This window comes from Citrus clementina, unplaced genomic scaffold (genome assembly GCF_000493195.1).
Source record: "Citrus clementina cultivar Clemenules unplaced genomic scaffold, Citrus_clementina_v1.0 scaffold_2, whole genome shotgun sequence".
Taxonomy (NCBI): Eukaryota; Viridiplantae; Streptophyta; class Magnoliopsida; order Sapindales; family Rutaceae; genus Citrus; species Citrus x clementina.
Genome location: NW_006262688.1, coordinates 22,469,651 through 22,600,816, shown reverse-complemented (window position 1 = coordinate 22,600,816; position 131,166 = coordinate 22,469,651). Strand labels below are relative to the sequence as shown.

Genomic DNA, 131,166 nt, shown 5'->3' with positions numbered 1-131,166 from the left:
CTTTTCAACCGCTGTTCTTTGGTCACACACTTTTGAAGATGAATAATGAATCGACTTCAAGGGGGTCACCCGATGATATTGACGAGCTTTTATCAGTGTCATCGCTAGTTGTACAAAATTATTCCTGTTGACTTACAAGAATTAATCAGTAATAATCGTTTATTTATTTATATATTATTACTAGAAATTCTTATACAACATATATGATGTATAATAAGGAACTCACTAATAAGTTACATTATAGTAGATATAACTTGAGAAAGTAGTATAATTTATTGGCTGATTACTAATGTGGTCGAGTAATATGTGACGTGCGTAACTAAATTATTATTATTATTATTTTTTTGCAAGAAAGATAAATCTTTTGTTTTGAACTATAAACCGCCAGAGGAGGGGGGTTAGACATGGAATAACTAAATTGATAATAACAAGAAAATATTTATTGAAATTTGTATGAAATATAATTAATAACTAGGTTTATATAATATAACAAATCATGCAACAATTGGCTTTTTTTGTTTCAATTATTATTTAGTCGGTTGAATATTTTTAAAAATTTCCAATGCAATTTAATTTTTAAGAAATCAAAAATGAAGTTTACAAACTGTTAAACCATTTACTTTTCAAAAAAGTGGCGGAAATTTTACGATAAACGTAATAATGTAGATGATTTTCAATTTTTTTTATCATCTTATTTTTCCTAAAATTATTATTAAAAAAATGTATTAAATATTTTGGTGTAATCATTCTATATGATCCTTTTTTTTTCTTTTCGAAACATTTTCCTCTTTCAAATTACAATTATCAGCTTTTATTTTGCAAATAAATTGCTTTGAATTGATGACTGGTTCAAATTTTGTAGCGTTAAAAAAAAAAAAAAACTCAAAGAAAGATTTGACAAAAAATTGGATTTTGTCTGTCGAATATATCAGTTTCTTATTTATTAATAATGGTATTTGGTGACATAAGAGTGAACAGATGTTGATGCTGTAAGTACACATGTCAGCATGCATAATAAGATTTTAAGGGTAATTTTTAAAAACCTTCCCTGAGGTTTGAGCTTGTTGCAAGTAGATGGCGAGAATTGATTTATTTGTAAAAAATCCCCTACCGTCAGTTAATTTTAACATTGACCGTTAGTTGACTGTGCAAAGACAATATTACCCTTAACAATAGTTTGTAGACGGAAATAACTAAAAAAAAAACCAAAATTGTTGGCTATTTTACCCTCTTTAAATTATTGATATTTTTTTAAAGTTCCTACAAAAAAGATAAAATTAAAAACTTGAAAAATCCTCTTTAAATTATTGATATTTTCTTAAAGTTCCTACAAGAAAGATAAAATTAAAAACTTGAAAATGAAATAGTCATAATCTTTACCTATGATATTATAAATCTTTGGAATTGACAAGGATAACATTGTCAAAAAATAGGGTTTGTGCTTTTCGCGCCAACAATTTTAGTTTTTTTTTTTAGTTATGTCAGTCTACAAACTATTGTTAAGGGCAATATTATCTTTGCACAGTCAACTAACGGTCAATGTTAAAATTAACTGACGGTAGGGGGTTTTTTACAAATAAATGGATTCTCGCCATCTACTTGCAACAAGTCCAAACCTCAAGGGAGGTTTTTAAAAATTACCCAAGATTTTAATATTGTCCAAAAAGGAAAAATGGAAAAGGAATATGAGCCCCTTAACATTTGGAAAAAAGGATATAAAGCCTTTTAATGTTTTAAAAAAGACATATAACTTTTATTTTTGTTAGTTAATTCAATTTATTTTAATAATAAATTAATTTTTAATTTTTAATTACTTTCATGTCTCTATAATAAATAAATCAATATATTAACCAACATATGTCGTGGATGACGTGTATAATGAAATGAATAACTTTTTATTTAAAACTTAAAATTAAGATATAATTACCTTTTGCCAAAGTTAGCCACTCTAAATTATCAATATACTCTTCCCAATGAAAGAATATTGAATAATGGATAAAATTAAAATTCACTCTAAAAATAGTGAATAATTTGCGGAAAAAGAAATTATATCTTAATTTCAAGTTTTAAATAAAAAGTTGTTGATTTCATTATACACATAACATGTCTTAAGTCAATATATTAATTAATTTATTATAGGGACATAATAGTACTTATAAATTAAAAATAAATTTACTATTAAAACAAACAGATTAATAAAAAGGGGGTTATATGTCTTTTTTGAAACGTTAAGAGATTTTATATCTATTTTTCCAAAAGTTAGGGAATCACTGTCCTTTTCCCAATGAAAAAAGACAAAATTCAAGAATGATTTGCGCCCGATTTTGATTCTTGTGGGTATCATAAAAATAAAAAGACTCTAATGGGTGCACATGCCAACATGCAAACTCGATTGATAAAAAAATGTGTTTAAAGAAGTGTCGACTATCAAGTCTCAACAATCGAGTCAAACTATTGGTCTTGTGCTTTATATCTGATGTGGATTTGGACGTCCCTGTACGAATTGGAGCTTGCCAGCTATGAGGTTTAGGTTTTGTTTGGAATTAAAGTGTTGTACCTTTTAAGCTATAGTTGCTGTGGAAAAAAAAACTGTAATTATAAAATAAAAATTAATACTATGTAGTAAATATAAAATTTAAATAACAATTTTGATAAAATTATTAAAGATATAATAGATTTTCTATTATGCAAAGTGAAAAATCATATCAATATAACTTCCAAACTATAGTAGTTAGTATTTATCAAACACTTTAGTGCTATAACTTTTAAGTTATACCTGTCTAACCTCAATCCCAAACACACCCTTATTTTGCTGAATAAGCTATTAATGATGAGCTCAATCTCTTTTGTTGGGTGCTTGGGTCTTTAAAGTAGGCCAGTCTGATGGTACGAAAGAGTTAAGGGTAGGGAAAATGAATACTAATAATAATTTTAACAATTACCACAATCAATAATAATAATAATAATAATAATAATAATAATAATAATACTTTCAACAAGCAAATTTAAAGAGTTAAGAGTAGAGAAAATGAACACGATATTTTTATGTGGTTTGGAAATCTGCTTACATTCACACCTCCAAGCAAATCAAGTTTGAAGACTTTACTAATCAAACCTTACAACCAAAGGTTTTAAGATGTTTACAATTGACTTCCAAATGTCGATAAACTTTTACAATTCAAGATGAACATACATCCCTTCTCCTAAGTGTTTCCCACACTTACAATCACTCAATTTTGATGTTGAAATAGAGTTTACAAAGATCACACTCCTCACAAAAGTATATAAGTAAGTGATAGCTCAATAGTGAATCATTTTATGTGAATAAGCAAATAAAAACACAAAATGATTTGTATGAACAAGTTTAAGCTTGATAGATACTGGAGAACTTGTTTGAAATAATTTTGATTTTGATAGATTTTGATTTAGCCATTATTCACTTTCTGGATGTTATTGGAACGCTGCTAATTTTAAAACGTATAGCCGTTTGACTGTATTTAAAGTGTTTGTAGAAATCGGATTACCGTTTAAAATTTTCGACTAGTCATTAGAGTTCCAAAAAGTCTCAGCAAATTATCGGTTAGATGCTACAGTGAAACAGCTAGTCGCTAACTCATTCTCAACCCTCTTGCGTGGATAATTACCTAGCGAGGCTATTTAAACAAAAACTTCGGAAGTGATATTAAAGAAAAAATATCATGTGACAATAAAAAACTCATAATCGCAGCCGCCACCGCCAGTGATGATGAACGGCCAGAGACAATTTGATGGTGACCGGACACCAGTAATTGCCAAATATCAACGTCTAACGTAATATGATCATTAAAGTTAGAAATCAAAACCTATTAGTTAATGGGGTGAAGTAGTCCGTCTTACTCTTACTCAACTACGAAATATGCCTTGTTCAAAAGTTCATCGATGCAATTAAAACGTTTTTGAGGCATATTATATTGGGTGTACGTAGTTTGTACAGATAAGAAACAAAACAATTAAAAATAAATAAAATAAATAAAGATCACAATTAAATGAAGGAAAGTTCCATTGAAATATCTAGCTAGAAGCATGCAAGAAATTGAGACTAATTCCATGATCCACTGCATTAATTAATAATATTAGCGGCTTGAAGCACCTAACTTAGTTCGCTAATGATCCCACCTTGGTTTTTTTTCTCTTATTTATGTTCTCGTTTTCTATTGATGCTGCTTCAAGCTCACTTGAAAGTCTTTGATTTTCCCGTTTCAATTTCACGTTTTCAAGCCGCATTAACTCCAATTCAAATTTATCGTTGATTGCATCTTCAGGAGTCTTCCATAATATTTGTAATATATTCCTCCAAACCTTTTCTGCCTTTTCTTCTTCTTCTCGATTTTTTTTTCTTGCTGATCCGCGAGGCTGTTGCTGATGCACCGGACGAAATCTTTTCCCTTATGACATGATGATCACTACTGCTGGTGGCGGTAGCTTTGGCTTCAAGATCATAAGCCATAGAGCTAGAAACCGAATTAATTAATAAATATAATTAATTAAGATAACTAAAAAATAATAATAATAAAACAATGAAGCGCCGCCCTAGACCTTATTAGTTGAGACTTCGCTTGGGAAGATGAAGCTAAAACGAAAACAGAAATAAATTGGGCACGAATATACAACAGATAAACCCTACCTACCAAAAGAGAAGAGTTAGACCCTTAAGCTACTGCTGTTTGTTAAAAACTTAAGATTAGGTGTTTTATTCAACATCCGCCCTTAGGAGATTTAGTCAACAGTTGCCCTTGAGCTTTTTGACATTGGCCTTAAGGCTCTTCTCGTCAACGCTAATTCTCTGGGATATTTTTATTTAACATGTCTTTAGGCATTTTAGACAATCATTTGCCTTTTAATGCTTTACTTGGAATATTTTCCAAGCACCAATGTCCTCAGATCTTTTATCAAAATTCACTCTCGTGGGCGGTTTCTTTTGAAAACTAATTTTAAGTGATTAGACCTAGATCATTCTTTAAAAGAAAGGACCTAGGTCTTTTTATCATAATATGCCCATAGGCAATTTCGTAGAACTTTAATTCTAAGTATTTAGGCCTAGGTCTTCTTTTATCATAATCCGCCCCATAGGTGTTTTTCTTAGAAAATTAATTCTAAGTAATTAGACCTACGTCATTCATGTATAATGAATTATGCCCGGGCGTTTTGTCGACAACTCGCCATTTGAGCATTTTACTTAGAACTTCCTTCTAAGAACCTAGGTCGCTTTTGTGAAAACGGACCTAGGTCGTTCATGAATTATGCCTTGGCGTTTTATCTATGACTCACCATTTAGGCGTTTTACTAAGAAATTTCTTATAAGGACCTAGGCCAGTCTTGTGAAAATATATTTAGGTCGTACATGTATTATGAATTATGCCCTGATGTTTTGTCTTAGACTCGCCTTTTGGGCATTTTACTTAGAAATTTCCTATAAGGACTTAGGTCAATCTTGTGAAAAAACACCTAGGTCGTTCATGTATTATGAATTATGCCTTAGCATTTTGTCTTATACTCACCTTTAGGACGCTTTATTCAGAAATTTCTTCAAAGGACTTAGGTCACTTTCGTGAAAATTGACTAAGGTTTTTTTTTTTCAAGTCACGCCCTTGCCGTTTTGTCGAAGACTTGCCTTTTTGCCACTTTACTTAGAAATTTCTTTTAAAGACCTAGGTCACTTTTGTGAAAATTGACATAGCTCATTTTTCTTTTTTTTCAAGTCACGCCCTCGGCGTTTTGTCGAAAACTCGCCTTTTAAGAGTTTTACTTAGAAATTTCTTCCAAGAACCTAGATCATTTTGTAAGAATTGACCTAGGTCACTTTCTTTTTTTTAAGTTATGCCCTCGGCGTTTTATTGAAAACTCGCCCTTTGGGCGTTTTAATTAGAAATTTTTTCTAAGTACCTAAGTCTTTTGTGAGAATTGACAGGGGTCACTTTTTTTTTTTTAATTTACGCCTTCGGCATTTTGTCGAAGACTTACCTTTTGGGTGCTTTATTTAGAAATTTCTTCTAAGGACCTAGGTCACTTTTGTGAAAATTGACCTTGGTAAATTTTTTTAAGTCACGTCGTCGGTGTTTTGTCGAAGACTCGCCTTTTGAGCGCTTTCTTTAGAAATTTTTTCTAAGTACCTAGGTCACTTTCGTGAAAATTGACATAGGTAATTTTTTTTAAGTCACGCCCTCGGCATTTTGTCAAAGATTTGCCTTTTGGGCGCTGTATTTAGAAATTTCTTCTAAGGACCTAAGTCACTTTCGTGAAAATTGACCTAGGTCATTTTTTTCCATTCACGCCCTTGGCGTTTTGCCGAAGACTAGCCTTTTAAGCGTCTTGTTTAGAAATTTCTTCTAAGGACCTAGGTCACTTTCGTGAAAATTGACCTTGGTCTTTTTTTTTTTTACGTCACGCTGTCGATATTTTACGAAGACTTGTCTTTTGGGCACTTTATTTAGAAATTTCCTCTAAGGATCTAGGCCACTTTTATGAAAATTGACATATGCCATTTTTTTTTACAGTCATGCCCTCGGCATTTTATCAAAAACTCACTTTTTGGGCGCTTTACTTAGAAATTTCTTATAAGGACCTAGTTTTTTTTTTGTGAAAATTGACCTAGGTCATTTTTTTTTCCATTCGAACCCCCACGTTTTGTCGAAGACTCGCTTTTTGGGTGCTTTACTTAGAAATTTCTTCTAAAGACCTAGGTCACTTTTGTGGAAATTAACCTAGGTCACTTTTTCCATTCGAACCCCCACGTTTTGTCGACTACGTACCATTCGGGCATTTTACTTAGAATTTCTCTAAGGACCTAGGTCATTAATGTATAATGAACACCTTAGCATTTTGTCGATGACTTGCCATTTGGAAGATACAACGAGACACACTCTTAAGCGTTTTGTCAAGACACTCTATTTCAACGATGAAGCCGCTTGTTGGCCCTCGGTACAATTACAACATAAGCTTTTTTCTTTAGTCAGGTGAATTTCAAAATTAGTTGTACACTTTTTTATAATTTGCGGCCAGCCTCTCTCTTTGTCGTTGAAGTTTGGCTACATAACTGTACTTTTCATGTTCTGTAGAAAGATTTAAGTTTTACTTTTCATAAAATAATAAGGCTTTTTAAACAAAAAAAATTAATATATTATGATATCATGTCAAATAAGCCATTCATAATTATATAGTAACATTTACGTTCCGAAATCTTCATGAATATCCTATATTAGCTCTATGTTAGACCCATTCGTATAAATTTTAAATAATAAAATTGTGAATAGTTCTCGTCGAGAGGATATGGATATAATAAAACTTCCATAACATAAAGTGTTCAAATGTAAAATTTTTAAGAAATTGACTAAGGGTCAGTTTACTAATACTATAACTTTTAAAGTAATTATTGTTAGCTGTTCTATAAAAATAATCAGTTGTGAAGAGAATTAGTTAAACGTTTAATAAAATTTATATTTTAAAAGTGCTGTGAGTTTTAATAGCACTTATATGTGTTTGGTAAATCCTGTTGATAAATCACTATAAGAATATAAATGACTAAATTTGACATAATGTTAAATAAAATTTATTTACACATTTATAAATATGTATATAAAATAATTTTTTATTGTGTATATATAATCATTGATAACTAAGATAAATATTTTATATTATTAATTTTATTTTTTATTTTGTTATCTCAAAAATTAGCAACAATAATAATCTCTTTGAAGTTAATGATTTTGTTCTTTAATTAATAAGAATAATTTCATATTTTTATGATATCTATGAGGATGTATACATTGTATTAAGTATAAAACTAATTCTCAAAATCATATTTTTAAATGCTACTTTTCAAAATCTACTATAAGATAGGTGGTTTTTGCTATAGCGTATAAGTAGTTTTTAAAAAAATTTACCAGATACAACTGTCGATTCACTACTCGACTCAATCGAGAATATTTTTCGTTGGAAATGGATCTTCGCCTCCATTAAACTTTAATCATTAGCCACAAGATCAAAGTAGGTGTAATTATCATCGATGCCCAAGATAAATCATTTTGGCTTTTTGTTCAAGTCCCCACAGATGGCGCCAACTATTGATGCAAATTTTTGCTCAATGTACAACGATTGATTTGTGTTTCAGACATTCTTCTAAATCAAGTTCTGTATCTTATTTTTTTTCCTTGAGGTGAGTGTCTCAAATCACATGTCTCATTGTGGTTAATTGTTTTGCAAAAAGAAACAATTATCAAAGGAGGCCTGACGATAACCCTCCGACGCTCAAGTTAGCCTTTCAAATTTGATTATAGAGAGAGAATCTAAAGAGAGAATGACCACATTTCTTTACCATTTTTTCTCTTACCTTCAAATGAGAAGTCTTGGACTTTATATAAGCAACTCATAGTCAATTAGAGAGGTTATACGGCATTTTTCTTGTGACAAGTGTCAGCAAAAACGCATGCATGGAGACACATATTCATATGTGTCTGTTGGTTATTTTTAATAGGCAATTACTACCAATGCCAATGTGCAAGTATACACAACAAGTAATAAAGTGATGTGTATTCAAGATCGTCTCCACAAGGATTAATGTTACTCAAAATGTTAAAGCAATCACAATAGTGTAAATTAATTTAGGATCGAAACAAACAATTATAAAGTGATTTCTAACGTAATTAAGGATTGTGAAAGAATTAAATAAAATAATACTGTAATGAAATAAACTAGTTTAAATGTGTCTAAGATTCAATTGAGATCATAGTAGTTGAATGATCAAACTCTCCTTATGGGATGACTGTTGTTTATCAAGTTAGCACCAGTTGTTATAGCTAATGCTGCAGCACTGGGCAGAATAAATCTACATCCTCAGCTATTGCATATTGGAAATCTCATACCCTTAAATCTATTAACAATGACCAGTTGCTGATATACTTACGGTATGACATTATAACTTTTAGTCTCTCCACCCTATAAGGTGAACACCTGTGTCTAGTGTGTCACAAATCGTATTTCAAGTATTGCCCTTACGAGATTCAAGATAACCTAATCCAGGAAACTCAACTTAAGATCAAGTAATACTCTAATAATATCCAGACATGCCCTTTTGCTGCTCTATTTTAACTGAAACTATTAAATGGGTGGTCAACCGAAATAATAGTTATATTCATAAAAACTATTAGAGTAAAATGTTACAGCAGTGCCATAACAACATATAAGAACAGTCAAGAACCCATTGAATCTCAACTACAAGTAAATTTAGTTCATAATCTGAATGAGAAAAATAGACATAAATATCTTGATCGCGGAATACATCAAAACAATTAAAGGAAGAAGATAAATATAAGTTGAGCACGGTGAAAGACAAATCCAAATAATTCTGCACGATTCTCCAATGTTGCCGACACAACACTTTTCAATGCTGATCTTCTTCTTCTTTTCCTTACAATTATTCTAATGATAATTCCCTTGCCGCCTTTTAATGTGGTGCACGCCTCCCTTTTATATTACAAATTAGGGTAAACAAAAGCCTATGCGCGTGCCTGTGTTAAATTAGGAAATATGCGCTAACCCGCGCCTAAGTTTTCTCCCGCATTGCTCCTAGATTGATGCAGCACGGGTTGCTCTAACATCCGCAACAGCACCGCATCTTTCCTGATTGAGATTTTCTTCTTTTGTGGCCATCTTCTTTCCTCTTCTTGCTCCTCTAATGTCTCAACATCCCCTCATGAATTAAGACTTTCTGAGAACCTACAATTATGCACCTGTTTTTAGCACAAATTACTTTGATTCAAGCAAAACTTATTAAGACTCAACTAAAATAAATGTTTATGCAAAATGTAACCAAAATGTAATAAAAACACCTCATTTGTTCTCTAAGAGATCTTGATTCAAGTCTAGAATTGATGTAATAACTCTCATTTCCTAGAGTTATCACACCCCCAAACTTAAACCATTACTTGCCCTCAAGTAATGACACATACTAACACTTCCCACAAACAATCATGCACACAACTTTAGCTCTTTTATCAAATTTGGAAGGATTCTTCCACCTTCAGATCATAATCCCAATCATACAAAATGACCATAGTAAATCAGTTCTAGACTTAAGCTTCTTTCTGTCCATAGTGTGTGTGTGCTTCCTTTGATTGAATTCCAGATATGCTGTAACATCACCAAGAGACTGCATAAATTTCAACAGTGATAACATTTCATTCATAAATGGGGTGGCATAACTTTCATATACTCAAACTGTGATATTTTTTTAACATTTATAAACTACGAAGTAACTAACCTCTTCACTGTAACATTTATCTTTCATATGAATGTCAATCACTTGTAATGATGACACCCAATTACTCAAACCATGCCGAGATTAGAGTTGCTGCAGTAATATTTGCAGTATAATCTTATATAGAGGTATCTTTTACTCAAGGCTAAACATGGGGCTCATGCACAAACCTGGCTACTCAATGCCTTAGGCGGAGGACTTTTTTTTTTTTTTAATTTGCTACAGCATTGCTCATAACTCTCGCTACCTTTAATACAAATCTGCATATGGGGTACATACTTAGATCTGGTTACTCAGCAACTTAAGCCATTGGAGCAGAGTTTATTTCATAGATATCACAGTCAATCAACTTGCTTCTCCCTCCAAACTTAAGATATTTTCTATTCTTTAGGCTCTGCTCTAGCAATCTCATACAATTCAACCAAAGTCCAAGTGTTGGGACATAATTTCACTTCTATCTACAATTATCTCTACTTGGCATTCTCATAAATACTGAATCACACTCAATTTATCTTCATTAGGTTTTCAAATTCATACACAAATATTAGATAACAGAGCTTTACACAACACAATCATAAACACATGCATTTGGAAACACAACCCCCCAAAACTTGAGAGTTGATATGTCCTCACAAGCATACAGAACAAAGGCACACGAACTGATAAAGATATGGAAGACCTTAGAAAATAGCACACAAATGGACAAACAGAAGGAAAGAATTTTTTTTTTTGTTTAAGAATTGAACTAGTAAGGAAAGAGTACTCCCCTATGGTGGGGACTGCAGCACATGACGGGATGCTATCAGCGCTTCTTAGATGCACTGCGCAGCTTATCCTTTGGTAAAGCTTGTAGGGAAGTAGCTGGCAAAGTCTTTGTCTTTTTCGTCGCGGGGCTGGTGAGAGGAGTTGTAGCTGGTGTTGCTGTAGCAGTGCCTTTAGACGTACTACCTTTTCTTTTGTTGGATTTTCACAGACTGGTGCGAATAGGCTGGCTAGGAGGTTGCTGTAGAGGAATTGGAGTTGATGCATCAGCTGCCTGGCCCTCAGCTGTGATGGCAGAAATGATCGCAAGAAGTTGCTTGGCTTGTTCAGGTGTAGGCGTAACTCTGGCTGCTACAGCAGCTAGCTCGGCATCAACTTGCTCCATTTCATCTTCAGAGGCTGGAGGTGTTGCTATTTTTACTTTACCCTTGTCCTTTCCCTTACCCGCAAGGACTGGAATAAATGGTTCCTCTTCACGGTCTTCCTCCTCTTCTTCTTGAATAATATGTTTTTTTCTGGTTTTGGGCTGGGTTGGGATGGTTGGTTCCTCGCGTTCTTCCCCCGAATTGTCCTCTGCCTTTGAGGGTGAGCTATCAGTCTCAGACTTGTCACCTTCTTCCTCAGGTGGGTCAGATGGTTCAACATCTTCTGATTCGACCTCTGCTTGTGGCTTAGTTACAGCTTCTTTTGCTGGTTCATTTGTAGCAGTGGCTTCTTCATTGGCTTTTGCTGGAACACCTGTGGTGTTGGTGTCAAAATTGTACTGCTGGAGTAGTGAATCAGGGAATTTTCGGTGAGTGCGTTTCATGTACAGAGCAAATTGGTGTAGTTGGTTGTCCAGGTACTGTAGATAACTCCAAAACTGATCGTTTTCCCTCTGCTGAGCTTCCACACATTGAGTGATACTGGTGCTGAGTGCCTGGATGGTCTGTTCTAAGCTAATAGCTCGTCTTGCTCCTGTTACAGCAGCTGGTTCAGTGGTTGTTCCAGCACTCTCATTGGCAACTCTCTCAATGGTACGTGCCGTAAAGGCACCATTATTCTTGACATGGTAATCTCTGGTGTTAAGACGAACACCGAAAACTATACAAATATTGGTGATGAGTGAAGGAAATAGCAAGGCATCAGTTCGGTGAGTCTTGACTGTACACTCCCGAATTTCTTTGGCTATGATGCTACCCACATCTATGGGAAGCCCTCGAACAAGAACATATAACAAAACCAACCTCTCTTGCGAAACCGTAGTAGTGTGAGTGGTGGGCATAAGCCTAGATTTTAGAAATTTTACCCACACCTTAGCAATAAGTTTCAAATCTATCCTATTAACTACACGCCCTTCCTCGTTAACCCATGATGCCCCTTCTATTGTAAGAGTTGTGAAAATGGTGTTCCACTTTTTCGGGGTCAATTTATCACGCAACTTGGCATACTCACAATTAATTTCAGCAGATAAATTATAAAAAGCATTTATAACATAGGAGTCTAATGGAACAAATGTGTTTCTTACCCAAATGTTGTGCTGATCAGGGCTTACCAAATTGGCGTAAAATTCTTTGACTACTGGTAGCACAAGATCTCGAGGGTGGTTGCAAAACTCTAACCATCCTTGCTTTGCTGCAGCATTATGAATTGTTTGCACAATTCCAGTGAGTTGTTCTAGAAATTGAAACCCTTTCTCTTCCAGAATCTTACGTGGCTCTATGAATTCTTTATATTTTTCTTCGGCGTGGTAACTCTGGAAGCGTGACGGATCTTTGAGACGGCTGGCTGGTTTCTTATACCTCGACATTGCTGTAGCAGTCACAAATTGAGGCTAATGATCCTGAGAGTAAGATGAGAAGAAGAGGTTAAGAATTATGAGAGTTGTATTTGCGAAAGAGATGGGGAATAGTGTCGTAGAGCACTGAGCACAGTAACTCCCTTTTATAGTGGACTTTAATTGAAGATAAATACGGTAACTAAAGATAAACAAGGGAAGAAAATATTTTAAATTGAATTTGCATATCCCAAAAACATCGGCTAGTAAAATTAAGGCATTAATTTCGGAGGTTTGTCCGCAATTTCTATCCACATCCATGTCTCCATCTGTCATGACTTATCTCTAACAGTAAGTGAGAGGCTCCATCTTTTAATTTACTGTAACGGTAAAATTTGTTGCTGCAGCACCCATTTGCTTACTCCAGCAACGGTTACATACTCCACACTAAAGCCTCTGACACGTGGCTCACCTCTGTACTCTGCCATCATAAAATCTCACTTGTCAATATGGAATTTAATTTTCACATATACTTCCCAAAAATTAATTATAACATTAAAATATAAATCAAATGATAGGAAAAGTAAATAATGCAATAATTTTGAAAAGATAAAATTAAATAGCTAGAATGAAAGAACAAAATTAAATAAAATGGTAAGGAGGGAGAGCTTGTCAACAAAACCAAAGGAGATCAAAATTGGTTTGAAGTGCCTGTCTCCACAATGGGTTGCCTCCCATGGAGCGCTTGATTTAAGGTCCTTTAGCCTGACCTTCTTTCATTATTCAATAGCTGGGTTCTTTAAGGAGTAACACCTCCTTTGAACAATCTGCTGCTGGATGTATGTAATGCTTAACCCTGTGCCCATTAACTTTGAATTCTTGACTTGTTTGTCCATATAGAAGATCAACAGCTCCATGAGGATAAAATTTTAACAGCTTAAATGGGCCAGACCATCGTGACTTGAGCTTTCCCAAAAATAATCTTAGTCTTGTATTGTGGAGCAATACTAATTGACCAGGGTTGAATTGCCTGTGCTGAATATGCTTGTCGTGCCAGTGTTTTGTCCTCTCTTTATAGATTCTTGTATTTTCATATGAAAATAGCCGCAATTCATCAAGCTCACAAAGTTGAAGCTTCTTTTGCTCAGCTGCAACATGCATATCCCAATTTAATTTCTTCAGTGCCCAGTGTGCTTTATGCTCTAGCTCTAGTGGCAAATGATAAACCTTTCCATAAACAATTCGGTAAGGGGACATGCCGAGTGGAGTTTTGTATGCTGTTCTGTATGCCCATAGAGAGTCATGTAAGTGTAAAGACCAATCCTTCCTTGTTAGGTTCACCACTTTTACTAAGATCTTTTTAATTTCTCTGTTGGACACTTCAGCCTGACCATTGGATTGTGGGTGATATGCTGTGGCTACCTTGTGTCTGACTCCATATTTTACCATTGTTGCAGCAAAGACTTTGTTGCAAAAATGTGTACCCTTGTCACTAATAATTGCTCTAGGAGTGCCAAATCTGGAAAAAATATTTTTCTGAAGAAAAGCCACCACTGTTTTAGCATCATTGGTAGGTAATGCTGCAGCTTCTACCCACTTGGAGACATAGTCCACAGCAACAAGGATATACAAGTTCTCAAAGGATGGTGGGAAGGGTCCCATAAAATCTATTCCCTAGACATCAAAAACTTCCACTTCCAGTATGTTAGTCAGTGGCATTTCATGTCTTTTAGTTATGTTCCCTGTCCTTTGGCACCTGTCACAACATTTAAAAAATTCATAAGCATCTTTAAAAATCATAGCCTAGTAATAACCTGATTGCAGAACTTTAGCAGCTGTTCTATGACCACTAAAGTGTCCCCTATATTATGCAGCATGGCATGACTCTAGTATGTGGTGTATTTCTCCTTCGGAAGCACATCTTCGTATTACTTGATCTGAACATAACTTATATAAATGTGGATCATCCCACTAATAACTTCTTACATCATGAAGAAATTTCTTCTTCTCCTGAAATTTCAGCTCAGGTGGTAGTATTCCACTTATTAAGTAGTTAGCAAAATCTGCATACCATGGGGGTCCTGACTGTTGCAGCATTTGTGCTTGTTGTATTGCCAATAGCTGTTCATCAGGAAATGTTTCAGTGATGCCATTCCTTGTCAATGTACTAGTGTCTGCTTCCAGCCGTGATAAGTGGTTTGCCACTTGATTCTCAGTCCCCTTTCTATCTTTAATTTCCAGATCAAATTCTTGAAGCAATAAAATCCATCTGATTAATCTTGGCTTGACATCCTTCTTTGAAATTAAATATTTGATGGTTGCATGGTCTGTGTAAACAATCACTTTAGTACCCACCAAGTAAGCTTTGAATTTGTCAAAAGCAAATACTATTACTAGTAACTCTTTCTCTGTAGTGGTGTAATTGATCTGAGTTGGAGTGAAAGTTTTGCTTGCATAGTATATGGAATAAAAAACCTTATCCTTTCTTTGCCCTAATACTGCTCCCACAGAATGATCACTAGCATCACAAATCAGTTCAAATGGTAAAGTCTAATCTGGGGTTATAACTACTGGACCAGTGATCAAAGCTTTCTTTAATGCTCCAAATGCTTGAAGGCAATCTTTGTCAAAGTGAAAAGGTTTGTCATGTTCTAGCAATGAGCATAGTAGTTTAGCTACTTTGGAAAAGTCCTTAATGAATCTTCTGTAGAATCCAGCATGACCCAAAAAACTCCTAATACCCTTTACTGAAGTTTGAGGTGGCAGTTTATCTATTACCTCTATCTTGGCTTTGTCTACCTCAATGCCATTCTTGGATATCTTGTACCCCAACACTATTCCTTCTTGTACCATGAAATGACATTTTTCTTAATTGAGTACTAAGTTGGTCATCTCACATCTTTTAAGAACTTCTTCCAAATTGTGTAAACAATCATTGTATGTTTCTCAAAAAACTGAGAAGTCATCCATTAAAACTTCTAAACTATGCTCTACCATATCAGAAAATATAGACATCATGCATCTCTGAAAGGTTGCTGGAGCATTGTATAACCCAAAGGGCATTCTTCTGAAGGCAAATGTTCTATAAGGACAAGTAAATGTAGTCTTCTCCTGATCTTCTGGAGCTATAGCAATCTAGTTGTAGCCTGAATACCCATCTAAGAAATAATAGTACTATTCTCCAACAACTCTGTCCAACATCTAATTTATGAATGGAAGTAGGAAATGGTCTTTTCTTGTGGCTTTGTTTAGCTTCCTGTAATCCATACATTCTCTTCATCCAGTCACTGTCCTTGTAGAAATAAGTTCATTATTCTGATTAGCTATTATTGTTATCCTTCATTTCTTTGAATACATTGAACTGGGCTCATTTATGAACTGTTTGATATTGGGTATATGATTCCAACATCCAACCATTTGATGATTTCCTTCTTCACCACTTCTTTCATAATTGGGTTCAACATTCTCTGGTGCTCCACTGAATTGCTGGAGCAATCTTCTAACAGGATTTTATGCATGCATATTGATGGACTTATCCCATTTAAATCTGCCATGGTCCATCCAATTGCTCTTCTGTATTTTCCAAACAAATCTACTAGACTCTGTTCTTGACCTACATCCAAAGTAGAAGAAATGATTACAGGTAGTGTGTTATTTTGACTAAGATAAGCATACTTCAAATGTGAAGGTAACAGTTTTAATTCAAGACAAGGAGGTGATTCAATAGATGGTAAAGTTGTTTTTACTTCCATGTCTGAAAGATTCAAGTGTTCAATAAACTTGTTGTGCCTATCAGATTGCTGTTTGTCCATCCAATCTGTCTGAATTGATGCAACATCTTCCTCTTTGTCATCTTCAAAGGTGGTGACTTTGTCAAGTGCATTACTGCAGCATCTGTCCATTCTGTTTGCTATAACAAAATCCACTACACTTAGGAAATTGCAATCTTATACTTCATCAGGGTTCCTCATAGCTTCTAGTACATTAAATGTAACTTGCTGATCATTCACTCTCATGGTGAGCTCCCGTTTCTGTACATCTATCAGAGTCTTTCTAGTTGTTAAAAAAGGTCTTCCAAATATAATTAGTACCTCTTTATCAGCTTCAAAGTCCAGTACAATAAAATCCACTGGAAAGATAAATTTGTCAACCTTCACCAGTACATATTCTATTTTTCCTTCAGGGTATGCATGAGATCTGTCAGCTAATTGCAGAGTGATTGTTGTTGGTCTGCATTCCCCTACTCCCAACTGCTTAAATACAGATAATGGCATCAAATTAATACTGGCTCTCAAGTCGCAAAATGCTCTGCCAGCATACTTAGTTCCTATAGAGCAGGGTATTGTAAAACTTCCTGGATCTTTCACTCTTATAGGAATCTTACTTTGGAGCATATGATTGCTTTTTTGTGTTAAAGCAACGGTTTCAAACTCTCCCAACCTTCTTTTTCGTGCCAAGATATCTTTTAGAAATTTCACATAATTTGGCATTTGTTACAGAACTTCCACAAAAGGTATATTTATGTGTAATTGTTTCAGCACTTCCAGGAATTTGCTGAACTGCTTGTCTTATTTTTTCTTCTGGAACCTTTGTGGGAAAGGTGGTGGATGTCTAAACTGCTGAGTAGCTTCAGGAAATATCAAACTTTGTTTGTTTGGTTTGGTATAGGTTGTGGCTATTGGTGTTGCAACTTCTTTTCCAGCATGTTCTGGTTGAATTTCCTCTGCAGTTGCTGTAGCTTGGCTCATGTAACCAGTGTCTTGATGGAGGGCTTGTTGTAGCATGCTTCCAGTTTGAGGTGGTTTTTGTGCTGAATTGAATTTCATCTCATTTTTGGTCACATCCACTGGGGTATCAACATTCTTTCCAGATCTCAAATTAATTACCTTGCAGTGTTCTTTACTCTCTCTTCTAGGGTCTTCTGTGTTGCTAGGTAGGCTTCCTTGAGTTTTGCTGCTCATTGCTGTGGCTAGTTGTCCCATTTGGTTTTCCAGGTTACTCAAGGATACAGCTTGACTCTGCACAATTGCTTCATTATTTGCAATGTACTCCTTAATTAGTGTTTCCAATGAAATTATTAGATCCTGACTGATATGCTTTTGCCCTTGACTTTGCTGATGAAAACCAGGTAGTTGTGTATTTATATTTTGTCCATTTAATGCTGGAGCATTTCAATTCTGACTGCTCCATGAGAAATTTGGGTGTTGTTTCCAGCCAGGGTTGTAAGTATTAGAATATGGGTTGTTATGAGGTTGTCGATTAAAATTACCCACATAGTTTACTGAAGCTGGATTTCCAGGACAATTATCAAAATCATGTTCTTTACCACAGTAGACACAAGAAAGTTCAACAACTTACTTTACTGTTGCTGGAGCAGATGTCATATCTTTTACCATGTTAGTCAATGAGGTTACTTGTGCTGATAAAGCTGTAATTGTATCTATGTTATGTATCCCTGCTGATCCTCTTGCTGTTGGTTGCCTAGCTGAAGGCCACTGATAATTATTATTGGCAATTCTCTCCAGAATTTCATAAGCTTCAATGTAAGATTTGGATAACAGGGCTCCATTTGCTGAGGCATCCACCATTAACCTTGTACTCGGATTCAATCCATTGTAAAAAGTTTCCAATTGAATGCAGCAAAGAATACCATGATGAGGACACCTTCTGAGCAATTCTTTGAATCTTTCCCAAGTCACGTACAAACTCTCATCTTCAAGTTGATGGAAGGAAGTAATCTCATTCCGCAGCTTTGTATTTTTTTTCCGTGGGAAATATTTCATTAGGAATTTATCAGCTAATTCATTCCATGTAGTGATAGAATCAAATGGTAACGAATTTAACCATGCTCTTGCTCGATCTCTTAAGGAATAAGGAAAGAGCCTCAGCCTTAAGGCATCTTGTGTTGCTCCAGTAATCTTAAAAGCATCATTTACTTCTAAGAACAATTTAAGATGGAGATGAGGATCTTCATTTGGAAATCCATTGAATTGACCAACTGTTTGTAACATTTGAAACATCACTGGCTTCAACTCAAAATTTGCAGCTTCTACTTCAGGTCTGATGATGCCAGGGTGTACAACTTGGGGAGTTAACACAGCATAATCTCTTATAGCTCTGTCTCTATCATCAGCCATATAAATAATATTATTATTGCCTGGTTGTCTCCTGTTAGCATATTCATTATGTTCTTCTTGAATGTTGACTGGTTGTAAAGGCCCGTGATGATTCAGATTTCCTACATCCTGTAAATTATTCATGCTTGAAGCAGTTTTTGAATTCCTTTGTTCCCTTCGCAATCTCCTGACAGTCCTTTCAATCTCAGGATCGAATTGGAATATCATAGATTTGTCTTTGCACATGTATGTACCGATTTGCCAATAAATAGAATAAATCAAATCAAATTTGGCGCTATCAAGATTTACTTCACACTTCAAAAATAAACAATCAATCCCCGGCAACGGCACCAAAAACTTGTTGGTTATTTTTAATAGGCAATTACTACCAATGGCAATGTGCAAGTATACACAACAAGTAATAAAGTGATGAGTATTCAAGATCATCTCCATAAGGATTAATGTTACTCAAAATGTTAAAGCAATCACAATAATGTAAATTAATTTAGGACCGAAACAAACAATTATAAAGTGATTTCTAACGTAATTAAGGATTGTGAAAGAATTAAATAAAATAATACTGTAATGAAATAAACTAGTTTAAATGTATCTAAGATTCAATTGAGATCATAGTAGTTGAATGATCAAACTCTCCTTATGGGATGACTGTTGTTTATCAAGTTAGGACCGGTTGTTATAGCTAATGCTGCAGCACTAGGCAGAATAAATCTGCATCCTCAGCTATCGCATATTGGAAATCTCATACCCTTAAATCTATTAACAATGACCAGTTGCTGATATACTTATGATATGGCATTATAACTTTTAGTCTCTCCACTCTACAAGGTGAACACCTATGTCTAGTGTGTCACAAATCTTATTTCAAGTATTACCCTTACGGGATTCAAGATAACCTAATCCAGGAAACTCAACTTAAGATCAATTAATACTCTAATAATATCCGCTAAGACATGCCCTTTTGCTGCTCTATCTTAACTGAAACTATTAAATGGGTGGTCAACCGAAATAACAGTTATATTCATAAAAACTCCTAGAGTAAAATGCTACAGCAGTGCCATAACAACATATAAGAACAGTCAAGAACCCATTGGATTATTTGTCACTCAACTACAAGTAAATTTAGTTCATAATCTGAATGAGAAAAATAAATATAAATATCTTGATCTCGGAATACATCAAAATAATTAAAGGAAGAAGATAAATATAAGTTGGGCACGGTGAAAGACAAATCCAAATAATTCTGCACGATTCTCCAATGTTGCTGACACAACACTCTTCAATGCTGATCTTCTTCTTCTTTTCCTTACAATTATTCTAATGATAATTCCCTTGCCGCCTTTCTATGTGGTGCATGCCTCCTTTTTATATTGCAAATTAGGGTAAACAAAAGCCCACGAGTGTGCATGCGTTAAATTAGGAAACATGCACTAACCCGCGCCTAAGGTTTCTCCCGTATTGCTCCTAGATTGATACAGCACAAGTTGCTCTAACATCCGCAACAAAACCGCATCTTTCCCGATTGAGCTTTTCTTCTTTGTGGCCATCTTTTTTCCTCCTCTTGCTCCTCTAATGTCTCAACATTCCCTCATGAATTAAGACTTTCTGAGAACCTATAATTATGCACATGTTTTTAGCACAAATTACTTTGATTCAAGCAAAATTTATTAAGACTCAACTAAAATGAATGTTTATGCAAAATGTAATAAAAACACCTTATTTGTTCTTTAAGTGATCTTGATTCAAGTCTAGAATTAATATAATAACTCTCATTTCCTAGAGTTATCAGTGTCAATACTTGTTCATGACAAGTAATCTTTGGACATTTGTCATGTTTTTGGGCACTTAACTTTAAATGGACTTTAGCTTAAATTCAGAACTTATATTGGTTCCTTACAAAGAGGATTGATTTTTAACATTTTGCTCGTAAGCACATTACGTAGAATGTTTGTTAATCTGGAAACTTGTTTCGTAAAATGTCTATTGGTCTATTGATGTATTCCTTAGAATACATATATTTGCCTCTAGGCGCATCTCGTAGAATGTATATTTACTGTAGGCACATTTTGTAGAATGTGTATTTGTTCGTAAGTGCTTTTCATAGAATATGTATTTGCTCGGTACGAATTTGCCTGGAGGTTCATTCTATAAAATATGTATTTGCCTGAAGGCCCATTCCGTAGAATGTGTATTTGCCTATAGACTTATTCCGTAGAATGTATATTTGCCCATAGGTGCATTCTGTAACATGTATATTTACCTATAGGCACATTCTGTAGAATGTGTATTTGTTTGTAGGTGCATTCCGTAGAATATTTATTTGCCTGAAAGCTTATTTCGTTGAATGTGTATTTTCCCGGAGGCGCATTCCGTAGAATGTGTATTTGCCCGGATGCACATTTCGTAGAATGTGTATTTGCCCGAGTGCACATTTCGTAGAATGTGTATTTGCCCGTAGGCACATTCCGTGAAATGTGTATTTGCCCACAGGCGCATTCTGTAGAATATATATTTGCTCATAGGCGCATTCCGTAAGATGTATATTTACCCATAGGCGCACTCCGTAGAATGCTTAGCAGTTCACGTGTAGTTAAAGATCAATTTCTCTGATTAATAGTGTTTGGTTACTAAGAAAAACTAAGAGAAATCATAACTAGAGAGAAAGAGAAATTCAATGAAACTTGATATTTTTGTATATTGTGAATCTAATTTACAAGGCTAATTTATACTAATGTCTCGAACTTTCTAAACACACGAAATGCATGAGCCAATTCTGACTCTGTTAATAACAAACTAATAACAACCTCGCTGACTCGGCATCCACATTACCAAAGACTGTTGTTTAACTGACTTAATGAATATTGTTGAGCTAATGTTGAGCTTATTCTTAACACTCTTCCTCAAACTTAAGGTCGAGGAAAGACATTAAGGTTGCTGTGAAGAAAGGAAAAATGATCAAAGGGAGGGGGGATTTAGTAAAAACATCAGCTAGTTGGTCAGAATTGGAAACATGATGAACAATAAGCTGCTTCTTTGCAATGTGCTCTCTAACAAAGTGGAGATCCAATTTAATATGCTTTGTACGAGAGTGAAATTTTGAATTACTAGCTAAGGCCTCTGCACTTTGATTATCACAGAGTAAAACTGGAGTTTGAGTAAGAGACACTTTAAGTTCTTGAAGTAAGTAAGTAATCCACAAGACCTCTGATTTAGTTAAGGCCAGAACACGATACTTAGATTATGCTGAAGATTTAGATACTATAGGCTATTTTTTTGGAAGACTAGAAGATGAGATTATGACTTAAAAACACACAATACCCACCAACAGACCTTCTATCATCAAGATCAGATCCCCAATCTACATCAGAATAAGCAGTCAAGGTTAAAGAACTTGAATGAAAGAACTGGATTTCAAAGTGAGCTGTGCTTTGGAGATGTCTAAGGACCCTCTTGCAGGCTTGCCGATGAAGAACTGTTGGGGCTTTATGAACTGACTGAGCTTATTAACAACATAAGCTATATTAGGTCTTGTTAAAAGAAGATATTGTAGAGAACCAACAATGCTTCAATATAGAGAAAGATTATCAAAGGCAACACATTTATCCTTATAGAGCTTATCACTAGTACTCATAGGAGTGGAATACCCTTTACTCTACATCATATTGGCCTTTTTAAGAATATCACAAATATATTTAGTTTGAGAGAGATGCAAACCATCAATAGATTGAGTGACTTCAATTCCAAGAAAATAATTGAATTCACCAAGATCTTTAAGAGCAAAGTCAGAATGCAGATGCTGAATAACAGCTTGAAGAAGCTGAGAGTTTGATCTAGTAATCATAATATCATCACCAACATGCTTTAAAAAATAAAGAAGTATCTGCCTTGGATGTTTGAAAACCCCATTCTAGCAGAGAACTCTTCAACTTGTCATACCAGGCTCTTGAAGCCTGCTTTAATCCATATAAAGCTTTGTTTAATCTGTGAATATAAGAAGGATATTGAGAATCCAGAAAACCTTCAGGCTGATGCATAAAAACATCCTCTGTATATAAACTATTCAAAAATGCATTATTCACATCATATTGCCTTATAGATTAGTGATGCATAACAACCAAGCTTAAAATTATTCTGACTATGCAAGGTTTTACTACTAGACTGTAAGTTTCAAAGAAATCAATTCCATGGGTTTGATGAAAGCCTTTAGCCAACAAATGAGCTTTGTATTTAGCTATACTTCCATCTGGATTATAGTTGACTCTATACAACCATTTATTCCCAACTATTTTTGCAGCTGCAGGTGGAGGTACCAATGTCCAGGTATTATTTTTCTGTAATGGTTCAAACTCTTCTTTCATTGCCAGATACCATTTGGAATCTTGTAGAGCAGCCTTAACACTGGTTGGTTCAAGATTTTGAGTAACAGTAATATAGGCTTTGGGCTTGAAAATTCTAGCTTTAGCTCTGGTAATCATTGGATGTATAGGTTGTAAAGGTTGCAAAGACTGTACAGGTTGAGGAGATTCAATGGAAGAAGGTGGAATATAAGAATGGTTGGGTGATGAATTTAAAGAGGATTGTTATGCTAAAGAAGAGGTAAATACATAAGACATTATTGGAGCAAAGGTAGCAGCGGGTGATCCTCCATTACTACTGTCAGAAGAAGTAGAATTTTGAAAGAAATAGATTTGAACAAGAGATGAAGGAATTAAATTAGACTCATATAAAGTAGAGGATGCCTGTTTTGAGAACAACTCAGAATATGGAAATTCTGTTTCATTGAATGAAACATGCCTTGCAACAAAGACTCTTCCAGATCTATCCAGACATTTATATCCCTTATAAAGTGGACTGTAGCCAATAAAAACATATTTTTTTAGTATGGGAGTCAAGTTTATGCTGATTGTATGGCCTGAGTAGAGGGAAACAAGAATAACCAAACACTCTGAGAAACATACAACCAGGCAACTGATTATGTAGTTTATGAAAATGAGAGAAATTTCCTAGAACTTGTGTAGGCATCCTATTGATAAGATAAGAGCCTGTATGAAATGCTTCTCACAAAAAAGATATGGGTAAATGTGACTGAGCAAGAAGAGTAAGACCAGTTTCCACTATATGCATGTGTTTTCTTTCAACGGTACCATTTTGATGGTGAGTGTATGGACAACTAAATCTAAACTGAATACCTTCTTGTTGAAGAAATGTTTTGAAAGCTATAAAATCATCCCCCATGTCTGATTGCAGGGCTTTAGTAGGCAAATAATACTATTTTTCAACAAGAGTTTTGAAATGTTTAAAGGTATCAAGTGCTTCTGATTTAAGAGTGAGAGGGAAATTCCAGCTATATCTAGTGAAATCGTTAACAAAAGAAATGTAATATTTATAACCATCTATAGAACACTCAGAAGCTGGACCCCATAAATCAATATATATTAATTCAAGTGGAGATCTGGATTTTGTTTCAGTAACAGGAAAATGAAACTGATGCAATTTTCCACATTCTCAAGGATCATATAATTGAAGAGATTGATTTGAAATATGATGCAAATGAAGCTTTCTTATTATTGTTTGTAAAGCATGTTTATTTGGATGCCCAAACCTGTTATGTAACAACTGAATTGAAGTAAGAAAACTTTCAGGATTAGAGTTATTTAACTCTAGATTATTGGAATGAAAAGAAGCTGGACTGACCGACATAAGACTGCTAGATTTTTGTAAAGAGTTTACAAATCCTTTATTTTGAAGAACTGACAGCATTGAGCTTGGCTTTAAACTAAGACTTTCAGGCTTGAAGACAATATCAGAATCGTCTTGTGATAGTAGTTTGTAGAGGCCACCTTTAGCAATCCCATGTGCTAGCAATATTCCCTTCATCTTGTCCTTAACAAAACACAAATTAGAGGAAAATTCAATGATTATGTTATTGTTTGACAGAAGTTTGGAAATGCTAATAAGGTTTTTAGTGATTTTTGGTACATATAAGACATTATTCAGGTTTAATGAGGTTCCAAAAAAAGTATGAAATCATGTGCAACCAATATGTGTAATGTTAAACTCTTCACCATTACTAACCAGTAGCAACTGAGAACCAATATAGGGTTTACCTTCAGTAATATTCTACACATTATTTATAAGATGATGAGTTGCTCTACTATCCAGGTACCATCCTTGATCAGTAATGCCTTCTGAAGTAGCCATGTAAGCAATTCTGGAAGATTGATTTTGATTAAGATAATGGCCATTCACTGGAAGATTTGGAACAAAGTTTCTATTGAACCCGTCCCTGCACTCAACTGTAGAATGGTTATGCTTAAAACAGATTTGACAAATTATAAATTTTCTGCCACCTCCTCTTCTAAATCTAGGAAAAACACCAGCAAAACCACCGTTGTTACTATTGAAACCACCATTACCAGTGAAACCACCTCTCCCATGATTACCATTCCATCCTCTTCCAGAGTTTTGTCCCATATATGCACCTTTTCCTGATCCATAACCTCCTCTGTTACTACTCCAGCTACCATTTCCATTCGTATTGGCATAATTTCTATTCCAGTTCCCTTGATTATTATTGTTATTATTATTCCAATTTCCATTATTACCTGACTTCTTCTGTATGTTTTCAGTCTGAGCTACATTAGCTGCATAATTCAGTTTTGTCTCTTTACTAGCACTAGATTGTGCATTCTCTAACATAGCTTCATGAGTCAAGAGCATGGAATAGGCCTCATTAATGCTCATCTTAAGAATATTAGCTTCAATATACACAACAACTGGATAGTAAGGTTGCCCTAGGCCAGAGATTTAGTGTGTGATGAAATCTGAAGAGCTAATTAGACTACCAGTAATAGCCAACTCACTAGTCACTGATCTTAATTTGCTAAAATAATCAGTAACAGATAGAGATCATTTCTTCAGATTATTTAACATCATTTTTAAATGAACTTTCTTAGCAGTAGTTTCAGAACTAAATTGTTGTTCTAAGCTAGTCCAGAGTTCATGAGAAGTTTTAGATGTTACCACAAGACTCAGAATCTCGACATTGATGGAAGACAATAACCAACTCAGCAACATTTGATATTGTTTCTTTTATACAATATAAGCAAGATTCTCTTGTGCAACAACATCAAAATTTATTGGATCAACGGCAAGAAACTGATCTGGACAAGCTCGTGAGCCATCGAGGAGGTTTTCAAGTTCATTAGCTCTCACTGAGAAAAGAATTTGTGATTTTCAGATTGTATAGTTGGAACGATCAAGTTTGATCGGAGTTGTGAATGTATAAGATGAGATCAAGGATAAAACATTTGTATTCAAGGTTAGTGTAGGCATGAGAATCAGTGTTCTTGGCTTTGATACCAAGTTAAAGATTAATAATAGTGTTTGGTTACTAAGAAAAACTAAGGGAAAATCATAACATGGAGAAAGAGAAATTCAATGAAACTTGATATTTTTGTATATTGTGAATCTATTATTTAATTGACTTAATGAATATTGCTGAGCTAATACTGAGCTTATCCTTAACACGTGCTCTTAGAAATATTTTCTAAACATCTGGGTTATTCTTTGTTGAATCATGCTTTTAGCCCTCTGTAGAAGACTTGCCCTTTAGGCATTTTATCTAGAAATATTTTTCTAAATGCCTAGGTCGTTCTTTGTGAAGAATGAACATAAGTCATTCTTTATTAAGAATGAACCTAGGTTGTTCCTTATTAGGAATAGACCTATATCATTTTTTATTAGGAATAGACCTATATCATTCTTTATTAAGAATGTACTTAGGTTTTTCTTTGTTAAGAATAGACCTATGTCGTTCTTTGTTACGAATGGACCTAGGTCGCTCTTTATTAAATCTTGTCTTTGGCACTTTATCGAATATTAGTCATTTGAGTGTTTTACTTAGAAATATTTTCTAAGTTTCTAAGTCATTCCTCATTCTTTATAAAGAATGGACCTAAGTCATTATTTGTAAAGAATGACCCTAGATCATTCTTTGTAAAGAATGGATCTTATTCATTTTTTATAAAGAGAGGATGTTGGTCATTCTTTGTAAAGAGTGGACCTTGGTCATTCTTTGTAAAGAGTGGACCTTGGTCATTCTTTGTAAAGAATGGACCTTGTTTATTCTTTGTAAAAAGTGGACATAGGTCATTCTTTGTAAATAATGGACTTATGATATTCTTTATAAAGATTGGACCTAGGTCATTCTTTATAAAAAGTGGATCTAAGACATTCTTTTTAAAGAGTGGACCTATGTCATTCTTTGTAAAGAGTAAATAAAAGGATATTTACTGGTAGTTGTTATTACGGCTCACATCTTCCTCTGGTTTTATGTCCAGTAACTGCTTTAACGCCCTCTATGGGTTGAGAATATGCTTCCCATCCAGTTTTCTTATAAACTGGCAAACATTGTCTTTTAGATTCAGATTCCCAAGACTAAACTGTGCACTTTCCTTTTGGAACAACTTCTACAAAATTTAAATTTCACGTTGAACATATCTGCTCGGATGCGACTCGAGAGATCGTAAGATATCATCCAACGATTCTTTACTCATGCCATCCTTAACGAATTTGATTTTATCTTCACGATTTACAGAAACCATTCCTAAAGCTTTACAACGTGGCTTTTTGCAAGCAAGTCTTACACAGTGAGAACATTCAGAGCCAAGTCGCTTATTTTTTCTTTTCTTAGCAAATGTACTTTTGCCAAAACCAGTCATGTAGGAAATGAATGGATCAGAAAACTCACCTACCAATCAGACCTTTGTTTTAATTAACCAGCGAATGTCAGTAGGAATCCCATTGATCATTAATATACGCAGTCGTTCATAATGAGCTTTGTAAATCTTCTTAAGAGCATTTTGAGGGAGAGAAGGAAAATATTGATACAAATTTCGTTGTATTTCTTCCATGCTTGACATTGAGGTTTCAGTTATTGTGGGAAACTGAGAATACCGACTTAAAAAGTCACCGAGTACCGTTATCCGCCATTTATATGGGAGAGTGAATCAAAACAAAACGAATCAAATCTGCAAAATCAAATCAAAAGCGAAGAAGAAGAACAAAATAAAATAAAAACACACAAGGAATATAACTCACCTTCGTCCTTTTATTGAATTTACCTCCAATTCCAATTGCAGATTATAAATACCATCCTCTATTTTCTTGAGTTGTCTTTCTAGATCTTTCACGTGGGATACTAACTCTGGTGGTTGTAGATCCCAAATGGAATATGATTTACAAAATTGGAGCAATTTCCTCAAGTGAAATTTTACATGTAAAAGCGTTTTAAGATGATCAAAAAGGAAATTTCTCATGGAGGTACTCATGACAAGTATAAAAATTTGGTGAGCTAAATTACAATTGCCAAACAACACACAATTAAAATTGGACCTATGTCATTCTTTGTAAAAAGTGGACCTATGTCATTCTTTGTAAATAGTGGACTTATGTGATTCTTTGTAAAGATTAGACCTATGTCATTCTTTATAAAAAGTGGACCTAAGACACTCTTTTTAAAGAGTGGACCTAGGTCATTCTTTGTAAAGAGTGGGCGTTGGTCATTCTTTGTAAAGAGTGGGCGTTGGTCATTCTTTGTAAAGAGTGGGCGTTGGTCATTCTTTGTAAAGAGTGGACGTTGATCATTCTTTGTAAATAGTGGACCTATGTCATTCTTTGTAAAGAGTAGAGCTATGTCATTCTTTGTAAAGAATGGACCTAGGTTTTTCCTTCATGAATCACATTTTTTATGTTTTGTCATATCTTGTATTTAAATACTTTTGTTAGAATCTTAAGTACCTTTACCGTTCTTATAGAGAATAAGTCTAGATTATTTTATGTGTAATATTTTAATTGGGCCTATATTTTTCATGGATTCTGGGCTTTTCATAATTTAGTTTAACAAATTTCATTTGAATTCTCTCTTAAATCGTTCTCTGTTTCTTCGAAGAAAGAGGCCATGACAGGACCAAAAGAGCTCACTCGTAACAAACCTAACACTGAGTAAGCCTCATTTCCTTTTATTTCTTGAGTTTTTGTTTCATTTTTATTCGCTTTCCATTTTTGCTTTGGTGATTATAGATTATATGCTTCAGTTATATGCTCTCATTTTTCATGTTTTTGTTTCATTGTTGTTTTCCTTTATTAGTCTATCGATTTCTTTTTCAATTTTCTCCTCACATATTCAATTTTTATTCGGTTTAGAGTTAGTTAATACTGATTGAGGTTCATATCACTATATAAATTTTGTTTATTTTTATTCAAATTATCGCCTCATTAATTATGATCTCGTGGTTTAATTATCACCTCATTAATCGTCATTTCTGACCGCAAATTACTTTTAATTTTTCATTTTTCGGATATGATTTAACAGATTGCAGGAATGCAAATGCTAGTTGGAAATTGATGGATACCAAATGATAAAAATGAGCAGAGTAGACACCGCTCACAAATATGACTGAAGAACAGTAACATGAAAGATGATTATAGATCATTTAATGACAAAGACTTGATTGAACAAATTAATTTTGATATTGTGAAAGTGTTCATATGCTATGAAGCTCTAAAGGGAAAGTTTGATATAGCAATGGTTGACAACAAGCAGTTGGCAAAGGCTTTGGAGAAAGTCAAAAGAAGTTTTTCTTCCTTAGAGGTGGCCCTAGATAAGGCAGAAGATGGGGTTATGAAAGGCACACCTAAGCAGATCAAAAGAGGAAGAAGTTAATGGAAGTCAAAGAGAAGAACAAAAGTCTCTTTAAGCAGCTTGACACACTGGAGAAGAAAAATAGTGGGAGGAGAGAAGAAATATTGAGAGGTTTTTGAAAGAAATAAAGAAAGTTTTGTTTGGCTTGAGAGAATCTCAAAGAAAATATTTCTAATTAATTCCAGAACATTTCATTCATTAACTAATCAATTATTACAGCTCTGTATTTATTTATGCTCAATAACAATTTGTAACTAACTATTAAACTAACTATATTTTTGTTGCATATGTATTGTACGTTAATAATGATCTAATAAACTGATGCTGAGCTGTAATATGATTTGGCATTCTTTTTAACAATCATTGCTGACATGGCGTTGTTGCTCTGTATAAGCATGAGTTTGTTTTTCTTTCTTCTTCACCTTAAGTTCTGAATAATGAGCTACTTTAACATCCCCCTCAAATTCAAGGGATAATGAAGTACATTGAGTTTGGTTCTTAGGTAATTGAAATGAATAAATGAAAGTGGTTTAGTCATAATGTCAGCAATTTGTTCCTTACTTGGAATATAACAGATATTGACTTCACCTTCAATTACTTTATTTATTATAAAATGCATATCAATTTCAATGCGCTTTGTCCTTGAGTGGTAGACTGGATTTCTGGCCAATTCAGTAGCACTTACATTATCACACTAAATTGTAGGCTTTTCTATACAGCATACTCCCAATTCAGAAAATAATGATTGTAGCCAACTTATTTCTGCATTGTCTGAGGCGAAAGCCCCCTTTCTGCACTTGATCTAGTGATAACAGATTGTTTCTTGGATGACCAAGATATCATATTATCGTCTATATATATACAATAAGCACCAATAGACTTTCTATCATCTAAATCATAGGCCCAATCAGCATCAGTAAAGCTTGTGAGTTTCACTTCTCCATTGCTAACAAACTTGAGGCCATAGTCTTGAGTTGCTTTCAAGTATCTCATTACTCGTTTGCATGCCATGAGGTGTCGCAATGTAGGTCCAAAGACATATTGGTTTAATTTGTTGACAACAAATGCAATATTAGGTCTAGTTAAGACTAAGTGTTGCATTCCCCCAACAATACTTCTATAATTTGTAGGATCTTTAAGAAAATAGTCTTGCTCACCTTGTACAGTTTTCTGTAACTTTGAACCTGTACTCATTAGAGTGTCAATACCCTCACATTCAAGCATTTGAAATTTAGTTAACAAATCCTTAATGTACTTTTTCTGAGATAAGTATAGACAAAATGTATCATATAACACTTCAATACCAAGAAAATATGATAATACACCAAGATCTTTCAAAGCAAATGTTGTGCTGAACTTAGCGATAAATTCCTCCAATTCAATGTTGTTCTGTCCAGTAATTAAGATGTCATCAACATAGATCAAAATAAGAATTACAGAGGCTTGGTTTCGTTTTATGAAGAGAGATGTATGAGCGGTGGTGGTGATAAAACCCCATTAAAGCAAACAACTTTTCAACTTGTCATACAAAACTCTAAGAGCTTGTTTAAGGCCATACAAAGATTTATGTAGTTTGCACATAAAGTCATGTTTCTTTTTATCAATTAAACCTTCTGGTTGAGACATGTAAACCTCTTCTGTTAATTCTCCATTAAAGAAAGCATTGTTGACATCAACTTGCCTGATATACTATTCATTCATCACTGCCAAGCTCAAAACTACTTTGACAGTTACTGGTTTGACCACTGGAATAAAGGTTTCAAAATAGTTGACTCCTACAATCTGTTGAAATCCTTTGGCAACTAATCTGGTTTTATACTTAGCCACACTACCATCAGTGTTATACTTCACTCTATACACCCATTTGTTGTCAACTATATGATGATCAACTGCTCGTGGTACTAGAGATCATATGCTATTTTTCATTAAGGCTGCATATTCTTCTTTCATATCTTCATATCATTTAGGATCTTGTAAAGCTTCATATACAATATCAGGTTCCTTATGAATGAGTGTTGCAGTGTATAGTTTAGGTTTGAAAATATCATACTTACTTTTGGTTGTCATGGGATGATTATTGGTTTTAGGACAGGTTACTGGTAGGGTTGGCAAAATCCGGATCTAGATCCAGATTGCCTTTTTCATATCCGGATCCGCAAATTTTTTTGCGGATCCACATGCAGGTAAAATTTGCACTGGATCTGGGCGGATATTTCAGATATCCGGATACACAAAACTTAAAGTTAAATAAATATAATTTAAAAATTTAACAATTAAATTAATAATATCGAATAAAATTTAATTATAATCCAACAATTAACAATTTAACATAAATAACATATAACATCAACAATTAACAATTTAAAAATTCAGCAATTTAACCACAATACCAAGTTATTAATAAAAAAAATTAAATTAAGCTAGCAACATTTTCAAATTTAAACAAATTTACATTAAATTAAACTCATTAAATACAATTAAATAATCAACAACAATACCAAATTATTAACCAGAAAAAAGCCATGTATTTAATAGAAAAAATAAAAAAGCAATTCAAATAAGGGAGTAAAAAGCCAAGCAGCGTCACAACAAGGTAGCGAGCCTTCGACAAGCACCGCGCGGCTTGGAGCCTTGGGCGGCCAGGCGAGCTTCGACAGATCAGGCGAGCTTCGACGACAGATCAAGCGAACTTCGACGACAGATCAGGCGAGCTTCAATGACAGATCAGGCGAGGCTCCGACGAGCTAGATCATTCTTTATAAAGAGTAGACCTAAGACATTCTTTTTAAAGAGTGGACGTTGGACATTGTTTGTAAAGAGTGGACGTTGGTCATTCTTTGTAAAGAGCGGATGTTGATCATTCTTTGTAAAGAGTGGACCTATGTCATTATTTGTAAAGAGTAAAGCTAGGTCATTCTTTGTAAAGAATGGACTTAGGTTTTTCCTTCATGAATCATATTTTTTATGTTTTGTCATATCTTGCTTTTAAATACTTTTGTTAGAATCTTACATACCTTTACCATTCTTATAGAGAATAAGTCTAGATTATTTTATGTGTAATATTTTAATTGGGCCTATATTTTTCATGGATTCTGGGCCTTTCATAATTTAGTTTAACAAATTTCATTTGAATTCTCTCTTAAATTGTTCTCTGTTTCTTCGAAGACAGAGGCCATGACAGGACCAAAAGAGCTCACTCGTAACAAACCTAACACTGAGTAAGCCTCATTTCCTTTTGTTTCTTGAGTGTTTGTTTCATTTTTATTCACTTTCCATTTTTGCTTTGGTGATTATAGATTATATGCTTCGGTTATATGCTCTCATTTTTCATGTTTTTGTTTCGTTGTTGTTTTCATTTATTAGTCTGTTGATTTCTTTTTCAATTTCCTCCTCATGTATTTAATTTTTATTCAGTTTAGAGTTAGTTAATACTGATTGAGGTTCATATCACTATATAAATTTTGTTTATTTTTATTCAAATTATCGTCTCATTAATTATGATCTCGTGGTTTAATTATCACCTCATTAATTGTCATCTCTGACCACAAATTACCTTTAATTTTTCATTTTTTGGATATGATTTAGCACATTGTAGGAGCGCAAATGCCAGTAAAAAATTGATGGATACCAAATAATAAAAAAAAAGCAGAGTAGACACCGCTCACAAATCTGACTGCAAGAGCAGTAACATGAAAGATGATTATAAATCATTTAATGACAAAGACCTGATTGAACAAATTAATTTTGATATTGTAAAAGTGTTCGTATGCTATGAAGCTCTAAAGGGAAAGTTTGATATAGCAATGGCTGACAACAAGCATTTGGCAAAGGCTTTGGAGAAAGTCAAAAGAAGTTTTTCTTCCTTAGAGGTGGCACTAGATAAGGCAGAAGATGGGGTTATGAAAGGCACTGCCAAGCAGATCAAAAGAGGAAGAAGTTAATGGAAGTCAAAGAGGAGAACAAAAGTCTCTTTAAGCAACTTGACACACTGGAGAAGAAAAATGGTGGGAGGAGGGAAGAAATATTGAGAGGTTTTTGAAAGAAATGAAGAAAGTTTTGTTTGGATTGAGAAAATCTCAAAGAAAATATTTATAATTAATTCAAGAACATTTCATTCATTAACCAATCAATTGTTACAGCTCTGTATTTATTCATGCTCAATAACAATTTGTAACTAACTATATTTTTGTTACATATGCATTGTATGTTAATAATGATCTAACAAACTGATGCTGAGCTGTAATACGATTTGGCAATCTTCTTAACAACCATTCTGACGTGGCATTGTTGCTCTGTATAAGCTTGAGTGACACGACTCAAAAGTGTATTACTCTCAAGTATAAGAGTGTCTAGTTATAATATAACCCCGTGAGACTGGGGTCAAACCACAAGGAGTTTTAAATCTAGTAAAACTAAGAAAATTAATTGATGGGCAAAGAAATTATTTGAAATTGATTTTAAAATAAATTAAGGCTACGGGATCCACTCTCAGTATTCAAACTATAATTTTAATACTCTCTCATTTTTTGTCTCACTTTTTCCAGTTAATTATTATATCATTTAATTCTCAGCTAATTATGTGTGTGGATAAATATGAAATAAAGTACCTAATGTGCCACACTATATTAATGTGTCGACATTATGTCAAAATACCATACATATCCAAAGAAATTTATAAATTAATATGACATAAAAATAACTAGAAAAGAATAAAATAAACTTTAAACTCATTTGAAAAAATAATAAATTTAATAGTTTGAAACTTTGAGCTTCACCTTTCACCTCAGCTTAATAAAATTAGCCATTCATATTGAAAGAAAACACAACACCCTATTTATTTAATAAACTTTTGAAATACGTTACAAGAAAGTTGATTACAAACAGAAATAGGAAAAGAAAAGAAACAAAGAAAGAAAGAAATTCTTCAGCTGCACTCTATTCTCTCTCAGCTTAAGCTCCTAAAAAAATAATAGCTCTCTGGCTTCTCAATATTCCGGCTTTTATAAGCAAAAATTACCTCCTCTTCATTCTTTTTATTCTTATTTAATTTATTATTATATTATTATTTAATTTTTTTTTATAAATTAAATGAATGTTAAGAAATGTGATGACACGCCTCCTGACCATCACAGGTATTCAAAACATGGTTGCCTTTTGCTCTTGTCCTTTTGTTCTTTTTTTCTTTTTTTTCGTTTTTATTTTTTATTTGTATTTTTTTATTACATCTCATCAATTGTGTTCTAGTAGTTCTTCTTTATTCCCGCTTTCAATTTCAATTCCATCTTTATTCCTGAAAAATATTTATAAAATAAAAATTAATAAATTACGAATTAATTTAACATAAAATATATTTGGGGAGTATTAAAATAATTTAGAAATAATGAACGCATTAATCGACACAGTAAGTGAAAAACTAATAATTTTATCCTTATTAAATGTACACTTTTTAGCGTCAATCACACCCCCCAATCAGCTTATTGCTAGGCCCTAGCAATTTAAGCGATAAAAGTTTAATAAAATTTCAAACTCAAATTGAAAATCTTTTTTTTTTTGAAAATTTTGTTTACTTCTTCCATCAGATTAATGACAACAATCAAATAAAAGTATAAGTATTATCTTCAGCCTAAAGAAAATCACGCCCGCACAAAACAATTCAGTAAAATTCTGTAAAATGATCAATTATCAGAGCTACATTTATCATGCCACTTTTAAGAATAATACATCAAATCCCAAAATCTCACGATTAAAAGTGACACTCTCAAAAGAAGATATACTCCAAATTAATTTGTCACTCTGAAAAAAATGGTAGATTTGAAAAAATAATAAAACAATATCATATGCTCTCACCAAGATGAAAATAATACCTATAACTTAGAAATAAAATGATCTCCGGTCTAAGGAATTACTAGCAAAATTTATTTTTATTTTTATGCATCACCACATCTTTTAGTCCATATTACCAGCTTTTACTTTAGACTATAGTTCCAAAAAATCGAGAACTTTTATTAGGACGTAATGTAGGCTAGGGTCATGGCTAACAAAAAAAAGATAATAAGAAAAACAAAAAATATATATATTTGAAAAATAGTGGACTTTTTGGATATTACAAGGTGCTTTTTTTTCTTTTTGCTTGGATTTTTTTTATTTTTTTATTCATATATACATATCATCTCTTTTTTTTATAGCACCATTATTAGGAATACATAATCATCCATATTTTCAAATATAATTGGGTGATGGAAAACATAAAACATAAGGTGATACTCCTCATTGGAGTAGGAAAATATGATAGGTTACCAAAGAAAAAGTTTTTTTTTTTTTTTCAAAGGCTCAAAGGGGTTAACTATGGATTCTTTATAATAGGGTTGGCTAGAAAGGCTCAAACGAATCAAAGATGGTCTTCTGTTATGTTTTAGGGCTCTATATAATCTTTCATATTCACTAGTTCAATTGACTTTTAGATGCGGCTGTACAAACTTTTTTTTTAAAGAAAATATTGAGATTTTGTACAATAAATTGTGAAGCTGTATAGGCAGACAAGGTTACTCTCCAAGGATAATAGGATCAAAAACTCACTTGGTCTTTTCATAACATGTACATTCCTCCAAATGGCTTAATCAATTTCACTTATCCAATTTCTCAATTTACGTTTCAACATGCAAAAAGGAAAACATAGTGTAACATAACTCAAGGCCAAAGATAATATAAATACCAAAATTTGAAAATTGTCATGTTATCAAATGTTAAAAGATCACAACGAAAAAGAAAACTCTTTTTTTTTTGTTAAAGAAATACTAAAAGAAATTGGGACTGATTGCAGAAACTTAAGGGAGATGATTAAGAGAAAAAGAGAAAAAAAGACAAAAAACAAAACTTTAGAAGATATTTTTTTTTTTGGAAACAAAACACTAAACTTAAGAAGATGCGTTTCTAGAGACTACATTCTATATTCTGCCATCTTCGACTCAAATTTTTATCCAAAGTTAGTCTTTACAACAAAAATTAGTAAAACATCACTAGGACTGAGACATTCCACAATTATCAATTATTCCCTCCCCCCAACCTGAAAGAGACATTGTCCTCAATGTCTAAAGAAAGGAGTAAAGTTTAGAAGACATCACATGGCCACTGTTGGAAATATTTACAAACGGAGAGTTAAATCTAATTTACACTTTTTACGAGAGTTACTACCATAGTCATCAGTTGCCCAATCCAACGTCAAAGTCATGGGATCTGGCTCTGGTTTGTACGCTTACAAAAGATCAAGTAGCTCATTAGCAGTAGGAGCACAAATGAAGAGTTTTTTCGCTGAGGATGGAATGAAGTAATTTTTTATTGCATGATTAAGAAATGCTATTAAGCTATCATAAAAGTTATTAACATTTAACAAACCGATGAGTTTTTGATGAATATTCAAATGGGCCCAAGAAGCAAATATAATTAGCGCCTCCAAAGTTGCAAGGTCTCCTGGCAAGAAAATGAAAGTGTCAGCATGATTTAACATTTCAGATATTCTTTCTTGCATACCTAAGACAACTAACTCTTCTCCAGTTGGTGGGTCTGGTAGACATCCTAAAGATTTTAAGGCTTTTGGAATGATGCCTAGCACTTGGCTTCCTCGAACGAAAGAAGCTTCAGAGACAAACTTTGATAACCCTCAGTCACCTCCTCCATATGCAAGATGTAGTTTCCTCTATGCTATACCACGATCAAGATCTACGGCTGCCTGAACGAACTCCTTATACTTTCCATAGCGAAATCTAGAAAGCACACAAATATTTTTAAGTTGACTGCTTGAAGTTGCTGCCATTAGAACAATTCTAAAAAGAAACAATTTGTGAGTGCTTGAAAAGAAGCTCTTATTTAAGGATCTTGGTGATGGACATAATGATATATATCTGTAAATGGGGTGGTGTGTTTGTCAAATGACGCGTGAAGCTTTTAGTTTAATAATTCAAACGAAAATAGTAAAAAGAAAACAAAACAGTGATTAGATAAAAAAAGACACAATAATAATAATAATACAAAAGATAAAAGAACAGTAAAATAAAAGGATATTTACTGGTAGTTGTGATTGTGACTCACATCTTCCTCTGGTTTTACGTCCAGTAACGGCTTTAACGCCCTCTATGGGTCGAGGATATGCTTCCCATCCAGTTTTCTTATAAACTGGCAAACATGGTCTTTTAGAGTTAGATTCCCAAGACTAAACTGTGCACTTTCCTTTTGGAACAACTTTCACAAATTTTGAATTTCACGTTGAACATATCCGCTCGGATGCGTCTCAAGAGATCGTAAGATGTCATCCAATGATTCTTTACTCATACCATCCTTAACGAATTTGATTTTATCTTCACGATTTACAGAAACCATTCTTAAATCTTTACAACGTGGCTTTTTGCAAGCAAGTCTTACACAATGAGAACATTCAGAGCCAAGTCGCTTAGCTCTTCTTTTCTTAGCAAATGTACTTTTACCAAAACCAGACATGTAGGAAATGAATAGATCAGAAAACTCACCTGCCAATCAGACCTTTGCCTCAATTAACCAGAGAATGTCAGCAGGAATCCCATTGATCATTAACAAACGTAGTCGTTCACAAGGAACTTTGTAAATCTTCTTATGAGCATTTTGAGGGAGAGAAGGAAAACGTTGATGCAAATTTCGTTGTATTTCTTCCATGCTTGACATTGAGGTTTCAGTTATTGTGGGAAACTGAGAATATCGACTTAAAAAGTCATGGAGTACCGTTATCCGCCATTTATACAGGAGAGTGAATCAAAACAAAACGAATCAAATCTGCAAAATCAAATCAAAAGCGAACAACAACAACAAAATAAAACAAAAACATACAAGGAATATAACTCACCTTTATCATTTTATTGAATTTACCTCCAGTTCCAATTGCAGATTATAAATACCATCCTCTATTTCCTTGAGTTGTCTTTCTAGATCTTTCACGTGGGATATTAACTTTGGTGGTTGTAGATCCCAAATGGAATGTGATTTACAAAATCGGAGCAATTTCCTCAAATGAAATTTTACATGTAAAAGCGTTTTAAGATGATCGAAAAGGAAATTTCTCATGGAGGTACTCATGACAAGTATAAAAATTTGGTGAGCTAAATCACAATTGTCAAACAACACACAATTAAAACAATGCAATGCACTCCATTCAAGACATAGGGAAAAGGAAAAAGAAAAAAAATCAAACAATTCAAACGATAAAGTAACAGTAAATCAAATTCATAAAAAGTTCAAATGAAAAAGCTTAATCAAAATTTGGTGGGTCACTCAAATTGATTTGGTATCTGTTTCACATGGTTGGTATTCTAGATATGGTTTCAATCTTTGACTATTAACTTTAAATGTGACACCATCCTTTGGATTCTCAATTTCTACGGCTCCATATGGATACACATTTTTTACAACAAATGGACCATTCCACTTTGACTTTAACTTCCCTGGAAATAAATGAAGACGAGAATTATAAAGCAACACTTTTTGACCAATTTCAAATGTTTTCTGAAAAATTCTTTTGTTGTGAAAAAATTTGGTTATTGCCTTAATAATTCTGGAATTCTCATATGCATCATTCCTTAATTCCTCAAGTTCATTTAATTGCAATTTACGCACATTACCAGCATCATCAAGATTTGAATTAAAAGCTTTAATGACCTAAAATGATTTATGTTCAAGTTCAACAGGTAAGTGGTAAGATTTTCCATAAACAAGTTGATAGGGTGACATTCCTAAAGTTGTTTTAAAAGCAGTACGATATACCTAAAGTGCATCAGTTAGTTGAAGAGACCAATTTTTACGGTTTAGATTAACTATTTTTTTCTAATTCAACTTGACCACTTGTTTGACGGTGATAAGGGGTAACAACTTTATGTGTAATTCTATATTTCTTCATTAAGGACTCAAATGACTTATTACAAAAATATTTACCTTCATCACTGATGATGGCTCGAGGTATTCCAAATTTGCTCAAAAGATTTTCTTTTAAAAAGCGAATCACAATCTTGTAATCATTGTGCCGACAAGGAATCGCCTTGATCCATTTTGAAACATAATCAATAGCAACCAAAATGTATACAAATCCAAATGATGATGGAAAAGAGCCCATAAAATCAATTCCCCAACAATCAAATATTTCAATGACAAAGGTGGGGTTTAAAGGCATCATGTTGCGCTTTGAAATAGACCCTACCATTTGACAACTCTTACACATTTTACAGAATGCATGTGAATCTTTAAATAATGTAGGCCAATAAAATCCACACTGCAATATTTTTATAGCTATCTTTTTTAAAGAAAAATGACCACCGCATGCTTCAGAATGACAAAATTGAATGACCCTACTTACCTCGTCATGTGGTATGCATCTTCAAAAAATTTGATCAGAGCAATACTTGAACAGGTATGGATCATCCCAGTAAAAGCTTATCACTTATGTTAAGAATTTCTTCTTGTCTTGGGAACTTCAGTCACATGGCATTTCACCTGTTGCAAGATAATTAACAATATTAGCATACCAAGACATTTTGTTTATAGAAAATAAAAATTTATCAGGGAAAGAATCATTGATGGGTGTTGTTTCAATTGAAAACTCATTCGTAAGTCTTGAAAGATGATCTGCAATAATATTTTCAGCGCCCTTTTTGTCCTTGATTGTCAAGTTAAATTCTTGAAGTAGCAAAATCCATCGTATCAACCTTCATTTGGCATCCTGTTTTGACATTAAATATCTCACAGCAGCATGATCAGAATAAACAATAGTGGATGAACCAATTAAATATGAACGAAATTTATCCAATGCAAATATTACAGCAAGTAGTTCTTTCTTAGTTGTAGTGCAATTAATTTGAGCACTATTCAAAGTTCTACTTGCATAATAGATGAAAAAGGGCTTACCTTCCTTTCTTTGACCCAGAACAGCGCCAACGACATAATCACTAGCATCACACATTAGCTCAAAAAGTAAAGACCAATCAAGGGGTTGCATTATTAGGGCTGATGTCAAAAGAGTAGTTATTTTTGCAAAACCTTGTTGACAATCTTTAGTCCATTCAAAAGGTGTATCTTTTATTAGGAGGTTACAAAGTGGTCTCGATATGACACTAAAGTCTTTTATAAACCTCCTATAAAATCCTGCATGTCCTAAAAAGGAATGGACTTCTCTAATTGTCTTTGGTGAGGGTAATTTAAAATGACTTCAACTTTGGCTTTGTCAACTTCAATTCCTTTTGAAAACACAACATGGCTCAAGACAATTTCAGAAGTGGTCATGAAATGGCATTTTTCCCAATTTAAAACTAGTCCTTTTTCTTTGCACCTTTCCAAAAATTTTTCTAGATTATCAATGCACATGCGCCAACTAGATAGAATTCGTGTTGGGATTGATTCACCTTTTTCATTTTTTACAACAGTTATTCCAGATTGCTTTGGTACTACTTGTGTTGGACTTACCCATTTACTATCAGAGATAGGATAGATAATTCCTACATCTAGTAGTTTAAGGACCTCATTCTTTACCACTTCTTTCATATGAGGGTTTAATCTTCTTTGTGGTTGACGGGTTGTTTTGGCATTTTAAATGATTAATGCCTTTTATGTCTTTTAAGGTCCAACCAAATGTAGTTTTATACATTTTTAGTACAGATAGCAACTTACCTTCTTGATCATTCGTGGGCTGGGAAGAAATTACCACTGGATATGTCTGTTGTTCTCCAAGATAGACATACTTCAATTCTTTTGGTAAGGGCTTTAATTTGAGTTCTGGTGCTTCCTCTTCGTTTGGTTCTTCAGGTTGTATCGTATCTTCAAAGTTCGATTGGTCATCGTCACTTATAGGTACCTGCATAGAATCAAGTGTAGGGCATATTTTAGCAGTATCAAAATCTAATTCCTTACTTGATTTAAAAGAACTAGCAAAATAAATTTCAGCAGAGTTTGTAAAATTCTCATCCTGAATGTGTTCCTCAATGATTGGTTTGATGAGATCAATCTCCTCATTCTCATTATCATCATCTTCTTGGTAGTGAGGTTGTTTACACATGTTGAACACATTGAGTTCCAGTGTCATGTTGCCGAAAGATAAATTCATTAATCCATTCCTGTAATTTATCAAAGCATTAGCAGTAGTTAAAAATGGTCGACCCAATATAACAGGAATTTGTTTGCATTCATTAGCAATTGGTTCCATTTCCAAAACAATAAAATCCACAGGATATATGAATTTATCGACTTGGACTAATACATCTTCAATTATTCCTCTTGGAAGTTTAATCGATCTATCAGTAAGTAAAAGAGTGGTAGAAGTTGGTTTTAACTCACCGAGATTGAGTTGTTGGTAAACTGAGTAAGGAAGCAAATTAACACTGGCACCAAGATCAAGTAGAGCATGTCCAATTTTATGATCCCCAATAGTGCAAGAAATAGTTGGACAACCAGGATCCATGTATTTCAAAGCACTATTGGTTGAGAGAATGGAACTTACCTGTTCTGCTAGAAAAGCTTTCTTTTGCACCTTATGTTTTCTTTTCACCGTGCACAGATCTTTCAGAAATTTAGCATAAGAAGGTACATATTTAATGATATCTAGTAGAGGAATGTTGACTTTTACTTGTTTAAAAACTTTATAAATTTCTGGACTGTGGTTTGATTTCTTTAGCTTGATTAGTGCTTGAGGAAATGAGGGTACAGGAGAAGAGTTGGTTATTTCTTCATGAGTTAAAGGCTCGACAGACTCTTCCATATTATCTAAAATTGAATCTTTACTAGTTTCACGAGAGTCCACAATGTGTTTTTCGACCACTTTACCACCACGAAGGGTTATAACTGATTTGACTTGACTCATGTTTTGGTTTCATGAATTTCCCATTTGAGGATGTTGTTGACTCTTGGGGTTTGGTTCAGGTTGAGCAGGAAACTTTCCTTTTTCATGCATGGTCAAAGCAGGTGTAAGTTTGGAGATAAATTCTGTCAAATTGTGGCACTGATCTGAAAATGGTGGAAGAGTTTAAAAAAACATGCTAGATGAAATCAATACCTTCCTTTTTGACAAGCTTGGAGATGAAAAGATGCAGAAAGCTGTGGGAAAAGGCACTATTGCTGTCCATACAAAGGGAGGTAACAAAAAGCTCTGATACCAAATTTGTTGGGTGTAAGCGGAAGTGCAGAATTTTTTTTTATTTAAAAACAGAGTATTTTGCTGGAAATTACTGAAACTTTATTGCTTAATTCATTTTTTTGTTTCTCTCTTTCTGTTCATACAACCAGAGTTCTATATTTATATGCATTATAGACAACTCTAGAGATTACATTAATCATGCTTTACATTTCCAAAGCCACATTGCAAACATAAATTCTACCCTTTACTTCACGTTGAAAAACAAACCAAATAACCCTTCAAACTTCTTGCTCAATTTACTAGATTACTAATTATATCTCAACACCCCCTCTTAATTAGTAATCTTCAATTGCTTCTTGAATTTTTCAAACTTCTCAATGATGATTGCTTTGGTCAGAAAATCTGCTGGCTGCTCATTAGTGTTGATAAACTCCATATTAACTTCTCCTTTGCTTACTAAGTCACGGATGTAGTGATAATGCAGCTCAATGTGCTTAGATTTAGCATGAAATGCGAGGTTTTTTGTTAGAGTAATGGCTGACATGTTGTCACAATAAATTGTTGTTGCAGCATCTTGATTGAACTGCAAATCCTTGAGAATTCTTCTAAGCCAAACGGCTTCACAAGCTGATTCAGTTGCTGCAATGTACTCTGCCTCGGCTGAGGATAAAGCTACTGACTTCTGCTTCCTTGAGCTCCATGAAATCACATTTGTAACAAGACAAAATAAATAACCTGATGTGCTTTTTCTGTCATCAAGGGAACTAGCCCAGTCACTGTCAGTAAAACCAACAAGCTTGCAATTGTCTTCTTTTTTATACATGATCCCCTACTTTTTTGTTCCTTGAAGATACCTTAAGATTCTCTTTGCTGCAATATAATGGGACTTCCTTGGATCATTCATAAATCTAGAAAGAACACTAACTGAGTGCAAAATGTCAGGTCTTGAGTTGTTTAGATAAATCAACGAACCAACCAAGCTTCTATAGATTCTTGCGTCAGCCTTTTCTTGTTTTTCATCATGTTTCAATTTTTCATTCAAACCCATAGGAGTAGGTGTTGGTTTGCATTTGAACATGTGGAATTTCTTCAACAAATCTTCTACGTATTTTTTCTTGACAAAAGAAGATTTTTCCTCTGGCTTGCTTCACTTGAATGCCAAGAAAATACTTCATTAAGCCCAAGTCAGTCATCTCAAATTCATCTAGCATGCGTTTTTTAAACTCTTTCACCATTTTCAGATTAGTGCCACAATAAATTAGATCATCAACATAAAGGCAAACAATAAGGAAATCAGTACCTTTCTTTTTGACAAATTTGTTGGGTGTAAATTTGTTAAGGTTTGCATCGTTTGGTTATTAATTAACTCTTGTTTTTCAATAAACGAATGTAATGTGTCTTCTAGAGTTTTTCTTGGTGGTGGGACATAGGGTTGGTAACTCTGGAAATTTTGAAAATTTTGACGTGGAGAAACTGATTGTGAAGGTTGTGCATGATTATCATTTCTCCAACTGAAATTTGGGTGGTTTTTCCAACCAGAGTTGTAAGTTTGGGAATATGGATTTGGATTAGACCTTTTGAAATTGTCAACGACATTTACTTGTTCCTGCAAACTTTCTCTCAGAGCTGGCAAAGTTGAACAGTCCTGCGTAGAATGATCAGTAGAATCGCAAACATAACATGAAATATTTTGAACAGACTTTACATTATCATTTTTTTTCAACTCTAATGCTTCGACTTTTCTAGTTAACGATGTAAATTTGGCTTGAAAATCATGGTCTTCCCTAAGGTTATGGATGTCTCTACCAGATGAAGATGACTGGGGTTTACTTGATGACTTATAAGACTCAGCTGTATCCCAGTGTTGTGCATTCTCTGCTATTTAGTCAGGATAGTTTAGGCATTCTTCCATAATTTTTATCCCTAAACTCACCATTACACATCATTTCAATGACTTGTCTACCTTGAGATGTTAATCCCTCGTAGAAATAAGACACAATCTCCATGTTTCAAAATCGTGGTGTGGGCAAATGTTAAGTATCCCAATGTTGTGCATTCTCTGCTATATAGTCAAGATAGTATAATGCATCTTCAGGACTTTTATCCCTAAACTCACCATTACACATCATTTCGACGACTTGTCTACCTTGAGATGTTAATCCCTCGTAGAAATAAGACACAATCTCTATGTTTCAAAATCGTGGTGTGGGCAAATGTTAAGTAGTTTTTTAAACCTATCCCAACATTGGTAGAGGGTTTCTACTGGTTTTTGAGTGAAAATTGTGATTTGTCTTTTGAAAGATTTTGTTATGTGGGGTGGAAAGAATTTGTTCAAAAATTGTGCTTGCATTTCATCCCAAGTTCGGATGGATTCTGACCTAAGATTTTGTATCCAAGTTTTAGCTTTATCCTTTAATGTGAAAGGAAAAAACTTAAGCTTGATTATATTCATGCTACAATTTTGATAAGTACATGTGTTACAGACTTCCTCAAATTCCCTTCATTGCAAATATGGAATTTCAGACTCAAAACCATAAAAAGTATGAAGAAGTTGAATGATACCAGGTTTAAAATTAAAACGTGATGCATCAGGAGGGAAAACTATGCATGATGGTGACCCTGTTCTAGTAGGATGCATGAAGTCTCTAAGGGTCCTAGGTTGTTCATGAAGATTTTGCAAGGCTTGGTCATTTTCGTGCTCCGAAAAATTTTCAGCTCCTATGTCAGCCATATTTAAGGGTGGTGAAGGTGATCTTCTAATTAATCTGCTACTATTTGTACGAGACCAACGACACATCCAATGCTAATGATGTGTTCTAAACCAATGATGCATAAAACACTAAATAAAAAATTGCAGATATGAAAATAAATTGGAATTTAAATAAGTAAAAAAATATGAAATAAAAATAACTAAACTAAAGATAAATAAAATAAATAAATTAGGCGGTGAAACCAGCCATAAACAAAACAATTAAAAGAAACAGCTTACGCAGTATTTTAAAACCAGCCATATAATAAAACATAAAATTAAATAATTAATGCACAAAAATAAATAAACTGAAATTAAAATGTTAGGCGGTATAACCGACCATATAAACAAAAATACATAAATTAACAAAATTTAAATAACAGTCCGGCTATAGAACCGACCATTTAAAATAAATGCGTAAAGTAAATTGCAGAAATTTAAAGAAATAAATTCGATTTGGGGACTGATTTGCAAAGGTTTCTGGGCTAAATTGACGTTTCTCACAAATTTTATGGATAATGTTAAGGTTTGAAAAGAAGAGGGGTGCTAATTGAAGTTTTACAAAAAGAGAATAAAATAGAATTAGGGAAAGATTGTAACGACAAAACAAAAATATTAAAATAAAATAAAAATAAAGTAAAGACAAACTAATACCAAATTTAGAAAACTCTCCGGCAATGGCGTAAAAAACTTGACACAACTCAAAAATGTATTCCTCTCAAGTATAAGAGTGTCTAATTATAATATAACCCGGTGAGACTAGGGTCGAATCACATGGAGTTTTAAATCTAGTAAAACTAAGAAAATTAATTTCTGGACAAAGAAATTATTTGAAATTGATTTAAAAATAAGCTAAGGCTACGGGATCCACTCTCAGTATTCAAACTATAATTTTAATACTCTCACATTTTTAGTCTCACTTTTTCTAGCTAATTATTGTATCATTTAATTCTCAACTAACTATGTGTGTGGATAAATATGAAATAAAGTACCTAATGTGCCACATTATATTAATGTGTCGACATTATGTCAAAATACCATACATATCTAAAGAAATTTATAAATTAATATGACATAAAAATAACTAGAAAAGAATAAAATAAACTTTAAACTCATTTGAGAAAATAATAAATTTAACAGTTTGAAACATTGAGCTCCACCTTTCACCTCAGCTTAATAAAATTAGTTATTCATATTGAAAGAAAACACAACACTCTATTTATTTGATAAACTTTTGAAATACGTTACAAGAAAGTTGATTACAAACGGAAACAAGAAAAGAAAAGAAACAAAGAAATTCTTCAGCTGCACTCTATTCTCTCTCGGCTTAAGCTCCTCAAAAAATAATAGCTCTCTGGCTTCTCAATACTCCGGCTTTTATAGGCAACAATTGCCTCCTCTTAGTTCTTTTTATTCTTATTTAATTGATTATTATTTTATTTTATTTTTATAAATTAAATGAATGTTGAGAAATGTGATGGCCAGGAGGCGTGATGGCCTTCTGACCATCACAAGCAACCAAAATATAGTTGCCTTTTGCTCTCTTGTCCTTTTGTTCTTTTCTTGTTTTTTTGTTTTTATTTTTTATTCCTGAAAAATATTTATAAGATAAAAATTAACAAAATGTGAATAAATTTAACATAAAATATATTTGGGGAGTATTAAAATAATTTAGAAATAATGAACACATTAATCGACACAATAAGTGAAAAACCAATAATTTTATCCTTATTAAATGTACACTTTTTAGTGTCAATCACACCCCCCCAACCAGCTTATTGCTAGGCCCTAGCAATTTAAGCGATAAAAGTTTAGTAAAATTTCAAACTCAAATTGAAAATCTTTTTTTTTTAAATTGTGTTTACTTCTTCCATTAGATTAATGACAACAATCAAATAAAAGTATAAGCATTATCTTCAGCCTAAAGAGATGATCTTATTCATTTTTTTATAAAGAGAGGATCTTATTCATTTTTTATAAAGAGAGGATCTTCGTCATTTTTTTTTTGTAAAGAGTGGACATTGATCATTTTTTGCAAAGAGAAGACCTTGGTCATTGTTTGTAAAGAGTGGATCTTGGTCATTGTTTGTAAAGAGTGGATCTTGGTCATTGTTTGTAAAGAGTGGACCTATGTCATTTTTTGTAAATAGTGGACTTATGTCATTCTTTGTAAAAATTGGATCTAGGTCATTCTTTATAAAGAATGGACCTAAGACATTCTTTTTAAAGAGTGAACGTTTGTCATTCTTTGTAAAGAGTGGACGTTAGTTATTCTTTATAAAGAGTGGACGTTAGTAATTCTTTGTAAAGAGTGGACCTTAATCATTCTTTGTAAAGAGTGGACCTTGGTCATTCTTTGTAAAGAGTGGACATTGTTCATTCTTTTTAAAAAATGGACCTACGTCATTCTTTGTAAATAGTGGACTTATGTCATTCTTTATAAAGAGTGGATCTAAGACATTCTTTTTAAAGAGTGGACCTAGGTCATTCTTTGTAAAGAGTGGACTTAGGTAATTCTTTGTAAAGAATTGACCTATGTCATTCTTTGTAAAGAATGGACCTATGTCATTCATTGTAAAGAGTGGACGTTGGTCATTCTTTGTAAATCTGACTGCAAGAGCAGTAACATGAAAGATGATTATAGATCATTTAATGGCGAAGACATGATTGAACAACTTAATTTTGATATTGTGAAAGTGTTCGTATGCTATGAAGCTCTAGAGGGAAAGTTTGATATAGCAATGGCTGACAACAAATAGTTGGTAGAGGCTTTGGAGAAAGTCAAAAAAGTTTTCCTTCCTTAAAGGTGGCACTAGATAAGGCAGAAGATGGGGTTATGAAAGGCACTGCTAAGCAAATCAAAAGAGGAAGAAGTTAATGGAAGTCAAAGAGGAGAACAAGTCTCTTTAAGCAACTTGACACACTGGAGAAGAAAAATAGTGGGAGGAGAGAAGAAATATTGAGAGGTTTTTGAAAGAAATAAAGAAAGTTTTGTTTGGCTTGAGAGAATCTCAAAGACAATATTTCTAATTAATTCCAAAACATTTCATTCATTAACTAATCAATTGTTACAGCTCTGTATTTATTCATGCTTAATAACAATTTGTAACTAACTATTAAAATAACTATATTTTTGTTACATATGCATTGTATGTTAATAATGATCTAACAAACTAATGCTCAGCGGTAATATGATTTGGCATTCTTCTTAACAATCATTGCTGACGTGGCATTGTTGCTCTGTACAAGCTTGAGTTTGTTTTTCTTTCTTCTTCACCTTAAGTTCTGAATAATGAGCTACTTTAACATCCCCTTCAAACTCAAGGGATAAGGAAGTACATTGAGTTTGGTTCTTAGGTAATTAAAATAAATAAATGAAAGTTGTTTAGTCATAATGTCAGCAAATTGTTCCTTATAAAGAGAGGATCTTGGTTATTTTTTGTAAAGAGTGGACATTAGCCATTTTTTGTAAAGAGTGGACCTTGGTCATTCTTTCTAAAGAGTGGACATTGGTCATTCTTTGTAAAGAGTGGAACTTGGTCATTCTTTGTAAAGAGTGGACTTTGTTCATACTTTGCAAAAAGTGGACCTATGTCATTCTTTGTAAAAAGCAGACATATGTCATTCTTTATAAATAGGGGACTTATGTCATTTTTTGTAAAGATTGGACCTAGGTCATTCTTTATAAAGAGTGGATCTAAAACATTGTTTTTAAAGAGTGGACCTAAGTCATTCTTTGTAAAGTGTGGACGTTGGTCATTCTTTGTAAAGAGTGGACGTTGATCATTCTTTGTAAAGAGTGGACCTACGTCATTCTTTGTAAAGAGTAGAGTTAGGTCATTCTTTGTAAAGAATGGACCTAGGTTTTTCCGTCCAGAATCACATTTTTTATGTTTTTTTCGTATCTTGCATTTAAATACTTTTGTTAGAATCTTAAGTACCTTTACTGTTCTTATAGAGAATAAGTCTAGATGATTTTATGTGCAATAATTTAATTGGGCCTATATTTTTCATGGATTCTGGGCCTTTCATAATTTAGTTTAACAAATTTCATTTGAATTCTCTCTTAAATCATTCTCTGTTTCTTCGAAGAAAGAGGCCATGATATGACCAAAAGAGCTCAATCGTAACAAACCTAACACTGAGTAAGCCTCATTTCCTTTTGTTTCCTGAGTTTCTGTTTCATTTTTATTCGCTTTCCGTTTTTGCTTTGGTGATTCCGATTATATGCTCTCATTTTACATGTTTTTGTTTCGTTATTGTTTTCCTTTATTAGTCTGTCGATTTCTTTTTCAATTTCCTCCTCACATATTCAATTTTTATTCAGTTTAGAGTTAGTTAATACTGATTGAGCTTCCTATCACTATATAAATTTTGTTTATTTTTGTTCAAATTATAGCCTCATTAATTATGATCTCGTGGTTTAATTATCACCTCATTAATCGTCATCTCTGACCGCGAATTACTTTTAATTTTTCATTTTTCGGATATGATTTAGCAGATTGCAGGAGCGCAAATGCCAGTCGAAAATTGATGGATACAAAATAATAAAAAGAAGCAGAGTAGGCACTGCTCACAAATCTGACTTCAAGAGCAGTAACATGAAAGATGATTATAGATCATTTAATGATAAAGATCTTATTGAACAAATTAATTGTGATATTGTGAAAGTGTTCGTATGCTATGAAGTTCTAGAGGGAAATTTTGATGTAGCAATGGCTGACAACAAGCAGTTGGCAGAGGCTTTAGAGAAAGTCAAAAGAAGTTTTTCTTCCTTAGAGGTGGCACTAGATAAGGCAGGAGATGGGGTTATAAAAGGCACTGCTGTTGGTTGATTTATATAATCAATTATTATCAATGCCAAAGTGCAAGTGTACACAACAAGTAATAAAGCAATGAGTATTTAAAATCGTCTCCACAGGGATTGATGTTTACTCAAAGTGCTAAAGCAACCACAATAATGCAATCAACTAAAGATCATAACAAATACTTGTCACATTATCCTCCCGTAACCAATAATTATGAGAAATAGAAATAAACTAATACTTGTACGAAATAAACTAAGTTAATTGTGTTTAAGAATCAAATTGAGAACGTAGTAGTTGAATGATCAAACTCTCCTAATGGGGTGACTGTTGATTACCGAATTAGCACCAGTTGTTTATGATAAGTGCTGCAGCACTGGGTAGAACAAATCTGCTTCCGCAGCTATCGCATGTTGGAAATCTCATACTTTCAAATCCACTAACAATGACCAGTTGCTCATAAATTTAATGTATGGCTTTATGACCTCTAATCTCTCTACCCTACAAGGTGAATGCCTATGTCTAAGATATCACAAATCTTATTTCAAGTATTGCCCTTATGGGATTTAGGATAACCTAATCCAGGAAACTCAACTTAAGAACAAGTAATACTCCAATAATATCTGCTAAGACATGCCTTTTTTGCTGCTCTATCTTAACTAAAACCATTAAATGGGTGGTCAACAGAAATAACATTTATGTTCATAAAAGCTATTAGAGTATAATGCTACAACATTATCATAGCAACATATAAGAACAATCAAGAACCCATTGGATTATTTGTCACTCACCTACACTTAAATTTAGTTCATATTCTGAATGAAAAACATAAACTTAAATATACTGATTACTAAATACATCCAATCAATCAAAGGAAGAAAAATAAGATGAGTTGAGCACGATGAAAGTCTAAGGATCCTCCTCGGTTCTTTAACAATGCCGAACAGCACTCCTTGATCCTCTTCTTCTTCTCGCCTTTGTAATTGATTTTTGGATGATTATAATTCTCCGCGCGCCCCCTAATTGTGGTGTATGCCTCCTTTATATATTGCAATATTAGGTTAAAACCGAAACCCATGCGTGTGCATGTGTTTAAATTAGGAAACATGCAGATCGTGACTTAATTGCTGACCGCGCCTATATTTTCTCCCGCGTCACTCCCAAATTACTGTAGCACTGGTTGCTCTAACATCCGCAACAGCACTTGTATTATTTCCGATTGTGCTTTCTTTCTTTGTGACCATCTTCTTTCCTCCTCTTCTTCATCTACTGTCTCCGCATCCTTTCATGAATCTAAAACCTACAAATTAAACCTGTTTTTAGCATAAATTACTATGATTCAAGCAAAGCTTGTCACAACTCAACTAAAATAAATGTTTATGCAAAAGGTTACCAAAATGTAATCAAAACACATTATTTGCTCTCTAAATGCCCTTTATTCAAGTCTAGAACAGATGTAATAACTCTCATTTCCTAGAGTTATCATACCCCTAAACTTAAACTATTGCTTGTCCTCAAGTAATGACACATACCAACATTTCCCGCAAATAAGCATGCACACAACTTTAGTTCTTTTATCAAATTTGCACAGATTCTTCCACCTTCAGATTATAATCCCAATCATACAAAATACCCATAGTAGATCAGTCCTAGACTTAAACTTCTTTATGTCTTTAGTGTGTGTGTGCTGCCTTTGTGATTGAATTCTCGATATGCTGTAACATTACTAAAAGATTACCGAAATTTTAGCGGTGATCTACTTTATTCTTACAAGGGGTAGCATAAATTCCACATATTCAAACTGTAATAGCTTTAACTTTGACACCCTGGGGGATAATCAACCTCCTTACTGTAACATTTATTTTTTCATGTGAATGTCGATCACTTGTAATGATGACACCCAATTACTCAAACCATGCCCAGATCAGAGTTGCTACAGCAATATCTGTAGTATAGTCTTATCTCAAGATATCTTTGACTCAAGGCTGAACATGGGGCTCATGAACAGACCTGGTTACTCAATGCCTTAGACAGCGGACATATGCCTTTGATCTGTGCAGATTTTTTTTTTAATTTTTTAAGAACAAATATATACTACAGCACTGCTCATAACTCTCGCTGCCTTTTTACACACTTCTGCATATGGGGTGCATACTCAGATCTGGTTACTCAGCAACTTAAGTCATTGGAGCAAAGTTTTATTTCATAACTATGACAGTCAATCAACATGCTTCTCCCTCCAAAACTTAAGACTTTTGTTTCTATTCTTTTTTGTTTTGCTCTAGCAGTCTCATACAACTCAATCACAGGCTAAGTGTTGGGATAAAAATTCACTTCTATCTATAACTATTTCTACTTGGCATTCTCATAATTAGTACTCAATTTATCTTCATTAGGTTTTCAAATCCATACAAATAACAGATAATAGAGCTTCACACAACACAAACATAAACACATACATAAAACACATGCATTCGGAAACAACCCCTCCAAACTTGAAAGGTGCTGTGTCCTCACAAGCAAACAAAATAAAAACCCACAAATAGATAAAAAAAAAAATATATATTTTTTTAAGAATAGGTAGGAACTTAATGAGATAAAAGTACTCCTTTGTGGTGGGGACTGCCGCCCATGATGTGATGCTCTCAGCGCTTCTTGGAGGCACTGCGCAACTTATCCTTTGGTGAAGCCTTGGGGGCGGTGGTTGGCAATGTCTTTGTCTTTTTCGCTGCAGGGCTGGTGAGAGGAGTTGTAGCTAGGGTTGCTATAGTAGGATCCGCAGATGTACTACCTTTTCGTTTGCTGGGTTGCCTTGGACTGGTACGGATAGGCTTGCTGGGAGTTTGTTGTGGAGGTTGTGGGGTCAATGCATCAGCTGCCTGGCCTTCGGCTGTGATGGCAGCAATGACCTCGAGTAGTTGTTCGGCTTGCTCAGATGTAGGCATGGCTCTGGATGCTGTAGCAGCTAGTTCAGCATCAATTTGCTCCATCTCATCGTCAGAGGCTGGAGGTGTTGCCATTTTAGCTTTCCCCTTGGGTTTTCCTTTGCCTACAAATACTGGAATATGAGGCTCCATGTCAGGGTCTTCCTCCTCCTCATCTGGAATAATGTGTCGTTTCCTCGTTTTGGACTGAGTTGGGATGGGTGGTTCCTCATCTTCTTGCTCTGAATTATCCTCTGCCTCTGAGGGTGAACTATCAGTCTCAGATTTGTCACCTTCCTCCTCAGGTGGGTCAGATGGTTCAGCATCTTCTGAGTCAACTTCCGCTGGTGGTTCAGTTGCAACTGGCTCTGCTGGTTCATCTGAAGCAGTGGCTTCTGCAATGGTTTCTGCTGGAGCACCTGTGGTACTGGTGTCAAAATTGTATTGCTGGAGCAGGGAAGCAGGGAAGTTCCAATGATTGCGTTTCATGTATTCATCAAATTGGTGTAGTTGTCCATCCAAGTGCTGTAGATAGCTCCAAAACCGACCATTTTCCCTCTGCTGAGCTTCCACACACTGGTGGATACTGGTGCTGAGTGCTTGGATGGTCTGTTCTAAGCCAAGAGTTCGTCGTGCTCTTGTTACAGCAGCTGGTTCAGTGGTTGTTCCAGCACTCTCGCCAGCAACTCTCTCAATTGTTTGTGCCGTAAAGGCACCATCATTTTTGACATGCTCATCGCTGGCTTTAAGACGAACACCTGAAACTACACAAATGCTGGTGACAAGTGAAGGAAATAACAAAGCAGCAGTTCGGTGAGTTTTGGTTGCACACTCTCGAATTTCTTTTGCAATGATGCTACCCACATATATGGGCAACCCTCTAACAAGGACATATAACAAAACTAATCGTTCTTGTGAAACCGTAGTAGTGTGAGTGGTGGGCATAAGCCTAGATTTCAAAAATTTCACCCACACCTTAGCAATAGGTTTCAAATTGATCCTGTTAACCACATGCCCTTCCTCGTTAACCCACGATGCCTTTTCGATGGTCAGAGTTGTAAAAATGATAGTCCACTTTTTCGGGGTTAACTTATCACGCAATTTGGCATATTCACAAGTAATCTCAGCAGGTAAGTTATAAAAAGCATTGATAACACAGGAGTCTAGTGGAACAAGAGTATTTCTTACCCAGATGTTGTGCTGATCAAGGCTTACCAAATTGGCATAAAATTCTTTTACCACTGGTAGCACATGATTGCGAGGGTGTTTGCAAAACTCTAGCCATCCTTGCTTTGCTGCAGCATTATGAATTGTTTTCACAATTCCAATGAGTTGGTCTGGAAATTGAAACCCTTTTTCTTCCAGAATCCGACGCGGCTATATGAATTCTTTGTATTTTTCCTCAGCGTGGTAACTCTGGAATCGTGATGGATCGTTGAGGCGGCTGGTTGTCTTCTTGTATCTCGGCATTGCTGCAGCAGTAACAGGTTGAAGCTACTGTTTTTTAGAATAAAAGAGAAGAAAAGTTTAAGAATTAGGAGAATTGTATTTGCGAAGGAGATGGGGAATAGTGGCGTGGACACTAAATACAGTGACTCCTATTTATAGTGGACTGTAATGTGAGGATAACTACAGTAAGTAGAGATAATTGAGGGGATAAAGTATTTTAATTAAATGTGCATATCCCAAAATTATCGGTTATTGAAATTAAAGCTGTGATTTCGGGGATTTGTTTTCGCAATTTCTATCCATATCCGAGCGTCCATCTGTCAAGATTTCATCTCCAACGGTAAGTGAAGGCTCCAGCCTTTAATTTACTGTAACGGGAAAAATTGTTGCTGCAACTCCCCGTTTTGCTCATTCCAACAACGGGTACAGAATTCATACCAAAGCATCTGACATGTGGTTGTTGTCCTCTGAGTTCTGCCACCAGATGCTTGCACTTGTCAATATGAGATCAAGTTGCCGCTTTTATTTCAAACTAAAATTAAGTCTAAAATTATGAAAATAAATAGATTAAATAAAATTGAAAATAGGGAATGCAATACTGTAAAATGACAAAAATAAATGGTGAAAACGGCAAAACACGATTAACAAAAATTTTAAAGAGAAAATAGTAAAGAGGAATATGTATCCATAAAACCAAAGGATATCACAATTGGTTTATAGTGGCTGGTTCCTCAATGGGCTGCCTCCTATGAAGCGCTTGATTTAAGGTCCTTCAGCCTGACCTTTTGTCTTTGCTCAATAGCTGGGTTCTTGAAGGAGTAATACCTCCTTTGAACCTTCTGTTGTTGGATGTATGTAATGCTTAACCATGTGCCCATTAACCTTGAATTGGTGGCCTATTTGTTCATCCAAAAGATCAACAGCTCCATGAGGGTAAGATTTTAATAGCTTAAACGGGCCAGACCATCGTGACTTGAGCTTTCCCGGAAACAATCTTAGACTTGTATTGTGGAGCAACACTAATTGACCCGGGGTGAACTGCCTATGTTGAATATGCTTGTCATGCCAGTGTTTTGTTCTCTCTTTATAAATTCTGGCATTTTCATACGAAAATAACCTTAATTCATTAAGCTCACAAAGTTGAAGCTTCCTATGTTCTGCTGTAGCATTCATATCCCAATTTAGTTTCTTCAGTGCCCAGTGTGCCTTATGCTCGAGCTCCAAGGGCAAATGACAGGCCTTGCCATAAACAATACGGTAAGGAGACATGCCGAGTGGGGTTTTGTATGTTGTTCTGTAGGCCCATAAAGAGTCATGCAAATGTAAAGATCAATCCTTCCTTGTTGGGTTCACCACTTTTTCTAAGATCTTCTTAATTTCCCTATTGGATACTTAAGCTTGACCATTTGATTGTGGGTGATATGCTGTTGCTACCTTGTGCCTGATTCCATATTTCATCATTGTTGCAGTAAAGATTTTGTTGCAAAAATGTGTACCTTCATCACTAATAATTACTCTAGGAGTGCCAAACCTGGAGAAAACATTTTTTTGAAGAAAAGTTACCACGGTTTTAGCATCATTGGTAGGTAATGCTGTAGCTTCCACCCACTTGGAAACATAGTCTACAGCAACCAAGATATATAAGTTTCCAAAGGATGGGGGAAAGGGTCCCATGAAATCTATTCCCCAAACATAAAAAACTTCCACTTCCAGTATGTTGGTCAATGGCATCTCATGTCTGCTAGCGATGTTCCCTGTTCTTTGACATCTGTCGCAACCTTTAACAAAGTCATAAGCATCTTTAAAAATAGTGGGCCAAAAATAACCTAATTGCATAATTTTGGCAGCTGTTCTGTGCCCCCTAAAATGTCCTCCGTATGCTGCAGCATGACAGGACTCCAATATTTGAGGTATTTCGTCTGCTGTAACACATCTTCTTATTACTTGATCTGAGCATAGCTTATATAGATGTGGGTCATCCCACTGGTAGCTCTTAACATCATGAATGAACTTCTTTTTCTCTTGAAACTTCAACTCAGGTGGTAGCATCCCACTTACTAGATAATTAGCAAAGTCTGCATACCAAGGAGATTCTGACTGCTGTAGCATCTGTGCTTGCTGTACTACCAACAGCTGTTCATTAGGAAAAGTTTCAGTGATGCCCTTCCTTGTCAATGTACTAGTGTCTGCTTCCAACCGTGACAGGTGGTCTGCCACTTGATTCTCAGTCCCTTTTCTATCTTTAATTTCCAGATCAAATTCTTGAAGCAATAAGATCTATCTGATGAGTCTTGGTTTGGCATCCTTCTTTGAAATTAAATATTTGATGGCTGCATGGTCTGTGTAAACAGTTACTTTAGTACATACTAGGTAAGCTCTGAATTTGTCAAAAGCAAAAACTATTGCCAACAACTCTTTCTCTGTAGTGGTGTAATTGATCTGTGTTGGAGTGAAAGTTTTTCTTGCATAGTATATGGAATGGAAAACCTTATCTTTCCTTTGCCCTAGTACTGCTCCCACAAAATGATCACTAGCATCACACATCAATTCATATGGTAAATTCCAATCTGGAGATATGACTACTGGAGCAGTAATGAGGGTTTTCTTTAATTCGCCAAATGCTTGCAGGCATTCTTTGTCAAAGTGAAATGGTTTGTCCTGCTCCAGCAATGAACACAGAGGCTTGGCGACTTTGGAAAAATCCTTAATGAATCTTCTGTAGAATCCAGCATGACCCAAAAAACTCCTAATCCCCTTCACTGAAGTTGGGGGTGGTAGTTTATCTATTACCTCTATCTTGGCTTTGTCTACCTCAATACCATCCTTGGATATCTTGTGACCCAGCACTATTCCTTCTTGCACCATGAAATGACACTTCTCCCAATTAAGTACTAAGTTGGTCATCTCACATCTTTTAAGAACTTCTTCCAAGTTGTGTAGATAATTACTATATGTTTCCCCAAAAACTGAGAAATCATTCATGAAAACTTCTAAAGTTTGCTCTACCATATTGGAAAATATAAACATCATGCATCTCTGAAATGTTGTTGGAGCATTGCATAGCCCAAATGGCATTCTTCTGAAGGCAAATGTTCCATAAGGACAGGTGAATGTAGTCTTCTCTTGATCCTCTGGTGTTATAGCAATCTGGTTGTAGCCTGAATACCCATCTAAGAAACAGTAGTACTGTTTTCCTGCAAGTCTGTCCAGCATCTGATCTATGAATAGAAGTGGGAAATGGTCCTTCCTTGTGGCTTTGTTGAGCTTCCTGTAATCCATACACACTCTCCATCCAGTCACTGTCCTTGTAAGAATGAGTTCTTTCTTCTCATTAGCCATTACTGTTATCCCTCATTTCTTTGGAACACATTGAACTGGGCTTACCCATGAACTATATGATATTGGGTATATGATTCCAGCATCCAAACATTTGATGATTTCCTTCTTTACCACTTTTTTCATAATAGGATTCAGCCTTCTCTGGTGCTCTACCGAATTACTGGAACAGTCTTCTAAAAGGATCTTATGCATACATATTGATGGGCTGATACCCTTTATATCTGCCATGGTCCATCCAATTGCTCTTCTGTATTTTCCCAGCAAATCTACTGGACTTTGTTCTTAACCTGCATCCAAAGTAGAAGAAATGATTACAGGGAGTGTGTTATTTTGGCCAAGATAAGCATACTTTAAATGTGAAGGTAACATTTTTAATTCAAGACTAGGGGGTGATTCAATAGATGGTAAAGTTGTTTTTACTTCTCTATCTGAAAGATTCGGTGTTCAATAGCTCTGTTGTGCCTATTAGATTGCTGTTTGTCCATCCAATCTGTATGGATTGCTGTTGTGTAAATTTTAATGTACTCGCAAGCACACGAATCTATTGTAGTATAGATCAATGGTGACGAGTGTCGATCCCACGAGGAGGTGGATTTTAATTATATGTAGAATTAATTTTTTAAATGGGTGGTTGAAATTGTGGTGGAAGTGATTTAAATTATCCTAAAATTGGAATTGAGATGGCGATAATAAATTCTAAAATTGGAATTGCAATGGCGAGAATAAATTGAAGAGAATTCTATTGAAATGACGTACTTAGGTATCTGGATCCGTATCAACATGCATCATGGGCTAAATAATCCGTATTAATGCCAATTAAATCATGAGGGGGGAATCCACACCTCATGAACCACGCTCTAATCAATATGGTGCTAAGGGCTTATCGTGCCAAATAATAATAACTTTGTACTAGAGGGCCGGTGAAACCAAGGCGGTACTAGACAAGATTAGTATTATTTGTCGACGAGAAGTCAAAACATCCACAAAAACTAGAGGGGAAGAGAAAATAAATTTACCAAATAAAGCCCATGACACATGTTGAGACTTCACCTTCAACCCAAGCTTGAAAGAAAATTAGCCACTCATAATTGAACTAGGGGCAAAATGGGAATTTATTAAAATACATAGAAAATACAAGATGGTGAGGGAATTACAGAAAATGGATCTCAAAAATGGATTCAGAGCTATCAAATTAGGGGGGGAGGCCCTCTTTTTATAGATACATGGAGTAAATCATGGCCATCGGATTAAAAACAGTTTGGACGCTCAGGATTGCGCCATGTCATCAGTCAACAGTACGCGGTTTGACCACGTGGATGAACAGTAACACGGTTTCACCCGGATGAACAGTAACGCGGTTTGGTTGAAAATAATCCTGTGTGATGCATGTACCGTACGCGAGATTTTTCGTCCACTGATATGCTGCCACGTCACCATCAACAGTACATAAGAATTTTAGCCCAACAGGATCGTGACACCTCATCAGTCAATGCCACATCATCGTCTGTCTATGTGAACAGTAACGTATACAGTATCGTACACGTGAATAGTACCATACATGTGAACAATGCCATTTTTCCTTTTATGCTCCTCTTAAGATTTTCGACCATCCCGAGTTCAAAAGTGATGTCCGTTTTGCCATCTGATCTCTCGTTTATTGTGAAATGACTATGATGCCCCTAAAATACATAAAATACTTAATTAAAATAAAACAAACAGAATTAAATCAAAAGAATGTTAAATTCATAAAAGTGAAGGTGTTAGTAAGACTTGAAATGTAAAATGACGGTTTTCTCCTTTATAAATATGCATTTTCTAACACTCAACACACCCTCCAACCAGCTTATTGCTAGTCCCTAGCAAATGAAGCGAAAAAAAAATTCAAATTCAAAATGATTTTTTTTTTTGAAACACTCGTGTTTATTCAATCAGATTAATGATAGCAATCAAATAAAAGTATAAGCATTATCTCCAGTCTAAAGCAACATCACACCCACATCAACCATCCACATGAATCAGTCCAGTAGACTGTCATAGCTACTTTCAAGAATGACATGTCAAACCCCAAAATCTCACTGAAAGTAATGACACTCTCACAAAGAAATTAAAACCAATAAAAAAAGTCACTCCAATGAATGGTAATTGAGAGAGAAAATAATAAAGAAGTGATATCACATGCTCTTACCAAGATGAAATAAATATGCCCTCAGCTTAGAAATAATACGATCTCAAGTCAAACAAAAATGCTAGTCAACCCAATTTATTTATCTTTTCTTTTTTTTCTTTTATTTATTTATTTATTTTTATTATGCACCATTACATCTTTTTAGCCCATATAACTAGCTTCTACTTCAAACTATAGTTCCCTAAAATCAAGAAGGACTTTTATTAGGACGTAACGTAGGCTAGGGATATGGCTAACAAAGAAGGGAAATAAGGAAAACAAAGTGTATGTTTGAGAAAAATGCAGAGAATTTTTTTTTTTTTGAAAGTTGCAAGGTAGATTTCATCTATTATTTTTATTTTTTTTTCTTTTGAAACAACAACTTTTGTTTTGTTTTTTGTTTTTTGTTTTTGCTTTTATTTGGCATAACTTTACTGAACAACATAATTATTTACATTTTCTCAAACATAAATAGGTGATGGAACTTATAAGACATTGGGTAATACTCCAAATCGGAGTGGGTGAAGATGATAAGTTTGACAAAGAAAGGTTTTTTTTTTTTTTTAAAGGCTCAAAATGGTTAACTATAGATATTTGATAAAAGGGATGGCTAGAAAGGCTCAAACGGATCAAAGATGGCCTTTCCATCATCTTTTAGGGTTCTAAATAATCTTCCATATCTACTAGTTAGATGGGCCTCCAAATGTAGCAACACATTTTTTTTCTTGTTTTTTTTTTTAATTTTGCAATTTTTTTAAGGGTTAATTCAAAAGAAATTTAGAGATCGTGTATACAATAATAAAGTGTTAAGCTGTATAAAGAATGGGCAAAAGGGTTACTCTCCAAGAAAAATGATAGGCTCAACAACTCACTTGGTACTTATTATGACATATTCATTCGTTCAAACAACTCATATTTGTCTCCGACATCAACATGTAGAGTAGCAAACATAGTGTAACATCACTTAAGACCAAAGATAATACAAATACTAAAATTTAAAATTAATCATGTCATCCAATGTTAAAACAAATCACACAATTTTTTTTTTAAACAACATTCTACCCCCCAACCTATTCTAAACATGAAAGGAAAATATGCATGCAGAAATGTGAAAATGATGCATAAAAACTAATTAGAAAAGTTACACGTAAAATGATAGAAAACGAAAATGGTTTTTATTTTTAAGAAGATGCGTTTCTAGAGGCACTACACTCCATATTCAGCCATCTTCGACTCACAAGTTGGAAAATGTATATCTATAGAGGAGAAATTAAAAAGAAGAAAAATAAACATAAAAACATAATAAAGAAAAAGAAAATGTCTGATTTTTTTTTTAGTTTTTTAATTTTTTTAAACGATGAAGATGTGTTTCTAGAGTCACTACCCTCCATATTCAGCCATCTTCAACACAAAAAGTTAGCAATAGTTAGTTTCTACAACAAAAAATTAGTAAAAATTTAACCAAGATTCCACAATTGTCGACTATTCCCTCCCCCCAACCAGAATGAAACATTGTCCTCAATGTTTGAAAGGAAAAAAGTAAAGTTTAGAAGACATCACTTGGGTGGTGTAACACAGAAGAAAATATTTACAAGCGGAGAGTTAAATATAAATTGTACTTCTTACTGCGGCTACTGTTACCATCATTATTTGGATGCTCCAACACAAAGGTCCAGGGGTCTGGCTCCGGTCTATAAGCTTGTAACATATCAAGTAGCTCATTAGCAGTGTGAGCACAAATAAAGAGTTTTTTCGCATTAGAGGGAATGAAATAGTTTTTTATTGCATGGTTAAGAAATGCGATAAAGCCATCATAAAAGTTATTGACATTTAACAAACCGATGGATTTCTGGTGGATGTGCAGATGGGCCCAAGATGCTAGTGTGATAAGTGCCTCTAGTGTTGTAAGATCTCCTGAAAGGAAAATAAAAGCATCAGCATGATTAAGCATTTCAGTTATTCTTTCTTGCATACCTAAGACGACTAACTCTTCTCCAGTTGATGAGTCAGACGAATTGCCCAAAGGTTTTAGGGCTCTTGGGATGATGCCTAACACTTGGCTGCCTCTGATAAAAGCTGCTTCTAAGACCATTTTTGATAACCCTCGATTACCTCCTCCATACACCAAGTGTAATTTTCTCGCTGCTATGCTTCGACCAAGATCTATGGCTGCCTCAACGAACTCTTTATGTTTGCCATAGTTAAATCCAGAAAGCACACAAATGTTCTTGAATTGTCTATTGGGAGTAGCTGCCTTTGGGATACTTCTCAAAAAAACAATTTGTGAATGCTTGACAAAAAAAAATCACATTTAAGAGTCTTTGTGACAGTGGGTCACAGTTGTGTATGAGGTAACATGTTAGTGTCAAATAACGCGTAAAGCACATGGCTCGCGAGTCAAAAAGGAAACAATAAAAAGGAAAAAGCAAACAGTAAAAAGGAAAAAGCAAACAGTAAAAAGGAAAAAGCAAACAGTAAAAAGGAAAAAGCAAACAGTAATAAAATTATTAAAGACAATAATGCACACAATAAAACAATAGTGAAATAAAATAACAGTAAAGTGAAAGGATATTTACAGGTAGTTGCGACTGTGGCTCACATCTTCCTCTGGTTTTACGTCTAGAAACGGCTTAAACACCCTCTATGGGTCGAGGATAGGCTTCCTATCCAGTTTTCTTATAAACTGGCAAACAGGGTCGTTTATAGTCAGATTCCCGAGACTATATCGTGCATGCTCTTTCTGGAATAATGGCCATAACTAGAGAATCGCTCCTTGCACATATCCACTGGGATGCGTTTCAAGAGACAAAAGGATATCATCCAATGACTCCTTATTCAAGCCATCCCTAATGAATTGAATCTTATCTTCCCTGTTATCAGACATCATTCTTAAAGAACATGGGTTTTTATTGCAACTCATTCTGGCACACTTATGACAAGCAATAGAAATTCTTCGAGCTCGTCGTTTTCTTGCATAATTTCCTTTACCACAACCAGGCATGTATGCAATAAATTTTGGAGGTAACTCACCTGCCGATCGTACTTTCGCCTCGATTAACCAACGGATATCAGCAGGTATGTTATTCCTCATGAGTAATCGCATGCGTTCGGACCGAGCTTTATAGATCGTAAGGAGGGCATTCTGAAGAAGTAAAGGGAATCGCTTGTGAAGCTTCGCTAGAGTCTCGTTTCTGTCCATATCTTCGCTTCAGAATATCAGTTATTATGGGAAACTGAAGTAACCGACTTGATTGTCACGGAGTACTGTTATCCGCCACTTCACCGGGGTAACAAACTAAAGCACACAAACAGAAAAACAAATTAAAACACACAAAGAAAATTAAAATCGTCCTCTTATTGAATTTGCCTCAAGCTCCAACTGGATGTCGTAAACACTTCTCTCAATGTCTCAGAGTTGGTGTTCTAAACCCTCAACATAGGCTACTAACTCTGGTGGTTGTAGAGCCCAAATGCGATGTGTTTTACAAAATTGAATATGCCTTTTGAGATGAGTTTTGACACGTTGAAGTGGTTTAAGAATGTTCAGGAGGAACGGTCTAAGTAATGTACTCATGATTAAAAGTGATAAAAGAAAACTTAATAGTTAAACAAACACACTTATGCAAAAATAATTTCAATTAGCAGAAGAATAATATAAAGAAAGAAAAAAAAATCAAATCAACGAAAAGAAAAAAAAATCAATTCAAATCTGGTGGGTCACTCAAATTTATTTCGGTGTCTTCTCCATGTAGTTGGTACTCTAGATATGGCTTTAATCTTTGACCATTAACTTTAAACGTGACACTGTTCTTTAGGTCCTTAATTTCAATTGCCCCATGTGGAAAAACAGTATGAACAATAAAGGGACCAGACCATCGAGAGCGTAACTTACCTGGGAATAGGTGCAAGCGAGAATTGAATAAAAGCACTTTCTGACCTGGAGTGAACGATTTTCTCATAATTTGCTTATCATGGAAGATTTTAATTCGTTGCTTGTAAATCTTGGCATTTTCGTATGCGTCATTGCGAATTTCTTCAAGTTCTGCCAGTTGTAATCTTCTTTCTGAGCTGGCTTGCTGCATGTCAAAGTTGAATTTCTTGATAGCCCAATATGCACGATGCTCGAGTTCCACAGGTAGGTGGCAAGCTTTTCCATACACTAGCCTGTAGGGTGACATCCCAATCGGGTCTTGAAAGCCGTTCTATATGCCCATAAGGCATCATCAAGTCTTAATGACCAATCTTTTCTGTCCGGCCTCACCTTCTTTTCTAATATGTGCTTTATTTCTCGATTAGAGATCTCAACTTGGCCACTGGTTTGCGGATGATACGGGGTCGCCACTTTGTGTGTGATTGAATACTTTGTCAAAAGAGCTTTAAATGCTTTGTTACAAAAGTGGGCACCACCATCACTGATTATTGCTCGAGGGAATCCAAAGCGTGAGACAATATTGCTTTTCAAAAATCCTATCACCACCTTGTGATAATTGGTTTTGCATGGAATTGCTTCTACCCATTTCGATACATAGTCAACAACAACCAATATGTATTGATGGCCAAGAGAATGGGGAAAGGGTCCCATGAAGTCGATACCCCATACATCAAAAATCTTAACCACTAAAATTGGATTTAGTGGCATCATGTTCCTTCGTGTAATGCTCCCCATTCGTTGACACATATCACATGAAGAACAAAAAGTGTAAGCATCTCGAAATATAGTTGGCCAATAAAAACCACATTATAAAACTTTAGCTGCTATTTTCTTAGCACTGAAATGGCCTCCACAAGCTTGTTCATGGCAGAATGAAAGAATATTCTGAATTTCATTTTCTGGGACCCATCGTCTAACAATTTGATCAGCACAATACTTGAACAAATACGGGTCATCCTAAAAGAAATTATTTATCTCTGCAAAGAATTTAGCCTTGTCTTGCTTGGTCCAATGCTCTGGAAGTTTACCTGTAACAAGATAATTAACTATATCAGCATACCAAGGTAATACTTCCACATTCATTAATTGTTCATCTGGAAATGACTCATTCAATGGTAATGATTCTGTAATTGTGTCAAAATGGAGATGAGAGAGGTGGTCCGCCACAACATTTTTTGTCCCTTTCTTATCTTTGAATTCCAAGTCCAATTCCTACAAAAGTAACACCCAACGAATTAGTCTAGCTTTTGCATCTTTCTTTGTGAGAAGATATTTAAGAGCAGCATGATCTGTGAATATAATTATTTTACAACCAATGAGATAAGATCGAAATTTCTCTAATGCAAACACTACTGCTAGCATTTCTTTTTCAGTAGTTGAATAGTTCAACTGTGCATCATTCAATGTCATACTAGCATAGTAAATAACGTGGGGAATTCAATCAACTCTTTGTCCTAATATTGCTCCTACTGCATAATCAGATGCATCACACATGAGCTCAAATGGTAAGCTCCAGTTTGGGGGCTGAATGATGGGTGATGATGTCAACAACTGCTTTAGTTTTTCAAATGCCACAAGACATGAATCATCAAAGATAAAAGGTACATCCTTAGCAAGTAAATTGCATAAGGGTCTAGAAACTTTGTTAAAATCTTTAATAAAGCGTCTATAGAAACCAGCATGCCCAAGGAAAGATCTTATTTCTCTGACTGTTTTGGGTGGAGGAAGATTAGAAATGAGATCCACCTTGGCTTTGTCAACCTCAATACCTTTGCTCGAAATGAAGTGACCGAGAACAATACCTTGTTTTACCATAAAATGACAATTCTCCTAATTTAAGACTAAGTTCTTCTCGATACATCTCTGCAGAACTAATGTTAGATGATGTAAACATTGATCAAATGAATCACCAAAGACAAAAAAGTCATCCATAAAGACTTCAAGGAATCGTTCAACCATATCAGAAAAAATGCTCAACATGCATCGTTGAAATGTAGCAGGTGCATTACATAATCCAAATGGCATCCTCCTATATGCAAAAGTGCCAAAAGGGCAAGTGAAAGTGGTTTTCTCTTGATCTTTTGGTGCTATGGGAATCTGATTATATCCTGAGTAGCCATCTAAAAAATAATAAAATTCATGGCCTGCTAATTTATCAAGCATTTGATCAATAAATGGTAAAGGAAAATGGTCTTTACGTGTGACAGAATTCAACTTTCTATAATCAATGCATACACGCCATCCTGTAGTCACTCTAGTGGTATCAATTCATTATTAGCATTGGTAACTACTGTGACTCCTGACGTTTTGGGGACAACTTGTACAGGACTGACCCATGAACTATCAGAAATTGGGTAAATGATACCTGCATCTAATAGCTTAAGGACTTCAGTTCTAACAACTTCTTTCATGTTAGGATTTAACCGACGTTGCATTTCTCTAGTAGATTTAGCATTTTCATCAAGGTGAATGTAATGCATGCAGTCTACTGGGTTTATACCTTTTATGTCTGCTATGGTCCATCTTAATGCTCCTTTGTGCTCTTTCAAAACATCCAATAACGTACCTTTTTGTTCGTCATTTAGGGATGATGAGATGATTACCGGTAGAGTACTTTCTTCTCCCAAAAATACATATTCCAATGTGTTGGGTAATGGTTTGAGCTCGAGTTTCGGTGGTGATTCTGATGATTTGATGAGTTTCTTCTCTGATGGTGCTAGTTGCTCAACTCTTGACTTCCATTTATTAGTGTCCATAGATGGTGCTGAGTCAAGCAGGGCGTTGAGCTCATCGACCGATCTGTCAATATCAAAATCCAAACCAAAGTGAGTTAAACATGTTTGTAAAGGATCATCATTAAGGTTTGAAAGAAAAGTGTCATCAACTAATGTTTCAATTAAATCCACATCAACAATTCCATCATCTGCACTGTGAGGTTGTTTGGCAATGTTGAAAATGTTTAGCTCCATAGTCATGTTGCCGAAGGACAACTGCATATTTCTAGTCCTGCATTGAATGTGAGCATCCGCAGTTGCCAAGAAAGGTCGGCCTAGAATAATAGGGATGTGCTTCCTTGAATCCTGTATTGGTTGAGTGTCAATTACAATGAAATCAACAGGAAAATAAAACTTGTCTACCTGGATAAGCACGTCCTCCACAATGCCACGAGGTATTTTCGTGGACCGATCTGCAAGCTGTAACACCACTGGAGTTGGGTGTAATTCTCCAAGTCCAAGTTTCACAAATACTGAATAAGGCAACAAATTTACACTAGCTCCTAAATCCAACAAAGCATTCTCAATTGTGTGGTTCCCTATGCTACATGAAATAGTGGGGGAGCCTGGGTCTTTGCATTTTAGAGGAATTTTATGTTGAAGGATAGAACTAACGTTTTCTGTTAAAAATGTCTTCTTTTGAACATGCATATTTCTCTTTTTAGTACAAAGGTCTTTAAGAAACTTGGCATAAGATGGAACTTGCTTTATAGCATCAAGTAAAGGGATGTTAACACTTACCTGTTTGAAGATTTCAAGAATCTCACCTGTGGATTTTCCCTTTTTTCCTTTAGCTAACCTCTGAGGAAATGGAGCTTTCGAAACATATTCTCGTGGGTTGGTTTCTTCTTTCTCCTCCGGTGATGAGTCCTCAACACGCACAGGTACAATTTGATTTTCTTTTGTCACCGGCATCTCCACTTTGTTGTCGACTTCTTTTCCTTTTCGCAAGGTCATGACTGCTTTGACCTCTCCATGCTGCTGTGGTGAACTGGTACTTGATTCATGTACTCCTTTAGGGTTAGGCACTGGTTGACTTGGAAATTTGCCTTTCTCAACAGTCATTGCCAAGGTCTGAACTGAAGAAGCAAGTTGTCCCACCATCTTCTCGAGGCTTGAAACCAATTGAGCTTGTGAGTTGAAGCCTGCTCTTAACTCATTTCGTAGTCCATCAATGGTGCGGTTCTGTTGCTTAATCGTAGAGTAAGTAAGATTCTTGAGATTTTGGAATGAATCCTCCCATGGTCTGGGTTGAGAGAAATTCTGGTTCTGATTGTATGGTCTAAATGGTGGCTGAGAGGCTTGAGGAATTTGAGAAATTTGTTGCATTGGTGGAGCTGGAGTTGCTGGTCCATTCTGTTGGAATCCTTGAGACCATGAAAAATTGGGGTGGTCTCTCCATCCAAGGTTATATGTGTTCGAGTATGGGTTGTAATTCGATGGTTTTCTCATTACACCTATGGCATTGGCTTGATCTGAGTATGAGTCATGGTCATGTGGCTCTGTTGATTTAGCAGTCGATAACGATGCTATTTGTCGAGCAAGACCTTCAACCATCTCCTTGACTTCTTTGGTTCCCGAAGTTGACTCGCCAATTTGAACCTCATTTACTCCCTTAATTCTTCTAGTATTCCTGAGTGATCAACTCCGTTGTTGGGAATTATCCGCTTGTCGCTGGAAGAATTCCCAAATCTCTGATGCACTTTTTGACATTAGCTCTCCTCCACTTGTTGCCATTAGTCATTCTTGCACATTCGGCAATAATCCCTCCAAAACGTATTGGCATTGGTGCCATTTCTCGTACCCATGATGTGGACACTTCAAGAGTAGCCCATTGAATCACTCCCATGTTTTGAAAAACTGCTCGTCATCTCTCTAGGTAAACTCTGAGATTTCCCTGCGAATAGCATTGGTTTTATGCACTGGGAAATATTTATTCAAAAATTTTGTTACCATTTGTTCCCATGATGAAATGCTATTGGCAAGCAATGTATTAAACCATGAATGAGCTATATCCTTTAAAGAAAATGGGAATAATCTGAGTTTAACATCATCGTCTGAAAAATTTTCATATTTAAAAGTTTGACAAATGGCATGAAAATCATTCAGATGATTATATGGGTCCTCATTTTCTAGGTCATAAAATGTGGGGAGACAATTTAGCACACTAGGTTTTAATTCAAAGCTCCTAGCAGCTACATTTGGGTATCTTATACATGATGTGCTCAAATTTGCTAAAGGACTGAAATAATCTTTAAATGGCCTCTCCTGTGGTTGCAAATCCATTTTATTTTTTACTTGTTTGTGTGTGCGAAGTGTTTTCTCAAGTTCAAGGTCTATAGGTTTAAGATTGAGTAATAATAACCTTCGACCATGCATGCAAAACAAATAAAATAAAAAATAAAGATGGGAACAAAACAGATAAAAATAAAGAAGAGGGAGAAACTATGATACTAACCTTATTGCGCTATTACAAACTTTCTATAAAAATACACAAAAACAAATACGTGAAATAAATTAACTAAAAAGAATTAGTAAGATAAACAAAAATTACAAAGAAAAAAAAATAACTTGAAAATTAAATTACAGAAATTTAAAGAAGAGAAAAAGAAAAGAAATTACTAACCTCTAAATGCGGATTCACTTTTTTTTAATAAAAAATACAATAAAAGAAATAAAAGAAATTATTCACAAAAATTAATTCTATGAATTAAAATTACTTACCTCCCCGGCAACGGCACTAAAAACTTGTTGTGCAAATTTTAATATACTCGCAAGCGCACGAATCTATTGTAGTATAGATCAATGGTGACGAGTGTCGATCTCACAAGGAGGTGGATTTTAATTATATGTAGAATTAATTTTGTAAATGGGTGGTTGAAATTGTGGTGGAAGTGATTTAAATTATCCTAAAATTGGAATTGAGATGGCGATAATAAATTCTAAAATTAGAATTGTAATGGCGAGAATAAACTGAAGAGAATTCTATTGAAATGACGTACTTGGGTATCTGGATCCGTATCAACATGCATCATGGGCTAAATAATCCGTATTAATGCCAATTAAATCATGAGGGGGGAATCCACACCTCATGAACCACGCTCTAATCAATATGGTGCTAAGGGCTTATCGTGCCAAATAATAATAACCTTGTACTAGAGGGCCGGTGAAACCAAGGCGGTACTAGACAAGATTAGTATTATTTGTCGACGAAAAGTCAAAACATCCACAAAAACTAGAGGGGAAGAGAAAATAAATTTACCAAATAAAGCCCATGACACATGTTGAGACTTCACCTTCAACCCAAGCTTGAAAGAAAATTAGCCACTCATAATTGAACTAGGGGCAAAATGGAAATTTATTAAAATACGTAGAAAATACAAGATGAAGAGGGAATTACAGAAAATGGATTTCAAAAATGGATTCAAAGCTATCAAATTAGGGGGGGAGGCCCCCTTTTTATAGATACATGGAGTAAATCATGGCCATCGGATTAAAAACAGTTTGGACGCTCAGGATTGCGCCACGTCATCAGTCAACAGTACGCGGTTTGACCACGCGGATGAACAGTAACACGGTTTGACCCGGATGAACAGTAACGCGGTTTGGTTGAAAATAATCCTGTGTGATGCATGTACCGTACGCGAGATTTTTCGTCCACTGATATGCTGCCACGTCACCATCAACAGTACGCAAAAATTTTAGCCCAACAAGATCGTGACACCTCATCAGTCAATGCCACATCATCGGTCAATGCCACGTAATCGTCCGTCTATGTGAACAGTGTCGTGAACAGTAACGTATACAGTACCGTACACGTGAATAGTACCGTACACGTGAACAATGCCATTTTTCCTTTTATGCTCTTCCTAAGGTTTTCGACCATCCTGAGTTCAAAAGTGATGTCTGTTTTGCCATCTGATCTCTCGTTTATTGTGAAATGACTATGATGCCCCTAAAATACATAAAATACTTAATTAAAATAAAACAAACAGAATTAAATCAAAAGAATGTTAAATTCATAAAAGTAAAGGTGTTAGTAAAACTTGAAATGTAAAATGACGGTTTTCTCCTTTATAAATATGCATTTTCTAACACTCAAAAATTGCTGCAACATCTTCCTCTTCAACCTCCTCAAAGGTGGTTACTTTATTAAGTACATTACTGTAGCATCTATCCATTCTGCCTGCTACAACAAGATCCACTACACTGAGGAAATTGCAATCTTCTATTTCATCAGGGTTTTGCATAGCCTCTAGTACATTAAATGTGACTTGCTGATCATTTACTCTCATGATCAACTCTCTTTTCTGTACATCTATCAGAGTCTTTCCAGTTGCTAGAAAGGGTCTGCCAAGTATGATGGACACTTCTTTGTCAGCTTCAAAGTCGAGCACAATAAAATCCACAGGGAAAATGAATTTGTCAACCTTCACCAGTACATCCTCTATCTTTCTTTCGGGATATGCATGAGATCTGTCAGCCAATTGCAGAGTGACAGTTGTTGGTCTGCACTCCCCTACTCCAAGCTGCTTAAACACAGATAATGGCATCAAATTAATACTAGCTCCCAGATCACAAAGTCCTCTGCCACCATACCTATTCCCTATAGAACAGGGTATTATAAAACTCACTGGATCTTTTAATTTTATCAGAATTTTACTCTGAAGTATATGACTACTTTCCTGTGTTAGAGCAACAGTTTCAAACTCTCCCAGCCTTCTTTTTCGTGCCAAGATATCTTTTAAAAATTTCACATAATTTGGCATTTGCTCTAAAGCTTCCACAAAAGGTATGTTTATGTGCAATTGCTTCAGCACTTCCAGAAATTTGTTGAACTGCTTGTCTTGCTTTTGCTTCTGGAACCTTTGAGAGAAGGGTCGTGGATGTCTAAACTGCTGGTTAGACTCAGGAGGTACCAAACTCTATTTGCTTAAGTTGGTGCAGGTTGTGGCTACTGGTGTTGTAACTTCTTTTTCAGCAAGTTCTGGTTGAATTTCTTTTGCAATTGCTGTAGCTGGATCCTTTCCATCTGTGTCTTGATGGGGAGTCTGCTGTAACAGACTTCCCTTTTGAGTTGGTTTTTTAGCTGAGTTGCATTCCATCCCATTTTTTGTTACCTCAAATAGTATATCCACATGCTTTCCAGATCTCAGACTAATCACTTTGCAGTGCTCTTTGCTCTCTCTCCTAGGATCTTCTGTGTTGCTAGGTAAGCTTCCTTGAGTTCTGCTGCTTATTGTTGTAGCTAGTTATCCCATTTGGTTTTCAAGATTTCTCAATGATACAGCTTGACTCTGCACAATTGCTTCATTCTTTGCAATGTACTCCTTAATTAATACTTCCAATGAAGTGATTGGATCCTGACTGACATGCTTTTGCCCTTGGGTTTGTTGATGAAAGCCATATGGTTGTGGCTGTGTGTTTCTACTTAGTCCATTCAATGCTGGAGCATTTCGATTTTGATTGCTCTATGAGAAATTTGGGTGTTGTTTCCAGCCTGGGTTGTAAGTATTTGAATATGGGTTGTTCTGAGGTTGTCGATTGAAGTTACCCACATAATTTACTGAGGCTGGATTTCCAGGACAATTATCAAAATCATGATCTTCACCACAGTAAACATAAGAAAGTTCAGTAACTTGCTTTACTGTTGCTGGAGCAGCTGTCATGGCTTTTACCATGTTAGTCAATGAAGTTACTTGAGATGATAGGGCTGTAATTGCATCAATGTTGTGTACCCCTACTGATCCTCTGGCTACTGGTTGCCTAGCTGAAGGCCATTGGTAGTTATTATTGGCAATTCTCTCCAAAATTTCATAAGCTTCAGTGTAGGATTTGGACAACGGGGCCCCGTTTGCTGAAGCATCCACCATTAACCTTGTACTCGGGTTTAATCCATTATAGAAAGTTTCCAATTGAATGCAACAGGGGATACCATGATGAGGACACCTTCTGAGCAATTCCTTGAATCTTTCCCAAGCCTCGTACAAACTCTCATCTTCAATTTGATCGAAGGATATAATCTCATTCCGTAATTTTGCATTCTTTGTTGGTGGAAAAATATTTCATTAGGAATTTATCAGCCAATTCATTCCATGTAGTGATGGAATCAGATGATAATGAATTTAACCATGCTCTTGCCTGATCCCTTAAGGAATAAGGAAAAAGCCTCAGCCTTAAGGCATCTTGCGTTGCTCCAGCAATCTTAAAAGCATCACTTACTTCCAAGAATAATTTAAGATGGAGATGAGGATCTTCATTTGGCAAACCATTGAATTGTCCAATTGTTTGCAACATTTGAAACATTATGTGTTTTAACTCAAAGTTGGCACCATCTACTTCAGGTCTGATGATGCCAGGGTGGACAACTTGAGGAGTTAGCACGGCATAATCTCATATAGCTCTGTCCCTGTCGTCTGCCATGTAAATAATATTGTTATTTCCTGGCTATCTCCCGTTAGCATGTTCATTATGCTCTTCTTGAATGTTGGCTGGTTGTAAAGGCCCGTGAGGATTCAAATTTCCCTCATCTTGCAAGTTATTCATGCCTGTAACAGTCTTTAGATTTCTTTGCTCTCTTCGCAATCTCCTGATAGTCTGTTCCATCTAAGGATCGAATTGGCATATCATAGATCCATCCTTGCGCATGCACGTATTGATCTGCCAATCAATAGAATGAATCAAGTTTAGTTTAGTGATATCACGATTTACTTTACACTTCAGAAATAATCAATCAATCCCCAGCACCGGCGCCAAAAACTTGTTGGTTGATTTATATAATCAATTATTATCAATGCCAAAGTGCAAGTGTACACAACAAGTAATAAAGTAATGAGTATTCAAAATCGTCTCCACAGGGATTGATGTTTACTCAAAGTGCTAAAGCAACCACAATAATGCAATCAACTAAAGATCATAACAAATACTTGTCACATTATCCTCCCGTAACCAATAATTATGAGAAATAGAAATAAACTAATACTTGTACGAAATAAACTAAGTTAATTGTGTTTAAGAATCAAATTGAGAACGTAGTAGTTGAATGATCAAACTCTCCTAATGGGGTGACTGTTGATTACCGAATTAGCACCAGTTGTTTATGATAAGTGCTGCAGCACTGGGTAGAACAAATCTGCTTCCGCAGCTATCGCATGTTGGAAATATCATACTTTCAAATCCACTAACAATGACCAGTTGCTCATAAATTTAATGTATAGCTTTATGACCTCTAATCTCTCTACCCTACAAGGTGAATGCCTATGTCTAGGATATCACAAATCTTATTTCAAGTATTACCCTTATGGCATTTAGGATAACCTAATCCAGGAAACTCAACTTAAGAACAAGTAATACTCCAATAATATCCACTAAGACATGCCCTTTTTGTTGCTCTATCTTAACTAAAACCATTAAATGGGTGGTCAACCGAAATAACAATTATGTTCATAAAAGCTATTAGAGTATAATGCTACAACATTATCATAGCAACATATAAGAACAGTCAAGAACCCATTGGATTATTTGTCACTTAACTACACTTAAATTTAGTTCATATTCTGAATGAAAAACATAAACTTAAATATACTGATCACTGAATACATCCAATCAATCAAAGGAAGAAAAATAAGATGGGTTGAGCACGATGAAAGTCTAAGGATCCTCCTCGGTTCTTCAACAATGCCGAACAACACTCCTTGATCCTCTTCTTCTTCTCGCCTTTGTAATTGATTTTTGGATGATTATAATTCTCCGCGCGCCCCCTAATTGTGGTGTATGCCTCCTTTATATATTGCAATATTAGGTTAAAATCGAAACCCATGCGTGTGCATGTGTTTAAATTAGGAAACATGCAGATCGTGACTTAATTGCTGATCGCGCCTATATTTTCTCCCGCGTCACTCCCAAATTGTTGTAGCACTGGTTGCTCTAACATCCGCAACAACACTTGCATTATTTCCGATTGTGCTTTCTTTCTTTTGTGACCATCGTTTTTCCTTCTCTTTCTCATCTACTGTCTCCGCATCCTTTCATGAATCTAAAATCTACAAATTAAACATGTTTTTAGCATAAATTACTATAATTCAAGTAAAACTTGTCACAACTCAATTAAAATGAATGTTTATGCAAAAGGTTACCAAAATGTAATCAAAACACATTATTTGCTCTCTAAATGCCCTTTATTCAAGTCTAGAACAGATGTAATAACTCTCATTTCCTAGAGTTATCAACTGCTAAGCAGATTAAAAGAGGAAGAAATTAATGGAAGTCAAAGAGGAGAACAAAAGTCTCCTTAAGCAGCTTGACACACTGGAGAAGAAAAATGGTAGGAGGAGAGAAGAAATATTGAGAGGTTTTTGAAAGAAATGAAGAAAGTTTTGTTTAGGTTGAGAGAATCTCATTGATAATATTTCTAATTAATTCCAGAACGTGTCATTCATTAACCAATCAATTGTTACAACTCTGTATTTATTCATGCTCAATAACAATTTATAACTAACTATTAAACTAACTATATTTTTTTTACATATGCATTGTACGTTAATAATAATCTAACAAACTGATGCTGAGCTGTAATATGATTTGGCATTCTTCTTAACAACCATTGCTGACGTGGCATTGTTGCTTTGTATAAGCTTGAGTTTGTTTTTCTTTCTTCTTCACCTTAAGTTCTGAATAATGAGCTACTTTAACATCCCCCTCAAACTCAAAGGATAATGAAGTACATTGAGTTTGGTTCTTAGGTAATTGAAATGAATAAATGAAAGTGGTTTAGTCATAATGTCAGCAATTTGTTCCTTACTTGGAATATAACAGATATTGACTTCACCTTCAATTACTTTATTTCTGATAAAATGCATATCAATTTTAATGCGCTTTGTCCTTGAGTGGTAGACTGGATTTCTGGCCAATTCAGTAGCACTTACATTATCACACTAAATTGTAGGCTTCTCTATACAGCATACTCCCAATTCAGAAAATAATGATTGTAGCCAACTTATTTCTGCATTGTCTGAGGCAAAGCCCTGTACTCACTTTCTGCACTTGATCTAGTGATAACAGATTGTTTCTTGGATGACCAAGATATCATATTATCGTCTATATAGATACAATAAGCACCAATAGACTTTCTATCATCCAAATCATAGGCCCAATCAGCATCAGTAAAGCTTGTGAGTTTCACTTCACCATTGCTAACAAACTAAGGGCCATAGTCTTGAGTTGCTTTCAAGTATCTCATTACTCGTTTGCATGCCATGAGGTGTCGCAATGTAGGTCCAAAGACATATTGGTTTAATTTGTTGACAGCAAATGCAATATTGGGTCTAGTTAAGACTAAGTACTGCATTCCCCCAACAATACTTCTGTAACTTATAGGATCTTTAAGAAAATAGCCCTGCTCACCTTGTACAGTTTTCTGTAACTTTGAACCTGTACTCATTAGAGTGTCAATACCCTTACATTCAAGCATTTCAAATTTAGTTAACAAATCCTTAATGTACTTCTTCTGAGATAAGTATAGACAACATGTATCATATAACACTTCAATACCAAGAAAATATGATAATACACCAAGATCTTTCAAAGCAAATGTTGTGCTGAACTTAGCTATAAATTCCTCCAATTCAATGTTGTTCTGCCCAGTAATCAAGATGTCATCAACATATATCAAAATACGAATTACAGAGGCTTGGTTTCATTTTATGAAGAGAGATGTATGAGAGATGGTGGTGATAAAACCCCATTGAAGCAAACAACTTTTCAACTTGTCATACCAAACTCTAAGAGCTTGTTTAAGGCCATACAAAGATTTATGTAGTTTGCACATAAAGTCATGTTTCTTTTTATTAATGAAACCTTCTGGTTGAGACATGTAAACCTCTTCTGTTAATTCTCCATTAAAGAAAGCATTGTTGACATCAATTGCCTGATATACTATCCATTCATCACTGCCAAGCTCAAAACTATTTTGACAGTTACTGGTTTGACCACTGGACTAAAGGTTTCAAAATAGTTGACTCCTACAATCTGTTGAAATCCTTTGGCAATTAATCTAGTTTTATACTTAGCCACACTACCATCAGTGTTATACTTCACTCTATACACCCATTTGTTGTCAACTATATGATGATCAACTGCTCTTGGTACTAAAGATCATGTGCCATTTTTCATTAAGGCTGCATATTCTTCTTACATAGCTTCATATCATTTAAGATCTTGTAAAGCTTCAGATACAATATCAGGTTCCTTACGAATGAGTATTGCAGTGTATAGTTTAGGTTTGAAAATATCATACTTACTTCTGGTTGTCATAGGATGATTATTGGTTTTAGGACAGGTTACTGGTAGGGTTGGCAAAATCCGGATCCGAATCCGGATTGCCTTTTTCATATCCAGATCCGTAAATTTTTTTACGGATCCAGATGCAGGTAAAATTTGCACTGGATCTGGGCGGCTATTTCGGATATCCGGATACACAAAACTTAAAGTTAAATAAATATAATTTAAAAATTTAACCATTAAATTAATAATATCGAATAAAATTTAATTATAATCTAACAATTAACAATTTAACATAAGTAACATATATCATCAACAATTAACAATTTAAAAATTCAGCAATTTAACCACAATACCAAGTTATTAATAAAAAAATTAAATTAAGCTAGCAACATTTTCAAATTTAAACAAATTTACATTAAATTAAACTCATTAAATACAATTAAATAATCAACAACAATACCAGATTATTAACCAAAAAAAGCCATGTATTTAATAGAAAAAATAGAAAAGTAACTGAAATAAGGGAGCAAAAAGCCAAGCAGCATCACAGCAAGGCAGCAGGCCTTCGACAAGCACCGCGCGGCTTGGAGCCTTGGACGGCCAGGCGAGGCTCCGGCGAGCTAGGTCATTCTTTATAAAGAGTGGACCTAAGACATTCTTTTTAAAGAGTGGACGTTGGTCATTCTTTGTAAAGAGTGGACGTTTGTCATTCTTTATAAAGAGTGGACGTTGATCATTCTTTGTAAAGAGTGGACGTACGTCATTCTTTGTAAAGAGTAGAGTTAGGTCATTCTTTGTAAAGAGTAGAGCTAGGTCATTCTTTGTAAAGAATGGACTTAAGTTTTTCCTTCATGAATCACATTTTTTATGTTTTTTCATATCTTTCATTTAAATACTTTTGTTAGAATCTTAAGTACCTTTACCGTTCTTATAGAGAATAAGTCTAGATTATTTTATGTGCAATATTTTAATTGGGCCTATATTTTTCATGGATTCTGGGTCTTTTATAATTTAGTTTAACAAATTTCATTTGAATTCTCTCTTAAATCGTTCTCTGTTTCTTCGAAGAAAGAGGCCATGACAAGACCAAAAGAGCTCACTCGTAACAAACCTAACACTGAGTAAGCCTCATTTCCTTTTGTTTCATGAGTTTTTGTTTCATTTTTATTCGCTTTCCGTTTTTTCTTTGGTGATTCCGATTATATGCTCTCATTTTTCATGTTTTTGTTTCGTTATTGTTTTCCTTTATTAGTCTGTCAATTTCTTTTTCAATTTCCTCCTCACATATTCAATTTTTATTCAGTTTAGAGTTAGTTACTACTGATTGAGCTTCATATCACTATATAAATTTTTTTTTATTCAAATTATCACCTCATTAATTATGATCTCGTGGTTTAATTATTACCTCATTAATCGTCATCTCTGTCTGTGAATTACTTTGAATTTTTCATTTTTCGGATATGATTTAGTAGATTGCAGGATCGCAAATGCCAGTCGGAAATTGATGGATACCAAATAATAAAAAGGAACAGAGTAGACACTATTAGCATATATATATCTATAATGTTGATTTTGATGATAACAAACAAGATTAAGAATGATTAATTTTTTAAAAGCTCAAATTATTTTAAATAAATCATTATTTTCATAATATAAAAGCTTTATACTTAATGGAAAAAAGATTTATGAAATTGGTTGTTTTCAATTAATAGTTTAAATTGAAAAAGTTTTGAAACTCTAGAAATTGACTTATTTGTAAAGTTTTATGACAATTTGGGCCATAGTATAATTATAGAAAGTTTTAAGGTAAAACTATAATTTTAGAAAATAATTTCACTATAGCAAACGGCTAACCGTTTACTGAAAACAGCTAACCGATAATTTCCAGAAAGCATGTTCTGCAAAGTATTGTTAAAATGATGATTCTGGAAAATAACGGTGAACCGTTTACTGAAAACGGTTAACCGATTATTTTCAGATTGCTAACCTTGAACCGTTTAGTAAGAACGGTTAAACCAAATTTGTTTTGCAGGTCTCTGAAATTTAACGGCGAAAGGGTAATCCTAAACGGCAAACCGTTTATTTGAAAATTGGTCAAACGGTAACTTTGACTAGCTTAAACGGTTAACTGTTAATGGTTAACGGCAAACCGTTTTTGAGCAGAAAGTCTATAACGGCTAGTTTTTTTAGCTCCAACTATAAATAAGCTCATTCAAATTCAAACAAGGTTGATCACAACAAGACCATTGAGCATATATTTGAGAATACAATCTTCATAGAGCTTTAAATACATTCTTGCTTCATCTATTCACACATTGGGCATTGATTTGTAATCTTAATTATTGTGTGAGAAAAAAATAATTTGTAATCTTTTACTTTGAGTGATGGGAAAAAATAATTTGTAATATTTTACTTTGAGTGATGGGATAAACTTGGGTTAAGAGATTGAGGATAATCTCTTGTTGTAAAGGTTCATTGGCACCTTGGAAGTCAAGTGTAAGCTTTTGAAGCCTTAGAGGCTTGCTTAGTGAAATCCTCAAGCACGGAAAGCTTGGAGGCATGGACGTAGGCGAGGTTGGCCAAACCACGTAAAAATCTTCGTGTTTGAATCTCTCTTCCCTTATCTTTTTACATTGTAATTGATTTAATTGTTATTGCTTTAAATTCGTTTTAGATTTGCATGATATTTTGTTTTAGAATTGAATAATTTTTAGAATCCCAATTCACCCCCCCCCCCTCTGGGGTTGCATAACTAGAATTTCATTTGGTATCAAAGCGAGGTGCTTTTGTGTAGACTTAACCGTCTAGAGTTAAAAATCCATGGCAACCCATAATGACTCAACCCATAATCACCACCCCCAACCAGCTTATTGCTAGGCCCTAGCAATTTAAGCGATAAAAGTTTAGTAAAATTTCAAACTCAAATTGAAAATCTTTTTTTAAAAAAAAAAATTGTGTTTACTTCTTCCATCATAGTAATGACAACAATCAAATAAAAGTATAAGCATTATCTTCAGCCTAAATAAAATCACACCCGCACAAAACAATTCAGTAAAATCTTGTAAAATGATCAATTATCACAGCTACATTAATCAAGCTACTTTTAAGAATGATACATCAAACTCCAAAATCTCACGATTAAGAGTGACTCTCTCAAAAGAAGATATACCCCAAATTAATTTGTCACTCTGAAAAAAAAATGGTAGATTTGAAAAAATAATAAAACAATATCATACGCTCTCACCAAGATGAAAATAATGCCTACAACTTAGAAATAAAATGATCTCAAGTCCAAGGAATTACTAGCAAAATTTATTTTTATTTTTATGCATCACCACATCTTTTAGTCCATATTACTAGCTTTTACTTCATACTATAGTTCCCAAAAATCGAGAACTTTTATTAGGACGTAACGTAGGTTAGGGTCATGACTAACAAAAAAAATGTAATAAGGAAAACAAAAATATATATTTAAAAAATAGGAGACTTTTTGGAGATTACAAGGTGTTTTTTTTCTTTTTGCTTGGATTTTTTTTTTATTCATATATACATATCATCTTTTTTTTTATAGCACCATTATTAGGAATACATAATCATCCCTATTTTCAAACATAATTGGGTGATGGAAAACATAAAACATAAGGTGATACTCCTCATTGGAGTAGGAAAATATGATAGGTTACCAAAGAAAAAAAAAATTTCAAAAGCTCAAAGGGGTTAACTATGGATTCTTTATAATAGGGTTAGCTAGAAAGACTCAAACAAATCAAAGATAGCCTTCTGTCATCTTTTAGGGCTCTATATAATCTTTCATATTCACTAGTTCAATGGACTTTTAGATATGGCTACACAAACTTTTTTTTTAAAAGAAAATATTGAGATCTTGTATAATAAATTGTGAAGCTGTATAGGCAAACAAGGTTACTCTCTAATGATAATAGGATTAAAAACTCATTTGGTCTTTTCATAACATGTACATTCCTCCAAATTGCTTAATCAGTTTCACTCATCCAATTTCTCAATTTGTGTTTCAACATGCAAAAGGAAAAACATAGTGTAACATAACTCAAGGCCAAAGATAATACAAATACCAAAATTTAAAAATTGTCATGTTATCCAATGTTAAAAGATCACACCAAAAAAGAAAACTTTTTTTTTTGTTAAAGAAACACTATAAGAAATTAGGACTGATTGTAGAAACTTAAGGGAGATGATTAAGAGAAAAAGAGAAAAAAGACAGAGAACAAAACTTTAGAAGACATTTTTTTTTAAACAAAACACTAAACTTAAGAAGATGCATTTCTAGAGACACTACATTCTATATTCTACCATCTTCGACTCAAATTTTTATCCAAAATTAGTCTTTACAACAAAAATTAGTAAAAATATCACTAGGACTGAGACATTCCACAATTATCAATTATTCCCTCCCCCCAACCTGAAAGAGATATTGTCCTCAATGTCTAAAGAAAAGAGTAGAGTTTAGAAGATATCACATGGCCATTGTGGAAATATTTACAAACGGGGAGTTAAATCTAATTTACACTTTTTACAAGAGTTACTGCCATAGTCATCAGTTGCCCAATCCAACGCCAAAGTCATGGGATCTGGCTCTGGTTTGTAAGCTTACAAAAGATCAAGTAACTCATTAGCAGTAGGAGCACAAATGAAGAGTTTTTTCGCTGAGGATGGAATAAAGTAATTTTTAATTGCATGATTAAGAAATGGTATTAAGCTATCATAAAAGTTATTAGCATTTAACAGACCGATGGGTTTTTAATAAATATTCAAATGGGCCCAATAAGCAAATGTTATTAGCGCCTCCAAAGTTGCAAGGTCTCCTGGCAAGAAAATGAAAGCGTCAGCATGATTTAACATTTCAGATATTCTTTATTGCATACCTGAGACAACTAACTCTTCTCCAATTTGTGGGTCTGGTAGACATCCTAAAGGTTTTAAGGCTTTTGGAATGATGCCTAGCACTTGGCTTCCTTGAATGAAAGCAGCTTCAGAGACAAGTTTTGATAACCCTCGGTCACCTCCTCCATATACAAGATGTAGTTTCCTCTATGCTATACCACGACCAAGATCTACGGCTGCCTGAACAAACTTCTTATACTTTCCATAGCGAAATCCAGAATGCACACAAATGTTTTTAAGTTGACTGCTTGAAGTTGCTGCCATTAGAAAAATTCTAAAAAGAAACAATTTAGGAGTGCTTGAAAATAAGCTCTTATTTAAGGATCTTGGTAATGGACATAATGATATACATCTGTAAATGGGGTGGTGTGTTTGTCAAATGACGCGTGAAGCTTTTAGCTTAATAATTCAAAGGAAAATAGTAAAAAGAAAAAAAACAGTGATTAGATAAAAAAAAAAGACACAATAATAATAATAATGCAAAAGATAAAAGAATAGTAAAATAAAATGATATTTACTGGTAGTTGTGATTGTGGCTCACATCTTCCTCTAGTTTTACGTCCAGTAACGGCTTTAACGCCCTCTATGGGTCGAGGATATGCTTTCCATCCAATTTTCTTATAAACTGGCAAACATGGTCTTTTAGAGTCAGATTCTCAAGACTAAATTGTGCACTTTCCTTTTAGAACAACTTCCACAAATTTTGAATTTCACGTTGAACATATCCGCTCGGATGCGTCTCAAGAGATCGTAAGATATTATCCAACGATTCTTCACTCATGCCATCTTTAACGAATTTGATTTTATCTTCAGAATTTACAGAAACCATTCCTAAAGCTTTACAACATGGCTTTTTGCAAGCAAGTCTTACACAGTGAGAATATTCAGAGCCAAGTCGCTTAGCTCTTCTTTTCTTAACAAATGTACTTTTACCAAAACCAGGCATGTAAGAAATGAATGGATCAGAAAACTCACCTGCCAATCGGACATTTGCTTCAATTAACCAGCGAATGTCAGCAGGAATCCCATTGATCATTAACAAACGCAGTCGTTCACAATGAGCTTTGTAAATATTCTTAAGAGTATTTTGAGGGAGAGAAGGAAAACGTTGATGCAAATTTTGTTGTATTTCTTCCATGCTTGACATTGAGGTTTCAGTTATTGTGGGAAACTAAGAATACCGACTTAAAAAGTCACGAAGTACCGTTATCTGCCATTTATATGGGAGAGTGAATCAAAACAAAACGAATCAAATCTGCAAAATCAAATCAAAAGCGAAGAAGAACAACAAAATAAAACAAAAACACACAAGGAATATAACTCACCTTCGTCCTTTTATTGAATTTACCTCCAGTTCCAATTGCATATTATAAATACCATCCTCTATTTCCTTGAGTTGTTTTTTTCTAGATCTTTCATGTGGGATACTAACTCTAGTGGTTGTAGATCCCAAATGAGATGTGATTTACAAAATCGGAGTAATTTCCTCAAATGAAATTTTACATGTAAAAGCGTTTTAAGATGATCGAAAAGGAAATTTCTCATGGAGGTACTCATGACAAGTATAAAAATTTGGTGAGCTAAATCACAATTGTCAAACAACACACAATTAAAACAATGTAATGCACTCCATTCAAGACATAGGGAAAAGGAAAAAGAAAAAAAATCAAACAATTCAAATGATAAAGTAACAGTAAATCAAATTCATAAAAAGTTCAAATGAAATGGCTTAATAAAAATTTGGTGGGTCACTCAAATTGATTTCGGTATCTGCTTCACGTGGTTGGTATTCCAGATATAATTTCAATCTTTAACCATTAACTTTAAATGTGACACCATCCTTTGGATTCTCAATTTCTACAGCTCCATATGGATACACATTTTTTACAACAAATGGACCATTCCACTTTGACTTTAACTTCCCTGGAAATAAATGAAGACGAGAATTATAAAGCAACACTTTTTGACCAATTTCAAATGTTTTCCGAGAAATTCTTTTGTCCTGAAAAAATTTAGTTCTTGCCTTAATAATTCTGGAATTCTCATATGCATTATTCCTTAATTCCTCAAGTTCATTTAATTGCAATTTACGCACATTACCAGCATCATCAAGATTTGAATTAAAAGCTTTAACGACCCAAAATGATTTATGTTCAAGTTCAACAGGTAAGTGGTAAGATTTTCCATAAACAAGCCGATAGGGTGACATTCCTAAAGATATTTTAAAAGCAGTACGATATGCCCAAAGTGCATCAGTTAGTCGAAGAGACCAATCTTTACGGTTTGGATTAACTGTTTTTTTCTAAAATTTATTTTATCTTCTTATTTGTTAATTCAACTTAACCATTTGTTTGAGGGTGATAAAGGGTAGCAACTTTATGTGTAATTCCATATTTCTTCATTAAGGACTCAAATGACTTATTGCAAAAATGTTTACCTTCATCACTAATTATGGCTCGAGGTATTCCAAATCTGCTCAAAAGATTTTCTTTTAAAAAGCGGATCACAATCTTGTAATCATTGTGCCAACAAGGAATCGCCTTGATCCATTTTGAAACATAATCAACAGCAACCAAAATGTATACAAATCCAAATGATGATGGAAAAGAGCTCATAAAATCAATTCCCCAACAATCAAATATTTCAATGACAAAGATAGGGTTTAAAGGCATCATGTTTCGCTTTGAAATAGACCATACCATTTGACAATTCTTACACATTTTACAAAATGCATGTGAATCTTTAAATAATGTAGGCCAATAAAATCCACACTGCAATATTTTTACAACTGTCTTTTTTGAAGAAAAATGGCCATCACATGCTTCAAAATGACAAAATTGAATGACCCGACTTACCTCGTCGTCTGGTATGCATCTTCGAAAAATTTGATCAGAGCAGTACTTGAACATGTATGGATCATCCCAGTAAAACCTTCTCACTTCTGTTAAGAATTTATTCTTGTCCTGGGAACTTCAGTCACATGGCATTTCACCTGTTGTAAGATAATTAACAATATTAGCATACCAAGGTATTTTGTTTATAGAAAATAAAAATTCATCAGAGAAAGAATCATTGATGGGTGTTGTTTCAATTGAAAACTCATTTGTAAGTCTTGAAAGATGATCTGCAACAACATTTTCAGCGCCCTTTTTGTCCTTAATTGTCAAATTAAATTCTTGAAGTAGCAAAATCCATCGTATCAACCTTGGTTTTGCATCTTGTTTTGACATTAAATATCTCATAGTAGCATGATCAGAATAAATAATAGTGGATGAACCAATTAAATATGAACGAAATTTATCCAATGCAAATATTACAGCAATTAGTTCTTTCTCAGTTGTAGTGTAATTCATTTGAGAACTGTTCAAAGTTCTACTCGCATAATAGATGAAAAAGGGCTTACCTTCCTTTCTTTGACCCAAAACAGCGCCAACGACATAATCACTAGCATCAGACATTAGCTCAAAAGGTAAAGACCAATCAGGGGGTTGCATTATTAGGGCTGATGTCAAAAGAGTAGTTATTTTTTCAAAAGCTTGTTGACAATCTTTAGTCCATTCATTTATTAGGAGGTTACAAAGTAGTCTAGATATGACACTAAAGTCTTTTATAAACCTCCTATAAAATCATGTATGTCCTAAAAAAGAATGGACTTCTCTAATTGTCTTTGGTGAGGGTAATTTTGAAATGACTTCAACTTTGGCTTTATCAACTTCAAGTCCTTTTTAAAACACAACATGGCCCAAGACAATTCCAGAAGTGGTCATGAAATGGCATTTTTCCCAATTTAAAACTAGCTCTTTTTCTTTGCACCTTTCCAAAACTTTTTCTAGATTATCAATGCACATGCGCCAACTAGATGGAATTCATGTTGGGATTGGTTCACCTTTTTCATTTTTTACAACAGTTATTCCAGATTTCTTTGATACTACTTGTGTTGGACTTACCCATTTACTATCAGAGATAAGATAGATAATTCATGTATCTAGTAGTTTAAAGACCTCATTCTTTACCACTTCTTTCATATGAGGGTTTAATCTTCTTTGTGGTTGACAGGTTGTTTTGGCATTTTAAAAGATTAATATTTTTTATGTCTTTTAAGGTCCAACCAAATACAGTTTTATGCTTTTTTAGTATAGATAGCAATTTACCTTCTTGATTATTCGTGAGCTGGGAAGAAATTACCACCGGATATGTCTGTTGTTCTCCGAGATAGACATACTTCAATTCTTCTGGTAAGGGCTTTAATTCGAGTTCTGGTGCTTCCTCTTCATTTGGTTCTTCAGGTTATATCGTATCTTCAAAGTTCGATTGGTCATTGTCACTTATAGGTACCTGCATATAATCAAGTGTAGGGCATATGTTAGCAGTATCAAAATCTAATTCCTTACTTGATTCAAAAGAACCAGCAAAACAAATTTCAGCAGAGTTTGTAAAATTCCCATCCTGAATGTGTTCCTTAATGATTGGTTCGATGAGATCAATCTCCTCATTCTCATTATCATCATCTTCTTGGTGGTAAGGTTGTTTGCACATGTTGAACACATTGAGTTCCAGTGTCATGTTGCCGAAAGATAAATTCATTAATCCATTCCTGTAATTTATCAAAACATTAACAATAGTTAAAAATGGTCGACCCAATATAACAGGAATTTGTTTGCATTCATTAGCATTTGGTTCCATTTCCAAAACAATAAAATCCACAGGATATATGAATTTATCGACTTGGACTAATACATTTTCAATTATTCCTCTTGGAACTTTAATCGATCTATCAGCAAGTAAAAGAGTGGTAGAAGTTGGTTTTAACTCACCGAGATTGAGTTGTTGGTAAACTGAATAAGGAAGCAAATTAACACTGGCACCAAGATCAAGTAGAACATGTCCAATTTTATGATCCCCAATAGTACAAGAAATAGTTGGACAACCAGGATCCTTGTATTTCAAAGCACTATTGGTTGAGAGAATTGAACTTACCTGTTCTGCTAAAAAAGCTCTCTTTTGCACCTTATGTTTCATTTTCACCGTGCACAGATCTTTCAGAAATTTAGCATAAGAAGGTACATATTTAATGACATCCAGTAGAGGAATGTTGACCTTTACTTGTTTAAAAACTTCATAAATTTCTGGACTGTGGTTTGATTTCTTTGGCTTGATTAGTGCTTGAGGAAATGGGGGTACAAGAGAAGAGTTGGTTATTTCTTCATGGGTTAAAGGTTCGACAGACTCTTCCATATTTTCTAAAATTGAATCTTTACTAGTTTCACGAGGGTCCACAATGTGTTTTTAGGCCACTTTACCATCACGAAGGGTTATAACTTATTTGACTTGACTCATGTTTTGGTTTCCTGAATTTCCCATTTGAGGATGTTGTTGACTCTTGGGTTTTTGTTCAGGTTGAGCACAAAACTTTCTTTTTTCATGCATGGTCAGAGCAGATGTAAGTTTGGAGATAATTTATGTCAAATTGGTTAAGGTTTGCATCGTTTGGTTATTGATTGACTCTTGTTTTTCAATAAACGAATGCAATGTGTCTTCCAGAGTTTTTCTTGGTGGTGGGACAAAGGGTTGGTAACTCTGGGAATTTTGGAAATTTTGACGTGGAGGAACTGGTTGCGAGTGCATCATTATCATTTCTCCAACTAAAATTTGGGTGGTTTTTCCAACTAGAGTTGTAAGTTTGGGAATATGGATTTGGATTAGGCCTTTTGAAATTGTCAACGACATTTACTTATTTTTGCAAACTTTCTCTCAGAGCTGGCAAAGTTGGACAGTCCTACATAGAATGGTCAGTAGAATCGCAAACATAACATAAAATATTTTGAACAGATTTTACATTATCATTCTTTTTCAACTCTAATGCTTCGACTTTTCTAGTTAAGGATATAAATTTGGCTTGAAAATCATGGTCTTCCCTAAGGTTATGCATGCCTCCACCAGATGGAGATGACTGGGGATTACTTAATGACTCATAAGACCCAACTGTATCCCAGTGTTGTACATTCTCTGCTATATAGTCAAGATAGTCTAATGCATCTTTAGGACTTTTATCCCTAAATTCACCATTACACATCATTTCAATAACTTGTCTACCTTGAAATGTTAATCCCTCGTAGAAATAAGACAATCTCTATGTTTCAAAATCGTAGTGTGGGCAAATGTTAAGTAGTTCTTTAAACTTATCCCAACATTGGTAGAGGGTTTCTCCTGATTTTTGAGTGAAAGTTGTAATTTGTTTTTTGAAAGATTTTGTTCTGTGGGGTGGAAAGAATTTTTTCAAAAATTATGCTTGCATTTCATCCCAAGTTCGAATGGATTCTGACCTAAGATTTTGTAGCCAAGTTTTAGCTTTATCCTTTAGTGAGAAAGGAAAAAACTTAAGCCTGATTATATTCATGCTACAATTTTGATCAGTACATGTGTTACAGACTTCCTCAAATTCCCTTAATTGCAAATATAGATTTTCAGACTCAAAACCATAAAAAGTATGAAGAAGTTCAATGATACCAGGTTTAAAATTAAAACGTGATGCATCAGGAGGGAAAACTATGCATGATGGTGACCTTGTTCTAGTAGGATGCATGAAGTCTCTAAGAGTCCTAGGTTGTTCATGAAGATTTTGCAAGGCTTGGTCATTTTCGTGCTCCGAAAAATTTTCAGCTCCTATGTCAGCAATATTTAAGGGTGGTGAAGGTGATCTTCTAATTAATCTGTCACTATTTGTACGAGACCAACGATGCATGCAATGCTAATGATGTGTGCTAAACTAATGATGCATAAAACACTAAATGAAAAATTACAGATATGAAAATAAATTGGAATTTAAATAAGTAAAAAAATACGAAATAAAAATAAACAAACTGAAGATAAATAAAATAAATAAATTAGGCGGTGAAACCAGCCATAAACAAAGGAATTAAAAGAAACAGTTTAGGCAGTATTTTAAAACCAGCGATATAATAAAACATAAAATTAAATAAATTAATGCACAAAAATAAATAAACTGAAATTAAAATGTTAGGCAGTAGAACCGACAATATAAATAAAAATACATAAATTAACAAAATTTAAATAACAGTCAGGCGGTAGAACCGACCATTTAAAATAAATGGGTAAAGTAAATTGCAGAAATTTAAAGAAATAAATTCGATTTGTGGACTGATTTGCAAAGGTTTCTGGGCTAAATTGAAGTTTCTCACAAATTTTGAGGATAATGTTAAGGTTTGAAAAGAAGAGGGTTGCTAACTGAAGTTTTACAAAAAGAGAATAAAATAGAATCACGGAAAGATGGTAACGACAAAACAAAAATATTAAAATAAAATAAAAATAAAATAAAGACAAACTAATACCAAATTTAGAAAACTCCCTGGCAACGGCGCTAAAAACTTGACACAACTCAAAAGTGTATTACTCTCAAGTATAAGAATGTCTAGTTATAATATAACCCGGTGAAACCGGGGTCGAACCACATGGAGTTTTAAATTTAGTAAAACTAAGAAAATTAATTGCTGGGCAAAGAAATTATTTTAAATTGATTTAAAAATAAGTTAAGGCTACGGGATCCACTCTCAGTATTCAAACTATAATTTTAATACTCTCTCATTTTTAGCCTCACTTTTTCTAATTAATTATTATATCATTTAATTCTCAACTAACTATGTGTGTGGATAAATATCAAATAAAGTACCTAATGTGCCAAACTATATTAATGTGTCGACATTATGTCAAAATACCATACATATCCAAAGAAATTTATAAATTAATATGACATAAAAATAACTAGAAAAGAATAAAATAAACTTTAAACTCATTTGAGAAAATAATAAATTTAATAGTTTGAAACATTGAGCTTCACCCTTCACCTCAGCTTAATAAAATTAGCTATTCATATTGAAAGAAAACACAACACTCTATTCATTTGATAAACTTTTGAAATACGTTACAAGAAAGTTGATTACAAATGGAAACAAGAAAAGAAAAGAAACAAAGAAAGAATGAAATTCTGCAGCTACACTCTATTCTCTCTCGGCTTAAGCTCCTCAAAAAATAATAGCTCTCTGGCTTCTCTATACTCCGGCTTTTATAGGCAACAATTGCCTCCTCTTCATTCTTTTTATTCTTATTTAATTTATTATTATTTTATTTTTGTATTAATTAAATGAATGTTGAGAAGCATGATGGCCAGAAGGCGTGATGGCCTTCTGACCATCACAGGCAATCAAAACATGGTTGCCTTTTGCTCTTTTGTCCTTTTGTTCTTTTTTTTTTCTTTTTTATTTTTTTATTTTTTTATTTTTTTATTTTTTTATTTTTTTATTATTACATCTCCTCAATTGTGTTCCAATAATTCTTCTCCATTCCCACTTTCAATTCCGATTCCATCTTTATTCCTGAAAATTATATATAAGATAAAACTTGACAAATTGCCAATTAATTTAACATAAAATATATTTGGGAAGTATTAAAATAATTTAGAAATAATGAACGCATTAATCGACACAATAAGCGAAAAATTAATCATTTAATCCTTATTAAATGTACACTTTTTAGTGTCAATCACACTCCCCAACCAGCTTATTGCTAGGCCCTAACAATTTAAGCAATAAAAGTTTAGTAAAATTTCAAACTCAAATTGAAAATCTTTTTTTTTATATTGTGTTTACCTCTTTCATCAGATCAATGACAACAATCAAATAAAATTATAAGCATTATCTTCAGCCTAAAGAGAGTATCTTATTCATTTTTTTATAAAGAGATGATCTTATTCATTTTTTTATAAAGAGAGGATCTTGGTCATTTTTTATAAAGAGTGGGCATTTGTCATTCTTTGTAAAGAGTGGACCTTGGTCATTCTTTGTAAAGAGTGGACCTTGGTCATTCTTTGTAAAGAGTGGACCTTGGTCATTCTTTGTAAATAGTGGACTTATGTCATTCTTTGTAAAGATTGGACCTAAGTCATTCTTTATAAAGACTGGACCTAAGACATTCTTTTTAAAGAGTGGACGTAGGTCATTCTTTGTAAAGAGTGGACGTTGGTCATTCTTTGTAAATAGTGGACGTTGGTCATTCTTTGTAAATAGTGGACGTTGGTCATTCTTTGTAAATCTGACTGCAAGAGTAGTAACATGAAAGATGATTTTAGATCATTTAATGACAAAGACCTGATTGAACAAATTAATTTTGATATTGTAAAAGTGTTTGTATGCTATGAAGCTCTAGAGCGAAAATTTGATATAGCAATGGCTGACAACAAGCAGTTGGCAGAGGCTTTGGAGAAAGTCATAAAGAAAATTTTTCTTCCTTAGAGGTGGCACTAGATAAGGCAGAAGATGGGGTTATGAAAGGCACTGCTAAGCAGATCAAAAGAGGAAGAAGTTAATGGAAGTCAAAGAGGAGAACAAAAGTCTCCTTAAGCAGCTTGACACACTGGAGAAGAAAAATGGCAGGAGAAGAGAAGAAATATTGAGAGGTTTTTGAAAGAAATGAAGAAAGTTTTGTTTGGCTTGAGAGAATCTCAAAGAAATATTTTTTTTATTTTTTATTTTTTATTATTATATCTCCTCAAATGTGTTTCAGTAGTTCTTCTTTATTCCCGCTTTCAATTCCAATTTCATCTTTATTCATGAAAAATATTTATAAGATAAAAATTAAAAAATTACAAATTAATTTAACATAAAATATATTTGGGGAGTATTAAAATAATTCAGAAATAATGAACGCATTAATCGACACAATAAGTGAAAAACTAATAATTTTATCCTTATTAAATGCACACTTTTTAGTGTCAATCACCCCCCAACCAACTTATTACTAGGCCCTAACAATTTAAGCGATAAAAGTTTAGTAAAATTTCAAACTCAAATTGAAAATCTTTTTTTTTAAAATTGTGTTTACTTCTTCCATCAGATTAATGACAACAATCAAATAAAAGTATAAGCATTATTTTCAGTCTAAAGAAAAGATCTTGTTCATTTTTTTTTATAAAGAGGGGATCTTATTCACTTTTTATAAAGAGAGGATCTTGGTCATTTTTTGTAAAGAGTGGACATTGGTCATTTTTTGTAAAGAGTGGATCTTGGTCATTCTTTGTCAAGAGTGGACCTTGGTCATTCTTTGTAAAGAGTGGACCTTGGTTATTCTTTGTAAAGAGTGGACCTAAGATTTTTTTTTTTAAAGAGTGGACCTAGGTCATTATTTGTAAAGAGTGGACGTTGGTGATTCTTTGTAAAGAGTGGACGTTGATGATTCTTTGTAAAGAGTGGACCTATGTCATTCTTTGTAAAGAGTAGAGTTAGGTCATTCTTTGTAAAAAAATGGACCTAGGTTTTTCCTTCATGAATCACATTTTTTATGTTTTGTCATATCTTGCATTTAAATACTTTTGTTAGAATCTTTAGTACCTTTACCGTTCTTATAGAGAATAAGTCTAGATTATTTTATGAGCAATATTTTAATTGGGCCTATATTTTTTCATGGATTCTGGGCCTTTTATAATTTAGTTTAACAAATTTCATTTGAATTCTCTCTTAAATCGTTCTCTGTTTCTTCGAAGAAAGAGGCCATGACGGGACCAAAAGAGCTCACTCGTAACAAACCTAACACTGAGTAAGCCTCATTTTTCATGTTTTTGTTTCGTTGTTGTTTTCCTTTATTAGTCTGTCGATTTCTTTTTCAATTTTCTCCTCACATATTCAATTTTTATTCAGTTTAGAGTTAGTTAATACTGATTGAGGTTCATATCACTATATAAATTTTGTTTATTTTTATTCAAATTATCACCTCATTAATCGTCATCTCTGACCGCGAATTACTTTTAATTTTTCATTTTTCGGATATGATTTAGCAGATTGCAGGAGCGCAAATGCCAGTTGGAAATTGATGAATACCAAATAATAAAAAAGTGCAGAGTCGACACTGCTCACAAATCTGACTACAAGAGCAGTAACATGAAAGATGATTCTAGATCATTTAATGATAAAGACCTGTTTGAACAAATTAATTGTGATATTGTGAAAGTGTTCGTATGTTATAAAGCTCTAGAGGGAAAGTTTGATATAGCAAGGGCTGACAACAAGCAGTTGGCAGAGGCTTTGGAGAAAGTCAAAAGAAGTTTTTCTTCCTTAGAGGTGGCACTAGATAAGGCAGAAGATGGGGTTATGAAAGGCACTGCTAAGCAAATCAAAAGAGGAAGAAGTTAATGGAAGTCAAAGAGGCGAACAAAAGTCTCCTTAAGCAGCTTGACACACTGGAGAAGAAAAATAGTGGGAGGAGAGAAGAAATATTGAGAGGTTTTTGAAAGAAATGAAGAAAGTTTTGTTTGGCTTGAGAGAATCTCAAAGAGAATATTTCTAATTAATTCCAGAACATTTCATTCATTAACCAATCAATTGTTACATCACTATATTTATTCATGCTCAATAACAATTAGGAACTAACTATTAAACTAACTATATTTTTGTTACATATGCATTGTACGTTAATAATGATCTAACAAATTGATGCTGAGCTGTAATATGATTTGGCATTCTTCTTAACAACCATTGCTGACATGGCATTGTTGCTCAGTATAAGCTTGAGTTTGTTTTTCTTTCTTCTTCACCTTAAGTTCTGAATAATGAGCTACTTTAACATCCCCCTCAAACTCAAGGGATAAGGAAGTACATTGAGTTTGGTTCTTTGGTAATTGAAATGAATAAATGAAAATGGTTTAGACATAATGTCAACAATTTGTTCCTTACTTGGAATATAACAAATATTGACTTCACCTTCAATTACTTTATTTCTAATAAAATGCATATCAATTTCAATGCGCTTTGTCCTTGAGTGGTAGACTGGATTTCTGGCCAATTCAGTAGCACTTACATTATCACACTAAATTGGAGGCTTCTCTGTACAGCATACTCCAAATTCAGAAAATAATGATTGTAGCCAACTTATTTCTGCATTGTCTGAAGCTAAAGCCCTGTACTCACTTTCAGCAGTTGATCTAGTGATAACAGATTGTTTCTTGGATGACCAAGATATCATATTATCGTCTATATAGATACAATAAGCACCAATAGACTTTCTTTCATCTAAATCATAGGCCCAATCAGCATCAGTAAAACCTGTGAGTTTCACTTCTCCATTGCTAACAAACTTGGGGCCATAGTCTTGAGTTGCTTTCAAGTATCTCATTACTCGTTTGCACGCCATAATTCATATTGTCGAGTGTACCTACTTATTTTAAATTCTTTCACTTGGTTCGTGCCTTCATAAGTAACTTCAAGTTTGTGCCAAATTTCATTAGCACTTTCACAACTAGACACTCTATGAAACTCTTTCTTATTTAGTGCACAAAACAAGGCATTCATAGCCTTGGAATTTAGAGAAGCTTTTCTCTTTTCAAATTCATTCCATTCCCGTGAAGGTTTTGGAATATCTTCCCCGACTTCATTTTTAGTCAAAGGCATGAAAGGACCATCATTAACGATTTTCCATATTTCATAATCTAAGGCTTGTAAGTAAATTCTTATCCTAGTTTTCCAATACGGGTAATCGTTTCCATTAAAGTAAGGTGGTCTAGTGGTGGACTGTCCTTCCCTAAATGTGGAATCATTTTGAGTTGCCATTAATCTTTAACTCTAGACGGTTAAGTCTAAATAAGAGCACATTGCTCTGATACCAAATGAAATATAGGTGTGCAACCCAAGAAAGGGGTGAATTGGTATTTTAAAAATTATCCTAGCAAATCCACACAACAAACAATCTAACTTCTTAATAAAATTGAAAGCAATAAGTTCAATTAAAGCACAATAACAAATGAGTAAGGGAGAAGAGAAACAAACACATGAATTTTTATGTGGTTCGGCAATCCCCGCCTACGTCCACGCCTCCAAGCAATCCAAGCTTGAGGATTTCACTATCCAAGCATTTCCAAGGCTTCAACAGTTTACAATTGACTTCAAGGTGTCAATGGACCTTTACAACAAAGAGATTATCTCCCAATCTCTTCACTCAAGTGTCTCATACACTCAAACACTTACAATTAAGATAAAGAAATGAAAGTTACAATAAAACTCACTCAAAGAGTAGATATTCAAAAATGAAGATCAAGAGATGATTCAATGTGTTTTGTGATTTGCAAATTGAAAGCTCAAGATATCTCGTGTGCTTTTTGTTTATGTTTGCTGGGGAGTATGAAAATGAATTGGATTTGAGTTTATATAGTTTGAGCTAAAAAACTAGCCGTTATGCACATTTTGGTCATAACTGGCTTACCGTTTATGGACATCTAGTTAGCCGCTTAATGTTACCGTTACAGACACAATTTTGAATTTCTGAACATCTGGTATGCCGCTTGTGAAATCCGGTTAACCGTTTAACTTCTAGAAACATTCTGCCCGAATCCGATTTACCGTTTGTCAGGATCCGGATACCCGCTTGCTACAGTAATTACTACAGCGAATTGTGTTTCAAAATTACAGTTTGACCTTAAAACTTTATAAAACTGTGTTATGGCCCAAAACGTTATAAAACTTTTCAAATAGGTCCAATTTTAGAATTTGTAAATATTACTTTATTAATCCTAAAACTTTTTAAAATTAAGATATGACCTAAAATGTGTGAAATTATAGAATGACCCAAAACATTTAAAGATTTTTAAATAAGTCCAAATCCGAAATTCAAAACAATATCAAAGGTTTTAAAATACTTTCATTTTAGTCCAAAACACTTTGATTCCATAACATCATTTTCTTATTATAAAAACACAATTCATAAATCTTTGTTTAATCAATACATTGTTAGGAAATTAGTGGGTGAAGCAGACACGCAACTAAAATAAAATTGGAAGACAATAAAGAACAAGCACAAAAGAGGACACCAGAAATTACGTGGTTCAGCTTTTAGCCTACGTCCACGGGCGAAAATAGAAGGAAAATATTTTACTAGTGAAAAAGGGTTACAAGTATTGTGGTATTTTAGCTCACTACCCAAAATCTCAATACACCCAAACTCTCAAAACACTAATCACTCAAGAGTTTATTAAACTCTTAATACTCTCACCTCTCTAAAGGAAGGAAATGCTTCTCTCTCAATGGAATGCTTCAGCTCTTCATTTGCACTTCTATTTATAGCAAAATGATGGCCAAGAAAGTCAAAATCGTGTTCCTCCTTTTCAAAACTATGTTCCTCCTTTTCTTATTCAAACTGCTTCTTTTTCCATTTTCCTCTTCAAGCATTTCAACCCATTTTCAACATTTCTAGAAGAGTGGTGCCCTATATTCAACATACATGTGGTTTGTTATCATCAAAATCAATATCTATAGTCATATAGGCTAACAAATGTGATATCAGCACATACATAATGATAGAGGATTGTAGTGTGTTGGCATACTTCGAGGAGTTGACAGTGAATTGTCTCATGATATGGACAATGTAAAGAAGATTGAGATTTCTTGCAAGCATATGTTTTAATTATTAATTATTGTATAACTTATTAAATTTTTGTTTGCACAGGAAGTTATATGAAGAACTAAAGATGATTGGGATGACGATGAAGTATAAATTCATAAATCCTGCTGCTGTCTCGCTTTCTGGTCGAGCAAATACCAATAAATCTCGAATTGATAGAACGAAAATCATTGTATCCCAATTGAAAGGAATTCAATCTGGACAGTTATGCTTCATGCCTTATAATCTTAAGTAAGTACTTGAGTCTTATTATTTTATTTAATCACATTACTTTTTTAAGAAAATCCTTTACTAAAATTAAAGTTTGATTTGTTGTGGATTTCATTGGGTCCTTATTGTTATTGACATGGATTCTAATACAATATACTATTTGGATCCAATGCGACAACCAATGCATATGGATCTAAGGCTTCTTTTGAATAAGTGAAATTTTATATGTTTCTACATATATTTATGACATTAAAGGTATGTTTTGACAATTTCTACCATGGATAATCATACATTCTACAGTGCCATGGCAAGACTTAATGTTAAAGAATCAGCTTCAAGCAATAAAGTTAAAGTTAATTGGGCTACAGTGAAGGTAAAAGTAATTAATTATTAATTATCATGCACATTTGAGTTCAAATGTAAATATTCTTAACATACAATTAATTGAATAATTTTTTAGGCACCGAGACAACCCGGAAATGTCAAATGCGGATTTTATGTCATGTCTTATATGCAAGATATCATTGCTGATAACAATGTGCTAAAAGAAGATGTAAGTGTGCATTTTTTATTATGTAGTACTATATTTATATAATAGCTAATTTATTTGAATTTGTTTATAGTTCTTTGGAAAGAAAACTTATAATGAAGAAGAGATTGATGAAATCCGTAAGAAGTGGGCATCTTTTGTCTTGGAAAAGTTGTGATTATTTCAGGTATGTGATATAATTATCGGTTGAAAGTTGACTTTTTCATAATATGAATATACAAAAGAGAGTATTAGGTATCAAATATTCATTTTAGTTTTCATAAGTAATTATTCCCTCATTTCCATTTTTCTTTAAGTATATTTGTATTAATTAGAATATTATAGTTTATAGACAATAGAATAGTTTGACTTTGTTGTTAACTAATGTTTTTTAATATTTGTAAGCATTCTAAGTTCTTAGGCTTTTTTAGGTTTCTGTTTACATATTTTTGTTGGCTAATGCTTGTGTACGTTTTATTGTTGGTTGATATTGTCACTACTAGAAAAATGGTCTTTACTGACACTTGGTTTGTGACAATTTTTTAAAAAGTATCAGTATTTTCATTCATATGGACCATTTTCCATGTTTAACATAAAAATATCACAAATTACTGATACTATAGTATATGTAACTTAGACATCAGAGATTTCTGACATTAAGGTATCAGTAATAAAAATAAAGTAATTCTAATTAGGTTCCAAATAGAACTCGAACCGAGGACCTCTAATACTCAAGCGTTTAAAAGTCAAAAAAAAAAGACCAGGAAGTCCAAATCTCAAATTTTCTAGTTCAGAAAACTAACTAATAAACCAAACATTTTTTTAAACTTTTCCTGTTTAATTTAGACAAAATTTTTAATCTTTCTCGTTCCTCCTAAACTCCCCAAATCTAAAAAACCCCAACTGTGTCACCTTATCAACCCCAACTCTTCTCTCAGCCACTCCTTCCTTTTCTTTCTCTTACAATCCAATGCAATCTCTTACTATCTAACTCAATTTTTCCCTCTCAATCTCGTCTCTTTTCAATCCGTAAACTTACATCTTTCTATAATAATCCAACAGAATCCCATACGCCCGTGAAATTCTAGCCACTTTTTTGCCTAATGCCAATCTTCGTCATCGAGAAAAATGATTTAAGGGGTTTAATTTAGCTCCACGATCGTGGACAGATGCCTTGGTCAAAGTTAAATAGCGTTGTTAGAGGCTGTTTAAAGAAGAAGAAGAAGAAGAAGCAGAAGCACCACTTAGGTCAAGCAGTTGTAGATCTGGGCATGGTAATTAAGTAAGGTGAGCATTAGCTAAATAATTAATAATTGTTAAATATTCTCTACTTATATGTGAATTTAGTAAGAAGTTAATTTGGTTCTTTTTGTTGAATTTTAAGTAGGTTTTCTAATTCTTTTATTTTTATTCAACTAATAAACGGTTTTGGAATTTTTTTTCTTTCCGCATTTTGATTTGTTGATATGTGAATGGTAAAAGTTGTGTTAGTCATTCACAGTTTTTGAAGACTGGTATGGTGTCTGCAAAGTGTTTGATGAGATGCTTGTGAGAATTGTTGGGTGTGTTTCAATTAGTTGACATGGTTAGCAAATTATATGCTAACAAGCTAGTATATGTAAATAAAAAATAAGGGTATTCTTTCTTAAACATGTTATTTGATGCTCCAAAATATTCTCTTTGTAGGAGCAACTACCAATTGGTGGTTTGTGGGTATTATTCTGTTTGAGTTGCCAAAACCCCTGAGGTAGGCAACCAAAATATGACTGTCCATCTGTCCCTAAGTTAAATGATTTCATATGCTAATTCCTTTCTTTTGGTTGAACTGTCATTAACATATTTTAAGTGAATATTCTTACTGACATTTTGACTGATTATGTTGACTTTCAGTTTTATACTATTTGATGTTTATTGGGCAACATCCTGCCATCATTTTCCAATGTTTTGTTGTCTACAAAAAAATTTTGAGAGCATTATGAATAGAGATATACCCTGGCCGAACATGCCAGAGGAGATGAGCATTGAGGCTTGTGATTTAATTGCAAGTAAGATTTATAAAAGAGATTCATACAATATCTGTTTGTTGAAGTTACAATGTCATTTTTAACCATGTCAATCCACGCAAAGTTTATATATCCATATTAAAATGAGAAATATTTTCTGTTTGGTGGCATCTGATGTAAGAATTATTATTGGCATAACATACTAGTTATTTCATAATAAAGGCCCCATATTAATCAACAACTGATGGCTGGCTCATTTTCATATTTACTAACAACCAATATTTCATTTTATTTCAGATTATTAATTGAAAATCCAGTTAAAAAAACTAGGAGCCACTAGAGCTAGAGAGGTAAACTGTTGAGAGTCGGTTACTAGCAAAGACTTAAATTGTACTATGACTTAAGGGACTAAGCAGAATTTTCTGACAGTTGAAGCAACATCTTTTTTTAAAAAATATAAACTAGGACACACTTGCAAGACAAAACGTCCTTTGATTTCAAGCTTATTAACTTTTTTGACATTGTAATTGACCTATTTGCAATACTGAGTAGCTTCTCTTATTGGCCGTAGGCTATGTTTATGCTAGCTACAGAAGATGAAAATGTTTAGGTAGTGACTTTGACGATTTAACTGACACATGCAGTAGTGGTTTTTTCAGTAACACACTAGAGAAGAGGTTTCATTTGTTTACCTATCAATCTCTATGAACAAAAGCTTCTCAGTAGATCAGATTTTGATGCAAATATCTTTTGATGATGACTTTAATCTGATTATTCTAATTTAGAAAATGCCAAGTCTGAATACATTTGGAAGCATGTGTGAAAGAACTTAAATCAAAATTTATGAGTATGGATTTTATGAGGCTTACTACTATAGAATCAATATTTCATTTTCCTTACCCTTTTTTTAATTTTTCCTGTGAAGGAGGCTGATGAGTATGGTTGCTAGGCAGAATTTAATGCCTCTGCTCTTGCTATGTAGTACTCATTTAGCAATTTCTCATTTAAGGTAAATCCTACCACTCTTAGATTCATCTAATGCAGTTATAGAACTCTTGAATATTAGTTGAAAATGAATTAATTACTTGCATTTTTACATAGCTTCATAAAAACTAGCTTAATAAAAATTTATTTGGAAATCATTTGTCAAGAACCTAATATTTCTTTTATACCTATTTTTATTTAATCATATTATCATTTTTCAAAAAAATATACTTGGAAATTTCTTCAGGCCTAAATTAAATTCTTCAAGTTTAAATTGAATAAATTTGGCTTTTGGCTAAATCGCTGAACCAAATTGAACCAATTTCATAATTTTACTAACAAAATTAAGTCTATTTCAATTCAAAAGAGTGTAAAACTAAAAGAAAACTCTTGAGGACCAAAATTTTATCCTAACCAAAAGTTTTAAAAATCTATATGTTGATGAGCTTCAAATGTAGCTTATCAGTTTGTGAACTGCAATATAAATTTTGAATTTTCTTCTTGTTTTTAGCTGGCTTCTATCAATTCTGTTCTGGTAGTGAAGAGTGCCAAGGAATCAGCAAAAGCCTTCAAATCATTTGTTCCTTGATAAAATTTATACGGTTACTTTATCCAACATATATAGTTCCACTCATGACATGCATATCTATTCATATAGCTTCCTGGTTAATTCTACCTGCACCACGATCAGATGGTATGAAGAAAATCTTCAACCTTTTGCCTCATTTGATATGATTTTATTTGACAAATATAGGTTGACCATCTAGTTGCAGGGATCATCTTCCTAAACCTAGATAACCAAAGTAGTAGTAGCCTTATCCACATCATTTGATCATCCATATAAAAGTGGCAGTTTATTGCACCTAGTCTTTTTTTTTTTTTTTGCATCTTTATTCCTTATATCTTTTGAGCACTTTTTCTTCCGGGTATATATTTGCATATTCTTTCTAATAGATGCAATTGAGTATATATCATTTCAGGCTATATTAGTGGTTTTTTCACCTTTATATCTCTAAATTTTTTCATATTGGCCTTTCCTTTTAATTTCCCTTTCTTTGAAATAAACTTTAATTAGATTTGAGTTTCCTTATAATATACACTTTAGTTCTTCTAAATTTTCTCATATTGACAGCCAATTTTTTTTCGTTTTCCATGTACCCGTATGCAAATTTGATCAGTGTGTTTGAAGTGTTTCTTCCTCGACTTCACTTGTATCCTAACCCATCCAGTCTATTGAATAGAGAAGTTGCTGGTGTGATAACACAACTGCACTACTTATGTTCAAAGAGTGAAAGGTGGTCATTCTTAACAATTTAGCTTCTAAATTTGTTAAATGTAGCCGCAATTAGTAGGCATTTGATTGGACGTTAGAAATTCTTATGTATTTAAGATTATTCAGTTACGAGAATATGAAATCTTGATTATTGAAGTATTTGGGATTTGTAATATATACTAATAATATTTAAATATGAAATTAAAGATTTTGTAATATATATCAAGTTTTTTGTGATTATTTTATGGTGCCTTTTAATTTTACCAATAAATCAACAGCCAATTCAATTTTTTATTTTTTTAAAATAAATTAACTAGTGATACCATGGTAACACTAATAAAATATCAATAACTACTAACACTATGGTGTCATAATATCGGTGATACTGTAGTAATAGTAATCACTGACACCACTTACAAGTGTCACTATTTTTCTGACTCCCAGATTACTGACACAATTAACAAGTGTCAATGAAAGTAATTTCTGACACTATTCTAAAGTCAGTAAAGACCATTTTTCTAGTAGTGTTTGTATGCTTTTGGGGGGGGGGGGGGGGGGGGGGGGAATTTGTAAGCATACTGTGAATAAAATTTGGTTCATTTGAAAATTGATGTACATTTATGTACTTGTAAGTAAGCAGCATTTCAAAATTTCATTACGTTGATGCATTTTCTTTTATTTCTATGTATGCAGGAACTTGTTGCTGTTGTTCATTGCTTATATATGCTACTGGTGATTAGGCGATTAACATACATTGATGTTTCTTTTTTTAGTCAATTTCAATGTTTTAAGCTATATATTTTTGGTAGTTATCTCTTAGTTAACTGATCAATGTATATGTTTATTACCTGGATTGAATTTATCTTCTACTTTATATTTTGGAATACTGGATATAAATATATGTATGTTGGATTATACTTTATAAAAATTTATTATGTTATTTACTGAACAATTTGTATTTTTTTTAAATTGTAATGGATTTATTTTAGAATTTTATTATTTAGGAATTGTAAAAAAAGGATAATTGAAATTGAAAAATATCTATCATGCACATGTGACAGAATATATTTCCCACCGTGACAAAAATCTATCATCCACTTGTGATAGAAATGATTGCCACGTTACCATAATGTTAGTAGCCACATCATATGCCACATTTGCAAATTATTCCATATGTATAAATATGTCAGATTCCACATCAGTTACATTAAAAACAATTATAATTAACATGTCAGCCAATTGTGGGACCAGATATGCCAACTCAATTACCAAATAGGATACCACATCAACAAAATACTATACATATAAGTTGCCACATGTGAAAGAATATTTTTAACACTGTTTCTTGACAATTATTTTCTGTCACAAATCAATAAATATTCTGTCACAACATTCTTACTGTGGCTTTTGTGACAAAAAATAATTATGTCAGTAACATTATTTGTGACAGAATAATTCTATCAGAAATGATTAGTTTTGTAGTAGTGTTTGGCGGGTTTGGCTTCAGTTTGAACTTTTAAGTGGTGTTTGGTTGATGGTAGAGGAGGGGGAGAGGAACAATCCTTTCCATTGACCATAAAATGGTGGATTTCAATTTTCATTGAAATTTAAATTCCATCAAATTCAAAGATATAGATTCTTCACCAAAGAGTTAAGAACTCAAATTCCACACCAACCATAAATCAAAACTTTTAAATCTACCCTTTCATTGTTTACTATTTAGTTTGTTGTCATTAAATAATGATTATTATTAGGGAAATTATCCACCGTCCACCTATTTTTTCACCGTTTTTTAAAAATACACAATTCTTTTTTCTTTTTGCTGGAATCCACCTGAAATTACATTTCTTTTCACTTTTCCACTTCCTTTTGGAGACCGTTATAACTTTGCTAACATCATAAGGGTAAAATCATCATTTTACAACGACACATTGGTGAATAGGTGTAAAACAATACAACTTCGAGTGGAGGTCAACAAAAAAAAATTAAGAATTGTGTATTTCTGAAAAAATACGAAAAAAACAAGTGGTCGATGGATAAATTATCTTTTACATTTGAGGGTAAAAAAGTTATTTAAGCAATATTCCGTTAATTTCCTTAACGGATTTCAAACAGAAGTGGAAAAGTGAAAAGAAATGTAACTTCAGGTGGATTCCAGCAAAAAAAAAACCAAAAAGAATTTGTATTTTTGAAAAAGTTGGAAAAAAACGGGTGGACGGTGGATAATTTCCCTTATTATTATTATTATTATTGGTAAAATCATATCATCGATTTTTTTTCAATTAATAGTTTGAAAAATAATACAAAAATTAGAAATATAACAAGCACTGCCACTGGACTGTCGTGACATCCGCACGTGGGATGTCACCACCGCCACTTTTGGATTAGACTTCTGCCAATATACATCATGGGCTTTAATTACCTTACATAATAATGTAAGGTCCATAACTCTTCCACTCTTCCACAACCGTTTGATGAAAATCCAACGTTTATGAAAATAATATAATTTTATTATCTTATATTTTTACAACCGTTAGATTTTTATCAAATGGTTGTACAAAAGCTATGTACCTTATATATTAATGTAAGGTAACAAGCTCCTACATCATGATACTATCGCTGACCTCAAACTATGCTACGTTGTTGCGTCAAATCCACTCAAAAATTTTAAATTCATCTCTACATCTAGGGTTGGCAATGGGATGGGATGTCATGGGATTTGTCAATCCCAGTCCTGCCCCGTATATTGAATTGAGATAAAAGAAAGTCTCATTCCCGTCCCTTTTTTTTTTTTTGGGACAAATTTCCTATCCCATTAAATACCTCATCCCGTCCCATTATCCCGAATAGTCCCAAATGTAAATAAATAAATTTTAATTTTTTCTTTTAAGGATCGTCATAAATCAATATATAGCAAATAAAAAAATAAAAATTCAAAGTTCCAAAGCTAACCCAAATCAATCTAAGTTCCAAAGTTCAAGCAAAAGTTAAAAATTAACAAAATCTTCCAAAAGTTGACTTCAATTCCATTTCCCACTTCATTAGATAAGAATTCAAGACCGCACTTTCAAATTTCTATATAAACCTATAGGAATTAATAAAGAAAGTTTAGAGTAAGATTAATATTTTGATAATTACATAATAATTAATTATTAATGTTCAAAATTATTAATAAAATCGGTTACCTCTTCAATCTCTGCATCAACTTCTTCTTCCTCTGCAAATATAGGATTTTCACTAGAAGTTGTATGCCCATTGTCTTAGAAAACAAAAAAAAAACAAATTAAAAAACTAGAAAAGAAAATAAAAAAGTTTGAAGATTTAAAATATGCATAAATTACAATAAAATAATTTACCTCTTGTGTAAGCATTCAACCAACTTTGAGTGCACATCAATGCCTCCACTGTTTGTGAGTGTAGTCTATTACGATGTAGGCTAACTACTCTACCACTTGTGTTAAAAGCCAACTCGGAAGCAACTGTTGACACTGGGATTGCTAGTATATCCCTAGCAATAGTAGATAACAAAGGATATTGTATTGCATTTATTTTCCACCACCCCAAAATATCAAAATTTTTGTCTTTGGTAATCAAGACATATTCACCTAAATATGACTCAAGCTCGGTCTTATGGTTCTCAACCATATTGGCTTTCAAAAAATCATCATACCTGCTTGAAAGTTGCTCCTCAACATGGGACATAATTACGACTGAGGCCTCTCCTATACTAGAACTAAAAGCACCCACGCTAGGACCGCTTATAGATAATTTGGCCTTAAATTTGTACTCTTTTATTATGTCCTTAAAAAGCATATGAACTCTCTCATTATGAATATTTGATTCATCACCATATAACAATGGAAAGTAGAACTCAATCAATTTCATTTTATATCTGGATCCAACATTGTTGCCACGGTTAATACCCCATTAACATCTTTTCAATATTTTTCAAATTTGTCAATCATGTTAATTGCCATTTGTCTAACTTCATCATGCTCACATGTAAGCCAACTATCTAATGACAATCTAATCTCACAAATATGAATGAAAAACAAATTGGATGTAGGGTACTTAGTTCCAGAAAATACCTCAGTCACATTATAAAACGATTTCAAATTGTTTGACAATATACAAGCTAACTCCCATTCACTTTCAATTGGCAAACACCTATATTGTGCCTCCAATTGATGCAATCTATGAAAGACATTTTTATACTCTAGGGCAACAGAAATCATGAGATAAGTAGAGTTCCATCTAGTAATGCAATCAAGAACTAACTCCTTACTACATGGAATATTCAACCTACAAGAAATCTCTTTAAATTTTTCCCTTCTTTAAGGGGTAACTGCCCAAAATGCAACACCAGCACGAATTTTAGTAACACCCTCACTAATAACACTTAACCCCTCTTTGACAATCAAGTTTAAAATGTGAGCAGTACAACGCATATGAAACAACTTGCCACCCATAAGTAAATCATTTTTATCAAGTTTATCTAGTAGAAGTTGAATCATTCGATCATTAGTAGTGCAATTATCAACAGTTAATGCAGATAACTTATGCTCAAGATTAAGATTCATTAAACATCTCAATAGTACATCACAAAGTACTTGAGAAGTATGTCGAGCTTGCACATGAATAAACCTACATAGAAAATATACAACTAATTACAAATATATTCAATAAATAAATATAATGCACTAAATATTTCAATGTTAATTAGAATTAAACACAGTACCTCAAAATTTGACTCCGTAAGGTCTAAGAATCATCAATAAAGTATGTTGTAATAGCCCTATACCCTTTTGTTTGGGAGCCACAAGCCCACATTTCGGTTGTGATTGCAACTTTACTACTGTTACTCTCCATTAAACTCACAACCTTAGCCTTTTACATCTCATAGATCTCTATAATATCACTTTTTATAGTATTGCGAGATACGTTTTTCCACATTGGGTTTAAAAAAGACAATACTTTTCTAAACCATTCATGATCAACGCAACTTAATGGGTCCTCATGCATAATGATCATACGTGCAATCAATCCCCTAGTGACATTAGGATCAAAAGAATAAGTCTCTACCTTCACATTTCCCTGATCATCCTCAACTATTTTTAACTTCTTTGAACAATGTGTTATCTCAATTTGTTTACGCCTACGGCATATTTTCATGTGATTGTTCAAGTGTCTTATTCCATCTCTAGGACCTCCAACATAGTCTTTACTACAGTGCTTACAAAAGGCTCTTATTTGTCCATTTTTTATCTTTCTTTCAAAATGTTTCCAGACCACTTATCTTAATCTTGATGTTAAATCATTATCTTTGGCGTTTTCTTCAACAACATGCACATCATCATTATCTAAACTTTCATTGTCCACTACTAGAGGAGAAGCCATCCTTTAAAGCCAAAAGAAAACAACAAACCAGTGAAATCACAACTCAAATAAATGAATTAAATATAAATTAGCCTTTTACAAACATCAAACCATATAAAACAAAAGTAATAATAATATGGGAACACAAGAACCTTTATAAATTTGTCTCGTTGACTAATATATACATGTCACAAATTTTAAAACTCAATACAACTTAAACAAATACAATAATCATTATAATATAATAACTTCAACTAGATTGCCGTATATAATATAATAATATTTAACAAATATCAATTATATGGAAAGAGCACAAAACTATGAACACTAAAAACAAAAAAGTCAAATTATGAATGTTAACTTACGGTGTGGATGCTGAAAAGCGAGCATTTTGTGGATGAATTGCTAGCAGAGGCGTAGTGGGCAAGTCATGGGTGGCTGCTTGGGAACTTTTGTGGCAGAGTGAAATTTTTTGTGGTGAGGGCAAGGGGCGTTGGGCAGTCAACAGTTAGAGTGCAGTTTTAATTTAGGAAATTGGTTGAGTTTTGAAGGGTAACTATTGCTATAAATTATTAATTTTAATTGTGACTTTTTCACTTTTTATTTTAAATTATAATATTAACGGGATATACAGGACAGGACCGGATTTTATAATTGGTCCTCTTCTCGTCCCATAAATAAAAGCGAAATTTATTTTTATTCTTGTCCCATCCCATTTTAATTTGGGATGGAAAAATATGTCCTAATCTCATCCTAAATGGGACGGGATCTTAACAGAAAAAATTATCATCCCTATTTAAATCATCATTTCCAATGAATTGACAAACTAGTCAAAATATTTTTTTTTCACTTGTCGAAAATAGGTTTCATTATTGCGACAGTGTCTTCTTCGGCGTGTATTTTTACTAATTTATTTTAAATGCAAATTTCATAATAAAGAAATACAAAATTTATTAATAATTTATTTTGTGTTAAACGATGATTTATTTAAAAATAAACTAAAAAATTTATTTAGTTAAATATTGAAATTGATAAAAAAAAATACCAGAAATTTAAAATTAATTAAATGTATTCAAATAAAAAATTTAATAATTTCTTTTTTGTCCGGAATTTCATAATAAACCAAGTAACGTAAATTGAATTCTCCTATCTTTTTCTGTCATTTTTTCTCCTTTCTTCTCTTTTTCTACTTTCTCTCATCTCCATTCATTTCTACCACGAGGATTGAAATTGGATTGGTAGCTTAAGAAAGAAATTAAGTTGTCTTTGCGAAGTTACTAGAGAGCTTTTCAGCACTTGTATATATTGAGTGGTCTAGGGAGATGAATTTGCTTGACTCATGGATTTCTATTTTGCTCTAAGAATTTGGATTTGGCAGATGGATAAGTTCATAGCACAAATTAACGGAAAATATTTGATACTTCCTAAACTAATTCAACCTTTATTTTGTCCCGCTTAAAATAAAAATCTCAGTTCATAGAGCTCATCATCTTACACCATTGCACAAAAAGCAGAGCTAAAGCAGTTGATTTGCCAATGGTTGACCACGGGATCCCCTTTTTCCCTGTCATGAATAGCCCTCGCAAAAAAGGAAAGAAGCATAGCACCACATACACACTGCAAAAGTAGTCTCCTAGCCCTGAGCCATGCGCACATTGTGATTGCAACCTTAGCAAGCCGGTAGCCCATGCAGCGAGGTGCACCAGAATAATTGTGGTGCCGGGAACAAAGAAAGGAGAGTCGTCGAACATCACTTCATCGACATCGCTAGATCGATGAATTTTTTGCGTAATTTCAAAAACTGCCTCGGAGAATCCAAACTGCTCGAGCGCGGCGTTTACAAGACCAAATAACCATGCACTTGTTGTGACAATTCGGGCCATACAATTGTTAACCCACCATGAACGGATTGATAAACCAGCTTGAATGTACTCTAATAGAGTATATAATTTGTAGATCAAAAAAAGTGCAAGAGGGATCAATACGGTTGGTTCCTGGACCTGCATGTACAATTGACATTTTCAGCGGTTCAAAAAGTAATAAGTCGTTTGATTAACATGTTGATTTGACTTGGCACTCAAGTGGTTTTTCAAATAGTTTTCTGTTACTATCTATTCAAGATCAATTCTCGGAAAGGTAGGAATTAAAAAATTAATTTAGGTTTTACTCACCCTTCTACTTTTTATTTTGGAAAAAAAAAAGTTAGGTTTCAGTTGTTATACACCCGAGAATTGTACTGGTCGCCCTTTCATTTTTTTGGTTAATCATTTGCCATGAACAAAAAGGCAAGGCATTTAAATGACATTAAGGACATGCGTGTGATGACAAGTGATGAATAATTATTGAGCGGCAATTATAACTAGGAAAGAACAAGAAGAATTTGTCTGACCTTTGGCAGGAAAGTGGAGTTGGTGATGATGCAATAAGCTGGAAGGGCAATGTAGCACAGCTCGGGAATTGAGCGCAAGCCCCAAGTAAGGATCCACAAATAAGCCAAACATTGTCGAAATTGGAGCTTCCCGATGAGAGTAGCCAATATGGGGTTACGTTTGCTGAATAGGATTTCAAGCAGTCCCGTGGCCCACCTTTTCTGTTGTCTCATCCCAGCAGGGCCGCTGGGAGACGCACAGCCAAGAAAGGCATGTGGGATCGGCAAGCAGTAGCCTGATCTCCAGCCTTTTGAATGGATCACCAAGCCAGTTAAGTTATCTTCTGCTGTGGCGCCATACAAGCACCCCACCTGAAATCACAAATATACGTACGGCCACAATATATGTGGTGAACGTACAGGTTTTGACTAAAAAACAAGTTTAACAAAATTTTGCAAATTTTATTCTTTATACTAACCTCATCACCCCAGCTACTACCATACTCATAACCACAATCTGCAACTCGGTGTGCTTCATCAAGCGATCTCGATATGTTACTTGAATAACCTCCTGTCTTCCCTTCCAAAGTCTGAGCAGCTGATTTGATGAATTCTTTTGAATTTCCGAATTTTTTCAGCAGCTCATCTTCCACTATATTTCCTGCAAGATTACGGACAAAACATTTATTTAGCATAGTCATAGAAGAACAGATTTTGTTTAACATTTAACACATGCGTGTTCACCTTGATGTTCAATCTGATCGAGGCATAGACCATATACAACATCTCGTCTATGAAAAGTTCCTGTACCCTGATAGAAAGGTCCTTGAATTCCCACAATTCCTTTCCCGATATACTAACAAAAGCAAAACTTATTAGTTAATCAGCATCACCCGGTTAGCTAGGCATATCATTGAACAAGGAAATTCATAATAAATTTTAAGTTATAAGAATTATTGAGCTATCATATATAGATATGGCTCACCTCATTTAAAATGCACAGATTTTCTGGTCTGTCATAGAAATATTGTGGAGATTGAATAAACGCAAATTCGTTTTCGTTCTTGGAGCCCAGATGCAAACACATAGCTTGAAGAACAATCTCTGGATTGTTGGCATACATGTCGCAGTCTACATTAAGCATGAACGGCGCATTTGTCATCAGCCCAGACACCCTAGTCTATTTAATTATTGTATGAAATTAGTATTAAAAAAAATGTTAGTATAGTCTATCAATTACAATAATGTAAGCAATCTCACCGTTTGATCTTAATAATGTGAAAAATACTCTTCTTGTCATATTTGGCACAAAAGAAAAACTATTTTGAAGGCACCAAAAAGCAGCTTACCAATACATTCATGGCCCCTGCTTTGTAGTGATGGGGATGCTTTGGCCTTTTCTCTCTTGATATGTAAACTAAATGTGGTATCTCATCTGAGAGACCTCCTTTGTTCTCCGATATAACCTACAATTAAATTGAATGATTAATGATTATTCTCAAAGAAAAAAGTAAACTACTTTTACCCGCCCTGAAAAAAGGTACGTTTACTTTTAAAAAAATATGTTTTAAGAAAACATTCCTCACTAATTTTCAATTAAATGTATAAACAAATCAATCGGTTACCTTCACTATTGTTGGATGATTCATGCGTTCTGTATTGGAGAAAACAGTCATTCCTCCTGTTAGATCAAATAAAGAAGATCTTTTGGCTGCATGTTCTATGTTTTGGCTAAGTTTATCATACTCTTTCTACATAAGATCATACAAATAGAATCGATTTAACCACTTAATTAATCAATGGTTAAAACTATATGCAGTTAACTTAAATTTAAAAACTAATAAAAAGAAACACGATCAAATCATGTGGAATTACTGTTAATAAAATAATAAAAAATACGTTAATACCATATAGTTTTATTGTTGTTTCTGTCGCTGCTCTAAAACGTTGTGTAAATATGATTTTTATTTTGTGTGTAGAACAGATACATGTAACTTTAACATATCTTTACCTTCATGTTTTTCCAGTCTTGCAGGAGTTCCCCTGAACTGGAATCGGACGGCTCACTATCTGGGAAGTATCTAAAGGGAGCTCTAATTTGAACATTATACTTTTTACAGAATGGAACCCAAAGCTTAGCGAATTTAGAAGCTTCAACAAGAGAGTAGAAATTGAGAGGTGAGCAGGCATCATCAGAAACATAGCAAGCGAGCTTGTGAACTGGATAATCAACTGCCAACAAAGACAGCACTGTGTTTACAGTGATGATTGGCGGCTCGAGTTCAGCATCAGCAGTTGTCACAAACATGTCCACTGGGGGCAGCTCCTGTATCCTGTTGAGTCGTACACATGTGTGTGTGTGTGTGTGTGTAGTAACTTGCAAAATGACAAAGACAATTGCAAATGATGCGGAAATTATTAATGCTAACGTTATTTGATTTGTTACCTTTCTTGGAGACGTTGGGGATATGTTTTGTAGGTCAAAGGAGTCCACTTGCAGTTGACGATGAGAATCCAGATGAAAGTAAAACAAGACTCACATAGAAAAGCAAGAAACCAAGCAAATCCATGATTCTTCAACGTTGAGAGCCGATAGAAGAGCAGACATAGAAGAAGGAACAAGATGATAACATCTAAAGCCCTATGATATGTGTTTTTATGAAAAACTTTTTCGTATAGAGGGAGACATGACGACTTTGTATTGGCCATGAGCTTGAAAAACAAGTACTCGTTTTTTTTATTTTTGGTGTTTCGGCATTAATAGATGTGGGTTTTTAAAGGTATTTAGTAGGTTTTATAGTTGCAAGAATGACCATTTGTTGCATATGTGGTGATGAAGCGCATATCCTTAGCCGAAAAGAATCAAAGGATGGTATAAGAGCTTGTGAGAATATGGTAAATTTGTGGTGTGTGTGTGTGTGTGTATTTCAGAATAAATTTTTAGGACCTCTCATTCATTGAAAACACTAATTAGTTTCCCTTTAAGTTTTAAAAGACAGTAAAATTCTAAATTCTTCGTCGACGTACAAATTGACTGGCCATCCGACATCTACCATAAACTGCTGCACTATAATCAATTTGCACTCTTATATATGTGGTGACAATGTTTACAATTACACGTGATTTATTTTGAAGAATTCATATATAAAAAATAATATTCTTTCACATGTCTAATGTATTCACATTTTTTTTTAAATAAATAACTTCTCACTCTCAAATGCTATATTAATATATTCAAGTAATTATAGTACAAATTTTTTTATGCAGACAGCCTATGTATAAATACTATGATTGCAGGCAATAGATTTGTATCGCACCTGTAAATCATAATTTGTCAGAGCTTGTTACCTTATATTATTATGTAAGTTACATAACTTTTTCACAACCATTTGATGAAAATTAAACGGCGGTTGTGGAAATATAAGATAATAAAATCATGTTATTTCCCCAACTGTTAGATTTTCATCAAACGGTTGTGGAAGAATTATGTACCTTACATAATAATGTAAGGTAACTATAGCCTAATTTGCCATTCATTCAATAAAGTCCTATTTGATATTATAGTTTAGACAGTTGTAGAGTACACTAATGGAGTATGTGATTCATTTAAACCAACAATTAATTAATTAATCTAGACAATGAAATCAAGAGGGCGAGTAAGAGTTGAGTTGGTGGAGTGTTTCGAGATGAGCAATCAAAGCAAATTCAATAATGAAACTTAAAAATTTCTGAGAATTTTTTATTTCATTTTCAGGCTAACGTACATTCTAGAGAAACTGTGGATACCACAAATTTGAAGATAAAGTGCGAAGTGCTGTAGGGCCAAGTTTCAGCTGAACAAGAACGTAAGACAGATTACAGACTAATCATAATCTTTACCCTCACTTTTTGCAGAAAGAGTGACGCATGGGATGATGCCTGAGTTTCTGGACGATTTGATACAAACAACATCAAATCTCGAGAAAATTTAGATTTTTGCCTTTCCCTGCAGTGCTGCAATGATATGATACGTAGCTGTGTCGCTTGTGCACAAGTGCCACCGTTCACAAGAACGAGATCATCTCAAAATTTTAAATCTTTTGATATGATTTGATCAAAGCTAACCCCACCACTACTGATCCATGTGATCTCTACTGTTTCAGCTGGTTTGATTGGCAAATGCCAATGTATTGCTGCTGCTGCTTCTTAAGTATTTCATTTCTTAAAATGATTATCAACAACATTCTGTTTTGCTTACATATTCTTGAATTAATTTAAAATGAAATGTGAATCACTGAGAGTTAATTTGCTCAGATATAATTAATGTGTTCTTTTATAAAATAAATAAAAGCATATACAGTTTATTTATCAAATTCTTGTAAACTAAAACACGTCTCTCTGATAAGCCCATTGTAGATTTCAGAAGCTAGAAGGAGCATTTCCTTATTTGAGGATAAAATTTTATCGATCCGTTTTCTATATTTGTCAGTGGCCAAGAAATCGCAAGTCTTTTGACTCAAATTTGGAAAAGTCTTGGCACGTGATGCAACTTGGAGATGATTTTGACCCATTTGGTATTGTGTGTGTGTGTGTGTGTGTGTGTGTATTGACGTGCAAAATGACAAAGACAATTGCAAATGATGCGGATATTATTAATGCTAACGTTATTTAATTTGTTGCCTTTCTTGGAGACTTGGGGATATGTTTTGTAGGTTAAAAGAGTCCACTTGCAGTTGACGATGAGAATCCAGATGAAAGTAAAACAAGACTCACATAGAAAAGCAAGAAACCAAGCAAATGCAAATCCATGATACTTGAAAGATAAGAGGCGACATAAGAGAAGACAGAGAAGAAGGATCAAGACGGTGACACCAAAAACTCTATGAGTAGTATTCTTATGAAAAACTTTTTCGAATAGATCAGATGATTCCTTTGTCTCTGGATTGGCCATGAGCTCGTTGTAAGATTAAGAAATTTATTTTGGTGTTCTAGTAGTGTCTTTCTCTGTATGAGGTGTCTAGGCGTCAACAGGTGTGGTTATTTATTAAGTGGGTTTGTTTTGCATCTGAAGTTAACGTTGTAGATTCACCACTTGATGAAGGTACAGAGATTAATTCCATCAATAATGCTACTTTCAGTTCTCCGAGAATATCGTTTGAGAAGCTATAGACTCAAGTTTGAAGCCAGCAGCACCATGCTAAAGTACGATCATAGCCTTTGATTAACACTAAAGATTGCCCTATATATCTACATATGACCATACGATGTAACGTTGGGGCAAGCGATCAGCTAATGACATAAGGCATGACATCTCAGTTTCTGGGCGACCTGATAGAAACAACACAACTTCTTTTGTTTGATCCATCCCTTCCAGCATATTTAATTTTTTCTGCTTTTGTCATTTTGCGGGCAATGATAGACTAAATTTAAATAATTTAGGGTGTGTTTGTCACACTGTATTATATTATATTATATTATATTATTTTAATACTGATGTGTTGTATTATATTGTATTGCATTGACACTGTATTATAATAATATTATATAATGTTTAGTGTTGCACTGTACTATATTATTTTTTTAATTAATTTAAATTAAATATTATATTATATTAATGTTTTATATTATATTAATATATTTAAATTACATTAATATTTTATGTTATTATTTATATTATTATTAATTTTAAATTAATATTATTCAAATTTATTCATATTTAAATATTTTTATTAGTTATAATAAGTTATAAATTTATTAATTAATTATAATGTAAAAATAAAAAAAAATACTATTATTGAATGATAAATTATTTATTTATTAATTTATATTAATAATTATAATATAAAAACAAATAAATTAAAAATATTATATTAAATTAAAAATTATATTTATTTATTATTTTAGTATTATAATAATAATAAAATAAAAAGCAAAAGTTAAAAGCAAAAGTTCAAAAAAAAATAAATAAAATAAAAATGAGTCGGGATTAATTAATGCGTCAGTTGACGAATTAGCCGCACTCCAATTTCTTATAATTTTTTTTTAAATATAAATTTAATATTATTTTAATATAAATAATATTATAATACACCAAAATCACATGCATCACTTCTGGCGTCAGCGAAGCAAAAAGATTTCGATAACGCCAGCTCTGTACCACTGCATTGACATGATGGCTGAAACCACTCACGAGACCTCAACTGGGAACGGTTGATGTGATGTCCACTGTCTTGGTTGATTTGTGTGGGTACCTAATTTCTTAAGAAATCACATCTTTTCACGTGTCCCTCTTAATTAACTAAGGAAATATTATTCCGGATAAGATTACATCCGAAATGATTAAAGTAAGGAAACCATGATCAGGAGCATTAACTCAGGAAAGATAATTCCCAATACGATGACATCCAGAATAAGTAAGGAACCATGGGAAGAGGAACAGGACACCCACAAAATAATGCATGAAATTCCTTCGTATAAATACATATACATATGGGTGGGCATAGGTTGGTTGGTTTGAGTTTTAAGTCAATCTAAACTAACTTATAAAAGTTTAAGCCCAACCTAAACCAATTCAAATATTTATAACTTAATCGAAATCAATTCATTTGAGTTTGGTTTGAATTTTATGATTAAAATATTTTTTATTTTGATAAATTTAATTATATCAAATTTTAATAATAATTATTTCTTAGTAATTATTAAATTAATATTAAAATATAAAAAAAATATAGTGCATAAAAAATTATAAATAATAGATTTTACAATAACTTCATCCTTAAATTAAATAATACTAAAAAATTAAAATAAAGTTTAAGCACGAAAAATCATTATTTCTCAATATATGAGAATGTAAACTCTAATACTAAATTTCCACAAACATGACATCAACAAATAAATTAGAAGAAAGAAAATAAAAAGCTAATAGTATTAACCATATTACAACACCCATTCTAACAATGTTCATACAAATCAAAACAAAATAAAATATCCCAACTCAAGTACGCAGTACTTTACTACTTTAATCAAGAGATTTCATGATCAGTTGAGTTTGGTACTTCACCAAAAAATAAATTTAAAAAAATGATATTGAATAGTTATAAATATGAGTAAATTTACAAAAGAACATGATTCATACTAAAATCGTAAGAATAACATCAATTCAAAGCCATCGCCTCTGTTGTTACACTTGATCCAAATTATACATTTAAAAAATAAATTAATAAAAAAAGAATAGTGATAAACAAATACATAAATATTTTTACTTGTTATGATAAATAGTTACCTAACGTCATGGCTTCATAAAACTCAAGCTTTTCTATTGTTGGTTCATCATTGTACTGGGACAAAAGTGTTACGTAACCAATTTTGTGAGTATATCAAAGCTTCAACTATCTTTGGACTTAAAAAACTATGAAATGAATCAATGATGCGTCATCCAATACTAAATGCAGATTCTGAAGCTACCGTAGATATTGCAATTGCAAACACATCATTTGCAATGTGTGGAAAAACTCGATATTTTATTGAATTCAGTTTTATCCTACCAAAATCTCAAAGTCGTCATCATCAACATGTTCACGTGATTCCAACAAGTACCTCTCCACTCATTTTTCATCTCAACACAATCATCTATTCCTACTCTTTGTTTGAACTTTGCAACACTTGAAAGTTCATAAAACCCCACATTTTTATGAAATTTCCTACTATCAACAATTGACGACTTACAACACCACTAGATGATCTACAACTACCAATATTAGTGTCAAGATCTTTTTAGTAATTATAAAGACGTACTAAAAGATTTTTCACCTCTTCAGACTTCTTCTCAACCTCATTAATAACAAAAATGTCTTCAAACCAAAATTCACATATTTTAACTTATAACGTGGATCAAGAATAACTTAAATGAACAATAAATTATTCAAGCTATCAATTGACCCCCAATATTTGTCATATTTATTTGTCATACTTGTTGCCATTTTAGATAAGATAGGATCATCATCACTTTCAATTAGTGATGTCAAGTTGGAATGAATTGAGCACATTTCATAAAAATATAAGTTTGAAGTCATGTACATTGAACCACTAAATTTCAAAGTTATATCATAAAATGAATATAAAAACAACACAAAAACATTATCATTTTCCCAATCATCATTATTAAGAGGTCCTCCATCTTCCTTGAAATATGAAACATAATGTCGATCATCACTCTTCATTCTCTCAAAAGCCTTTTGAAATTTTAAAGCACTCTCCAACATTAAGTAAGTGGAATTCCACCTAGTGGACACATCTTGAACCACTAGGCCACTATCTTCAATTCTTTCATGCTCCACACATATTTTAATTTTTTTTTTAGCCTTGCAGGGGAGGACTTTACATATTAAACATCATTACAAATTCTAAAAGCTGACACGTGCAAGTTTTTCAACCCTTTATTTACAATTAAATTCAAAATATGCGCACAACATCTCATATGTAAAAAGTTACCATCTAGCACAAGGTCATTCTCACTCCAATTCTTCAATTTCTTTTTGACATAATTGATAGCCAACTCATTTGAACTAGAATTATTAACAATAATGGTAAATACTCTTTTTATACCCCACTCAAGTAAACAAGACTCAATTATCTTTCTAATTGTCTCCCTTTTATGGTTAGGTACTGTGCAAAAATTTAAAATTCTCTTTTGCAATCTTCATTCACTATCAATTAAAGTGGGCTGTAATAATCATATAGTAATAATTTTGTATATAAGTCCATGCATATATGGTTATACAAACCCTTTGCTTATTGAAACAAAAAAGTTTCTCAACTTTTGCTTTTCATCCCGAAAAAAATTTGTACACATCTCTAGTAAGGGTTTTTCTAGATGGTAGATCAAAGTTTGGTTCCAATTGCTTACTATATTGTTGAAAGCCCTCTTTCTCCACAAAACTAAAGGGTAATTCATCAATAATAATTAACCTTGTAAGGGCTTTTCTACATGCTTCTCTATCAAAGACATGAGACTTAGATTCATATATGAAGTTGTTTGATTTTCATCCTCAAATGTGCTCAAATAATCAAGACAATGCAACAAATGACTCCGTAATGTACTAGTCCCAATTTTAGTCTCATGTTTATTCTTACCAGTATGATCATTACCATAATAATTACACTTGCATATATTACCTAGAATGTATTTGGTGAAATGGTCTCATATTTCATATCTCTTTGATGGCTTTTTCTCTTGCTTTGAGTAGTTGGGAAAGTGTCCAAGGAATTAGTATCATGACAACTTGAGTTCTCATCCATCTAAAATTCATTGAAAAAAAATTATGTAACTTTGAGTCAATTCAATAAAAAAAATTTTACCAATTCAAAGCAAAAAGTTAATTTCACTAATACAAGAACAATTAATCACACAATATTATATCTTATAAGCTTCAGTTAATTAAATCCAATAATATCAAAGCATGGTAGCTTATGCCAGAGTACCAAGTAAGTCCGTCCTGACTCCACTACACATGAAACAAATTTGGACACAATCATCATTAGCATTTTCATATAATTAATACACCTTGAATTCTGAAAGGAAAAAGGGTATTTAGGAACCAAACCTTAAAAGTTATAAAAATAACTTTAGCAAAGAATAGCATAATAAAAAAATACGAAAGAAATAAAATAAATAAAAAAACAAATCCCAATATCCCATATTCACAAATCACAAAAACTGAAATCTAAAAGGAACAAATCTTCCAATTAAATCACCATGCAAACAACTCCAAGTAATTAAATTCACTAAGTCCAAGCATACCCATTAAGCAAATCACTTAAACTATCAAATAAACAAATTTATTCTTAAAAATTAAGTTCTACCCATTGAAAACAAATACAAGAGCATCTCAAAAATTGAACCATTAGTCTATTCTAAAGTTGACGTATTACATGGCCACCACAACAGCAACAAAAAAAAAGAGAAAATTTTGAAGTTTTTGCAACAAAATCTCCTTAAATCAATGGAAAGGATTTAATCAAATAGGGGGCTACAAGATTCTGCAATTTCAATTGAGGACAACGAACGAACAAATAATATTTGGGAATTTTTGCATCATGGTTTTGGATTTGAGTTAGGTTTTCTTGTTCCCAAACTGTGATTTCTTTTTTATTAGATACATTGGAATTGATTTTTTTTATTTTGTTTAATTTATTTTCCACTAACATGTCACCTTGAGTTTTGAGAATTTATCTATGCCTCATAGGTAAACCATCAACCTAGACCATTTTATTTGGTTTGGGTTTGGGTAGACCCATGTTAACCCATGAGTTGTGGGTTTATGCCCACCCCTATATATATACATGTATTGATCTGAAATGATTACACGTGTCCTCAAAATTAAAGTTTTGTTCTTAATCCTAACTCTATACCACCTATTTTTATAAATAGAGGCTCATCTCTAAAAGAAGGGACTCATTTGTAAGAAAAAAAAAAGGTCTTTAACCTTTGAGAATATTATTCACTCTTATAAGAAAATCTCATTTTCTTCTTCTTCTTTTCTCAACCTTAAGCAAACACTAACTTGGACATCTGAATGTCTTTTCTAGTACTTGATCTGCCCGATTTGAGGCATTCTAAGCCAACTAATCATGATAAGTTCTCCATGAGCTACCAATACGTGTGAAGATAAAAATTCAATTTGCAAAATCCCAGATTGTTGCTACTAATTAAAAATTAGCTCCTAATTATTATCAACAACATTATGTTTTTTCTTTACAAGCTTCTGGTGTTATAAATTTTCACAGATGTTCAGTTTTCACCTTACTCTTTAGATTATTTACAGAATCACTATTTCAGCTTGTCAAAGGAAATATCATTTTCTTACCACTACTTAATAGTCCCTTTTATCATTTTGAATCTTTACTGTATCTGGAACTCCCAAGTCTTTTTTACTGAAGTAAATTCTTAGGCATATAATATAAACTCAGTTCAACTAGGAACCTTGCTATTGTTTTAGCCAATAATCACTGTCAATCATTTATACAAGTTTCAAGGAAAGAAAAAAATGAAATTACACTTCGTTCATTTGTTACATTGGCCTAAGAGATAAGTTGAACGTTGATCAAACTTCAAGGTATGTATCCAATGTTATGAGATTAAAGCAATATGCTTTGACTCTTACTGTTCAGTATAAGCGGTCTATCTAGTGTGACTCTAAGCCGCTGATCCACGGCCTGAGTAACAAAATCAACTTCTGGTAGCTCTATTTTCCCCTCCCAGACCCCATCACAACCCCCTTACCAAAAAAAAAATCCAATAAATAGACATAACCATTGCAACTACAGAAGTAGTAGATGAAGTGACGATTCTAGTATTCAACCAATCCGGTTAAGGTTAAATCCTTAAGACCTCTCTCATGTCCCCCTCTACCATGGCACCCGCTTGAAATTATTGCATATGGCAGTTCCTTCGGTTTGTTCTGAAATGCTGATATATATAGTAATTAGATTATAACCATTATAGTATATGGATTTAAAAAACTAATAATTTAAGCACTTACCATGTAATCGTCGAAAAAATGGTTTAAGAGGATGACAGATAAACCCTAAAAATCCCTAAACCCTCAAACTCCTAAACCCTACACATTACCTACGGTGGGTGGGCATGACGGACTGCGGCGGGTGGATATGAGGGAACAGCAGTGGGGTTAACATGAGGGTGGACATTAGGGTGGACATAACGGGCTGCAAATTGTAACACAGAAGGATGTTAAACCTTTGATACCGATCATTAGGATCAAGCGCTTACCACTAAGCTAAAAGCTTAAGTTAATAGCTAAGGCGTAACTTTATTTCCTTATACTGCGGCGGGTGTACATGAAGGGCTATATAATTATGCCAACAGCCAGGCAATTACGCCATATGCAACCTTATTGCCACTTAGCGAAATTACACAAAATGATGTTACACCTACAAGCACACAGAAGTATGCTGGGGCCCTATAACCCTAACACAAACTACATGTTGATATAAAAAAAAATTGAAGAGTAAACAATACAATTAAACTGTGCTTACATAGTTGCCGATTCTCGTTACTTTCATTTCTGCAAAACCTATCATTAAGGGAATATAAATAAGTACTGATAATTATCATTAAATACATAGATAAAATATAAATATGATTTAATAAATATGATTTACCAGTGATGCATTGCAAGTAATCTATATTGTAATTGAAGCCTTTATATGCTTGCCATATGTTTTCTTAAAGTCTACTGTGCTATCATTAGGAATGGCAGGATCCCTATGGTCAAGTTCTCTACCTCTATTGGATGATCCATGCTCATTTATGAATCCAAAATGGTTATTCTTCATGGACGGTACTTTCTTCAACAATTTTAAAAAGCCTTTTACATCCCTAAAATCCATTACATATGTTCTATTTCTCTTATCCAATAAAGTGGGACACTAACTAACCACATTTGCACATTATATTTGTTTTTAATTTTTTTCAATATAACAACCCAAATTACTATTAGAAAAAGTTTTTACACCTATTGCATCTTTATACATAGGGTGGCGCTAAGTTACGTGCACGTAACTTGCATCCCCCTCCCAGCTACAGTACCCATGGTGGGGCCGAGTACTGTAGCTGAGAGGGGGACATAAGTTACGTGCACGTAACTTAGGCCCTCCCTTATACATATCTTCCATATTCATTTTCCCTAAGTCTTAACTGACATCAAAAGCAAGCACAACTTGTTGCTTGGCTTCAAATATCAAAGCTAACAATATGATAATTTTTTAAATTCTATATGTTTTAATATTTTTATGTTGTTTTATTACTTTCTCAATATTCCTCTCAACCTAGATTTACTTACTTTGTTAAGCTCCCCTCCCATTACTCCGCCTATACCACTATCATCACTTATCCTCACTCCCCATTCACTACTATTATCACCTCTTGCTCTATTAAATAATTCCAGCATTCCATTCAATATCAATGGTTTATGGTCACTCAAGATTAATCTAGAAAAAGAAAATCAAGTGTGTAAAGAAACTACTGAAAAATAGCAACACAAACTGTGGCAAAAAACAGTAGATAGAATAGTAATAGAAAATAGCAAGAAGCAGAAGATAAAACATCAGTGAATAATGGTAGTAAACAGCAGGCAATATAGCAAAAATTATCAGATAATTAAATAGCAATGTAGTAAGAAAGGAATGTTGATGCAAGTCAATAATTTCTTGTATGGTTTTTAACTTTGAAGTATTAGCTAAGAGTGTAATTTTTTTTTTCAAAATGAAAGGAATCACGAACAACAAATCAAGGAAACATAATTAGCATTACCCAATAATCCCAAAATATAATCATACAACTAAAATGATGAAGTAGAAAAGCTAGAAAGCTAGAGGCTAATTAGTTCACCTTAATCCTCGAACCTCGTTAATTCTCCCATCTATAATATGTAGTAATGATAACAAATGCAATCGCATGTTTTAATTCTCAAAACCATGGAGGCTTACACCTTATGAAAAGGACATTAGACTCACAGAAAGCAGAGATATTTTAGTTTTTTTCTGCATATGGCAAAGAACTAAATCTGATATGTAGCTAATAATTTTTGTATTATATCTTATTTTCAATTAAGCTTGAAAAGGTTGGCACAGATCAAAATTCACAATGCTTCAAGAACTAACTTGTAATGAAGTAGCTCGTTCCAACCCAATAATTGTATTTATTTATAGAGTTGAATGAATGAGAGGAGGTATACCTTCTTATCAAAAAAGAAAGAAAGATGAATCTTTATATATATTCTTGCTTACATGATCAATCACTACAACAAAAAAGGACTTTAGCGACGAAAAAATTCTTGTCACCAGCGTCACGTTAGGTCTTTGGCGTCGAATTTTTAAATTTTGTCGTTGAAAGTATTTTTAGCTTTCATTTATTTATTATTTCTATTGTTAAAATATTATCATTTTTAATATTAAATTACAATGACAATTAAAACCGTTATGATAAAAACATAATTAATTAATTTAAAAAGAATTATTAATACTGATGAACAATACAAAAATAATTACAAAATTTAATATCCCTTTTTTGAAAGAAAATTGTTACAAATGAATATAAATTTCTTGATTTTCTTCATCTTCATGTAATTGATTTTCAATATTCCCTAAAAATAAATACACAATAATTAGTTAACATAATAAATATAAATTTAATACTAATATAAGTTAGAATAAATAAGATAAGTGAAAAAAAAAATTACATCATGTTAAAAATAAAAGAGAAAAGAAGTTGAGATTAAATTAGAAAATATGAATTATATATGTAAGGATGAGAGAATTAAAGAATAAAAGTAAGGGAATGAGAGAATGAGAGAAAGAAAGAATGAATTAAAATTTAATATTCCTTTTAAATATAACAATAATACGTAATCAGGGTCAACATTGGAACTTTGTCATCTGTGATCCTCAATCTCATTCTCTAACGATGGTTTTTCTCAGGCAAAAGTTAGACACAATCTCATTCTCTGCCAATATTCCGCTTTAGCACCAAGCTTCAACTTGCCTCAATCAAACTATACGCTGGAATTTTGCGAATTCCAGCCTCTACCATTGCTTTCCTTAGATCAGTAGCATGATTCCATCTCTCCAATCCAGCATGGATGTTTGATAATACCACATATCGCCCACAATGCTTTGGCTGCAATTCAAGTAGTCTTCTCCCCACTTCATGGCACAGATCCACAGCTCCATGAATCTTACAAGCACCTAGAAGAGCCCCTAATACCGAAGCATCAGGTTCAAAGGGCATACTCCTCATAAACTCCTTGGCTTCACTCAATAACCCCGCTCTTCCTAAAAGATCAACCACACAACCATAATGCTCCATTATTGGTACAACCTCAAATTTACCCAACATTGAATGAAACAATTCCAAACCTAATTCCACAAGTTGCGCACGGGCACAAGCTGTAAGAACAGCAACAAACGTAATCTCATTAGCACGCAACCCTTTCTCCTTCATCTCATCAAACATAACTAAAGCCTCTTTTTCTCTACTGTTACTTGCAAGTGAAGAAATCATTGCATTCCAGGTGCAAACATCTTTAATCACCATTGATTTAAAAACCCTTATTGCTCTTTCTAAAGAACCCACCTTTCCATACAAATCAATCAATGCTGTCCCCATGAAAACACTCAAAACAATCTCATTTCTCAAAATATAACCATGAACTTGCTTCCCTAAATAAAGACCCCCTTCATTGACTAAACCAGCGCATGAAGAGAGCACACTAACATACGTAGCCTCAGTTGGCCTCACTAAATTTACATTTCCCATCATATTCTTAAAAAGGCAAATTGCCTCCCCAAAACAACCATTTCTTACAAACCCATTAATAATACTAGTCCAAGAAACGACATCCCTCTTTAACATGTTCTCAAACAGCAAAATAGCGGAGTCCATATCGCCATTTTTCACATAACCATCAATCATCGCATTACACGCAACAATGCAAGGACTGGGAATTTCGTCGAACACTAAACGGGCATTGCACAAATAATCCATTTGTGAGTAGAGCTTCACCAATGATGTTCCCACAAAGGAGTCAGCTAAAACGCCGCATTTAATCGCTTGGGAGTGGAGAGTGAGGGAAGATAAAGAGGGTGAAAAAGAGGCGGCTTTGATTAAAGAAGGGAATGTGAGGGCGTTTGGATGGGCTTGGCAGGAAAGCATGCGAGTGAAAACAAGGAGACTTTTGTGAGGCTGGTTAATGTTGAGGTAGGCTCTGATTAGAGTGTTGTAAAGAAGGGTGAGTTTGTAATTTTCGGAGTCTTGTGGGGTGTGTGTGGTTACGAAGGCATGGATTTGTTTGATTTGGCTTGAGTTTTTGATAAAGCGTTGGAGAAGTTGGAGAAGAAATTCGGAGGAATGTGGAGGCATATACCGGAAACAAGTCACTTCTTGTCTGGAGCCTGCAAGCTGCAATGTCGAAATCGAAACTGGCTGTCTTAACACTTAACGACTCAATTGATTACGGAAAGGAAAGACGAGATAGAGCCAAGTTAAGAGTGACGCTATTGGCACCCCTTTATATCTCCTATGAAACTCTTTTTGCTCTTTATTTACAAATTTATCCTTTATATTTAAATTATATTAAAAATAAAACTTATCTAATTAAACCTACCTATGTTTTCTTATTTTTTCTCCATTATAAACTCATTAAATCTATAAAATTTGAAAAAATAATAAATTGTCGTAGAATAAGAATTTGATCTAAATATAAACAAAGTTTTTGTAGGAAATATAATTTTGTGAAGTTTGTTTACTTAGGCCAATTTTTTTTTTTTTAAAGATTTGCACATATGTCTTTATGTATAGTTATTACCTACTAGGAAAAACAAAGACAAATATAGATAAAAATAATAAATTCATGAATGCTATAATCAAGAAGAGATTGAAAGTAGTTTGAAATGCAAGAAGGGTGAGAGAGAGCGCCTAACAATTTTTTTTTTAAAGTATCGATGCAGGGATTTATTAAGAAAGTACAACAAATGAGGGTTATTTTAAGAATTAAGAAGAATATGTAGAGAAAAGGGGTTTAAAAAGAATGTTAGAGGTGTGCCAATAGTTAAACTCCTAAGTTAAAGCAAGCGAGTCCAGAAACCTGCTTCTATTTCGGCCTGTTTGAGCCCAATTGAGTTCTGGCCTGTTGACGGTTCATTGTTACCGCTTTGTCTTATTGATAACACGTCACCGTTTGTCAACGCTGACATATATTGTTACATACGGGCAGAAGGGATCTGAGTCACTGAGTAGATAATGCTAGCAGCTGCTTCGAGAATCTTGAGCAGATCAACTCCGCTTCTTAAGCCCTCTCTCGCAAGGACTCACTTTCCCGCCGGTTATCGCTTTGCAGTCAGATCAATGGCAGACTCTGCAGCTTCGCCCTTCAAGAAAATCCAGATTCAGAGAGATGATACTGTAAGCTTCATTTCACGATCTTTTTTATTTTCTTTCCTGAATTTTTTTTTTCTTTTTGGGTGTTTTTACTTGATGGGTCATTACGATTTTGTCATAATTGTCTGTATCCTATGAAGAGACATGTTGGGTAGACTCGTAGCAGTAAGAATTTGATTAAAAGAAATCATTTTTGTGTTTGACTATTTCAGATATAATATATGTTTGTAAATTGTAACTGATGTTCGTAATAACAGTTAAAAAAGTGTTGATGAACACTATTTTATTTGATAGTTAATGTTTACCACCCAGCACCAACTTACATATCTTATTTTACCCAAACATACCCATAATCAGCTTAAGGCATAAAAAATCATAATCGTTATTGTGTTGTTTTATTAGTTTCATTGGAAAAAATAGACGTTGGTTGACGTGGGCTTATGATTTCTGTTCTTGTAATTATGGATTAGACTTTTGATGCATATGTGGTTGGCAAAGAAGACGCCCCTGGGATTGTTGTAGTTCAGGAGTGGTGGGGTGTTGATTTTGAGATCAAGAACCATGCTGTCAAAATCTCCCAACTAAACCCTGGATTCAAGGCACTTATACCAGAGTAAGACTCTATGATCATTACCAGTATACATTTCATTTTCTTATCATTGTATTGTTATTATGGTTATCTAACAGTTGCTGCTTGTATGTGCTAAAAGTGTTGTGCCTCGTGTTTCAGTTTATATCGGGGAAAGGTTGGTTTGGATACTGCTGAAGCACAGCACTTGATGAGTGGTCTTGATTGGCCAGGTGCTGTCAAGGATATCCACGCTTCAGTTAATTGGCTTAAGGCAAATGGTTCCAAGAAGGTTTGCACAGTCTGCTTGCCTAAGTCGATAATGTTCATTAAAATTCCTTTAGATTATTGCTCTAGTTTTTTGTACCACTTTATGGTTTGAATATATAGTTTTGTCGCGCTTGACATCAGTATTATGTATCATAATTCGTAAAATATTAGGATTATATCACATCACCATCAGGTCTCATGTTGTGCTCCAGAATGCAAAGCATATGTAAGGCATACGCCTCCTTCCTTGAAAGTTGGGTTTGATTCAAAATATTCCCCCTTAACATACCAAATTATGAGGACTTGATCACACAATCATATGCATAACTGTAATTGCAGTTTTATATTCATGGTCTTATATTTAGATCTGTCAGTTGTGCTGACATCCAGTTCTTCTGAACCATGTTGCTTATGTTTTGTCAGTAAGTGTCAGTCAATCAGATGGTCAAATTCAATTTGATGCATTTTATTTTGGCCCATATTTTTCAGTAATTTGTGCTTCACTTGACCACAAAAGGTTAAAATGATATATACCTGCCATCATTATCAGAAAACCTCCATAATAAATAAATACTAAAGAGTGGTGAGATACACTTTAGGACTACTCATTATAGAAAAGACGCATCTCTATCTGTAGGGGTGTGCAAAAATACCGACAATCCAAAACCCGCACCAAAATACTGACCCACAGCAACACGAACAAAAAATTACATAGCTTGGGCTTTGTTGGGTTTACAATTTGTTTGGGTTGTCTATTAATTGTGTTGGTAGCCCAAATTGTTTTGGCTCACCTAGCCACCCCTGCCAATTAGAACCCCCGTTTCCCAAATCAGCAAAAACAGAGTCCACATCCTGTGCAGCTCGGCCTCCCTTATCTCATGAGTGGCATCTTAAAATTTATATACATGAATGGCTGGATATTTTCAACGGTAATTGAAACGACTTCTTGTTAAACTTAGAGCTAAACTTTATCCTATCCTACATATTAACTGATTTCTTGCTTTATAGCTGAAAACTACATACATGCAGGCTTCAATAAATAACTTATGGAATTTCAATAGGTTGGCGTGACTGGATATTGCATGGGAGGTGCTCTCGCTATTGCAAGTTCTGTCTTAGTTCCTGAGGTTGATGCTGTTGTTTCATTTTATGGGGTTCCCCCACCTGAGCTCGCCGATCCTACCCAGGCTAAGGCACCTGTTCAAGCTCATTTTGGGGAGCTTGACAATTTTGTTGGCTTTTCAGATGTGAAAGTACGGCAATTTTTTTTTTTACAGCTATTTCTTTCAAATCTTTTAAGTTATATTAATTACCGTTGTGTGTGTTTTTCCTGTTGGGACTTAACATTTGACCTGCCTGCATCATCCTAAGATGCTGTTCATTACTGATATGTTTAAATCAATGCCAATTTTTTTGTTTTGTTTGGCATTTTTATCTGTCATTTAGCTTGTATGACAGCCCATATTTCTCTTTGTCCATTTGCCAATAATGGGCTTTATTCAACAGGTTTTAAGTTATAAAAATGCATTTGTTTTGTTCTTTAAATGAAAAAGTTATCTGCATTGTCGTTTATAAGTATCTCTTTTCCTATTTGATAACCTTCCTTTATGTTTAAAGCATGCAGACACCTTACAATAGTTTATCATCATCTCCAAGAATAGATGTGAAGTAATGAGATCATGGGAAATTTGAGAGAATCAGCAAATATTTTAAGACCCAAAAAAAAAGAAAAAATTGAAGTTTGAAGTTGTTATGTTTAAATAATTTATTTTGTTATTTCATGAAACTGTTTCTTTTAATTTTTTAATCATTCTACAGATATAATGTCAGATAATATGTGTTTATTTTTTCAAATTGCTGCTACAGTAGTGAAACTGCGGAATGACTTGAGTGGGCTGTTGCCACCAAGAAAGAATTCTTAAAAAAATATATATATAATTTTTGGCTCTTTTCTGAGTTTCAGACTGCCAAAGCATTGGAGGAAAAGCTGAAAGCATCTGGTGTTCCATATGAGGTACATATTTATCCTGGCAGTGCACATGCTTTCATGAACATTTCTCCGGATGGAGTGAAGAGGAGGAAAGAAATGGGAATGGATGATCACGATCCAGCCGCAGTTGAGCTGGCGTGGTCTCGCTTCCAATCATGGATGACCCGCTACTTATCTGCTTAAGTAATTCACTAGTATTATGAATCTATGGTGTTTACCTCGCTTCCATCATTAAATAAATAACCGTGTGTATGCCTCTACTCTACATATAACACAGCTGCAAGTATCCTTTTGTTTCCAAAGGGGTTCGATACTGGGATATGTCTGTTTGTAGTTTGCCTATATTGTATGTTTGCTGAAGGCTTATTGATTATCACAAAGGTGAACTTCACAACTTGTGTTAATGGGGACCTACACGGTTGGATTAAAACAACTTTGGCAGAGAAGGTTTCTTCTCTGGACCAAAAGATTCATAGCTTGTGGTCCTATGATTTGCAATCAAGTATCGAGTCTCAACTAGCTGACTTTATCTAGAAATTTGGAAAATGATGGAGATTGAGACTATTCTGCATGCTTTGATGACTTCTGCTGAACAAATTACTTGGATGACTAAGTAGGAATGAATTAACATTTGAAACTGAGAGTCATTATTTCATTAGTCGGTGTGGCCCTCCTTCTATTTGATTATTTCAATATTGTCAATGCGTGAAGCAGATTCTAGCGTGCTTGAAGCTTTTCTCGTTTTAACTCATTTGGTCATCAAAAGACAGCTCCACTTTTAACGATGTTGTCTTTCTTTGACGATGTGAGGAAAGGACCTAAATTGCAGAAACCGGTCTTAGATGGGCCCTTAGCTGCATTTTTGGAAATGCTCGTGGGAGGAGCCGACTCTCTTAGTTGTACTAGACGCAATAATAAATTCAGTACTGCCATAAAAAACTGAGTGGTGCCACGTATTTTAAATTTTTTTATTTTAAGAAAGTAATTTAAATGATGAGGTATTTATTAATTAGTCAGTGAGATAATGTAATTAATTCATTTAAATCTTACAAAGAATTATGATTACTTAATTAACGACGCATCACTTTAAAAAAAAATTAAAGATGTCTATCAGTAATACAATAAATTTTCAATTCGTTGAAATTTCTAGCTAGGTTTGGTACACGTAAAAACAGTCGATGAAATTCAATTTTCCACGTGTAACGATCGAGAATTAAGAATAATGAATAGCCCTAGATACATATTTGGATGCCTCATGAACCAAGTTCACACATATTGACGTTAACGCTTGCTTGCTTCTGATCCGGTTACCCAACAAAAAAACTGGAAGCGCTTTCTAATTTGTGGTTTGAAAATTGTTGCACTTTGCACAAATTTCGAGAAATAGTTGGACTGTTTTAACTTTGAAAATTCTAATTAACAATTAACGAGCAGGTAGAATGAGGACTGAGACATATCTATCACTGTGATAATGTCTTTAGCGTTGGGCTGAGTTTGACAGTGTGATTTGTTCAAGACTGTTGCTGCTATGAGATAATTAATTTAGTGTATATAATCAGTTGAATTAGGAGACCTCACAGATTGATTCTTTTGCTTCTATAAATGTACTCAATAAACATCCAGTTTACTTACAACCTCAAACACAAGGTGAAAAGATAGGATCTTCGATATTTAAATAAAATCCTCCATAATCATTTCTCAAATTATGCTATATCTTAGTTTTAAAAAAAAAATTTAAAAATTTGAGAAATGTAACTTGTAATAGGAAATAAAAAAATCAATAACGCTAGGATTGTAAATTTGTGTTCTAAGTGAAAGGTCGCAAAAAAATTTTTCACATGCGCTACATGTTAGTTAATTTTATTTTCTATCATTAATGTGTAAATATTACTTCATTTATCAATGAACGATATGTTAGATGTTACATCACTTGAGACATAAACTATCTATTCAAACTATGTAAATGCATCATTACTCATACTGTCATTGTATGTTTCATGCAACACATCATAAGTACAAAATCCATTAATTAATAGTGTCTAGCCCATCTCTTTGAAATTACTAAAATCAAAGACATTTGGTTTGACAG

General features: G+C 33.8%; 6 protein-coding genes, 2 long non-coding RNA genes, 2 other non-coding genes and 1 pseudogene across 10 annotated transcripts; 5 read left to right on the top strand and 6 right to left on the bottom strand.

The window, feature by feature from the left end:
- Positions 1–13,592: 13,592 nt before the first annotated feature.
- Positions 13,593–15,662, bottom strand: LOC112100980. Its single transcript, XM_024190857.1, has 3 exons — positions 15,381–15,662; positions 14,796–15,236; positions 13,593–14,483 (listed from the first exon to the last, which is right to left on the bottom strand). The coding sequence occupies exons 1-3, from the start codon at positions 15,660–15,662 to the stop codon at positions 13,593–13,595; spliced, it is 1,614 nt and encodes a 537-aa protein (XP_024046625.1).
- A 1,094-nt stretch (positions 15,663–16,756) lies between these two features.
- On the bottom strand, positions 16,757–17,299 carry LOC112100979. The gene has a single exon (XM_024190856.1). The coding sequence runs from the start codon at positions 17,297–17,299 to the stop codon at positions 16,757–16,759; it is 543 nt and encodes a 180-aa protein (XP_024046624.1).
- A 1,156-nt stretch (positions 17,300–18,455) lies between these two features.
- On the top strand, positions 18,456–18,562 carry LOC112101392. The gene has a single exon (XR_002907518.1). It is a non-coding gene; the product is annotated as a small nucleolar RNA R71 (small nucleolar RNA).
- An 11,842-nt stretch (positions 18,563–30,404) lies between these two features.
- On the bottom strand, positions 30,405–32,671 carry LOC112100978 (uncharacterized mitochondrial protein AtMg00810-like). Its single transcript, XM_024190855.1, has 2 exons — positions 32,663–32,671; positions 30,405–31,037 (listed from the first exon to the last, which is right to left on the bottom strand). Exons 1-2 carry the CDS (start codon positions 32,669–32,671, stop codon positions 30,405–30,407), a joined length of 642 nt encoding a protein of 213 aa, XP_024046623.1.
- Positions 32,672–56,987: 24,316 nt separating this feature from the next.
- Positions 56,988–88,192, bottom strand: LOC112100977 (annotated as a pseudogene).
- Positions 72,850–72,957, top strand: LOC112101406. The gene has a single exon (XR_002907532.1). It is a non-coding gene; the product is annotated as a small nucleolar RNA R71 (small nucleolar RNA).
- An 8,705-nt stretch (positions 88,193–96,897) lies between the features above and the next one.
- LOC18051016 lies at positions 96,898–97,260 on the top strand. Its single transcript, XR_002907070.1, has 3 exons — positions 96,898–96,996; positions 97,084–97,156; positions 97,244–97,260. It is a non-coding gene; the product is annotated as an uncharacterized LOC18051016 (long non-coding RNA).
- Positions 97,261–98,119: 859 nt separating this feature from the next.
- LOC18051015 lies at positions 98,120–101,731 on the top strand. The gene is made up of 3 exons (XR_002907069.1): positions 98,120–98,599; positions 100,241–100,324; positions 101,478–101,731. It is a non-coding gene; the product is annotated as an uncharacterized LOC18051015 (long non-coding RNA).
- Positions 101,732–108,138: 6,407 nt separating this feature from the next.
- On the bottom strand, positions 108,139–112,308 carry LOC18051014 (cellulose synthase-like protein B4). Its single transcript, XM_024190324.1, has 9 exons — positions 111,763–112,308; positions 111,328–111,649; positions 110,942–111,067; positions 110,666–110,782; positions 110,302–110,496; positions 110,061–110,172; positions 109,796–109,977; positions 109,338–109,688; positions 108,139–108,948 (listed from the first exon to the last, which is right to left on the bottom strand). The coding sequence occupies exons 1-9, from the start codon at positions 112,023–112,025 to the stop codon at positions 108,418–108,420; spliced, it is 2,199 nt and encodes a 732-aa protein (XP_024046092.1). The 5' UTR covers positions 112,026–112,308; the 3' UTR covers positions 108,139–108,417.
- Positions 112,309–123,733: 11,425 nt separating this feature from the next.
- LOC18051013 (putative pentatricopeptide repeat-containing protein At1g10330) lies at positions 123,734–125,337 on the bottom strand. Its single transcript, XM_006447528.2, has one exon. It carries the CDS (start codon positions 125,230–125,232, stop codon positions 123,847–123,849), a length of 1,386 nt encoding a protein of 461 aa, XP_006447591.1. The 5' UTR covers positions 125,233–125,337; the 3' UTR covers positions 123,734–123,846.
- Positions 125,338–126,057: 720 nt separating this feature from the next.
- LOC18051012 (protein usf) lies at positions 126,058–129,641 on the top strand. The gene is made up of 5 exons (XM_006447527.2): positions 126,058–126,273; positions 126,720–126,862; positions 126,980–127,109; positions 128,149–128,340; positions 129,051–129,641. Exons 1-5 carry the CDS (start codon positions 126,112–126,114, stop codon positions 129,258–129,260), a joined length of 837 nt encoding a protein of 278 aa, XP_006447590.1. The 5' UTR covers positions 126,058–126,111; the 3' UTR covers positions 129,261–129,641.
- Positions 129,642–131,166: the final 1,525 nt, after the last annotated feature.

What these genes read in the sequence shown, in the direction of transcription:
- LOC112100979 (XM_024190856.1), bottom strand. Translation starts at nt 17,299, where the DNA reads ATGCCAAATTATGTGAAATTTCTAAAAGATATCTTGGCACGAAAAAGA.
- LOC18051014 (XM_024190324.1), bottom strand. Translation starts at nt 112,025, where the DNA reads ATGGCCAATACAAAGTCGTCATGTCTCCCTCTATACGAAAAAGTTTTT. An exon ending in GTAGTAGCTGGGGTGATGAG is followed by an intron (nt 109,689 to 109,795) that starts GTTAGTATAAAG and finishes TTGTGATTTCAG; the next exon opens with GTGGGGTGCTTGTATGGCGC. An exon ending in ACTCCACTTTCCTGCCAAAG is followed by an intron (nt 108,949 to 109,337) that starts GTCAGACAAATT and finishes TTGTACATGCAG; the next exon opens with GTCCAGGAACCAACCGTATT.
- LOC112100980 (XM_024190857.1), bottom strand. Translation starts at nt 15,662, where the DNA reads ATGGTACAAGAAGGAATAGTGTTGGGGTACAAGATATCCAAGAATGGC. An exon ending in AAGCTTTGATCACTGGTCCA is followed by an intron (nt 15,237 to 15,380) that starts GTAGTTATAACC and finishes ACTCCAACTCAG; the next exon opens with ATCAATTACACCACTACAGA. An exon ending in AGAAGAAATTTCTTCATGAT is followed by an intron (nt 14,484 to 14,795) that starts GTAAGAAGTTAT and finishes TTTGATGTCTAG; the next exon opens with GGAATAGATTTTATGGGACC.
- LOC18051013 (XM_006447528.2), bottom strand. Translation starts at nt 125,232, where the DNA reads ATGCCTCCACATTCCTCCGAATTTCTTCTCCAACTTCTCCAACGCTTT.
- LOC18051012 (XM_006447527.2), top strand. Translation starts at nt 126,112, where the DNA reads ATGCTAGCAGCTGCTTCGAGAATCTTGAGCAGATCAACTCCGCTTCTT. An exon ending in TTCAAGGCACTTATACCAGA is followed by an intron (nt 126,863 to 126,979) that starts GTAAGACTCTAT and finishes CTCGTGTTTCAG; the next exon opens with TTTATATCGGGGAAAGGTTG. An exon ending in AGGCAAATGGTTCCAAGAAG is followed by an intron (nt 127,110 to 128,148) that starts GTTTGCACAGTC and finishes GAATTTCAATAG; the next exon opens with GTTGGCGTGACTGGATATTG.